Genomic DNA, 144,179 nt, shown 5'->3' on the forward strand with positions numbered 1-144,179 from the left:
CAACATAAGTGGAGTGATAGTATCATGGCCAATCAAGAACCTGCCCAAATACCAGTCTGTCGAATACCTTTTATGTTAAAATTTAAATTTTTGTCCTAATTGTTAAAAAGATGATCCTTCTCAATAAGAATCAATAAATGTCATGTGTTGAAATTAAGAGATTAAACCATATGCTCTAACTCAAGGATCTTGTCAGCAGAAGATTTGCAAGATAGTTTTTTGCAAGAAATACAAAGTTTTATAGATGTTGTAAACACATATGTCCAAAAGGCAACCTTGAGTAGTCCAATTAATTAATATTACACAAATAATCAAATGTACTCTGCAGTTTTCTTCAAACATGGCAACCAGAAAATGATCAAGCATCACATGTTGAAGAGCTACAAGGCCCGCTTTAAGTAGAATAAAAGTTCATCGGACAGAAAGATAAAAGAATAGAGTTCAATAATATTATAAAAACTGGCATCTTAATCATTAATTTAGTTACTCTTGAACTTGGATAATATTTGCTTTTTCATGTTCTTTGTGGTAATCGATGCGTTTCACTATCATCAGTGAAGAAAAATGTTCTTCTTGGGATATGAGATTTTAGAATCCGCTATTTTTAATGAATAAAAAAGTGATATGAATACGTATGCAGGAAATCTTAGCTTGAACAACTCCCATAACTACATCAAGAAAGCTGAATCATATGTCCAGACTAAATACATTTAAATTGTCCTTCTAAATGATTCTAATCTTTTTACCTTTGCTGATCTGATCTGCTTTAGAGATTTCTCTAGTTGATTCTCAAGTTGCTCAAGTTCATTTGTACTTAATGGGTCCAAGTCCTCACCAAGGAGATTTCTGGAGCATCAAGTTTAGGACTCTTACAAGTGAAAAAAAAATAAGGTATGAACTGGACAAAAAATGAATGATAAAGGTATGAATACTTCAGTTAGATAGACTACCTATGTGAACTTTGCAGAAAATCAACTCTTGCCTTCAGCTTCACATATTCCTGATAAGTGTTCTGCTTTAAAAAAACAACTAAAACCTTCTCAACAATCCTTTATCAGGCATAGTTCAAATTACTGAGGAGACATAACCAGCCAAACATATGGAATGTAGAACACGATAATCAAACAATAAGAAAAAATTTTATGGAATTGAACATACTATAATTTATCAATGTTTTTTTTAATATAAAGGAAATCCCTCTCTGCCATATAACTTATCTAGCAATTTACAAGCTGGAACCACAGAAACATGGGCAGGAAGCCACTGGTATCAGGTGAACATCTCATGGTAGATGACCAGATGAAAGGCACATTAAAAGAAAGGTTAAAATACCAAACCCAAAGCTGCTATCTTATTCAACACCCCCTAGTGACCAAGAAAACTAACAATAAGACCACAAGAATAGGAATTCTTGCCCCTTTATTTCATGAACCAGAATAATCCTTCTAAAATTGTAATCGAGGTCTACAAGATCTAGGGTCAATATTGAATGGACACGCAGATGGCAAATATACCACTGCAAAGCAAGAAGAGCAAATCTAAAGCCCTGCTGCACTTGTTAGTGACTTACAATTTGTCAACTCCATGCATATATGTTATGCAGAAATTGCATTGATGAATAAAAGTAAGAACCAGTAACAAAACTGGTTATGTTCGATGTTTTTATTCTGTATGAAGCATCAAGCAAAATAGAAAAATCTTAAATACTAATTAGATGCACAGTGCATTGCAACCTATTCTCTTGGACATGTTCTTCCATGCAAGCTTAAATATTTGAATAATCTTATGTCCAACAAGCTTGAAAGGAAACATCAAATGGCATTATAGAGATGTAGTTAAATTGGAGATAGTAATGGAACAGTCTCAAGAGGCGTACATGCATAAGGAAATTTACAAGTACAAACTTGTTATGCACAGAATCTCACATTCAGCTATCAAAATATACTCCAGTCAAAGCACTGAACATGTGGAATGGAGCTATATATATGTTGACCTACCTGTGTCTCACTTGGTGAGGCAACAGCTTCTGATGCAGCATAGTTGCATCTTTGGTACCTCTGGATTGTCTTAAGCATGCTTCAGTTGAAATAGGAAACAGGAAAAAGGAAAAGATATGAATCCACAACAAGAATAGGCTAAATATTGAATGGAAAGATGAGATGTAGCATAAAAGCAGGTAATTTTTTCTCTTAGAGCTTTCCTCAAGGGATGATAAACAAATATACATGAAGTTCTCCAGAGTCATATCCATATTCTCTGATACTTTCATATGATCATTTCTTCTGCAACTTTTCCCACTCCAACTTGACTATAGAGTTTCGAGGCTACAAGGATGCTGACTAGGCTGGTCATCTTACTAATCAGCTCTCCCCCACTTGCACCCATCTGTTGTTGGATGTTGTTCCATCTCTTGGACTGGCAAGAAACGTGAAGTTGCTGTATGAATTAGTTCTAAGGCTTAGTATGATGCTATCTATAGTTTTCTGTTGTTGATCTCCAGCCAAAAAGCATTCCTAACCTTAAGAGGGAGTAGACATTTCATTGGGGCTATGTAAGTGGAGAGATTGCAGAAGAATCAGAAAGTGAAAGCTTAGGAGTGGATTTCAGTCTCCACCTCCAAGGACCTGAAGCGCCATTTTGGAACACAAGCAGTCTTTCTAGTAGACAATTATGTTCTCTTGGTAGATGATCACCGAAGATATATCTTTTTGCAACGAGGATTGCTTCCCCACTCATTCCATTTAGAAATGACCTCTTCATCACTTGAGACTTCAAAACAGTATTTCCAAAAATGCAGTGCAGTGATAGAGACAAATTGAATAATAGAATTAAAGATGGACAAACCCTAGACTGAAATGTCAATCGCCTTGTCGATTTGGTTTCTGAATAAGTCAAAGACCTTTCATGGGGCAATTAACATGATGTTCGCCCCAGGACAAACAGCCGCTTTATGTTCAATCCTTAATGACCAAACGTTTTATTCCTGGTCCTTGAATTTGATGACCAATTTATGTTGAATCCCTGCTTGTTTGCAAGTGCATACCAAACAAAGTTAGACCTGGGTGCAAAGCACTGGCCTAACAGTATAATACAGGGGCTAAACATAAAATAATGTGTGAATCTAAACATAAATCAGCTGTCAATTAATGAAACTGGTGTTGGGTTTCCCAATGCCATACCCTTATCTAGTGTACAAGAATTTTTATATCAAAATCTCGAAAAAAAGGGTGTTCTCAACTCATTCCTTTCAGGAACTAGCCATCAAGGCTCCATTAAAGATAAATAATTGTCAGGTCATAAAATTAAACCTCCGACAGGCAAAGACTGCTGTAATAACAGTTGAGAGATAAATGGTCTACCTGGAACAAGCAAGCCAAGTTCTAAAATGGTTAATCCTAAGATATTCTAAATGGTTTCCATCTTCTATAATATCATTTATCTGCTTGTGTGATTCTAATTATTCAATACCCATCACACAAAAAATTTTAAAACAAGGATAAATAATGATTGGGCCACTGATATATCGTAATTTGGAGAAGAAGATCATAAAATGCTCAGAGTCAACAAAATTATAACCATCATCCCTTGTTCCAATTATTTGGTGGCATTAATGCTAACAACAAAAATAAAAATGTAATAGAAGAGTTTGAGATATAACTGCATTCATAATGTTGATGATGCTCAGAATCACAACATCAACCAGTTATTGAACTACTAGCTAAAAGTAAAGATTTTTACATTTGCTATGAGAATTTTATCACAGAAAATCACTAGATCACAATCAATTAACAACAAGAGAATTTGAATTAAGATACAATTTAATAATGTTGATATGAGAAAGACTCAAGATTTCAATTCTGTACCCTAATTAACATTAGATGTTTGAAAAGAGGCGGCATAATTAAAAGGGCAATTTTTTGGAGTAGAAAGATAACGAATAACTGGCTTAATTCTGCTCATTTGCAATTACCTTGTGCTATTCTGCTTCAGCTTGATTAGAATTATCCTGCGCATCTTATAATGGATTTCAGGATTCTAATAGAAATGGTAAACTAGCTAAACCCTAAACATAGTGAAGTACACGACATTAATGCTTCACAACATCTATCTAGATCCTTTCTATTTTTGTACGAAAAAGAACATGAGAAAAGAATTCAACAACTGTGTCATTAAGAATCATCCCACAAGAACAGACCTAATAATTACCGGAAGACCGATCCTGTGAGGACTGGATCCAAGACATCTTTTCACTATGAATATCGCAAAATTCCAAATAAAAGAAACATATGCAAATATGAAAGAATTAAGGTTTAGAGTAGTTCAGGAATCAAGATTTAACCTATCTCGATCCTTCAAACAACTCAATCGAGCATAAAAAAAAAACAAAAAACAAAAAAAATATATATATAAAAACAACACGATAGAATGATAAAATACTGGCTAAAGTTAGTGAAACAATATAAAAAATCTCTAGATCTGGATGGCTTAATTTTTCAACCAAAAATAACAGAAAAAACTAAACTAAGCTTATAGACAAGCTTGCAGAAATTTAAGGAAATAAAATACAAGAGAGAGGGAGAGAGAAGATGAAATGAAGACTAACCTATCAACTTTAAATAAAATAAAGTGGATCTAGACTTTAGAGTAATCAAAATTATCCAAAGCCATTGCACAACTCGAGAACCAAAAGCAAACAAGAGGAAAGACCACAAAACCGAAAGTCCCCATCATCAGCAATAGAATGAAAGATTGCTAAAGAGAAAAAAGAAGATGACTCCTGATGACCAGGTGTCCAAGACCTCGTCTCCTGTCTAAAAGAGTGAGGAAGTGACAGTGAGGTCATCTAACTCAAAGGATCGAGAAGATGAGGGAGATGGCTGCGATACCTGGAGCTGCTGCAGAACTCGAAGAGGCAGCCGCGGCTGGAGAAGATGATGAGGGCGAGCTCGGCGTCGCAGAGGACAGAGAGCTCGTAAGCCTTCTTCAGCAATCCGTTCCGCCGCTTTGCAAAGGTCACCTGCCTGTTTATCTTGTTCTCAATCCTCTTCAGCTCCACCCTCCCCCTCCCCATCTCTCCTCCACTCCCTCTTCTACTCTCAATTCTCACTCAAAAAGAAGGCAAGAATACCTATTCGTGAAGATGGATGGATGTGTAGGTACCATATAAATAAGACAGTTCTCCCAGAAGGTTTCTTGGAATGAAGGAACAATGATCTCATTCCTTTGGGAAGGCTAAAAACTGAGGAAAGATTTTGGCTTGGTGGTGGATTTTGAGGGTGGCGTTATGAGGATGCCATCTTTCTTGGAGAGCAATCGTATCCGAATAAAGGCGTCAACACCAGTCTGAAGTTATCGCAGCATGAGGTTTGCCACGTGTCGAGTCTCAGGGTTGAAGTTGTGCACCAATCTTTTTTTCTCGGCATATTTACCCTTGGAGTTCCGCAGAACCACAGTGCTGGACTGGCGAGGCCTGCAAACTACGTTGTCATCAACTTCCAGCTCTTTGTTGCCAAGAGACACCAGCACCATGACCAGTGTATAGCGTTTTGCATAGCTGTTTCTATATACCTCTAATGAGAGGTATCTATACCTAAGATCTACTATCCAACACGTAATTGATATAGGACTAAACACAATCCAGCATAGATCTTTACAAACTTCTCTTATGTTAGGTTAAAAGGTCTAAATCCACAAAAGCTATGGACCAATTTCACTCTAATATTATTTATAATAATCTATAACCTCACCTAAAAAGGCTAGAAGAATTACAGCATAATTTCATTTGGATTGACCGTAAAATGATCATGATGATTGTGATTACATTTGCAATATTTATGACTGGATTTGAATGAATTTAGATCCTTGGTTTGGCAAGAATGCGAAGATTTAATCAAACGTAAGGGTGGCAATCGAGTCGGTTGAGACCAAATATAGGTCAAGTCATATAAGATTGATAAAAAATTTATCAACCTGAATCCAACCTATTTAATAAACAAATCAAAAATCTAGACTCAAAGCTGATCATTTTAATAAACAGATAATCTAATCTGATCTACAATGGGCTGAATCAAGTTAAACTAGTCAAACGGTTAAGTATTGCTAACCCTAATCAAGGGAATATATAAGAACCGTGCGAGCATATATTTTGTCCTACATCGGCTATGTACTCGGTAGATGTTGGGTACTTATACAAGATTAAAAACTCAAAAAATACCTTCCGACTAGTTTTTTTGGATTAGGTCTTGAGTTATTGCAAATAGTATTATAGCGGATCCGATCCATAAACACTACGACATAGGCCTATTTAAACTAACCGCCAACTAATTATCGTGTTTGTAATTGAATTTCTAGTACTAGTGGATTTGAATAGATTTAGACCCTTATCCTAGCAACAATGTTAGAACTTAAACAGAAGAAACATGTAAGAATCGTGCAAGTATGCTTAGCCCCACATCAGCTATGTACTAGGTTGATTTTGAGTTCTTATATAAGACTATGAAATCCAAATAATATCTTCGGACTAGCCATTTTAGATGAAATTTTAGGTCATTATAAATAGTATCAAAATAGACTCTTTCAATGGCTCTTGTAGGCTAGAAGATATAGCACGTGCCTATTTAGACTAACAAGTTGGCGTTGCATTTGTGAAAAATATATGGTACTTATTATTGAATTTGAATAAATTTGGACTTTTAGACTCCTCTGAACACCAAAGCTTAGATGGGGAGAGCATGTGAGCACTCATGCAAGTGTGAATTTAGTCTCACATTAGTTATACACTAAATAGATCGTACAAAGAGCCAAAAAACCCTAACAACATCTTTCGACTAATTTTTTTAGGTGAGATCCTGAATTATTGCTGGACCTATCCAAATATCGGGCAGTCCACACAGCCTGCCCAAGCCTGGAGTATTTTGGACAAACCTGGATCTGATTTTTATGTCTGACAAGCCAAGCTGAGCTTGAAATTTGAGCCCACCTATTAAATGAACGAGGCTTGAATTTACTTCAAATCGGCCCAAGGCCGGTTATTTTATATATATATATATATATATATATATATATATATATATATATATATATATATATAGGCTCGAATATACTTCAAACCGGCCCAAGGCCGGTTATTTTATATATATATATATATATATATATATATATATATATATATATATATATATATATATATATATATATATATAATGTATTATATATGTATATATTATATATTATATTTCTATTTTTAGTGCTTAGCCCATGCCCCATGGCTTGAGCCCGAAATGGTTGATTAAGGAAAGGAAGAGGCAACAACTAGGTTATCACCTCCTCGCCTTAACTCCCCACCAAACCACCACCAGTTTGAGTGCAAGAATTGAGTCTTCCCACCGATCCACCCCCTCACCTCCTTTGGATCCAATCCATGATTGTAAGCTCCCTACAGCCCGATTTCTTCTTCCCTAATGCTGATGCCACTACTCTCGAGGCTCAATGACGGCCGACGAGAATCCAAGCTAGGCTTTAGGGTTTCGAGGTGGAAATCCCCCTCCGTGCTGACGATGGGGGAGAAGGGCCTCTTCATGGCATGGAACTCAGTCCTTCTCAGGACGGGGCCATTGGAGCCTCTAGCTTATTTTCCTTTAGAATTTTCCTCAGTCAATCTTTCCATCCTCTCCTTTAGAATTTTCCTCTTTGAAATCGTCCTTGCCTCCTTGCTCCCACTCCCAAGCATGCAACCCACTTAGTCCAAAAGGCCTGAGGTCTAGCTCGAAGAAGCCCAAAGCTATCAGGCTCAAGCTTGTGAAGTAGGCCCAAAGGCTTGATCAGGCTGAGCCGAGCTAATTCTGGTCATACCTGGGGCTAACTAAGCTTGGCCCAAGCCACCCGATGAGCAGATCTAATTGTTGCAAATGGTGTCAGAGCAAATCCAACTCATAAAACTCATGAGGATTAAAAGATGTTGTAGCATGAGCCTATTTGGATTAACCATTGGCTGATTATTGTGTTTATATTTGGATTTGTGGTACTTGCAATTTTATTTGAATAGATTTGGACACTTAGCATAGCAATGATGCTAAGGATTAAATGGAGAGATATATGAGAACCCGTGCGAATATGTATTTAGTACCTCATCGGATATATATTGGATTGATCTTGGATATTTATACAAAGCTAAGAAACTCTGACAATACCTTCTAATTGGCCTTTTTGGATAAGATACAAAAAAGATCCTACTCATCATCTATGTGGACTAGAGGATTTGGATTGACTACAGACTCATCGTAATGTTTTTAAATGGATTTATGGTATTTGTGATTGGACTTGAGCAGATTTAGACTCTTAACTTGGTAAGAAAGCCAGAGCTTAAATGTAGGGAGCATATAAAACTTGGGACCCAAATAATATCTTATGACTAATCTTATTTAGCGAGATTTGGATCGTTATAAGATAAACATTATGTTGATTGTAGTTGCCAAGAATTAACATGCGTATAATATTCTTTTCCAGATGGAACTAACTGTGCTGAGATTGATTGGTAACATGCTCGTATTGTTAACTTATACAGTGTTACGTTTTGCACCAAACATCTATCATAGTTAATCCAAAGAAAGCAAACAGCCTTGCACGCTCTTTCATGTGCTACCAGGTACGATATGAATTGAAGCATGGTGTGGGCTGCTTATCACGCGCGTTCTGACTTGCCTTTGCATGATAGCATGTGAATAAAAGTATCCATCGTGTTCTCATCTCCTCGGGCCCATCTCCCGATCGAGATTGATGCAACGCGGAGGGGCTGGGTGTCACGTGAGTTTCACGTGGGATTCAGCCATTCCCAAAGAAACATGCCTACTTATTTAGAAGTTGGAACTAGGAGGCTTTTTTTTTGTTATTTTATTTTTTTATTTTGCATGGATACCCTCCTAAAAATTTAAATTTGCATAAATATTTTATTAAAATTTATATTTATTTATGTACCTTCATAAAATACTATTTTTGCACAAATACCCCAATATAATGGTTCTAATAACACCATAAATAAATACCATATTAATTTTAATTAAAAATAAAATAGAATTTTGAAATTATTTTATTGTCCTCCATCTCGATCGCTTTATAAATGTTTTTTTTACATCTACCTATTAAAAGTATTTTAGTCATTTTAATTTGAAACTGTTAATTTTTAATGGCTTTATATAGCGTGGGTACATATGCAAAAATAAGAATTAAAAAAAAATAGAATAGCAAAACAATTGGTTTATAAAGGTATATATGCAAATATCAATTTTAGAAGGATATTCATGCAAAATTCGATATTTATGAGGATATTTATGTAAAGAAAAAAAAATTCTTATGCGAAAAGTTCAAGTTATTAGGAAAAAACGGACTCAAGCTAATAAATCTATATAACATCTAAAATGAAATACTCTCTTCTCACTGTATTATGATTGATATTTTTTTTTGATACACGTTCTTTCTTAGCCATATTGTTAGACTACGCATTGATGTACATATTAATGTACCAAAGTTATAGGATACAAAGATTAAATATATATATATTTCATATATTCTCTCTCTCTTGCATGGTACCAAAGCTACTGATCCCCCAATTCCCTGTTTTTCTTTGTCACCGCCTCCATCCAGGCCACCTGCAGCTCACCGGAGACTTCAGAGCCCTTTTACTCTCTCACGACCACGTCGGTCTCCAAAACTTCCGGCAACGGTCGCCGAAGCTCGAGTACACCTACGACAAGAAGGACATGCCCCATTCCATCCTCTACAGCGGGAGTGGCCAGCCCTTAGTGTCCTACCATTCGGTACTCGTCTTTGAGGCAGTCTCATCGATCACCGTCATCGCGGCTCATCCGGCCACCACCGCTCGGAGGCCCAGCCTGACCTGCTCTATGGCGCTCACAAGTGTGTGGCGAGCGTTGTCGTCGCTCTTGGATGCTTGGATCGTAGCCTGACCCGGAAACACGAACCGTTTTACCAATGGCAGATCCCAAAACAAATCTGAGCACGGTCTTGGCCGAGACAAGGCATCGATCCCTTGGGTCCCGAATAGTTGCAGGTGACGAATTCCGTATGATGCTTATCAGTGGACCGCCGTGTCTTCTTTAGCTCAGTTTCTCGCTCCGATTCTTATTTTGAATGGATAGTCTAGGTCTGGGATGGCTGAAAAAATCTCGCCCCCATTCTACTCTTACAACGTTCGGGATTGTACTTATCTCTTAGGTGTCCTCACTCTCTGGCCATCTCAAGATGAACTTTGATGGTAGCATTGGCGACAACGGGAGCTGTAGCGATATGAGCTTCGTCATCAGAGACCATAGGGCAGACTGGTGGCGGCTGAGGGTCGGCATATCTTTGACATATCTACCGTCTGTGCCAAGCTCCGAGCTGCTTAGGAGGGCATTATCTTCGCATGGCGTGTCTTTGGTGCAGATCGTCTTCTCCTAGAGGGCAACTCATGATTAAAAATATCACCTCAAAAGAATTCAAATAATCTACAAATAATTTAATTTTACTGAAATAACTAGTTCCGATACGTACCTCTTTGATATCGTTTTCTTTCGATCCAAAATAAAAATAAATAATACATGTAGATCAGTCCGAGAAGTATAATCACTATCTTTGAAAGAGATTTGCCTCCTTATGTGCACCAGATTCTGGCGATCCCTCCCCAAGATACAACAGACCATTGAATTTGTAGGCTTGCACAGTACTACAAATTTTCTTAAACTCGGTAGAAATTTTTCTGTATGCTCGTACTCATAGACTGAAGAAACAAAACTTTGAAATGAAAAATCAGAAAAATGAGAGAACTCTTCTTTTTCTTCTTTTTTTTTCCTTGGTGTAGCCTTCCATCTGCTTCACCCCTCCAATGTTTACATTTTAATTGAGTTGTTCGTTGAGTTCTCCAACAGGCAGCTCTACATTAATGAGTTTAAATGGAGGGACGGTTTCAAACCGTTTTGATGAGAGAGAGGCGTTTCAAATTTTAAAAAGAAACCTCTTACATTCCCCACCATTTTTGAAATTTCTTTTTTTTAAGATAATTTTGAAAATTTAAAGTACGAGCAATTAATATACTTAGCTTTCGATAGAAGGTGTCTTTCGGACTTGAACCTTCATCTAGTTAGTATTTCGCCATCCACACCGATCCAAAGTGAACAAAGTCTTGAACTTGGACTTTATGTATAGATTTTGAGAATACTGAACAACTAAGAGTTGACCCTACATGTGAGTTCCATCGGGGTAGCGCATTACGACCGTATGCAGGTATTTTATTTTGTAAGTGTCTCTTGGAGAACAAGCCTTAATTCTCTATTTGACTGCGGCCCCACAGTCACACTCACATCGGTGATATCTCCAAGGGTATACTGCATCTCTATACCCTGCTATAATCGCCTTGATATGATTAAGGCATTACACCATCCTCCTGTCTAGTGTAGTTGAGCACCTGCTCCATAGAGATGGATAGTGAACAAAGTTCACTTTAAATTTGGTGCTCCTACTAGCTACTCAATCAGCTTATTTATCCCATTAAACCTACATCTTGGAATCTCCGGTCAAATAGATTGGGTTGCCGCCGACAGTGATTCAAAAATAGGCCTTAAACCCATCCCCTCGAAGCATATTGAATTTGTCCTCTCGACAAACTCTTGGTTAGATGATCTGCCAAGTTATTCACTAATTTAATATAACTTAAAGTTATAATTCCAGTAGAGGTAAGCTTTCTTAAAATTTTATATCGAAGCTCAATGTGCCTAGATGACTTCGAGTTGTGATTTTTATTTTTCACTTTTGCTATAGTCGCCTGATTATCACAGTTAATTAGAATAGCAAGAATAGGCTTATCCATTATGGGAATATCTGATAACAGACCCCTAAGCCAATCTACTTCTCCACCAGCTAACTCTAAGGCTACCATCTCGGCCTCCATGGTAGATCTAGTAATCAAGGTCTGCTTGAAAGATTTTCAAGCGACTGCACCACCACCTAGTGTAAAAACAAATCCACTAGTGGCCTTAGTGTCTTCGGAATCAGAGATCCAGTCAGCATCACTATACCCTTCTAGTATAGTGAAAAAACTAGAATAATATATTCCATTGTTAATAGTACCCTTCAAACATTTAAAAAGTCTTTCTATTACATCCCAATGTTTCTTATCGAGGTTATTGGTGTATCTAGTTAGTCTTCCTACAGCATAGGAGATATCTGGTCTTGTACAGTTAGACAAATACATAAAACTTCCAATTAATTGAGAATACTTTAATTGGAAAATATTGTCCCCACCATTTTTCTTTAATTTTATGCTAGGATCATATGGGGTGCTAACTAGCTTGCAATTTTTGTACCCAAATTTCTTTAAAGTGAGATTGACTCAGAATAATCTCATTTTGTGTCCTTATAATTTTAATTCTTAAGATTACTTTAGCTAACCCTAGATCTTTCATCTCAAAATTGTCACTTAAGTATTTCTTCACTTTTAAAATTATGACATATTCATTACCAAAAATTAAAATATCATCTACATATAAACATAGGATAATAATAGACCTATCAAATATTTTCCAATATACACATTTATCGAAGTCATAAATGTTAAAGCCATATGATAAAATGACTTGGTCAAACTTTTCATGCCACTATCTAGGAGCCTGTTTTAATCCAAATAGGGCTCGTTTGGTTCGCGGGAAGCATTTTTCCCCCTAGAAATATGATTCCTCGGAAGAAGATTCCTAGGAAGATAATGCCTGAGAATGTACTTTTGGCATGTTTGGTTTAACATGGAAAAGTAACAGATTTTTAGAGTGCTTATATTTGGTTGACCATCCACTTTTCTGAAAAAGTTATGTGTAATTTTTATTATACCTTTAATAAAAGTTAGGTCTTTAATGCCTCTTTAATAATGAAGGGATTTTTTGGAAAAAAATAAAGATGGAATGATTCCTGCCTCATGGGAAAGTAACTTTTTCATGTTTCTCACGAGAAAGACTTTTCCATAAAATGTAGGAATCATATTTCCATGGGAATACAACTTTTTCATCTCTCTCCTTTGAAAACTCCAACCAAATAAAAGGCATCTTATTAGTTTCCTATTGACCACACTTTCCCCCCTTCTTTTTCCGCGAACCAAACGAGCCCATAAAGATTTGACTAGCTTACACACTTTATTCTCTTGACTAGGAACTACAAAACCTTCTGGCTGCTCTATATAAATTTCTTCATCTAACTCGCCATTAAGAAAAGCGGTTTTCACATCCATCTGATGGATTTCAAGTTTATATGATGCTGCTAGAGCTATAAGCACTCGAACTGTAGTTACCCTAGTGACTAGAGAATAAGTATCAAAATAGTCCATCCTTTCTTTTGACTAAAACTTTTAGCAACTAATCTAGCTTTGCATTTTTCAATGGATCCATCAGGATTTTATTTTCTTTTAAAGACCCATTTGCATTCTAGTGGTCTAGAACCTGGAGGTAAGTCGGTTAACACCCATGTATTGTGTGAAAGGATTGATTCCATCTCACTTTTAATGGCTTCCTCTCATAGAGATGCTTCACTAGATTTCATCACTTCAGCATATGTCAAAGGTTCATCTTTAACAAGGAATGTGTAAAAATCATCTCCTAGGTTTTTTTCTATCCTAGGTCTCTTGCTCCTTCTAAATTCGACTTGAGATTCTATTTCAGTGTTATTATTTTGTGATTTAGAGGATTCTCCTATTTCTAACTTTCTTTTTTCTTTCATAGGGAACACATTCTCAAAAAATACGGCATCATCCAATTCTTTAATAATGTTTAGTGTAATGTTAGGTACATCTGATCGTACTACTAAGAATCGGTATGTATTACTATTTTCCGCATACCCTATAAAAACTGCATCGAAAGTCTTAGGAGATAATTTAGTCATCTTGCTAGAGTTAATTTTAACTTTTGCAAGACAACTCCAAACTTTGAAATATTTTAGATTAGGTTTTCTACCCTACCATAACTCATATGGTATTTTTTGGTTATCTTTAAATGTTATACGGTTAAGTATTTTACATGCTGAAATTAGAGCTTCACCCCACAAATTATTGGAAAGACCAGAACTAGTAAGCATGGAATTAATCATGTCAATAAAAGTTCTATTTTTTCTTTCAGTAACTCAATTTGACTAAGGAGAATAAGAGGTAGTAATCTCATGTATAATCCCATGTTCCTCACAGAATTTTCCAAATTCTATTGAACTATATTCTCCTCCTCTATCTGACCTAAGTCTTTTTATTGTTTCTGGGTTTGATTTTCAACCTCTGATTTATAAATTTTAAATTTTTCTAGGGCTTCATCCTTAGTTTTTATTAAATATACATAACAGTATGTTGACATATCATCTATAAAGGTAATAAAGTATCTTTTTTCTCCTCTCGTCAAAATACTGCTCATCTCGCAAATATCACTATGTATTAAATCAAGTAGATTAGAACTTCTACTTGTTGGTTTAAATGATTTCCTAGGTTGTTTAGCTTGAACACAAATTTTGCATTTTTTGTTCTTCTCTAAATTATATTTAGGAATTAAATCTAAACTCATCATTTTTTTGAGAGTATTGTTATTCATGTGTCCAAATCTACTATGCCATATCTCTAAAGAGTCAATATGCATAATAAGTAGAGAAAAATTATTTTTATTTATACTGTGCATGGTAATACACTCAATTTAAATAATCCATTAGCAATATAACCCCTCCCTACAAATGTCCGACCTTTGGTAATTACAACCTTATTTGATTCAACTACTAATTTAAAGCCTAATTGACTCAAAAGGAAACCACTAACAAGATTCTTGCGAACATCTGGCACATGTTGCACGTTGTGGAGAGTAAGAATTTTTTCAGATGTGAACTTCAATTTTACTTCTTCTTCTCCAATCACTTGTGCAACACTGGAGTTGCCCATGGTCACAGTTCTCCCTTTAACATCCTGATAGAAAGAAAAAGAGAAAATATCAGAACAAATATGGACAGTAGCTCCTGTATCAATCCACCATTCGGTTGGATTGTAGGCCAGATTTAACTCAAATTTTGATATTACTAACCCATCCTCGATTCCAGTAGAGCTAGAATTGGTTATCATGTTTGCCTGAGGAGTCACTTTATCTCCTTGCCCCTTGATCTTGTCTTTTCTATGTCTACATTGTTTGACATAGTGTCCTAGTTTTCCACAGACATAACATATTCTCTTGCTCTGTTCCTTTTGAATCTTCGGTTTTGGCTTCTCAAAGTGTTTCTTGGGTTTATTCCTCGAGAAGTTAGTTTCTTCGTTTCTACTAAATTTGCTTTTGCACTAACTTCTGAGTCATTACCCAAGTCCTGTTTATGGTTATTTCTATGTTTTTCTTCTATTTGAAGGGACACTAGTACTTGATCCAAAGAAAGGGTGTGTCTCTTATGCTTCAAAGAAACTTTAAAATTCATCTAGGAAGATGGGAGCTTTTCTATAAGGGCTGCTGCCTGTATCTCTCATTAATAGGGATACCCATTGCGATGATCTTTGCCACTATACTATGGACTTCATGTGCTTGATCAATTACTGATCTGTGATCTACCATTTTGTAAGAAAAATATTCTCCTATGATGAACTTTTCTTCCGATTCGGTTTCTTTACTATATTTCGACTCAAGTCCATTCCACAATATCTTAGCTGTACCTTCAGCTCTAGAGTAGATGTCATATAAGTTAGCATTTAGTGCACTAAGTATCAAACTTCTGCACAAACGATCATCTCTATCAAATTTGTATTTAGCAGCTGATCTGTCGGGTTCATGATTCATTGGATCCTTAGTTGAAGGATTGTTTGAAACTACATAATATAAATCAAATATGTCTAACCAAGACTCTATCTTTGTTTGCCATTTAATAAAATTCTTTCCGTCGAATGACTCGAATTTTAGGATATCGTTTAATGAGTTCTTAAATTTGTCCATCTTTGTGTTTCGAAAACAAATCTCTTTCAAAGATGATGGAAAATATCACCTCAAAAGAACTCAAATAATCCACAAATAATTTAATTTTACTGAAACAACCGGTTTCGATGCGTACCTCTTTCATGTCATTTTCTTTCGATCCAAGATAAAATAAATAATACATGTAGATCGGTTTGAGGCATGTAGTCACTGTCTTTTAAAGAGATTGGCCTCCTTACGTGCACCGAATTCTGGCGATCCTTCCTCAAGATACAACAGACCATTGAATTTGTAGACGTGCATAGTACTACAATTTTATTTTGAACTCGACAGGGACTTTTCTGTATACCCGTACTCATAGACTAAAGAAACAAAACTTTGAAATTAAAAATCAAAAAAAATGAGAGAACTCTTCTTTTTCTTCTTTTCTTTTTCCTCGATGTAGCCTTCTGTCTGCTTCACCCCTCCAACGTTTACATTTTAATTGAGTTATCCGTTAAGTTCTCCAACGGGCAACTCTACGTTAATGAGTTTAAATGGAGGGATGGTTTCAAACCGTTTTGATGAGAGAGAGGCGTTTCAAATTTTAAAAAAAAACCTCTTACAACTCGACCATGATGATTGAGTGCATTCGAGGTTAGAGAGACATTGCGAGGGGATGGTCGTTGCTTCACAACATTTGGGAGGAGTGTAACTTCTACACGGCCATGCATGTCTATATAGCCAGAAAAAAGAAAATGATACAATGGAGTAGAATCTGAGCCGTGATTTACCTAAGTGAAGCCTCCAAAGTGATGGATCGTGAAGGAGGTCACCCAGTTAGCAATGCTATCCGTCTCTTTGTAAACATATGATGTTTTCATGAGAGCATTCTTATCTGAAAGTCTGTAAATATCATAGCGGCTAAATCCGACTGTCCATTTTCGACTTCAGATCCCATCGATGACCAAAGGAAGTTGTCGCGTCGACCTCCACTTCTTTTGCTGGATACCAGCTAAAAAAGACCCCGGGGGAGCGGTCGCGTCGACTTCCAGTACGGTCTTCTTAGGGAGCGTGGCGTGTGCGGACGTCCCCCTCGGTGGTGCCCCGGCTCCAGAACCGGTTCGGGACCGACGCGTGTCGGTCTCCAAGGTGGTCGTATCGCGGGGACCTCCACAGAGGCCGGGAATCCGTAGGAGAAAACTCGAAGGCTATTTTACCAAGATACCTTTGCTATGGCATGACAATGACTCTCTAACCTCCAAGTCTTTTTTAATAGTGGATGAAAAAAAAACAAAATAAAGAACAGTAAGAAGCAAGGACATATAAAGTAGCACAAACTTAAAAACCACGAACATAATTTTAGCTCATTGCTCCTATTTGCAACAGAAGATTAAGCTCTGAATAAAGCACAGGTTCCGCATAAAATTGACAACTAGCATTGCTATCGGCCATCGGCCAGCTAATCTGCTACAAAATTGGCCTCTCGTAACACATACTTAGCTCTAAAATAATTAGCCCGAAAGGAAATGCTTTATGTCCCTCAAAAGCCCCATACTGGCTGTACAATCTTAATTTTTTAAGAATCATTAAGGGTAAAGTAGTATTCAATTAACCATCGAATCCGATGTGTATTAGCACTCACTAAACTCTATTCAAAAAATAAAATTATAATTACAACCGCAAGCTATCTATGCTGTGAGATGAGCATTGCGAGCATGGCACACTAATTAAAATTGCAAAAAAAAAAAAAGCACGATTGATCTTGAAAGGAAATTGCAACGCAAACTCAGACTAATTATCAAATTGTTATTGGAGTTTTACACGGCTTGAGGAGTTGGTGAGAAGAAAGTAACTTAGAAACTAGTTTTGGATGTGTAATATGTTCAAATGTTTGCATCTTTCTCAGCTCACTTATCTTCCAATATGATAAGAGATGTCATATCAATGTAACTTTTTGCCATAACGTTCCCGTACTAGCATGGCTTTTTTTTAATAAAAGAAGCAGACATCTATAAAATGAAATTGAACATCAGACTCAATTAACACATGGGCGGCTTGATATGGTCCCTTTACCAAGTCAAAAGTTATTAAGTGCTAATTAATATGAAAAAACTAGATCACTTATGTACTAGGTATATCTCTTGAGTCGTCTATAACAAGTTGGGGTGTTCCCGTGAGGGAGGAAATCAAGTAGTCAATAGTCGAGATTAAAATAGAAGTGAATTGTGTATAGCATCACTCTTATAGTTCTAGAAGGAAAATATAATAAATTCTTCAATGAAAAGGATGATAATCTAATAATCCAGCATCCTCTTGACAATATCTTGGCCTCATTTGTACATATCTTCAGCTAATTAGTGCAAGTTAATTAGTGCATGGTAGTATCTATGAGAATGGGAGGCAGCAATTTATTTATAGATGTAAACAAACTTACATGATGACTATGCCTGAAAATTCTCAAAAATAAGAAAATTATTTTGCATTTTATGCTATCCTTGCAATAACAGATGCACATCATCACAACTACATATTGAGGCTGATCATCAAAATCTAGGAAAATAATAATAAAGATTGAAAAACTATTTGAGATGGCAAGTTAGTGCACATGAAAAATTCTCAAGTTCACGTAGCATTAATTTAGCAACTTAAACATTCTACCACCCTCATATATCGAAATAAGATCTGCAAATCACACAGATTCATTTGTGTCGCATGGACAGGATAGAAGAAATTTTCTTGTGCACAAACTGAGAAATGTCTTGCATTTAAATTTTATTTTATGATAATTAAATTATGAATGATTACGTTCATAAATTCAGGTTCATCAGCAAAATCAATGAAACAGCTTATAAAATTCAGGAAATACTTTAGCACGGCAAGTTTGCGCTTTCTTAATCTCACTTGATGCAAATTTGGCCACTCAATGTTCATATCAGATCACTTGCATTGCAATGATCATACATTACACCAATTCTTTTGGGGGGAAAAAATTCATACGTGCAAAACGCGAGTTAGTCATGTGATGTGGCATGAAGGGATTGGTGCAATCATTTAATATGTGGCTCCACATCATATTGTGTCTTTGCCTAGCTATGCAAGCCATAAAATTTGGTGTGACCCAGCTACAGGACCTTAATTTGTCATCAAGTCCATGGACAGTATTCGCATTGTTATGTGTCAGGTCAGTGGGTGCAGTGTGACCTGTAACCATACAAAATTATAACTCATACTGTGCATAATTCGGAAGCAGGAAAAAAAATTCAGGGATAACTTATTCTTATCTCTGATGAATACCATCGGTTCTGAAATAAAGTAGGATAAGTAAGGATATGAAAAAATTTGTGCTTGGAATAAATGATTTTATCCCATTTAACCATTATCTACTAGGTTAATATCATAGTATAGTTGGCATGTGTAAGCTATTATTTAGATAAAAAGATAAATAAATTTATATTTGGTTATTTTTTTGTTAATTAAAGCGACTTTGCTTCAATAGGATCTGTTTTAGACCTGTACAATTGCTGAGGTGGTCCTGACGTTGTCTGACATATGTATCCCCTTCCCCAATCTTTTGTCTCTTTGGAGACATTCGATAAAATTTGTTAGTTAAATACATTTTGGGTATTTTCACTAATTAAAGAGGATAAGAAGTGGGGATAAGAGCCATAAATCCTGGTTATCCCTGATTCTACCTTCCTAAATGTGTTATATACCAGCGTAAGATGGGGTGCCTCTATTATTCGACTCCTTTTCTACTACCTTGATATTAGAAGGGGTTGAACTTGGGCTAAAAATTTGAAGGAGGAAAGATATGTCGGTGCAGCAAATTGTGGCGAGGTAGAAATTCTACTATAGTATGTATAATACAAGAAAGATGGTAGTTAGCAGAGGAGCAAGGCCAGATTAGTTTCTTTCAAAGCCAAAAACATCATCTTAGCCGGCCTCTAATGATACAGCTCTCCCATGCTCATTTGCAAATCCTACTAATCTACCAAAATGAAAGAGACATAATAGAAAGAAGGCAAGAGAGGAATAGTTCCCACAATAAAATCTTCACTACTTAATAACTCAAGTATCTCAAGTATAATTACAAAAGGAACCCCAATGAGGCTATTTATAAGTAGTACAAAAAAACTTTTTCTTCAACTTGTCAATATGGGATTCTAAATTCTATTCTAACTCAAAGGACTCAGCTATTGGCTTTTCTAATAAGATTTTTTGCATTAATATCCCTCTAACAATTTAAATTTGCATGACTACCCTTTTAAAATTTATATCTATTTCTATACCCTCGTAAAACACTATTTTTGCACAAATGCCCCTAATATAACGTTTTTCTAACACCGTTAATAAAAACCATATTTATTTTAATTAAAAATAAAATAAAATTTTGAAATTATTTTTTTGTCCCCCATCACGATCACCTTATGAATATTTCTTTTTGCACATCTATCCATTAAAAATATTTTAGTCATTTTAATTTGAAACCGTTAATTTTTTAACGGCTTTAGATGGCATGGGTACATTTACAAAAACAAGGATAAAAAAAATAGTAGAATAGCAAAATAAATGTTTTACGAGGGTATACATACAAATATCAATTTTAGAAGGATATTCATGTAAAATTCGATATTTAGGAAGGGAATTCATGCAGAAAACCCTATCGAATAACATCAGAAGCTCTCAATAGAAAAGTCCACAAAAATCAAAACCCTCTAGAGTTAACTAACATCAAACTCTTCTAAAACAAAAAAATAACTAATCATTCAAAACTAGTCATGCTCCGAAAGTCGTGCATATGGGACCTGCGACCTGTGCCGCCAGAACCTGTAAGCCATGTGGACGAGACTCACGACCCATGCAGCACGGCATCACGTGCGTCCAATTCAACTATAGCTGATCATGGATCGGGCCTCAGACTGAGACTCTATTTATTTTTAATCAGGCTTCGGGCCGGACTTATTTAAAATTTGATCTTTTCTGTGCCCAAGCCCGGCCCATGATCAGCTCTAAATTCAACCTATGCCTAGTCAATCAATCATAGATGCTCCGGCATCATACTCCTCCGGTTGGAAAAGACTGGCCATCAAGTCTAGATCTTCTTGATCTTCATAATAAAGCGATTGAATAGCTACATTGAAAGTTGCAGTCACACCATCAGCAAAGAAGTTTAGGTAATCAAATAAAGTGCAAATACTCGGCTGTAGAATCAAAGTTATAGTTGTAGGCAGCATCCATGGTGACAATGGTGGAGTGCCCCGCTACCTTGAAGAAGAGCTGATTATTGATCTCAGCATTGATTATGCAGAGCAAATAGTCTTGCCATAACCTGTTTTCAGCTTGTAGGTGCAGCGATGGAGCCACCGAATGGCTTGACAATCTTTAATCCTGACTTAAACTAGACTGGCCTTCTCGTCGTAGAAGCGTAACAAGGTGTTTATCGAAGGAGTTCTTGTGCTTCCCACCAAACTTCAGGGTGTAAGCTTGGTCACACCATTTGCAGAGCCTCTCACCAAGTGTATCTATCAGATAATAGGCATCATGTTCAACTTTGAGAACAAAAACATAATTGTTCCAGGTCACTATGTAGAGACGAGAGCCACCATCAATAAATGATTACTATGTTATCCTAGGCTGTTTCCAGTTTGCCTTCTTCCAACACAAAGCTCACCCACTTTGGTTGTTCCAGTTCCACTCGAGGAGGAGGTTTGCCAACTGTGCCTCCCTTTCAAGTACCACGCAAGGGATTGGATAGTGCCATGATAAATTCGGTCATGCCAAAAGACAATGATCTGTTATTTTTTCCCACTGTTTCAGGAGTGGATATAGAAGTGCCGATGACCCACACATCATGAAAAGTAATTTACTTGCAGTAGAAGCTGAAGCTGCTTGTAGATCGGAGTCGATTGTTTCATAGCCTTGTAGCAGTTGATTATATATCCGTTGGAACTCCTGTAAACAAGGTAATAGCATCATCAGCTATACTTCCATCTTTTGGGTATGAATCACGCGCGCCATTTCTGCCATACACCACAAACGCTAAACCTTGACATGAACTCAACCATAGCTCCCGCATAAAGACGTGCAAATAAGGCATTAAAGAGATCATGCAAATGGTGTAACGAGTTGCACCACCCGTATAAGTAGAGTCATCTCCTTCAGGTATACATGAATCCTCGATTTCCCTATTCAACTTGGAAGCCATACTTGTTGCTACACTACCGGACTGCACCATGTTGGTGATTGTAGGAACAAGAGATAAAAGAGCAGAACATTTAGAAGCCACATTCTCCAAAAGTTATCCATTATAGCTCAAAATCATGCACAATCTCGCCTATTATAATATATACGATATTGAATATTACAGCTGCTACATATTGCATACACAATCTTTGTATACCAGCTTAAATATTCAATCTCCAAAAATCATAGAATTTGATTGTCGTATTCAAATTTAGTATTTATATCAAATCATAGGATTTTGCTATTCTATTATACTATATCTTGTCCCTAATATATTTTCCATAATCATAGAATTTTATGGTTGTATTCTACTATATCTGGGGGCTCAACTTTTATATAAAGCACATCAGGGCTATGAACAGCACGAGCAATTCAAATCATATTTCCAATCCAAATTTCTCATGGTACAGAGTGGATTTTTTTTGATTAGTCAATCCCCCTTTCTTGTTCTCCTATCATCCTCTCGGTGTTTGTTTTCATTGACCCTCTATTCTCCATTTGATAATCATGGCCAGTTCTACTGTTATTTTCAGTCCTAGTGCTGATATAATGTCACCGTTCTTTCTCCACCATTTAGATAACCCAAGCATGGTCCTAGTCTTTCAAATCCTTGTTGGTGACAATTATCCTCTATGGAGGCGTGCCATGAAGACTGCTCTCTTAGCCAAGAATAAAAATTTTCTTTATTGATGGCTTACTTAGGAAGCCTGACAAAAGTTCAGCAATATTTGATGCATGGCAACGTTGCAACACAATAGTGGTTTCCTAGATTTGAAATACAGTCCAAAAAGATCTTGTGAGCAGCACAGTCTATTTTGAAACTGTAAAAGTGACATGAAAAGATTTGAAAGAGCATTTTTCTTATAGTAAATTGCCCAATTTTATCATATCAAGTGAGATATCTCAATGCATATTCAAGATTGACCTTTTATTGCTTCTTATTTTACCACACTCAAAGCATATTGGGATGAAATTAATGATCTATATCCACTTCCTACTTGCACCTGCAGTGTAATAAAAGAGTTGAACCTGATCTCTCAAGATGAAAAGGTTTTTTAATTTCTTATGGGGCTCAATAACTCCTTTTCAACCGTTCAAAGCCAAATAGTCACCATGGAGCCACTACCTACAGTACGTAAAGTTTTTCCTCTGATTTTGCAAGTCAAACCGATGTAGTCTCTTAAAGGCACTGCCATGGCTACTTCAAGTTTTGACGAGCATGATTCTAGTCACTCCAGTAACCAATAAGGAGGTCGTGGCGGTTGTGGCAGTTGAGGACGACCGCACTATGATTACTACAATAATGTGACACTTGACACTTGTTATAAATTATATGGCTACTTGAATCACTGTGGAGGAACCAAAATTCGTACTCCTATTGCAAATCACATTGCCAATAGTAAAAATCCTCTTGGTCCATTTATTTTGCCCCATTTCATACTAGAGCAGTATGTCCAATTGCTATACATATTAAATATCAACAAAACTACCACTTTCATTAATATGACAAGTATTCCTTCTAACTCACAACATATGACATGGGTAATTGACACAGGTGTTTCTGACCACATGGTTTCCGACTCTAATCTTGTTTTATCACTTGAACTTTTACCAACTCGTCAATCCATTAAACTACCTACTGGAGATACCGTTCAAATATCCGAAAAAAGGACTACTAAAATGTCCTCTTCTCTTAAGTTAAAAAATATTCTTTGCATACCCACTTTCAAGTTAAATTTAATATTAATTAGTAAGTTTACTAAAACACATAATTGTGTTGCCATTTTTTTCTGACTTTTGTATTTTTCAGGACCTGTCAACGAGGAAACTAATTGGTATGGATTAAAAAAAAAGGTAGTCTTTACTATTACAAGGGTCTAGCTTCTCCTACTTCTATAGCTTATTGCACCCAGATGAGTCTTTGGCATAATTGTTTGGGTCATCCGTCGACTCCAAGATTAAAAATTTTAGCCCAAGATATTCCTATTCCTCTTTCTACTTTTCAAAGTAAAATAGATTCTTGTACCATTTGTCCTCTAGTCAAACAAAATAGAATTTCTTTTAAAAGTACTTCCATTGCTTCCTCCATTTTTGAACTTATTCATATTGATATTTGGGGAGGTTAATTGATTTCAACTCATAATGGGGCACATTATTTTTTAATAATTATGGATGACTTTTTATGTTGCACATAAATTTTTCTCGTGAGATTCAAACATGAAATATTTTATGTGCTTAAAAAATTTATTGCTCTTGTAGACAACCATTTTTCTTGTAAAATTAAAATGGTTAGAAGTAATAATGAGATAAAATTCATGGATCATTAATTACAAACTTATCTTAATTCTTTAGAAATTATTCATCAAACATCTTTTGTTGGCACGCCACAACAAAATGGTGTAGTTGAGTGAAAATATAGACACCTACTTTGATGCATGAGCATGAGCCCAAGCTTGGAATGAGCGTGGAGATTGAGTCCCTTTCTTGGATGAGCACCAAATTATATTAGGTCTAGAAAGTTTCAGCACCAAATTATAGTGGGTTCAAGAGTTCCAGTAATCACGATGCAGTGTGTACATGAGTCAAGTTACAATGAGTCTATGAGTCAAGTCATATTGAGTCCATGAGTCGTGTAAAAGAGTCCTAGCTAATTTGGACTCTTAGTCATGTGTCAATTAAAGAGTCCAAGTTAATTAAGAGTCTTGAATTAGAGAGTTGGGTCCAACATTGGGCGTGTCCAATGTTAGATTGAGTTCATTTGTTTGGGGCATGTCAAGTCCCCTTGAGTCCTAGTGTCCAATGCCTAAAATTAGATTGAGTCTATGGTGTTGGAAGAGTCCTTGTGTGTTTGGAGTTTGTCTATTTGTTTCATGTCGCATGTGGGAGGAATCCTAGCTGACTTGGACTCTAGTCCATGCTCCATGGAGAGTCCAAAGTTGAGTGGAAGTCCTTTCTTGCTATTTGATTTGGTCAATAGTTTGATTTAAGAGAGTCCATGTCAAGTAGGAGTCCTAGTTCAAATAGGAGTCCTAGTCCTAGTAGGAGTTCTTTTTTAAGAATGAGTCTACAAAAATTCAAACTGTCAAAATCCTACTTATCCCAACCTCTTACTCTATATAAAGGAGATGTTGAAGAATAAAATTCAGAGATAGATTGATTTGAGTTTTGAAACTTTTGAGAGGTTTTCTCGTAAGAGGCGAGACACTTCCCCCCTTAATGAGACGCCAAGAATCTTGGTTGAAGTCGGTGAAGGTGAGACTCCTTCTTCTTCTTCGTGCCAACCCTTAGATTAGAGTGAAGGTGAGACTTTTTCATCCTAATCCATAATTATCTTTCCCTTCTCTCATATTTCAACAAATTCCTTCTCCTACTCACACCAAAACCCCTTTCAATCTCATGTCATATCCTCCTACTTTTGAGAGTCCTAGTGATAGAAGGACTCTCCCTTTTCCCTCACGCCAAAGCCTTATCCCATGCCATCCTAGAATCCTTCCCCAAATTTTCAGTGTCATGGCCAATCGAAACTTGCATCCCAGCCAACCTGGACACGCGTCCCGAATATTCCATGCTATCCTTATCTTGCCACCTCACCTAGAATCCTTCTCCCATTAGGACTCCCAAATCCCCTTTCACACCAACAAGTTCCACACGCCCAAACTCAAACCACATTGGGTTCCAAGCCAATTCCATCCGCCCCTAACCCAATCAAACACAATCCCAATTTCAGCCATAAATCATTGAATCCAATTGAAACCATTAGCCATCTTCTTCCATCATTTCTTCCCTTCCATCCAGTAGAAACCCTAGCCACCATTGAAGAGAAGAAAGAGAGAGAAAAAAAACAAAGAGAGATCAGCCATCATCTCAAAACCCAGCAATCTTTCCGCCCTGTCTGCATCATACTTGCTGCATGTTTATCTTATAAACCAACTTTTTTTTCCTATTTTAGGTGGTAAATCTCTTCATAAAATACTTTTTAATAAAAAATCCTCTTACCATCATTATGTACCTTCGGATGTCTTTGTTTTTCTCATATACAAGCCAAAAATAAATTTGGATCTCATGCACGTAAGTGCAATTTGGTAGGATATCCCTATGGCCAAAAAGGCTACTCCATGTATGACCTACTTGAGAAAAAAATATTCACTAGTAGGAATGTTATTTTTCATGAATCAGTTTTTTCATTGGCCAACACATCTCATATTTCTTCTTCTTCCCAATCACCAATTCTTCCTCACAATATTGATAATGGTGATGAAACCCATCCTCTCTACTCCTTCAATTGATCTTCCATCTTCACCTACTCAGCCTTTTTCCACTTCTAATCAAGATTCCATCAAACCAGTTGATATTCCTGAAACATCCGTCAATCCACCTCCAAAACCCTCCACAAGGATCCGACATCCTCCCCGATGGCTTCAAGATTTTCAATGCTCTTAACTTCATCCTTTTCTTGCCCATACCAAAACAACCTCGTGACAAATACTAAGTATCCACTCCAAAATTATCTTTTCTATGTTAAATTTTCTAGCTCTCACCATGCTTTTCTAACTTCTATTTCCTTCTCAAGAACCCAAGTCCTTTTCCTCGGCAATGAAACATTCTCACTGGCGTGATGCTATGGCCGATGAAATTAAGGCCTTAGAGTTTAATCACACTTGAACCATGATGCCACTTCGACCAAACAAACATGCTATCGGATGCAAATAGGTATATAAGATCAAATACAAATCCGATGGTAGTATTGAACGATATATAGAAAGACTTATTGCTAAAGGCTACACTCAAGCTAAAGGCCTAGATTATCATAAAATATTTGCTCTTGTTGTTAAATTGGTCACGGTTCGTTATTTTATTGTCATGCAACCACCAAACAATGGCATTTGTACCAGCTTGATGTCAACAATGCCTTCCTCTATGGTGATTTACATAAACAAGTTTACATGCAACTGCCACCAGGCTTTTCTCAAAAGGGAGAGAAAGGAGAACAATTAGTTTGTCGCCACAACAAATTCTTATATGGTCTTAAACAAGCCTTTCATAACTAGTTTACTAAATTCTCCATTGTATTACTTCAAGTTAGTTTTACTCAATCAGTTGCCGATTATTCACTCTTTATCATCAAATCTAAGGGCAACATCCCTATTATGTTTGTTTATGTTGATGATATACTCATTACTACTAGTGATCCTTCTTCTATTGCTTCCACTAAATCTTTTCTCTAAGTTCAATTTTGAATTAAAGATCTTGGCACACTTAAATACTTTCTGGGCATTGAAGCTGTACACTCTAGTAAAGGTATTTTTCTCTCTTAACAAAAATATACTTTAGATATTCTTAAAGATGCAGCTATTTTAAGTACTAAACCAGCACACACCCTAATGGAGCAAAATTTAAAGCTATTATCTGATGTTGAAGAATCTTTGCATGATTCAGGACCATACAAATGCTTGATAGGTCGTTTGATCTATCTCACAATTACTCGTCTAGACGTTGCTTTTGCTGTCAATCTTCTTAGCTAGTTTATGCAGGCAGCACACCAACCCCATATAGATGCTGTGCTTCGAGTCTTAAGATACCTCAAATCACGCCCTGCCATTGGTATCCTCATGTCTGATTCAAACAACTTTCATCTCAGTGCTTATTGTGATGCTGATTGGGCAACTTATTCCACTACTCGTCGTTCTGTTACATATTATTGTAACTTTTTTGGTGATAGTCCTATCAATGGTGCACAAAAAAAGTAAAGTACTGTCTCTTGCTCCACCATTGAAGTTGAGTATCGATCGGCCTCTACCACTTGTGAATTAGTTTGGCTCAAAACTCTTTTCTCTGACTTGGCTATTCACCATCCTCAATTTATGTCTCTCTATTGTCATAACAAATAGTACTTCATATGTTGCCAACCCTATATTTCATTAGCAGACAAAATACATCGAAATAGATTATCATGTTGTTCGAGAAAAACTACAAGCAGGCACAATCTAGACCAAATTTCTTCAAAGTGACAAACAACATGCTGATATTTTTACCAATGCTTTGGGCCGTGATTAGTTTTTTTTAATCTGCTACACAACTTGGGTACAATGAATCTACACACACCAACTTGAAGAGGAGTATTATAGCTCAGAATCATGCACAATCTTGCTTGTTATAGTGTATATAATATTGGATATCACAGATGTCACATATTGCATGCATAATCTTTGTATATCAGCTCAGATCAATCTTCAAAAATTATGAAATCTGATTGTCATATTCAAATTTAGTATTTGTATCAAATTATAAGATTTTGCTATTGTATTATACTATATCTCCTCCCCGGTATCTTTTTCATAATCATGAAATTTTATTATTATATTCTACTATATCTGGGGCTCAACTTGTAAATAAGCACATTAGTGCTATGAATAAAACAAGCAATTCAAATCATATTTTCAATACAAATTTCCCATTGTCGATGCACTGAACTGTTCAAGATAATGGAAATGTCTGAATCATTCATCACGAATGAGGTGTAGAGACTCTCTTAGTGCCCTAGTCATACCTCCAATTCTAAAAAATAGTCTTTGTGCAAGTGCTCCCATGGCTTTGACTTCATATGGAGCTAGCCTCGCAGTGAATCCATTGATGACATCACAATATGAGTAGATGAACTATGGCTTGCCAGAATCTAGAGTGGTGTTTGGCAAAAAGGATTAGTGCCAGCTCTCTAGATCTTCTCCATCAGCTATCTCAATCGTATTAAGATTGCAGTGGGCCACCAAGGTTTCATCTTGATTGACATGTACTAACTCTTCTTCACTTGAACCTTCCTCATCCCACTTGATTGGCTAATCCTTTTTCTCCTCTTCCACATGCTATAACTCTTCTACCAAAGAGATGAGCTTTCTATTTGGGCAATCATCTACAAAGTATACCTAAATCCTTAGCACTTGAACCACTTGCAAAGATTGGAAGCGATAGTGTTGGAATGGTTGAGGTTGCTGAGAATGCCCATGTCATTCTTTTGAAATGGTTGGGAGGTGTTGGTTTTGGAGGGTGCCGATGTTTTCAACACAGAACTCCTCTAGTTGGATGCTCCATCTTTGTACCTTAAAAGGCACAAATTACTTTTTCTTAGTTGCTACTTCTTGACCTTTGTTGCCAATCGTATCATATTGTTCAGCATCCAATAAGGCTGAAGTTGCAGGGCATACTCAATTTTAGGCTTCAATTCTCTAAGATATCATATTATAGATTGCTCTTCAGGTTTTTTGATGTCACACATCATGAGGAGTTGCTCGAATTCTATTATGTACTCTTCTACAGTCATGTCATCTTGCTGAACATTGTGGAGCTAAAGAAATTTAATTTGGCGATAATTTTCAAGAAGGAACTTACGTTTGAGTTCGCGACGCATCTTATCCCACATTCGGATCTTGCCACATCCTTCATGCTCACATCATCGCTTCAAAATTTTTCACCAAATTGATGTGTACTTCTTAAGCTTGATTGCATCGATTGTCGAAAACTTCATTAAGCTCGAGATTGGAATACTAGCAATGTCGGCATCCATGTTACTCTTGCCGTTGATGAAGCCGCTGATTTTCTTATTGAAATTGTTCGAGATGGCGGTGTATTTCATATAATTTAATGTCTCACAAATCTTTCTCATGTTCAATATGCTCTTCGATGTTGTAGCAGTGGAGTGGCAACTTGCAACCATGTTGCAATAACAACTGATGCTGGGAAAGAGTTGAGCTTAGGCTAAAAACTTAAAGAAAAAATGGTATGTTAGCGCAACCAACTATGGTGAGGTAGAAATCCCACTACGGCATATATGACATAAGGAAGGCAGTAGTTGGAAAAGGAGCAAGGGTGAATCACTCTCTTCTAAGGCTGAAAATACCATCTTGGTCGGCCACTCTAAGGATACAACTCTCACATGCTTACTCGAAAATTTTAAAAATCCACCAAAATGGAGGAGAGAGGGTGAGAGAATAAAGAGAAGGCAAGGAAAGAATAATTCTCACAATAGAATTTTTACTAATCAATAATTTAAGTATCTCAAAAATGATTACAAGAGGAGCTCCAATGAGGATATTTATAAATAGTATAAGGGGACTCTTGTCCTCAACTTTTCAATGCATGATTCAAATCCTATGCTACCTTGAAGAACCCTAATTACTAATTTTTCTAATAATATCAAAAGTTCACAAAAATTAAAACTTCTTAAAATTAACTAACATCAAACTTTTCCAACTAAAATAAATAAATATCCAATCATCAAAAATTAATTGTTCCCCAAGACTCATATGTATGGGACCCACAACTTATGTAGCCTGAACTAGTGACCTATGTGGCCGGGACTCGTGACCTGTGCAACGTTGCGTCACATGCATCCAATTCATCCAATGCCCACTCGGGGCAATCATAGACTCTCCGATGTCAAACCTAGTTTGGAAATAAGATAGGCAATTATGGGATAAATTGTAGTTATTCTTAATCATTATGATAAATTTTAGGATAGGATGGGATAAGTCTTTCTTTTTTTTTCCATGTGTGTCATGACTGCATGCATTAAACCATAGTAGACTTGACAAAAGATAAAAATCCTTTCTTTATGGTTACTTTTGCTAATTAAGGATCATTTTGGTCATTTCGAAAAAGGTAGGATAAATATAGGGATAAACTTGTTTTGTTGGTAATTAAGGTAATGTCAATCCTAGTTTATCCCATATTTGACTGGAAATGTGGAGTAGCAATTCCAAAAACCATTAAGGGCTTGTTTAGATGCTGGACTATGTTATTAGGCAATAATGTCTTAATATATTCAAGATGCCAACGCAAAGAGAGTATTTAGGTAGAAGAAATTAGAATGTACATAGCAAAAAAATTAACAGTTGATATTGCCAGATCTGGCAGGATTTCTTCCAAATAAACCCTAAATAGGAAAAACTATTCCTCTATGCCATGTTATCTTTCTTGCTAACTTCTTTTCAGCCCCCACCATAGAGGTTTTTGGGTTGTATCTTTCATGTGAAAGAATGATTGATCTTTTTTTTCATGATGACATCAACTGGATCACACCCTACATAAATCTCAAAGCAATCTAAACTCTCTCATTCATCAGTCTGCATAGCTCTCAAAGTGACCATTGCCGCACAATCCAATGGTAGATTCAGGCAGAGAAAAGTAAATCCTTCTTTTGCACGGAAGATGCCACTCCTAACCCACCATAGAAGGTCTCATCTATGGATAGCTTGTTGTGGCATCTGAACAAGCCCTAAATGAGCTTTTTGGCATTTATCACTAAGGTAAAGGCAACATAAGTGCGCCATCCAAAGTTCCCAACCCTTGTCCTATTTCTAAACAAGGCTTGGGTCATGGTTAGGGTGAGAGTGGTACCAATCTCCTTCGTCATTTTTTATCCGTCCGTTCCAAAATCAATTAGCATTTAGACTCTTTCTTTCAATTTAATCCGCACGGCATATCTTGAAGCATCTACTGAAAGACTCAACTACCATTTGTGGCCAGAGAATTTAAACTGAATAACTGGCTATTCGACATAGATAAAACCTACTTATCCACTTATGATATCAGTTGGAGGTTACTTTACTGAAGAAAGCTACCCTAGTGTTGTCCATGGCTTTGAGATGACTCGGATGAGGCAATGAAAGGAACCAAATGGCTAAACCCTATGCCTACTGATAGCTTGATGAGGTGTCAAAACTCAGTAGGACATATAGGCCATGGTGCGCCCTCATAGAATTTCTTAAATTCTTGGTTGGCCATATGTAATTATTCTCCAACATGATCTAAACTCAGCATTGTTGTGGCCTAAATTTGATCATGCCATCACGAGCTGACACATGGCCAGGTAGAAGGCAATTCCAATGGGACTTGGGGGTGTGAATGAGTCAAGCAACTTGTGAGTTGCTCGAGCTTGACTCAACTCGACTATTACTGTCAGTTTTTCAAGTCGTGCTCAAGTAGCAAAATACTCAGTTCGAAAGCTTGTGAACTTAGTCAAGTATACATATATTTTAATAATATTATATTTTATATATAATATATATTGTTAAGTTAATATTTTAAAGTACAATAATATGCTATATTTTACTTTTAGCCATAGTGCTTAATTATGATCAAGGCTCGACTCGAGCTCCAGTATGGCTCGGTCGTGTTCAAGTCAAGTCGAGTTGATCTCGAATATTGCTTTTTTAATTTTTTTTATCGAGTCGAGTTCAAGCTTGGGTATTGAGGCTCAATGATCTCGAGTTGAGTTTCAAGTCCGAGTATTTTAAATTAAGTAGAGCTTTAGCCTCTAGCTACTTGACTCGGCTCAGCTCGATTGCACCTCTAGTGAGACTCTTATTCCTAGGCTGATCCAAATAAGAAAAACTAAGAGGTGGTCTTCTACTCAGACTCGGACTCGGAAGAGTCCAATTTTAATGGGATAGAAACTTTTTATCTATAAAAAGGGCTCAAGACCCAAAGAAGATAGGTTATCCTAGATCATATGCTTTTGCTTCTTTTTGTTGCTCTCAATACGCTGCCTGACTTAAGCATTGAAAGTTCTCTAGCCGGGTCAGTTCTAGCTTCCTTCTTTGCTCTACTTTTTTCTTGTGTGCTGGTTGATTAGTGCTTTCTAGGCCTCCTCCAACATTGGACAGGATTTGGGCATCGACAAGCATAGTTGTTGCAATTAATTACTATTCCAAATTCTTTGAACCATCTTTACATGAAATTAAAATATCACATAATACAACCTGGCAAATCCCTGTAACGAACTGAGAATTTCTCATTGTATATGTTATTATAGCATATAGCTTGTCAAGTGCGGAGAGAATACATTTATTTTATTTTTTTTTTACTTAAAATGGGTATTTCATATATTATGTGAATGAATACACCCAGTAGAATCTGCAAAAACTAAGTTAGACAATGCCCTAGGCAATCCCTCCTTTCCTACCCATAGAGTGTCTCCTAAGTGGCATGCAACATACGCTGCCACCTAGTCCGCAGCCCCGTTGGCCTCTCGATACACATGTTTAGCCTAAAAGGCAACTACATCATTCACTATATTACAATATCTCGAAGTAAGGGGTGTACCCTTCCCCATCCGCTCGGACCCTTTTGGATCCAACTGATCACAGTAGCTAAGTCACCCTCCAATATAATCGAGGTAGCCTGAAACGCTCGCCTAGCATGGCATAATTCGATCCAAGCCGCCCGCAGCTATACCCCTGGCAGACCTCACCAATTCATAACCCTTATTTTTGAGATTCCTAGGCTGTCAGTGTTAGGTCTTCTAAATCCGTAGCTCAGATTGGCCCGAGCCCTAGGCCCAAAACAGCAGCTCTCTAAAAATCTTATCACAAAGACCCCATAGTACCATATTAATGAATCAGGAAGCAAGTCTCAGAATGGTAGAGCAGCGTAATGGAATAACCATCAGAGTTGCAACAGTGTAACACAAATATATAGACTTACGGGGCCTAAGACCTTGCATAGGGAGGTCAATGGGCTGACAGAAAAGTAGGATTTTCTGGACCTAGCCCAAGCCCATTGCTAATTACTGCTCTTGCGCTACTCACCACCTTCACAACCATTGAAAAGCCATGCCTCTCCTTTTTGTAAGCCCAACTTGCCCGGCACATCAGGAGAAATTGCTAAGAAGAAACTGATTTTTTGAGATTCATTTTTCATGTTTGCTCACTTTTAAACTTGAAATTTTTCTTTCCAATTTACAATCATTTTAATTAGCTCTGGCTAGGCATGTCGGTAGGTCATGTTTGGGTGGGTTTGCCGATATCCACACCCAAATTCAACATATATTAGTTACATCCGGATCCAAACCTAAACTCAATTCGAACTTTATATACATTACCCAATATTGGACCAAGAATGTTGGGTATCCGGCTAGGTTTTTGGGTAGAAATTGAATATCTAAGAAGTTATCTCGATAGATTCGTGGTCTTCTTTAAATTATTTATGCATCTAAAATGCTATCTCATAAATTATGAAATATGAAAAAATAGTGATGTAAAACGCTATAAAAAATTGAATCTAAAAAGTTCATCAATGTGGTTGTTATTTTTATTACCTTAACATCTATGCTATCAAAAGATGATATTGTATTAAACAAAATATGAAAAAATAATGGTACAAATTTTGTGGATCTGAATTTCATGGAATAAAATGGTTAAAAATTCACTACTCTCTACTTGATTTATTTTTTTTTAGTGATTACATGTGTTTATATGCATATAAATAATAGGTTCAGTTTTTTGGTTTCTAGGTATGGATCTATCTATAAACCCAAATCGAATCCAATAAAACTTCGGGTCTAATCTCATAACACAGATCCAACCTAATAGCTTTTGGGGTTTATTTTATAAACCCAATCATTATGTTTCAGGTTAGTTTTGGATCAAGTTAGCAGGCCTCCATTGTCACGCATAGCTCTAGCACTCTCACTAAATGAGTAAACCTTCCCTTTTTGAAAACAAATATTATTGGAAGAGACCAATATAAATGGTAAAGAAATAATTATCTACGACTTTTCAAGAATCACCCTCCAAGAAGAAAGCTTTACTAAATAAAAGCATATACTGGAGCAAAATAATGACGACGACGACGACAACAACAACAATAATAATAATAATAAGAGTAACAATAGAGAGAATAATAGCTATAATAATGGTAATAGTAATTGTAATGATAGTAATCCTGATAGCAATATTGTTATTAATACTGCTGCTGCTGCAAATATTGTTGTTGATGCTGCTGCTAATAATGATGTTGATGATGATGATGATAATGATGATAAAAATAAAAATAAAATTAATAAAAAAAATAATAACAACAACAATAATAATAAAGATACCTTGAGGGACGACTTTGCAAGTCTCATTCAAAGCAAACCAAATAAAGTAAAAAAATTAATAACAAAAATAAAATTTACTTAAGCAATCTATATATGTTAGTGTAAAAAGTATAACAAGAAATAGGTTTCAAATTGCCGATAACAGTAAACATATTTTCATGAAAAAAATTAACTTCAGATAAGTAAAGATCAATAAGATCATAGTGCCTAGATAAAACCATAGTTGCAACCCCGGGGACATTACAAAGTTGTAGACTATACGTGCCAATAACATCAAGTATGGTGTAAATTAAATTTTTATGTTTTGAGCCTTATGCCTCTTGACATTGACTGGGCCTCCTGTGATTTTAATCCAGTCCTTTATCTATATCTGGTCCAGCCCATCAAATAAAACGTGTCCCGGCGCACATTTGTTCATGGGCGAGGTTGAAGAGTTAGGGTTTAAGCGAGAGAAACGGCCGCCTCCCGCTGCATGAGAGCGAGACAGCGAGACAGCGTTTTTACTTTTGAGGTTTTGCTATTTATAGACGCGAAAGATTCGATAGTTTTGGGATTTTGGAATCCCTCGCGTGCGCAATTTTGTAATCAGGGCTGCCTTCAGCCTGCAGCAGAGTCCGTAAAAGCCGAATCTTTCCTCTGTTCTCCTCCCCGATTCTTCTTTTTATCTCTAGTTTCGAAATTTGAATCCAATAAGTCGAGAGGAAACCCCAGAGCTAGCCGTCATGGGCGACGTGGGAGACGAGATCAATGGCTACAAAATCATCAAGGAAGGGGAGGCGGAGATCCTCTTCCCTTCCAGCAACAGCGTCTTCTACAATAAGACACAGGTGCCGGTCTACGATTCTCGTTGGTTTTTCTGCTTGTTTTTGTTGATTTATTCAGTTATTTTTACGATTTTGTGTTTTTTTTTTTTGAGGAGAGAGCATATATTTTTTAGTGTTTTCTGTTGCGGTTATTGTTAAAGATCACGCCTTTTTGCTCGTATTGTTGGTTTTGTCGGCTTTGTGTTGATCTTTGAGCAGTTGGGAGGAAGTTTTTCTCTTTCTTTGCTCGAGAAATCGTCAAAAATTGGATTTTGCTTCCACATCCTGTTACCGATTGATGGGATTTTCGCGACATAGGTGGTTTTGTTGTGGAAAAACCTTTTTTCTAAATGTAGATATGTCAGGTAAGTAGGATGCTTCTTGTTTAGTTGACTAAGAAAAGCCGAGGACTAGTGTTCTTTCTAGTTAAGGAGGCAGTTGAAAAGCTTAAACCTTATTGTGAATTCCTTGTGTTGCTTTTTATATGACAATGAAGTATATATGCCTTCTGAGTAGATTTGGCTGGGAAATTTAGAAAAACTAGTTTGTTCAATAGGCATTTTTTTGAATTAAATGTTAAACGCAAATAACTGCAAAAAAAGTTACAGGTAACTTCACTTTGACTGGATTGTCATGGCTAACATGATCGAGATCGGTGGTACCATTCTGAACCATCCGGTTTGGGGTGTACCAAGCCATTCCGAAGGTCGACTGAAAAGGTTAGCCTTCAAATTGAGAAACCGGCGAGGGAGGGGGAGAGGGAGAAGGAAAAAGAGGAAGAGGGAGGGAGGGAGGGAGGGAGGAAGGGAGAGGGTTGCAGAGAGCGAGGGAGGTAGAGGGAGGGGGGAGAGAAGGCTTTTACAAAGCTCCTGTTCCTCCCCTCTCTCCACCCTCCCTCTCCCTTCCTCTCTCCCTCCCCCTCCCTTCGTCTCTCCCTCTCTTTCCTTCTTGCACTCCCCCTCCCTCCGCCTCTTCTCTCTCTCTCCGCCACCCTCTCCCTCTCCCTCCCTCCCTTCCTCTCTCTCTCTTTTTCTTTCTCTCTCTCCTTCTCCCTCCCCCTCCCTTGTCTGTTATGTCGGCCTACCGGCATAGGTGCTGGTTCTAGTACGGCGGACTTTGAATATGATGATTAGCATCATCAATTGATATGGAGGACATGGACAACAATATGACATGCATCAAAATAATATACATTCTCTTTTTTGTTAGCTCATAAAACTTTCATGATACTGATATGTATGTAAATAACGTCAAGTATACCTCTTTTTATGTGTCAAACTATGTACTTCAATTATTAAGTAGATACTTGAAAACTTAAGCAGTGAATATAGCTTACAGAATTTTGGCATACAATGTTCCCATACCGAGAATTGACCCCACTAGGCTCGACAAAATGAGGTGTCAAGGAATAAGGAGTCCACATGTTATGGCATGTGATTGTTCTAGAAACCTTTGAAGTGTTAAGATGAGATTATTAGAGTCATCTCTAGCCAATATGGTCCTTATCCATACTTCTGACCGTCTTAAAATTATTCCCTCTTTTTTTAAAAAAAAAAATTATCGCTGTTGTACTTAACAATTATTTTGTTATGCTCATTTTGAAGTAACTTGCACCCTTCCTAGGCTACCAAACATTCACCTCCAAATACTTATATTTGCTATGTTCATATAATGTCGATGGGTCTATTTTGGCATGCAATATCCTGATTCATGCCATAAAATTGGTCTTAAATATTTTTAAATTTTTTCTTTGAACTCTGATGGTATCTGACTCTGACATCACAGTCCACAGGCTCGTCACTTATCTTTATATTTTTCATCAATATTTTCATACTTTTGCAAAATAAAATTATGGTATTGGAAACTTTTTCTTTGGGAATATCTTGCCCCTTAATTCTCTAGGACCCTCAACTTTTCCCATTCCAAGCCTTATAGGTACTATTATGAACATAAATGGCATCCTTTAAATAGATTTTAGGAGGAACCATCTATCATGCACAATGTATTTTGTTTGGAATTTTTTGTTAAATAAATGTTAGTGTTGTAAAAAGCAAGAATCTGGTATCTACAGATTAAATGTAATCCTAAAAGAACAGTCTAATCTTGTTAATTAGAGCCCTTTTTATTAATCACTTACAGAATTTTGGCATACAATGTTCCCATACCGAGAATTGACCCCACTAGGCTCGACAAAATGAGGTGTCAAGGAATAAGGAGTCCACATGTTATGGCATGTGATTGTTCTAGAAACCTTTGAAGTGTTAAGATGAGATTATTGGAGTCATCTCTAGCCAATATGGTCCTTATCCATACTTCTGACCGTCTTAAAATTATTCCCTCTTTTTTTTAAAAAAAAATTATCGCTGTTGTACTTAACAGTTATTTTGTTATGCTCATTTTGAAGTAACTTGCACCCTTCCTAGGCTACCAACATTCACCTCCAAATACTTATATTTGCTATGTTCATATAATGTCGATGGGTCTATTTTGGCATGCAATATCCTGATTCATGCCATAAAATTGGTCTTAAATATTTTTAAATTTTTTCTTTGAACTCTGATGGTATCTGACTCTGACATCACAGTCCACAGGCTCGTTACTTATCTTTATATTTTTCATCAATATTTTCATACTTTTGCAAAATAAAATTATGGTATTGGAAACTTTTTCTTTGGGAATATCTTGCCCCTTAATTCTCTAGGACCCTCAACTTTTCCCATTCCAAGCCTTATAGGTACTATTATGAACATAAATGGCATCCTTTAAATAGATTTTAGGAGGAACCATCTATCATGCACAATGTATTTTGTTTGGAATTTTTTGTTAAATAAATGTTAGTGTTGTAAAAAGCAAGAATCTGGTATCTACAGATTAAATGTAATCCTAAAAGAACAGTCTAATCTTGTTAATTAGAGCCCTTTTTATTAATCACTTACAGAATTTTGGCATACAATGTTCCCATACCGAGAATTGACCCCACTAGGCTCGACAAAATGAGGTGTCAAGGAATAAGGAGTCCACATGTTATGGCATGTGATTGTTCTAGAAACCTTTGAAGTGTTAAGATGAGATTATTGGAGTCATCTCTAGCCAATATGGTCCTTATCCATACTTCTGACCGTCTTAAAATTATTCCCTCTTTTTTTAAAAAAAAAAATTATCGCTGCTGTACTTAACAGTTATTTTGTTATGCTCATTTTGAAGTAACTTGCACCCTTCCTAGGCTACCAAACATTCACCTCCAAATACTTATATTTGCTATGTTCATATAATGTCGATGGGTCTATTTTGGCATGCAATATCCTGATTCATGCCATAAAATTGGTCTTAAATATTTTTAAATTTTTTCGTTGAACTCTGATGGTATCTGACTCTGACATCACAGTCCACAGGCTCGTCACTTATCTTTATATTTTTCATCAATATTTTCATACTTTTGCAAAATAAAATTATGGTATTGGAAACTTTTTCTTTGGGAATATCTTGCCCCTTAATTCTCTAGGACCCTCAACTTTTCCCATTCCAAGCCTTATAGGTACTATTATGAACATAAATGGCATCCTTTAAATAGATTTTAGGAGGAACCATCTATCATGCACAATGTATTTTGTTTGGAATTTTTTGTTAAATAAATGTTAGTGTTGTAAAAAGCAAGAATCTGGTATCTACAGATTAAATGTAATCCTAAAAGAACAGTCTAATCTTGTTAATTAGAGCCCTTTTTATTAATCACTTACAGAATTTTGGCATACAATGTTCCCATACCGAGAATTGACCCCACTAGGCTCGACAAAATGAGGTGTCAAGGAATAAGGAGTCCACATGTTATGGCATGTGATTGTTCTAGAAACCTTTGAAGTGTTAAGATGAGATTATTGGAGTCATCTCTAGCCAATATGGTCCTTATCCATACTTCTGACCGTCTTAAAATTATTCCCTCTTTTTTTAAAAAAAAAAATTATCGCTGTTGTACTTAACAGTTATTTTGTTATGCTCATTTTGAAGTAACTTGCACCCTTCCTAGGCTACCAACATTCACCTCCAAATACTTATATTTGCTATGTTCATATAATGTCGATGGGTCTATTTTGGCATGCAATATCCTGATTCATGCCATAAAATTGGTCTTAAATATTTTTAAATTTTTTTCTTTGAACTCTGATGGTATCTGACTCTGACATCACAGTCCACAGGCTCGTTACTTATCTTTATATTTTTCATCAATATTTTCATACTTTTGCAAAATAAAATTATGGTATTGGAAACTTTTTCTTTGGGAATATCTTGCCCCTTAATTCTCTAGGACCCTCAACTTTTCCCATTCCAAGCCTTATAGGTACTATTATGAACATAAATGGCATCCTTTAAATAGATTTTAGGAGGAACCATCTATCATGCACAATGTATTTTGTTTGGAATTTTTTGTTAAATAAATGTTAGTGTTGTAAAAAGCAAGAATCTGGTATCTACAGATTAAATGTAATCCTAAAAGAACAGTCTAATCTTGTTAATTAGAGCCCTTTTTATTAATCGCTTACAGAATTTTGGCATACAATGTTCCCATACCGAGAATTGACCCCACTAGGCTCGACAAAATGAGGTGTCAAGGAATAAGGAGTCCACATGTTATGGCATGTGATTGTTCTAGAAAACTTTGAAGTGTTAAGATGAGATTATTGGAGTCATCTCTAGCCAATATGGTCCTTATCCATACTTCTGACCATCTTAAAATTATTCCCTCTTTTTTTAAAAAAAAAAAATTATCGCTGTTGTACTTAACAGTTATTTTGTTATGCTCATTTTGAAGTAACTTGCACCCTTCCTAGGCTACCAAACATTCACCTCCAAATACTTATATTTGCTATGTTCATATAATGTCGATGGGTCTATTTTGGCATGCAATATCCTGATTCATGCCATAAAATTGGTCTTAAATATTTTTAAATTTTTTCTTTGAACTCTGATGGTATCTGACTCTGACATCACAGTCCACAGGCTCGTTACTTATCTTTATATTTTTCATCAATATTTTCATACTTTTGCAAAATAAAATTATGGTATTGGAAACTTTTTCTTTGGGAATATCTTGCCCCTTAATTCTCTAGGACCCTCAACTTTTCCCATTCCAAGCCTTATAGGTACTATTATGAACATAAATGGCATCCTTTAAATAGATTTTCGGAGGAACCATCTATCATGCACAATGTATTTTGTTTGGAATTTTTTGTTAAATAAATGTTAGTGTTGTAAAAAGCAAGAATCTGGTATCTACAGATTAAATGTAATCCTAAAAGAACAGTCTAATCTTGTTAATTAGAGCCCTTTTTATTAATCACTTTCTTGTTGGTACAGTCCAAGATCACCCCCGCCCCCCCCCCCCCCCCCCAAAAAAAAAAACAAAAACCTAAAATTGAAAGTTTCGGATATATTCCTCACTTTTTTTCACTTGAATCGTCTTTATTCTTTCCTTTCATTAAGTTGTTACTTCTTTCTTGATATGCACATGGCTTGATTCTTAGGTGATTTGTGGATGCAGTTTTCATCGGTTTGTAAAAGGTATTTTTTGAGAACATTACATCTTAATTCAACTGCAGCACTGTGTTGTGAAGTTTAAAGTTCTAGAGGTTTGGCACAAATTGGAAATTATTTTCAATCATATATAATTACTGGCCTAGGCATGTGAGCTTTTCATCAACATGTTGACGGTTGCAATTTAGCTACTCCTCTTTATTGACAACAGATCAAGGTACAAGAGTTGGTGGCTTCATCTGATATGGGTTGAAATGAACAAAGCATTATCATTAGATGGTATGAGAACAGATTTAAGAGGTGATATTAAAACATAGGGTTATTAAAAACTAATGAAATAGTTCAAGTTCATAAATAGATTTTTGGGGGTGGGGGGTTGAGAGGAACTTGTCAGCATAAAATGCATTAATATTCAGCAAAAGAAGAAAACAATTGAAAACAAGAGAAAATTTTATTAATGTCTGAAACAGACTACAGAATTAATTTCAGATGTCTTCTCTTTCTTTTCCCGCTTCTTTGCATGGAATTGGGTGCTATTCATCCTATGCAGAAGTCCTGTACCTCCTAGTTTGCACTTAAATATAATTGCAACATGTCTAGTGATGTGAATCTCATCATCAAAGCAAATAAAGACAAAACTGTTAAACTTTTCCTAGTCCCCAATATTGAGCCTATTCGAAGATGGTTGTAATGGAAAAATCAGGTATAATATATAAAATGAACAACATAGGGCTTGGAGCTGACTTCAAAATAAGTACTCACACCTCTACTGTAGATATGTTTTCATGAACATGCATCAGGAAGGACAGCTGGCACATTTTACCTAGCAATTGAGTCCTTGTTCTATTACTAGAATATCACTTTTGTCTTCATTTATGCTTAATGTTAGCAGCTGGTTAAGCCAATATCTATTTAGTTATTTTAAGTGAAATTAGACTTTTCTTTTAATCCTGCACAGTATTTCAAATTTAGTGGGTAAAGTTGTTGGCGGTTCACTTCATTATTTGCAATGCCTGCAGTTTTTCTTCCTCATTCTTTCCCATAATCTTTCATACCGGAAATGATCATTTTGAACTTTTTATCTTTCTTCCATATTTGTATCATCTTGCTCCCGCTGGTTATGCTAGCAATTGTTTATATCTTGTCTGCGTACAAGCAGCATACTCATTGGGCATGGGATTGACCAACAGCATCTCTTTTGACTGTGATCAGGTTAACAATAGAGATATGTCTATTGCCGTTTTAAGGACTTTTATTGCGAAGCGCAAGGAAGAGCATGCTGCAATGTCGAATAGAAAGGGAAAATCAGAACGAAAGGTGCCCGAGGGAATTCCTTCTAGACCCGCATCGAAGGAGGCAAGCACCACTCAAGATGTAAGGGCAAGTGGATATTGTGAAATGCAGCTAAATCAGTCTCTTGATGAAAAAGAAGAACCAAAGAAGATCGCTTCTTGGAAAGGGCCTGGAGAACTCAAGGAACCAAGAGTACTAGAGGTGAACTAGAAAATTTTATATGCCACTTTTTAAAAATATATGTTCATCTCTTGGATTTTTGTATTGTCATATTCATCACATCTGGAGTTCCTTAATGAGATTCATCCCATGGAAAAACTGTGACCTGTCTTGGATATGAATGAGGTTTTCTTATTCAGCTCGTATACTTATGACTTTGCAGGCTTTAGCTGCTTCTGGATTAAGATCTCTGCGCTATGCCCGTGAAGTAGATGGGATTGGCCAAGTGGTTGCTTTAGATAATGATAAAGGTATCTCCATAATTTTTTCAAAACCTTTTGCTATATTTACTAATGACAAGTATATAGGCTGGGTATTGAACCACAGTATTTGTCTTTTTGCAGCATCTGTGGAAACTTGCAAAAAAAATATAAAATTTAATGGCTCTGTGGCATGTTCAAAAGTGGAAGCTCATCTTGCTGATGCTCGAGTTTACATGCTTATACATCAGAAAGAATTTGATGTGGTAATTACGTGTTCATAATGCAACGGTGATTTATTGCTGCTCATACTTTGCCTTTAAGTTCACTTTCTAGATAGAGCTGTGAACCTATTTTATGGGCTAATATGCAGAGTAATAGAGTTTTACATTAGCTAGTTGGCTTTCTTTTCGAAAAAAATAATTGGATAGGTGCGAAGGACCATAGATCAGATAGTTCTTAGAATAAATGCAATGTTGAGTTTAATGAATAAGAAATTTAAGTTAGAAAATGAGCTTGAATTACAAGATGAGATCATATGTTATTGGCATTAAATGGGCATGATCATTTAATTTTCATTCTTTATTTCTTGAATGGCTACCTTTCGTTTGTCAGCTTCAGCTCCTCACCTTTCCATTGAATTAAATGTGTAAAATAGGCTATATGGTTATTTGTTTTCACTAATTTGATGATTTTAATTGGAAATCTCACATCTTTTTTACATCAAAAGCACACACATAGATCAACACATGCATGATTATAATATATACAACAAAAAGGAATCGAGACACTAGAATGATAAGGCTTGCTTGTGATGTGACACAGTTAAAGCAGGGCTCTTCTTATCAGTTGCATGAGTTCTTGGTTCAAGCTGGCATGGACTCTTAACAGGTCAAGCATAAGATAATTGCTTTTGCAAATGCCACCTCCAGACATATCATCATGTTTTGAGCTTCAAAATGTTATAAACTTATAATCATAAAAAATGTCAATTTTTTTGATATTTGAATTGATATAAGCTGCAAAAACACATGAGCAACCTATGAGTGTCAGATCAGCTTTGAAATATGTATTTGCATGAATAGAATGGATTAATGGGTGTCAAAGCATGCCTTTAAGTTGGGTTACCTTTTAAATTCAAAAAAGCTTTTTCCCTCTTGTAACCCCTAGCAAATGAGGATTTGGATCTTGACTTGGAAGTGGACTAGAGCTTTAAATCAAATTGATTGCTTCCACTACATGGAATGTGCCATTTAGTTCACCAGAAGTTATCACATCTCCAAACCAAGAGTTAGTTACAAAGAAGGTATCTATGTGTTATATTTACAGATTTATTTCATAAGTCATGCGCTTCTGTAAAGATAATGATTTCATGCCGTAATTCATTAGATGTTGTAATGAATATGAACTTGCTAGCATGATTGCAGGCCATGCATGATGCCCTCATGGTTGGGACTTCCTGAGTAATCTCTATATTTATCAGGAAATAAAATGAGGTCATGGGACTGTTACTTTCATGAACTTTCATTGTTGCAATATTATTATCTGGCCCCTGTATTGTGAAGAACCTCATGATCCTCATATATTCATTGAGTGGTTCTGAAGAAAAACATGCATGCAGTAGTTGGCCTTGGGTGCGGGAATTTTCTGCAGATCCTGCGGGTATATTTGGCTGTAGTTGGTAGATCTCGTCTTGGGTTAGTGGATTTCATGCTTGGACCCATGTAATCGTGATGGCTATTGGAAACATGAAGGAAGAAAGGATTATTATTTTGATTTTAAGGTTAGAGCAAAGTTTGCCTTGCAAAAGGGTGACCATGTTTGTCATGCATTGACAGCCTATCCGAAATTTGAAAGTACAAAGAAGGATCCTCGTTGTAATAAGGCATAATGCAAAGCCTAAGGCTTCGGCAATGGGATACAATAAATGAAAGAAAAGAGGAAGTTTGAGAATGACAGATATGTGATGAACTCATGAACATGTCATGGAATGCTCAAGGTTGGCTAAGATTACCTAGATTAATCAACAAATTAGTTGAAACTAATCACTCTTGGTTACATGCACATCTAAATCCCACTAAAAGAATGTGGGATACCGTAAGAAGATCACCTTCTAGGTGCTCTTGTTGCCAGTGATATTCACTTAATTTCATAGACCATTCTGGGAGCTTGTGTTTTCCTCGTGACACAAGGTTTATCTAATTCTCTTTAATCAAGAGCTAACTCACTGTGTTAATGCTTTAAATTGTTTTTCTAGTTGCTTGATTTTTTTAACTTTGTTGGAAGTGAATGAATGGTTAAGCTGTTCAAGGAGTGTAGGCAAGTAACAATACTCGAATATATTTGTGAGAATGTAGGATTTCATGAAAGTGGGATGGATGTGAAGGTCCCTTAGCTGGAACTATCAACTTGAGACGTGCATTGTGGCAAACATCTCATGGTCAATCATTGTTGATCAGTTATAAATATCTGTAGTTTTTTATCTATTGTTCTTGTTATGGGGGAATTGAGCCGCCATGCCCCACGTGATCGGCACGCGTATCCAGGAAAGCTACTGTCACTCCGACCCCGAGTCGGACCTCCTCGGCTCCGCAGCCCGACCCCGGGTCGGCTGCCCTATGATCCAGCACTCCGACCCCGAGTCGGACCTCCTCGGCTCCGCAGCCCGACCCCGGGTCGGCTGCCCTATGATCCAGCACTCCGACCCCGAGTCGGACCTCCCCGGCTTCGCAGCCCGACCCCGGGTCGGCTGCCCTATGATCCAGCATTCCGACCCCGAGTCGGAGATCTTTTGATAACGACAGGCTATTCTCCAGAGGCACGCCGCGGCCTCCTGCTCCACTACTCCCTGCAACGGCTGTACCCGATGCTGCCCACGATCTCCTGTATCGACCGTACAAAGCGGAGCTCCACTACGCCCTGCCATGACCGTACCCGGCGCTGCTCCACGACGCCCCGTAACGGCCATGTCAGTGGCCATTCTATCGTGCCCCACGACGACAAACCCCCCTGAGAGACCTCCCAGCCAGGCATATATGCGGCTGGGGGGAGAAGGGGGGGGTAAGCAATACCTCCCAGAGCACTCTCTCCCACTTGTGATTATCATCTCTCCTCCTCCAATCTCCTCTGACTTGACCGTCGGAGGGCCATCACCACCCTGGTGGTGGTGCAAGGCTTGTTTGCAGGTTCCTTGGCGGAAGGTGGAGCGCAACCAGCACCAACCAAGACAACTCAGGCGGAACCCCGTTCACACCGTCGTGTCAATCGTTCTCGGTTTGGACCACCAGCAACAGTTGGCGCTAGAAGGAGGGCACGAATCTCAGAACGATCGTAATGGCACGGCGAGGTGGTCGCGGAGCTTCCAATGCTTCCGGTCGCGGAGCCTCTCGCGCCTCTGGCCGGGAGGCTGCTGCGTCCCCAACACACTCTCAGCAGCATTCCACCGCTTCTCCTCCCATTCAGACGGTCGAACCTGCTCAGTTCGACCAGCTAGCCCAGCAGGTTCGCACCCTCGCGGAGGCAGTGCAGAATCTGCAGGGTGTGATCTCTCGGGTGCCGCAGCGAGCTCAGGAGCCGCTGCTCCCCGAGCACTCGCCTCTTCCTCACAACCCGCGCTCCTTCCTCTCCCATGGAGAGGAGCGCCGGCGCGGGGAGGATTCTCGAGTGCGGTCCATTCTGCCAGGACCTTCTCATCGGAGCTGCGCGGGGTACGAGAGGCGGACCCGGGCGCGTTCTCAGACACCCCAGTCCTCGAGGGGCCCGCACTCCAGTCGGTCCCCCTCGCGCCGCTCCTTGTCTCCCACCCACCGGTCGCGCTCCCTGGACCGGCGGGTGGACGATCTCCACAGACAGCTCCAGGTCCTGAAGGGCCACTCCAAAGATCCCTTCGCCGACTTGGAAATCTCCTCCCAGCCGGCGCTTGCCTCAAGGATCCTGCGAACCCTAAACCCGCCGGGGTTCAAAATGCCGGCGATCGAACCCTACGACGGGGCGGCGGACCCACGGGACCACGTGGAGAGTTTCAGGACTCTTATGCTCCTCCATGGAGCATCGGATCCTCTCCTCTGCAAGGCCTTCCCGGCGACCCTCCGCGGCCCGGCAAGGGCGTGGTTCGCCGGCCTGGAGGCTAATTCCATCCAGTCCTTCCACCAGTTCACCCGTCTCTTCATCAGCCATTTCGCCGTCAGTAGCCGGCGAAGACTGGTCTCCGACTCCCTCTTCGATGTCCGGCAGAACGAGGGAGAGAGCCTGCGGGATTATCTCACCCGCTTCAACAAGGCAACACTGGAGGTCCGGAATTTGAGCCAGGAGGTGGCTCTCTCAGCCCTGAAGCGAGGCTTCCGGAAGGGCAGACTCACCTTCTCCCTGGACAAACGTCTGCCGCGGAGCTTCCCGGAGCTGTTGTCTCGGGCAAACCAGTATGCAGACGCCGAGGAGGCAGCCTCCCACCGGAACAAGGAGGCCGCCGAAGCCCCTCTAAAGCCCGGGAAGAAAAGGCGAAAAGAGGCACCCCAGAGGAGGAGCCCGACGCCTCAACGCCGGCGCAGAAGCCCGTCACCAGCAAGGAACCACGGCGCCACACGCCCTCGTTCTCCGCACCGACGCTTCAACCGGTACACCCCACTCCTGGCCCCCCGGGCCCAGATCCTCATGGAGGTCAAGGGGCGGGAGGACCTCCCGGTTCCGAGGCAGATGAAGAAGATCCCTGGGAGGAAGCCTTCTCGGGCGTACTGTGAGTACCACCGAGACCACGGCCACGATACCGAAGACTGCTTCCAGCTTCGGGACGAGATCGAGGCTCTCATTCGCCGAGGACGTCTCGGTCGATATGTAAATGACCGACGTCCCCCCGCAGACCCGCGTCCAGCCGACCCGGCCCCTCAGGAGCCTCGGGAGCAGAATCGACCCGTTGCGGGAGTGATCCACACCATCACTGGGGGCTGCTCTCGGCCCGTGAGGAACGCAGGGGGCTCGGCGGAAGTATCAGGAGTGGCCGTCGCGAAGAGGCAGCGGGTCGGAAATGTAATCACTTTTTGTGATGAAGATGTAAAGGGGGTTCAGACTCCCCACGATGACGCCATGGTGATCTCTCTCACTATGGCGGACTATGATGTAAGGCGTGTTCTTGTGGATAGTGGAAGCTCAGCTGATATTTTGTATTACGAGGCCTTCCAAAAGATGGGCTTTTCCCGACAATTGTTGCACAAAACATCCACCCCCCTCATAGGATTCACTGGAGACGCTATCTCGGCCGAAGGTGTCATCGAGCTGCCTGTGACTGCGGGCATTGCACCCGCAGAAGCCACGGTGCGGCTCGGGTTCTTGGTCGTCCGTGTCCCCTCGGCCTACAACGCTATCCTCGGACGACCCGGACTGAACGCCCTTCGCGCGGTGGTTTCTACCTACCATTTGCTCATGCGGTTCCCCACAGCGGCCGGGATTGGAGAGGTCCGAGGTGACCAGCCGACCGCACGGCAGTGTTTCCTAGCAACTCTCAAAGGGAAGAAGCCCATGGAGGCCCTAAGCGTCGAGTCACTTGACGCCAGAGACGAAGTGGCCTTGCGGCACGGGGAGCCGGCCGAGGGCGTAATCGAAGTTCCCCTCGAAGAAGGCCGCCCGGACCGCACGGTCCGGGTCGGTGCCAATCTCGACTTGGAAGCTCGGCTCCGGTTAGTGGAATTCCTCCGAGCCAATGCAGATGTGTTTGCCTGGTCGGCGGCCGATGTACCTGGGATCGACCCGGAGGTCGTTTCTCACGCCCTCAACGTCGACCCGACCCACCGACCGGTAGAGCAAAAGAAGAGACACTGTGCCCCGGATCGGATCCGGGTGGTCGACCAGGAGGTAGACAAACTCTTGGAGGCAGGTTTCATAAGAGAGGTGAGCTACCCCGAGTGGCTGGCAAACGTCGTACTTGTCCGGAAGGCGAGCGGGAAGTGGAGGATGTGCGTCGACTACACCGACCTGAACAAGGCGTGCCCCAAGGATAGCTTTCCGCTTCCACGGATAGACCAACTGGTCGACGCGACTTCCGGATATCAGCTACTGTCTTTTATGGACGCCTTCTCCGGCTACAACCAAATAATGATGGCTCCACAGGACGAGGAGAAAACTGCCTTCATAACAGACCGGGGGCTGTACTGTTACAAGGTAATGCCCTTCGGTCTGAAGAACGCTGGCGCCACTTACCAGCGCCTCGTCAATAAAATCTTCAAGGAGCAGATCGGCCGGAATATGGAGGTGTACGTGGACGATATGCTGGTAAAAAGCCGCCATGCAGACCAGCACATTGCAGATCTGGAGGAGACTTTCACCACCTTGCGAAAGTTTCGCATGAAGCTAAACCCAGCGAAGTGCGCTTTTGGTGCTTCGGCCGGGAGGTTCCTCGGTTTCATTGTCAACCAGCGCGGGATCGAGGCCAACCCGGACAAGATCAAAGCCATCCAAGATATGTCCCCTCCGACCAAAGTGAAGGAGGTTCAGGAGCTCGCTGGAAGGGTCGCCGCGCTCGGACGATTTGTGGCAAAGTCGGCCGAACGCTGCCAACCATTCTTCAAGGTGTTGAAGCGCCCAAAAGACTTCCTCTGGACGGCCGAATGCCATGCGGCGTTCGACCAGCTCAAGGAGTACATGGCGTCTCCTCCCCTGCTGTCCAAGCCGCAAGAGGGGGAGATGCTCTACCTTTACCTGGCGGTCTCCCCAACCGCAGTCAGCGCAGTACTGGTTCGGGAAGAGGCAAGACTTCAGAAGCCTGTATACTACATCAGCCGAGTCCTCCGGGATGCCGAGACGCGGTACACGAAGGCTGAGAAAATCGCCTTCGCGCTGCTGACTGCGACCAGGAGGCTTCGCCCCTATTTCCAGGCTCATTCTGTCACCCTTTTGACCGATCAACCACTGCGGCAGATTCTCAGCAATCCAGAGAATGCAGGACGGCTGGTGAAGTGGGCAGTAGAACTTGGTGAGTTCGACATCCGCTACCAGCCCCGACCAGCCATCAAGGCCCAGGTACTCGCGGACTTTCTCGCTGAGTGCACTGTGCAGGAGGCGGAACCTAAGCCGCCGGAGACACCCAGCCTCGATCTCCCGATCTGGACGCTCCACATTGACGGGTCGTCGAACCCTGAAGGTGGAGGGGCTGGGCTGGTCCTCACCAATCCCGATGGAGTGATAGCCGAGTATGCCTTGAGGTTCGGATTTCCAGTGACCAACAATGAGGCGGAGTACGAGGCCCTAGTCGCGGGACTCAAACTCGCCAAGGAGCTCGGCATCCGGCGTCTGAAAGTCTTCACCGACTCCCAGCTGGTGGTCGGGCAGGTTCGAGGGGAGTTCGAGGCGCGGAGCCCGACCATGCAGAGCTACGTCCGGAAGGTGCAAACACTCATTCCCGACCTCGGCAGTGTTGACATTCAGCAGGTCCCGAGGAGCGAAAATGCCAGGGCCGACAGGTTGTCCCGCCTAGTGGACGCAGACGCGCACAACTTGTCGAGGGCAATCTACCTGGAGACCCTGGATGCCCCGAGCATTGACGGGGCTGGAGCGGTGATGGCAATTGATCCGGAGCCGTCTTGGATGGACCCGCTCGTCGCCTACCTCGCCGAAGGAATCCTCCCTGAAGACGAAGATCAGGCCCGGCGGCTTGTAAAGAAGTCCGCCCACTACGTACTTTATGAAGGGAGGCTGTATCGGACCTCGTTTACCGCCCCCCTCTTAAGGTGCCTCCGCCCCGCGGAAGCGGCCTACGCCCTCGGCGAAGTCCACGAAGGCATCTGCGGATCGCACTTGGGGGCTAGGTCCTTGGCGCATAAGATCATGAGGCAAGGCTACTATTGGCCGACCTTGATGGAGGACTCGAAGGACCACGTGCGGAAATGCGACGCCTGCCAGCGCCACGCCAACGTCCAGAGAGTCCCCTCTGTCCCCTTGGCGCCAATCACCGCGCCCTGGCCCTTCGCACAATGGGGAATGGATATCCTCGGACCATTCCCCGTCGCTTCGGCCCAGCGGAAATTTTTGATTGTCGCCATCGACTACTTCACCAAGTGGGTGGAGGCAGAGCCACTGGCCACCATCACGGAGGCACAAGTCCGGAAGTTCGTGAAGAAGAACATCATTGTCCGATTTGGAGTACCTCGGGTCCTCATCTCGGATAACGGTCGACAGTTTGATAACAAGCACTTCCGGGACTTCTGCGAGGAATTTGGGATCGAGCATCGGTTCACATCCGTGTCGCATCCCCAAACCAACGGCGAGGCCGAGGTCACAAATCGGACAATCCTCCAAGGTATCAAAGCGCGGATCGGCCGGACGGGGCAAGCTTGGGTCGAGGAACTCGAGAATGTCCTTTGGGCGTATCGGACCACACAACGGACTCCTACTGGAGAGACGCCTTTCAGCCTAACCTATGGCACGGAAGCCGTTGCCCCCGTGGAGCTCGGACTCCCCTCGCCTCGGGTGGCCGCGCACCGACCCGAGGCCAATTCAGAGCAACTCCGAGGGAACTTGGATCTCTTGGAAGAGGCAAGGGAAATGGCTCAGGTACGGATGGCAATGTATCAGCAGAGGGTGGCCCGATATTACAACTCCAAAGTCCGACCGAAGCTTTTCAGAATTGGAGATCTGGTGCTGAGGCGAGCTAAGGCATCTCAACCTACGGAAGGTGGGAAGCTAGCGCCAAATTGGGAAGGCCCGTATAAAGTTCGTTGGGTAAACCGACCTGGCTCCTACCAGTTGGAAGCCCTAGATGGCCGAGAAATTCCAAGGGGCTGGAATTCCGCTAACCTGCGGATGTATTACCAGTAGAACAACAAGGCCAGAAAGACAATTTAAAAAGGTGCAATACTTTTCATTTCAATAATTTCTGGTTACAGTGGCGTGCTCGTGTGATTACAAGGAATTCCCAGAGGGGAATTAGGGAGTAAAGAAAGTAAAGAAGAGGTGGGGACCCAAACCCTCAACCCAGGGCGGCTGCAGTCCCACCAGAAGTGGGTGCTTCTAACCGGAGGCGCCATCCAGCACCTCACCAAAAAGAGGAGGAGCCGCCGCAGAAGAAGCTCCCGCTGCCCCCAGGGGAACGCCGCCTCCAAAGGATATTCCCATCTTCCCCAGTGGTAGGAAAGAGAAGGGATTCGAGGGGGAAGAGTATATGGAGGCGCGGTCCCGGATTGAGCGTCCGGCGCAGAGCTCAACCGGGAGGCTGAACTTCAAGGAGGGGAGATGTGATCCCGGATGAAACGCCTAGAGCGGAGTTCCGCCGGGGAGACCCTCCTTGTTGATCCCAGATGAAACGGCTAGTTGGCTGAAGTTGTAAGGGGAGCGCCTCCCCTTTCCTTCGACAGGAGTCTCTCAGTCATATGCCAAGGAGGAGGTCCGCGATCCATGGCAACCTGCAGCTCCGGCTTAGCAAATTCCATCGTACCTGCACCTGTATTTATAGCCAAGCTGCGGCCCCCTGGTAGTTCCGATACGGGTGGCTCCAATAAATGCAGGCGCACTGAATCCGGAGCCGTTCCGGCTCCCGAGGCGTATCTCCCCGCGATTTCCTAAGCGTCATTCTCCTTAAATCGCATTCTTTGTGCAGGACGATCCGGGTGACGTATACCCCTAGGTCCACGTGTCTCCGCTCGCGCCCAGGCCGCATCCTCCTCGAAGAACCCGCGTATCGCGGCCGCTCAACTAACACTCCTCACCAGCAGCAACTGGCGATCCGATTTCCCAGGTAACGCATTAATTAGCGTTTAATACCCTTCTCGTGTTCCCCCCAGGCAACGCTTGGAGGAGAGGAGAAACACGGTCGCGGCTGGGCACAGAGAAACCCCGATGGGCGGCGAGCGACAAGTGGCCGACCAACGAGTGGAATGTCCCGAGGCTCGGCCCTCGGATGCCTGGCTAACCCGATGATCATCCCGGGAGCAGACTAGCCGGAAGCCCCGACCGGTCGCCTCGACTTGCGCCAGCCTAGGCCGACCAACGAGTGGAATCTCCCGAGGCTCGGCCCTCGGATGCCTGGCTAACCCGATGATCATCCCGGGAGCAGACTAGCCGGAAGCCCCGACCGGTCGCCTCGGCTTGCGCCAGCCTTGGCCGACCAACGAGCGGAATTTCCCTGAGGCTTGACAACCCTCAGATGCCTGGCTAACCCGATGATCATCCCGGGAGCAGACTAGCCGGAAGCCCCGACCGGTCGCTTCGGCTTGCGCCAGCCTTGGCCGACCAACGAGCGGAATTTTCCTGAGGCTTGACAACCCTCAGATGCCTGGCTAACCCGATGATCATCCCGGGAGCAGACTAGCCGGAAGCCCCGACCGGTCGCCTCGGCTTGCGCCAGCCTAGGCCGACCAACGAGTGGAATCTCCCGAGGCTCGGCCCTCGGATGCCTGGCTAACCCGATGATCATCCCGGGAGCAGACTAGCCGGAAGCCCCGACCGGTCGCTTCGGCTTGCGCCAGCCTTGGCCGACCAACGAGCGGAATTTTCCTGAGGCTTGACAACCCTCAGATGCCTGGCTAACCCGATGATCATCCCGGGAGCAGACTAGCCGGAAGCCCCGACCGGTCGCCTCGGCTTGCGCCAGCCTAGGCCGACCAACGAGTGGAATCTCCCGAGGCTCGGCCCTCGGATGCCTGGCTAACCCGATGATCATCCCGGGAGCAGACTAGCCGGAAGCCCCGACCGGTCGCCTCGGCTTGCGCCAGCCTAGGCCGACCAACGAGTGGAATCTTCCGAGGCTCGGCCCTCGGATGCCTGGCTAACCCGATGATCATCCCGGGAGCAGACTAGCCGGAAGCCCCGACCGGTCGCCTCGGCTTGCGCCAGCCTTGGCCGACCAACGAGCGGAATTTCCCTGAGGCTTGACAACCCTCAGATGCCTGGCTAACCCGATGATCATCCCGGGAGCAGACTAGCCGGAAGCCCCGACCGGTCGCCTCGGCTTGCGCCAGCCTTGGCCGACCAACGAGCGGAATTTCCCTGAGGCTTGACAACCCTCAGATGCCTGGCTAACCCGATGATCATCCCGGGAGCAGACTAGCCGGAAGCCCCGACCGGTCGCCTCGGCTTGCGCCAGCCTTGGCCGACCAACGAGTGGAATCTCCCGAGGCTCGGGCCTCGGATGCCTGGCTAACCCGATGATCATCCCGGGAGCAGACTAGCCGGAAGCCCCGACCGGTCGCCTCGGCTTGCGCCAGCCTTGGCCGACCAACGAGTGGAATCTCCCGAGGCTCGGGCCTCGGATGCCTGGCTAACCCGATGATCATCCCGGGAGCAGACTAGCCGGAAGCCCCGACCGGTCGCTTCGGCTTGCGCCAGCCTTGGTCGACCAGCGAGCGGAAGAATTTCCTGAGGCCTAACCCTCGGATGCCTGGCTTAGCGCCGGAAGAATTCCCTGAGGACTAACCCTCGGATGCCTGGCCTAGCGCCGGAAGAATTCCCTGAGGACTAACCCTCGGATGCCTGGCCTAGCGCCGGAAGAGTTGCCTGAGGCCTAACCCTCGGATGCCTGGCTTAGCGCCGGAAGAATTTCCTGAGGCCTAACCCTCGGATGCCTGGCTCAGCGCCGGAAGAGTTTCCTGAGGCCTAACCCTCGGATGCCTGGCTTAGCGCCGGAAGAGTTTCCTGAGGCCTAACCCTCGGATGCCTGGCCTAGCGCCGGAAGAGTTTCCTGAGGCCTAACCCTCGGATGCCTGGCTCAGCGCCGGAAGAGTTTCCTGAGGCCTAACCCTCGGATGCCTGGCTCAGCGCCGGAAGAGTTTCCTGAGGCCTAACCCTCGGATGCCTGGCTCAGCGCCGGAAGAGTTTCCTGAGGCCTAACCCTCGGATGCCTGGCTCAGCGCCGGAAGAGTTTCCTGAGGCCTAACCCTCGGATGCCTGGCTTAGCGCCGGAAGAATTTCCTGAGGCCTAACCCTCGGATGCCTGGCTTAGCGCCGGAAGAATTTCCTGAGGCCTAACCCTCGGATGCCTGGCTTAGCGCCGGAAGAATTTCCTGAGGCCTAACCCTCGGATGCCTGGCTTAGCGCCGGAAGAGTTTCCTGAGGTTTAACCCTCGGATGCCTGGCCTAGTGCCGGAAGAACTTCGGGAATCAAAAGTCAGCAAGAAGCAACCAAGAGCTAAAAAAAAAAAAGAAGACGAGGGCGAGATGAAGAAATATTCAACGTGCATTAATTTTCAGGGCCGAGGCCCATACAATTGGGCAAAACGCCGACATACAAAAATAAAAAAGACAATGGAAGGTACAAGAGGTCAGCTTGGAGGAACTCCCGAGTCGGGAACGCCGGGCTCGTCCGCGGGAGGTAGGGAAGCAGCAGGAGAACCAGCAGGCGATGGCGCCGGAGAGGAGTCCAGGAGGGAGATCTCGCTCAGGTCAACTTCGGGATACTTAGCCGACACCCTTGCCAGGCCCTCCTCGAAGCCCAAGGTGAAGGCTTCGGCCCCCGCGTCCGACGCGTCATGGACAAACTCGTCAGACTGGCGATAGGTCCGCACTGCCTCCGACATATCATGGGCGAACTCGGCGGACTGGCGATAAGCCTCTACCGCCTGACGCCCGATTTCCGCCCTCTTCTCGGCCAGCTCCGCCTCAGCTCGCTCCATAATCTGAGCCTTGGCCTCCAAGACCTTCGCCACAATCCGGCCTTCGGCCTCAGAGGAGACCCTCAGCAGATCAGCCTGAGCCTCTTTATGCTTCGCCTCGGTAGCAACCCGAGCGGCCTCGGCTTCCTTCAGGCGCGAACGGAGCTCTTGGACGTCCGTGCATGACTTCTCCAGGGCTGACTCCAGTTCGCCTAGTTTGGCTTCAAAAGAGCGGATTCGGTCGCAGGCGTTGTCGGCAGACCGCTGGGCCTTCTCGATAGTCCGCGATCTTCCGGGACTGCTTTTCAGCCCGTTCCTCCGCCTTCTTGACCCTGCTTTCGAGGCCCGAGGCAGCTTTGAGTTGCTCCCGAGCCTCTGACAGTTGCTCCTCCAGGGCGGCGAAGCCGAGTGCCCGCTCTTCGGCCTCCCGGAGCCTCGCCTCGAGGTCCCCGGTCGTCCTGCCTGCCGCAGCCCGGCCTCCCTCTTCCATTGCTTTCAGCCGGTCCTCGGCCTTCGCCAAAAGCCCCGCCTGTTCCTTGTAGCACTCCTCCAGACGGATCATGTACTGGGCGAGCTAAGAAATAGGAAAAATAAGGGAGTCAGGCGGAGAACAACAGAGCCAATAAATGGTGAAAGACGGCCAGAAGAACACTCACCGACATGAGACAGACGCAGCTGGCGGCCCCAACGTCAGAGACATCCAACTCCCGGACCCGCCGACGGTCCTTCTCCAGCAACACTGTTTCGATGAGATTTCGGGCGCCATCGGTAGTGAAGGCAGACCTCGATTTCTCCCCGGAGCCGGATGGTGGTTCTGCAGCCTTACCCTTATCCATCGCCTGGGGAAGAGTCCGACTGATCGCGCTCGGGGCGGGGGTCGCCCCAGGAATTGATAGGGTCCCGCTCGGCCGGGGCCTCGGCGCGTCCCTCCTCGAGTCATCAGGAGCCGACCGAGTCGAAGGCCGGGTCGGGGACCGATCACGTCCGACCCGTCCGTCTTGAGCAGGCTCAGGTGGCACCTCCGGAGTAGCGGCAACCTTACCACCGGAGGGCTGGTACAGCGTCAGCTGCCGGTCGGTGCCCACGACATCTCCCTGACCGGTGGGCCCGGACTCGTCGGTCGGCATCGGAGGTATCTCCTTACGGGACTTCTTCGCCGGTGGGGCCCCGCTCGGAAGAGCTCGTTTCCTCCTCCGGACTGCTTCCAGCAGGGACGCCCTACCAACAGCCTTCGACTTCACCGACCGCATGACGTCGTCGACCTCTGCAAGAAGGACGGGATGGTCAGGGACTGAGAAACCGAAAGGAAAAAGGAACGAAAGAGAAGAAAAGAGCTAAAGAAACGATGGCGGACTCACGGTCGGTGGGGACTGAGCTCAAACCGACGTTCACCAAGGTATCCTCAGAAATGAGGCGGCCCACCGGGGGAAGCTGGCCCTCGGCGACCAACCCCTTCAAGGCGGCGACGCCCTCGGATTCCTCCCTCGACAACTTCGACAGGCCAATTGGGGACTTCACCGGCGTCCCCCAGATTGCCCTGATTTCCCAGGAGGGGTCTGCATCAACGAAAAAGAAGCGCTCCTTCCAGTGGTGAATGGAGGTAGGACCCTCCTTGACAAGGCTGCACCCTCGCCGCGCTGCGAAGCACCACCACCCTTTGTCCTGGGGGTGGCCGCTCAGGCCGTAGAGCTCCCAGAAAACGTTCAAGGTGGCGGGAATCGCATGCAAGCGACAGAGAACCTGGAAGACCGTCAGAGCACGCCACGAGTTCGGCACCAGTTGCGTCGGTGCCATTCCTAAACCCCGGAGCACCTGTAAGACTAGGTCTGAAGGGGGAAAGCGGAACCCGGCTTGGAGGATGCCCTCATTGATGGCGATCTTCCCTCGGGGAGGATGAGACATCCTCTCCTCAGGCCCTGGGAGCGTGACATTGCAGGCCTCGGGAAGGTGGTACCGAGCCACAAATCCGTCTAAGTCCTCGGCGACCAGTTTTGACTTGATGCTATCTGCTCCCACTTCGCCCATCCCTAATGGCCAATCTACGGTCAGGACGGGGTCAAGAAGGAGGGAAAGGCCGGAACGACTGGGGTGCACTAGTACAAAAAGAAAAAGTATGAAGAGCTCAAAGTAGAAGAGTGGGAAACTCACTTGAAGAGGAGGAAGAACGGCTCCGAGAGCGTCAAAGGAAAAGCAAGCGAACGTTTCGGCGGCAACAATGGTAGCGCAAAGGAGAAACTCGAAAATGTCCGTAAAGAAGAAGACGGACGGGGGAGGGCCCCCGATTAAATAGGCGAAAGGGCAAGTGACACCTCGATGACGCCAGAAGACGCCTGGCCGCCGAAGGGTCGCTCGCACCCCAAAGGCGAATCGACACCATTAAGGAAGGATGTCCGCCGAAATCCTCAGGTTGCCAGGTCAGCAGCAACCGCCATACGCCATAAAGAAGGCGGGAAGCTTGAAGCGCGCGCGCCTCTCCGAAGGATGGCGGCAATCTCGAAACATCACTCCCTTCACCTGTTCCCCTTCTGGTTCCAGGCTCGGAAGTGGGGGGCTACTGTTATGGGGGAATTGAGCCGCCATGCCCCACGTGATCGGCACGCGTATCCAGGAAAGCTACTGTCACTCCGACCCCGAGTCGGACCTCCTCGGCTCCGCAGCCCGACCCCGGGTCGGCTGCCCTATGATCCAGCACTCCGACCCCGAGTCGGACCTCCTCGGCTCCGCAGCCCGACCCCGGGTCGGCTGCCCTATGATCCAGCACTCCGACCCCGAGTCGGACCTCCCCGGCTTCGCAGCCCGACCCCGGGTCGGCTGCCCTATGATCCAGCATTCCGACCCCGAGTCGGAGATCTTTTGATAACGACAGGCTATTCTCCAGAGGCACGCCGCGGCCTCCTGCTCCACTACTCCCTGCAACGGCTGTACCCGATGCTGCCCACGATCTCCTGTATCGACCGTACAAAGCGGAGCTCCACTACGCCCTGCCATGACCGTACCCGGCGCTGCTCCACGACGCCCCGTAACGGCCATGTCAGTGGCCATTCTATCGTGCCCCACGACGACAAACCCCCCTGAGAGACCTCCCAGCCAGGCATATATGCGGCTGGGGGGAGAAGGGGGGGGTAAGCAATACCTCCCAGAGCACTCTCTCCCACTTGTGATTATCATCTCTCCTCCTCCAATCTCCTCTGACTTGACCGTCGGAGGGCCATCACCACCCTGGTGGTGGTGCAAGGCTTGTTTGCAGGTTCCTTGGCGGAAGGTGGAGCGCAACCAGCACCAACCAAGACAACTCAGGCGGAACCCCGTTCACACCGTCGTGTCAATCGTTCTCGGTTTGGACCACCAGCAACAGTTCTTATTTGGTTAAGATATGCTTACCATGTGCTGTTCTAATTGCATAATCAAATAGGTAGATTTCTCTACGATCAATTAGTCTTCCCAGCGTAATGGCAGTGTCTGTATTACATGTAACTTAGCATGCCCAGGAAGATGGTGCTAGCATGCCCAGGAATCTGGCACCATCTTCCAGAGGATTCAGATTTGGAGCTAATCATAAATGCTTTGTTCTATGTAGCCAGCCATAGACAAGGGATTAGGCTTGCTTGCAAAAGCCAGTATTGCTTAGGCTTCTCTCAGCATTTTTTTAACAAACACAACTGATGCAGTGTTACACTACAGTAGTCCTTCCTCTTATAAATGATTTACCAATATGACCAAAAAATAAAAAAAACAAAAGAATGCACAAACATGAAGGATTTCTTCAGATAAATTGAATAAAATCTTGTCCAACAGGTTCATTTTTAAAAAAAAATCTGAAGTCAACACTCTTTTGGGTTCAAAGATTTTGATAGAAGAGAAAGTGAGGAAAGAATCAGAAAATCCCTCATTGGGGTTGGAGAGAAGCGAAGAGAAAATCCCTATTCTGCTTTTTATTTCTTCCCGGAATTGGGGAGATTTGGAGAGAAGAGAAAAAAACTCTCTTTCTCTTCTTTTCTCTTGTGTCCAAAGTTCTTTCTTTCTCCTCCTCTTGTCCCTTTCGTTCTCTCCCCCCTAGGTATCCTAACAAGGTGGAAATATGACTTATATATGACATTACAATTCCAGATTTTAGATGTTTTGGATGTTGATAGTGTAGCTTTTTTTCCCTCCAATCTATCTCTTCACAAGAGATCAGTATTGTCTGCGTACTAAATACTAGAGTGTTTTTTGGCATGCCTTAATTTGAAAGTTTTCTTCTGGCTGTTCTTTCAGGTTGATCTTGATCCTTATGGATCACCTTCTGTGTTCTTGGATTCTGCAGTACAAGCAGTTGCTGATGGAGGCATCTTAATGTGCACAGCTACTGATATGGCAGTGCTCTGTGGGGGCAATGGGGAGGTCTGCTATTCCAAGTGAGGTTTTTAACACGTACAAACAAAAGTTCTCCATTGTTTAGTGTGCATACTAATTGTTATATATGAACATCAGATATGGTTGCTACCCTGTGAAAGCAAAATATTGCCATGAAATGGCATTGAGGATCCTCCTTGCCTGCATTGAGGTACTTCAGTATCCATCTTCAGATTTCCTTTGGTCAATTCGATTGGTACTTAATTAAGATTTGCTTACTTTCTCGTGTTCCCTTCTGATGCAGAGCCATGCAAATCGCTACAAGCGCTACATTGTTCCCATCCTCTCTGTGTCGATGGATTTCTATATTCGGGTTTTTGTTCGGATATTCACGTGTGTTACTTTTTCCCTTAATTGTGCATTGAGTCTCATTTTCTAGTAAAGAATTTGATTTAAACTTTTTAAGCAGTTTATCATGGTCACTTGCTTAGGATACCATGTATTTAATGTATTCTATAAAATCAGGTAACGTAATATGCTTGTGAACTAATATGCAGATCTGCAAGTGCAATAAAGGACACTCCTCTTAAACTCTCCTATGTATATCAGTGTGTTGGTTGTGATTCTTTTCATCTCCAAAGTCTTGGAAGGACCACCACTAAGGTATGCTTGTGGTTTATAACATCTCAGCTTCTCTTGAGATGACATTTTAACCATAAGAATTGGATGTCAAATTTTTATCTACTGAGAGCTTTTGTTTCCTTTTCCTTTTTGTGGTTTTCCAAGAATAACAGTGTGAAATCTGCACCGGGTTTCGGTCCCGTGGTTCCCCAAGCGTGCAGTGACTGCGGGAAGAAATTTAACATGGGTGGACCAATATGGTCTGCTCCTATGCATGATCAGGAATGGGTACTTTCTATCTTGGCAAATGTGAAAGCAATGAAGGACAGATATCCTGCGTATCATAAGATTTCTTCAGTGCTAACAACAATATCAGAGGTATGAACTTCACAATTCTTATTGGTGATGAATTCCATGCCTTTAAACTATGTTGATGACTAGGATTGAGGTGCTGGTGCCTCATTGGCTGGCACAATATTTGCAATGGCATGTGCATGCGCCAACACGTAGCATGTGGCAGCACTCCCTTGGCATGGCATGGCAGGAACCTGCTCAGCATGGCACAGCCTGCAATCCATGAATGCTAAAACGTTGCTATGCATTGTTTGTAAAACTCTTATAGCATTGGGTGTACTTCGTAGAATTCTTATAGCACTTATGGTGGTACATCAATCAAATCCTTTTGAACTTTGCCAGGAGAACTTTAGTTGGATGGAAATTGAAAACTCAACTCAGCTATGCCTTAATATGGTTTTAGCTCTTTTAGACCAGTACTTTTTTTCCATCCAGAGCAAATATTTCATTGTCATCTCCTTGCAGTTAACTTGATCTTAAGGGTGCACTTTCATGATTTCATCTTATGATTAGCTTACCACTACCAAAGATTAAAAGCAGGTTGCTAGCTTCTGTTTAGAAATGCTGGACAGATCTTTATTATTGGTTCTGTTAAGAAATCTCACGCTGATACTACTATAACTTGCTGTCATTGCTCTCTCTCTCTCTCTCTTCAAGTGAGTGCCCATTTAATATCAATGTGTATATTATGCAGGAATTGCATGACGTTCCTCTCTTTCTCAGTCTCCACAACTTGTGCGCCACTCTTAAATGTACTTCCCCATCTGCAGTCATGTTCCGGTCTGCAGTGATCAATGCTGGGTATCGCATCTCAGGCAGTCACGTGAATCCACTGGGCCTCAAAACTGATGCCCCAGTGGAGGTTATATGGGACATCATGCGCTGCTGGGTAGGCCTTGGGACTCTTTTTCCCTTGCATATCCAAAGTGTTCTCCGTGCTGTAATTTCTTCGTTGTTTAGTGTTTCCAACATCATATGCTAGCTCATATTGTTCATTTTTTATGTATCTGTGGGGATGGCATATACATTTGGATGTGTTTAGTGTTTTTTTTTTTTGTACTTAATTGTGGTCTGGGTGTATTGTTTGTAGGTCAAGAATCATCCGGTGAAAGCACAGCCACCAGATCAATCATGTTCAGTGATCCTCTCCAAAGAACCAAAACTGCAAGTATGCTCTGATCCATAAACTCATTGCAGTTCTTGACTTCTTTCACTTTTCTTCTTCCTGTCTGCTGTTCTATCTCGCATTGAATTTCGAGAAAACTTGATGTTAACCAGAAGCCTAAAATGCCCAGAATGGTAATCATTGGAAGGTTATGGATCTACATGTAAGTTAAATGAAGATTTTGTGTCAAAACTAGAAACTGACTGCCACTTTTGACGCAACAAATTGCTGCCCGATACCATTATGGAGAGATCGGAAGTTCGACATAGACACAGTATATGAAAAGCTGCATTGACATGGGATAGTGAACGTATGCCATGATTTGCTTCGGCTGAACTACTTCAGAGTAGCCTCACCAAGTTTAGGCTTTGTCAGAAACTCATGGCTATGTCTGCCTTTTTTGTTGTTGGACAGGCAAATTTTGCCCGAGCGGTTGCTTCACTCAGCAAAGCACAAGCCAAGAAGGTGGCGCGGTTCCTTCCAAATCCCGAGAGCCACTGGGGCCCTAAGGTCAGGGCTGGCAGGAAGATCACAAGCAAGCATGCTTCTCTGTTGGGTCCACAGGTTGTTGATGGATCTGTTGGTCATGAAGAAGAAGATGGACCATCTCACCTGATAGCACAGGAAGATCCTCAGATCAGACCTGAGAGTGATGACCCTGCTACGAAGCGTATTAAGACTGATGATTGTGCTGCAAACCAATCATGACGCCGGCCTTCATGATCAATTGTGTTATTAAAGAGACCGAAGATCATTTCGCTAAGTTATTTTTGAAATGTGTATTTGGCTGTGTGATGGCTAATTATATCTCTTGTGAGCAGTAACCATGACTAAAGCTTGCTTGATATTGTTGTTATATTTGTGTTTTTGTTTCTTTATAAGTTAGTGAAATCTCACATATAGGTTGATGCTGAAGATAGCATTTGCAATATGTCTAATCTTTGCTTTCATTTTCGTTTTTTTTTTATTGGAAAGTAACTAATCTTTGCAACTAAAAGCTTTATAGTTTTTTATTTTTCTTTTTGACTGGTAGGGGTTAATTTTTATCTTTTACCATATACCCATCCTATCTCTCAAGAATCAACACCAACTGAAACCTGAGTCTTTACCCAAGTGGCAAGAAGTGATATCACCAAGTAAAAATTTTAAATAATTTTTGCAAAAATAAGGTACTAGAAGATTGATTTTGCAATGTTGTTTCTTTGCAGAGTGACAAAAATCAAGGTCACCTAGACAAGGTGGGAGGCTTTGGGGAAAAGTGTGGCCGTGGCAGTGACGTAGTGGAGGTGGGGTTTATGAAGAAGGATCCCAACTAGAAGTGGGGTCGAAGATCAAGCAGTGGAAGTGGGAGCAAGCAGGGGACACAAGTGGCATTCTCGCAGCTTGGGAAAGGCCGAACTAGGCAGAGGGAATAGAGAAGAGGAAGTGGACAGGGTAGCCAGGACATGGAAGAGGGGTGTGGATGGAGATGGTGAAAAACATGGAGCAGATGTCTGGGCTAATGAAGAGGTCAATAATGTTAACAAAAGAGCATATGTTGGAGAAAAAAAAGGCAATTAGCTTAGCAGTTGTTTAAGTGGTTATGCCCCTCTACCTTGCAATTAGAGGCCAAGGGTTCAAGTCTTAAATAATGCAACTACCTAGTTTTTTTGTACCTAGGTAGTTAGTAAGGCTGCAAATAGATCGGATTGGCCCATGACTCAACCCGATTAGACCTGATCCAAGCTATTTTAAAGGACCCATGGGCCGAGTTGGATTTTAAAATTGAACCCGTTTTATTTTCAGGGTCAGGTTTGGATTTTCTGAATTCGGACCCGACCTGATCCATTTGAAATTTGGGCAATTTTAGATTTCCAACTCTACGACCCGAACACGCTAGACCATTTGGGCCCGCGGGCCATAGGGGTGCGAGCTCAGTCACCCAGCTGGTTACCTGCAACATAGAATGCATTGATGCATGCTACTACGCTCTTAAAATCATTATCAATCAAGCATGTGTTGATTTCTATTGCTATGAGCTAAAATTTAGGCGAAAAAAATGGTGACAAACTGTAGCTGAGAATACATTTTATCAATAAGAGCCTATTTTTCCTAAAAGGAGTGCAACTTTAGGAGGTACCAGCGTCACGATGCTACCCTGCTTATTTAAATTGAACCAGGTTGGAATTTGCTTACTCTGATCAGAAAATCTACACAAATTGACAATTAGATTTGTTAGAATCGTAAACCCAGTTAGTTGACATCTCCACACCACCTCTGAATGGCATAGATCATAGCATTTTCTCTCTATTCCATTATTTTAAAAAAAATGTTCTTAAAATTACAGTAAACTCTCTAGTTTTTTGTAGCCTGTCCATGAGGTTTTTCCATCTCATATTGTTGAAGCAATTTTTCCTTTTAATACAACTAATAACCCTATGACATCATCGATGCCTCCATGTTCTTATGTCGGCAACTAATAATTCTGAGCACTAACCAGATTAGATTCTTTTCATGTAATTTTTTACAATGCCTATGAAGGAGAAACTATAGTCTCCTAGTCATAGGTTTGGAAACCATCCAAGACACCACAAAAATGGAAATACTAAACATATAAGGTCGTATCACAAAAGAATGATAACTCACTCGTAGAAGGGATGGAGGGACCTGGCCGTGGATGATCATCGCATCTTATGCTGAAATAATAGAGAAGAGAAAGGGTGCTAAAGCATTGAGAAGAGTTAAGATTGAGCAATGACTGTGATTCAATCTCAGAAGAGAAAAGAGGTGCCTAAAGCTAGGAACAACCTATGAAGGAAATATAAGGACTAAGCTACTGATTTCAGTAAAACAAATATTTGTGGTGTAAGTAAAGTCATTAGAGTATTGACTTATATTCTTATCCATACCTGAACCAAATCCGACCTAGATCCGACTTGGACCTGAATTTTTTAGGTTGGGATCGGGCTATATATGGATTTAACTTAACCCGAATGACCCATTGGGTCAAAACTTGCATCCGTGAACTTGACCCAATCTTCTATTGAATTGGGTTTGGGTCCAAGATTAGGACCCGAACAATAAATCATGTTGGGTCAGGGTCACTCATGACCCAATTTGACCCAACCCATTTGCACCCATAGTAGTTATTAATGCTGGGGGCTTGATCAAAATTAAACTATTTATAAGTATGAAGTTTTATATGAAGCTTGATTTGTTTATTAATTAATTAAAGTTAATTTAGTCTCAATTTGGAAAAGAGCTAGAAAATAAATCTAATTGAATAGTTTGATAACCTTTAATTGAGTTGAAATTAACTCCAAATTGTATCAAGCTTGGTTTTAGCTTGAACCAACATTTAGTTGTTTCAAATAATCAAATTTAAAGAAATAATTAATGATTAATAATTAAAAAAATAGAAACAAATGAGTCATATTTGATAAAATATAATTAATTTACTAAGCCATTAATATATATTTTTATGTTGTAATGTATTTCCTACATATGTATTGTTGTATATAAAATACATGTCATACGTGCAATAGGTTCAAGCTTTATTATGATGAGCCCGATCAGGTTGGGTCATTTTGTAGCTTGTCTCGATATTAGTTCTAAACGATGCACCAGGTTGAAATCTGATTCAATTGATTTAATCTAAAGATAGATATTCAGAGGCAGGCTATGCAACGATCCGGTCGTTGTAGTATGGTGGTGAGTATTCCCGCCTGTCACGCGGGTGACCCGGGTTCGATCCCCGGCAACGGCGTAATTATTTTTGGCTGGCGGGCAATTGAAAAAAAAAATATAAAAAGAATCTCGTTCTGGAAAAGGCTCTTCCTCATCCTTCCCTCCAAACAATCCATACATGGTAGCGACCATTTTTCGTGTTTCCCTCCCTTGTTGATCTTTTATTGGCCTTTTTTCCTCGTTTTGTTCTTCTTCGATGGAGAATCCTTGCGGCGATAGGCCGGACGACCTCGAGATCACCTCCATTGGATCCCTATATCGCGGCCCCTGGGACAAGAAATACTGGAGCTGCTCTAGGGTTTGAACGCTCTCCCCCTCCCTCTCTCTCTCTCTGTCTCTTCGTTTGTTATCGTTCTTACGTGACTGCTGGGATTACTTGCGTACTCGACTTGTCATGGTCTGTCATTTCGATTCATAAACCCTAGGCATTGTCAAGATGTCGAGGTTTTGGTTTGTGATTGCTTTTGAAGGTCTTGCGACTAAGTATGAGAAGTTTCGGATGATTGATTGGGGGGAAATTCTTGGTTTTTAATATGGGAAAGGTTTGATGCCGAAATGGCGGCGCGTAGCACTGATTTTAGTAGGAGATTGAGGGAAAATAGTTTCATTGATTTTGAATTGCTTGAAGGTGAGAGGATCTTTAGATTCACGTCAGAGGATCGGTAAAATATGAGGAACTCGATCCTATCCGTGTAAACGTTAAGGCTTGTTGTTTGTTGGCGCTATCTTGGAAATTCTTTTTTCGTTTCGTTTTTTAACCATTTGAGAAGCTGCTTGCTGCTAATCTGCACATATCTGGGTGTTTCCCCCCTTCTTCTTTTTAAGACGAATGGTATTAAGTAGTAGGTGCAGGTTCTTCTTCAAATCGTGTTCCTGTTTTCGTCATTATTTATTTATTTATATAGATGCTTGAGTATTGATCGCTGTGGTCTTCTGATTATACTTATTTGTGTCTGCATATTATGGTGTTTAACAAAATATTGGTATCAGATCACTAAGGCCACTGTCTTTGTTCAGGTAACAATGTTAAGCAATTTTGAGGATGCTATTCACAGTATTAAGGAGTACGAATATGATATTTATTTGGTGATACAGGATTGATTGCTGTAGTATGGTCATTATGGGTGAGTTACCCATAAGGTTTGGGGCTTGAAATGTCTTGAAGTCAAAGCATAAAGTGATGTTAGTACATGTGCATTGACAGAGAGCATGGATGGTTGCTGGTCATAGATTTAGCTGGACTGGATTGTATCTGACCGGTCCTGAGTCCAACTGTATCAACGATCCTTGTGCAGAATTATATGTGCATTCTTTTTGGAAGATCAATGATGTACTCATCCTATCCTCTGTGAGTCATGCAATGGTTGTTAGTTAGACCTGACTCACTTATTTAGTGGGTTGAACTGCACTGCTTTTCTTTTGAGTTGTTTAACCAATTATTTAATCAACTGAATCAGACTTCCTAATTGATTGCTGGCTGCTTTTAGTTGTTTATATAGTTTGGCATTGTGGTACTTATGCTAGTTGTGATTATCTTTTCTTTTGGTAGGGCAAAGACCGCTACCCTTATCCAGTTGGCTATCATGCTGTTCGAACTCATGGCGGGAACATATGCAGGATGGAAATTCATGAAGGTCCCAAAGGGCCTCTTTTTGTGGTGTGTTTTCTACAGTTTTCATTAGTTTTCAAACAATATAGATACCCTCTATGTCTTTCGAATATCTGACAGTTGTCAGGCATGGATGTACATTCAATTGACATAATTACAAATCACTTATAAGTTTGGTATATTCTGCAATCTGCAGGTCACTTCCACTGATGGAGATTGTTCTACTGGGCAGACTCCTGATATTGCATGGGAGCAGTTTCAGAAAAAATGTAGTCCTAGAGTCAAAAATTGGCACGGGAAGAGGTTTTCTTCGAAGATAGATGGGGTTGAGGCAAGTATCTATACAATTATATTTTTTAAGATGAGTCTCATGGCCTTAGAAACACAAGCCATCATGCATGACTTGCCCATTCATAAATTATTTAATTCTACCCAACCAAACCATGGACTACCATGGATTGTGGCGTATGACTATCTGTATGATGTCTTTATAGTGTAGTAGTTGTTTGGCTTTCTGAGAATGAGGTCATTCATGCTGAATTATTCATTTCCCTCTTCAGGAATTTCTCTTTGGTGGCTTGTGTTTGTTTCTTATCAGCCAGCCAAGCAGTTTCTGAAAATCCGATACATAAAGAACCAGTGAATTTTAACATGACCACTTGAGTCCTATCCCATGTTAGTGTTCTTAATAATTGTTGATAATCCAGGAGAATGTCTACCATTATATGGACTGTTTTGCCCAGGTTCAGAAAGTATTGAGGGAATTGGGCAACTGTTTATGACGCCTTTACAAGTGAAGGAAATTCTTGTGTTATGATTCTCTCCTTATCCAAAAAATGTAAAATAATGGTAATTTGTACTTACTGTGGCTCTAAGTTATGAAGTTTAAGGCTTATTTCATTCTTGACCAGTGGACATAATCACATGTCATGAAAGAACTCATACTATTTTATGCGCACACTCCTTGAAGGCTTGAACTACACATAACTGAGTTTGCTTGAATAGTTAGGTAGTCTGAAAGAGAGAAGGCCTGCACAATGCTGATCATGCTTTATATTTTTGATACAAATATCTCAGTTAGTCATATGTGCTTTATTAGCAAAAAAAGCTTTTACGATGCTTCTGCAAAATTTATAGCTTGTTATGTAGATTCATGAGGAGTTTGATGTTAACTTTATGGGTTTCTTTTATTGCTTAATGTACTTCGTCTTCCAATAGAGTTATCCTTATGTTAATATATTTGTCAATAAACTTATGTTGTCTTTTAGCTTTTCATATTTACATTGCTTCACATGCACTTTATGCTGCAACCAAATAGGTGAATTAGAGTATAACAGTTACTTTAGTCAGTTTACCAATGATTATGTCTAGTTGCCATATGCCATGCAGCAGTGATGTAGGAAACCCGATTCATATTGTGGATCAAGGTACGCTGTACCGGCCTAAACCGGGCAGTATGAGATGTACCGTACTATATCTATTCGGTACCAGTATTCAGTACTGGTGGCTTACCGATACTCGGTATGGATGGCGTACCTTCGTACCATACCGTACCGACCCTGTGCTAGTGTGGCACCAGTACGGGGTCCGATATCGAGACGGCGAATCTTACTGTGGATATTAGCTTACTTATTGTAGCTTTTTTGCCTTTATGATGATATGCAGCTTTTTGGGTTCAGAAATCCATTTGTACAGCGACTTCTTCGTGAGCTTGTTGCAAATGTCAGTGGAGCGGCAGAACACAACTTCTTGTCCCCATATTCTAACAACAGAGCTTCAAAGTTAGACCATGAAATTCAAATTCAAGATGCTCATACATATCCAGATTTACTTTTATACTTGGAAAAGCAGCAGAGCACAAGAAAAAGAAGTACAAAGAGCAAAAATTCTACTAAAAGCCTTCAAAAGGAAGCAAGAGCTAAAAGAATCTGTTGTGATACAGGAGGTGGTACTTCTAAACAACTACGTGGTTTTTGTTCTCGTGCTACAATTAACGGCACAAAACATTGTCAGGAAGAACATTTCTCCTTGTCTAAGTCTAAATGTCCCACAATTCATGATACTCCAAATCATTTTACTTACACACCAAAAGGTAGTACTGGTGCTCTGAATGATGTAACGCTTGAGCCAGATGATACTGAGGGTGAAGGTAATGGTAGAAATACTGGATTTGCTACTTCAGTGAATAACTGTTCAGAACATGAGGATCTAGGAAATTCATTACTACAAGAGACTCCTGTAGTTGAGGGAGACTGTAGTCCCTTTCTGGGTGAAGGTGAGCAACCGGCAGAAGTGGGGAACTCTGATTGCGTTGTTGAGAAGCATGTTATTTCCTGCGAGGAAAGCAAGCTAGAAGATTGTGTAGATTCCAGATTCACATGTCCAGACAGTCCGCCTTCTAATGCAGAAAATACGCTGGTATTCACTACCAAATTGTATTATTATTGCTTTCAATATAATGTTTATCCATCATCTGAAATTCTGAACAATGATTCTTTTCATTTTCTTTCTCAAATCTTACTACCATGATTATTATTATTATTTGTGCATGCATCTCTTAGTTGTCGCTCTTATACCAGTTAGTTTTAAGTTGCCAAGAAAGTATCATTATCTTTTTATGGAGTTTACGGAATTAAAATGAGCTTTTTTGAGAAAATGTTAAACAAACTGAGATGTAAAGAATAATAAATTGACATGTATATAGTGATTGATATTGCTGATCAGGATATGGTTCGCTGGCCCTCCTCTTATCCCTCCCAACCACCCTGACTGTTGGAAGTGAACTCTAATGGATCTGCTGATTTTAGTTACAACTACTTAAATGTAACATGAATAATCGATTTATGGTACCAGGATTTTCCAATCTACAGTGGCTTTTATCTCTATTTTTTATAGATTTATATAAATTGGGGTAATTCATCACTATTGAATGAGCTTTTTTGAGAAAACGTTAAACAAACTGAGATGTAAAGAATAATAAATTGACATGTATATAGTGATTGATATTGCTGATCAGGATATGGTTCGCTGGCCCTCCTCTTATCCCTCCCAACCACCCTGACTGTTGGAAGTGAACTCTAATGGATCTGCTGATTTTAGTTACAACTACTTACATGTAACATGAATAATCGATTTATGGTACCAGGATTTTCCAATCTACAGTGGCTTTTATCTCTATTTTTTATAGATTTATATAAATTGGGGTAATTCATCACTATTGATATTTTTATCCTGTGATTCAGGACTTTACATCACTTGTTTTCTGCTCATAAGACAACTGCATAAACTTGGATCTCCTTTCATCTTCTAGCATGCATTTTCATTATTAGGAGGATCCTGAAGCTTGTCTAATTGATTATTTGCTAGCGCCTCATACTGATCACCAATCAATAGAGTTAGGTGGATACAATGTGGATCCCCGACATGCAGTGTCATACCCTATAAGCAGGCCTATTTTCTAAACATGCATGCAATATTCATATATAACATGTGGAAAAAATGCACATATGCATGCAGATTAATACACTTCGACATGCTGAAAATTTAAGGCTAACTAAAACATTAGCCAGGTTATTATTTGATTCGTGAATGTAAACATGAAATAGTAACAAGCCCCCCCTCTTTTTTTGAATTGGTGGATCAAAGTGCTGTTGTACTTGTAATTATCAATTAAAGCTTCATCAATTTCATGTAGCTGAATTGCTGTAGAATATATCAACCTTTTAACTTCTATACCCAGTCTTTCCTTCCTACATTAGAATAAATTGGTTATGGTTTGTTTATGCTCGCTTTATCATTTCTTTTTTGTTTCTAACATCTTTTGCTTTGAGACAGCACATACAAGTTTCTGTTAAAAGCTGAAAGATGATAATTATAACTTATGTCTACATTAGAATACACATTGAGACAGCACATACATGTTTTCTACTAGGAGACAAGATGATTCAATTAGCTTATATCACCGGTATTTATATTTGCATATATTTTCTGTGTTGTCTTAGTTGTCCTTCACTTAGCTATGATCTTTTCATTTTTTAATTATACCCATTAATGCCACTTTGATCTGGCCTTGTAATTTAGAGCGCCGGTTACTTGTGGAGGCTGAAGCATCATCATCTGGTGTATGCACAACAATGTACCTTATAATTCTTTAAACTTGATAATGGAAAATTCTTTCAGCTTGATAGGTCAGGGGATGCCCAATTGGAACAAGGGGACTCAAAAGATAGGTCAGTAGACATCCACTTGGAACAAGGGTATTCAAAAGATAATGATGGAGAAATTCCAGTTCTGAAAATGTCTGCAAGTATCTGTGTTCCTGATACATGTGATGCTGCAAAAGGTAAGATTTAAATTTTCTTCATATGTTACTGGACGTTGTCCATTCTCTGATGCATCATTTTTTATATTCCAGCATTAGTTATTCATATATTATGGTGGGGTTCCTTCATTGTGACTAGAAGGTCACGAGTTTGAAACATGGAAACAGTTTCTCCAGGTGTGGGGTAAGGTTGTGTACATCTTTCCCTCCCTAGCCCCAGCAATGGCAGGAGCCTCGTGCACTAGGCTACACTGGCATTAGTTATTTGCAATTTCTTCCCTTTATAAAGTGCTGAAAAGGAAGTATTTTTGTAGGCGATATTGCTGGTTTTACTTCAGCGTGTTGCAAGGGAAGTCCCTGCAGCATGAAGAGTGAGCCTGCTGCAACCAAGCTAATGTTGAGAACCTCCACATCTTATGACTTGGAGGTAATATCTAGAACTATGCCACACATAAGTAAGCACAGCTCTTCAAAATGTGTGCATCCCATGCAAGAAGAGGTATGGCACTATGTGAAAAGCTCGCCAGATGATGCTCTTTCAAAAGGAATGATAAAGGATTCACTTCCAGAGGTTGGCTCATCTTCTGGATCTTCAGGTCCAGGTTCAGAAAAAAATGATTTAGATTTATCCAGGCAAGAATTGGCAAGATCCATGATGGTGTTTTTGCTTCCACAAGCTGTTCCCCTACTTAAGAAGACTTATGTGAAACGGAGGTCAAGACATCAGAATCAGGAAGCCAAGATTGATCCTTCTTCCATTTTGTCCAGGGCAAATTCTGCAGAACAAAAGATTGGTGATTGCCTGACTGCTAATGTATTTCAAGGTAATCATCTGTCCTGGTAAAGCTAAATGTCATTACACACGTATATGCAAGGTCTGCTGAACTGGTACCGGAGCCCGTACCGGTCGGCGCCAAGTACGGGTAGGGCGTATAAACCGGCACGCCCATATTTTTTTAGAGTTTTTTTAAAAAATTAATTGGTTATCATTCTTTTCGAACTTTTTCTATAAATGTAAATCTAATGTATTTTTATGTTTTTTGATGTTTCTATGATCCCAGTTTAACCTAGGTGATGCATCTCATTGCTTTAAAATGATTCAAATCATAAAATGAACAGTATAAAATATTTTCAAATCAAGTAGTGACGTAAAAATTAAAAAATAATACAATCAGTTACATACATTTAAAGTCCAACATACATACCAATATCTAAAATCAGGTCAAGTGATGATGCCTCACTTAGATATCCGGATCATCAATATAATTAGGAGACACATCAGTCCACCTCTTTAACCAAGCGGTATTGTAGTCTTGTACGTTCATCCCATAAGGAACGCACGCCGGTTCACAACAAGTTTGCACCGAACCAACCGAATCCAACTGGTTCGGCCATTTATCGGCCGGTTCCGGCCGGTTCTATATGGGTTTTAGCTGGTAAGGGGCCAGAACCAAAAGTAATAGGCGAACCGACCCGGTTTCGCACCGAGTCGGTTCGATATTGCCCGAATCGACCCAGTCCTTGCGTATATGGTTTACTTTGTTCAGTATATGTAGACAATTATCTTGTTGGTTGTGTGCTTTTGATCTTGATATAAATCCTATGTTACTTTGTAAATATTTGGTCCACATATATGCAGACAATCTAGGAGCTGGAATGCTTCTCCAGGAATCAGAGAACATTCATGAAAGAAAGAATGACCTTTACACATTACTAAATGTCAATTTCCAAGAGAAAATGACCAAAACGGAGCACCTTGTTACTGGTTGCACGACCAATGAACTATTAACTAACAGTGGAAGATCGAAAGATATCAAATCCATTATTCCAGATAGCTTTGAGGATGATCAATATGGGCATGATACTACTATTAAGAGACCTTCACCTACTGGGTTTGATGACGCAGATGATGCACCTGCTGTTGAAATTAAACAAAATATTGATGCTTCTGAGTCACTTTTAAATGATGCAGGAGGGGTTAGAGAGCCTTCTGATTGTCTTATTAGAACTAATGAATGTGATGGAGGAGCTATGCTGATAAATGAACTTGAGAAGGGTGAGAATCTATTATCTGATTCTCTTGTGGCCTTTTTGGAAGAAGAATTTAATGATGAATGCATGAATGGGGGAGAAAAAAAATCTAGTCCTGGCCCTTGCTTAAATGTGAACTGTACTGATGACATGATGTCCTTGGATCCTGCTTTTGTTAAGCATGATAATTCTCAGCACTTTATTAGTGAATCTATGGTTAAAGCTGAAAAAGAAATTTTGATTTCTGAATGTATGCCACAACATATTTCTTTAGGAAATGGTGAAGCTAACCATTTTGAGCAAGATCCTCCTGCTTCAACTCCTGATTTTAACAATTTTGGAGAAAAGGGAATTCATGAGATTGTAGAGCCCTTAGAGAAAGGCCTCAAAAATTCAAGTCAGCATGACCTGGTCATCTTTGGAGTATGTTCTACTGTAGAGTCCAGAGATGTTAATATTAGAAAACAAGTAGGCTGGCTGCATGGACAGACAGTAATTTCTGGCAAGGGTGATTCTTCAATTTGTATACCAGATGCAGTACTTCCAACTAACGGACTCCCACATGACTGTGGCAAGGCAGGAAAGCTTTTACACTCACCTCATTCGACTAGAAAATACGATATTCCTCTTTCAGAAAGTATAATTTGCAGAAATTGTGATAGCAATGCCCTTGAGGCATGTTTTGCTCCTAAGACATTTGGGACAGTAGAAGACGGTCATTCCAGGCCTACAAAAAATATTCCAAATACAGATATATTATTTGCTAATGAGATTGACATCGATGAACATGTACATATTACAAACAAAATGGAGAATACCAGCACATCTGCTGCCACCTTATCTACTGCTTGTCCTGTTTTTTCTCAAATTCAAGATGGGGTGAGGAATGTCACTGGATATAAAAAATTCTCCAACTTCAGTGATCCTTCCCTTTCATGTTCTACCAAGAATCATGCAGATTCTATCAGTAAGCTTCATTCATCCAAGGAGTTCTGCATACCACAGGTCCAGAATGTGCTTGAACAGAGCAGAAATGATGTGCTGGGAGCTCTTTCTTCTTCGAATAAGAGCCCACCTACAGAATTAACCGTTAGTGCTGATTGTCAAGTTCTTTTACATGACCATCTGTACCAGAGAAATAAGTTTGATGCAAAGTCAAAAAAGGAGTTCAGAGACTCAATGGAGCTTGTAGGCTGCTATTTACATCCAAACCCTGTCTTGTCTATATTCTTAATATCAAAGGAGGATTTTTTACAGATTTGTGTGTTGTGTGGCCTTTTGGAGGGCAATGATAGATATCTTTTCATATATACTGTTCCTCGTCAGGAGCAAAGTGAAAGTTGCCCTTCTTTTATTGGTTACACATCACTTGTGTTTCCTCTCTTTAAAGGACCCTCTAATGGAAAAGTAAGTTGTTCCAGTAGCATAATTTGTCTGTTGACGAATTAATTTGGCCATTTAGTTATTGTATGGAACTTTAATTTGTGTTACCTTCTTGTAGATACCATATGAAAGATCAGGGTTGCAGTTCACTCCTGATGGGCAATCCCTTGTTTTTCTTAACAGTATCAGAGCACCTCATTGCAGGTTGAATAGAATCTTCCTGATACTTTGTATATTTATATCTTTTGGCTTCAAAATCATGATAGATATTGTGGACACTAATTAATGAACAATGACAGGGAACAAAACGTCAGTTGTTTGTGCTCGATGTGCAGATTGGGTTGTTCTGAGGAAAATGCTGTGAAAGTTGTACAAGTAAAATTTGGTTATGTTTCTCCAGTGATTAAATTAACAACAGTTGAGAGACTTTCCTGCTTATTAGTATGTGAGCCAAATTACCTTATAGCTGTTGAGGAGAGCGGGAGACTGCATGTTTGGATAATGAACTCCACATGGAGGTAAGTTTGATTAATAGTGAATGGTTCTGGTTTTGCATTCTCTTGATGCCTGTTTGTTTGTTAGCGATGGTTTCTCGAAATTGATAGCTAGGAGAGCTTCTGAACTTTCAGAAATTTACTAGCTACTATGGAATTTATTTGTACCATGATTGCATTGTCAGACTTAGTGTCCTAACCATTCAGTTAGGATCAAATCGATAAGCTTGGATAATTAATTTAATGTATCTGATCATTATGTTGGTAATGGAAAGTTCTGCCATTCTAGTCAAATGGAATATCATCATCAAACAGTATAGCTTGATATAATTTACATCTTAATTTCCTTACCACTTGGCGTGGACTGTTGTTGTCTCTAGGTGTTTTATTCCTTCCTGCTTGAGCTATTTACACCTTCTGATTCATTTTTTCTTGGGTTGGGTTTGGCAGGGGATGGCATTTATGAAAAGCCAACAAGATACTCAAGCTAATTACATGTTCTGATTTTTCTTTGTTCTTTCTTCTGGGGTTGGGGGGATGTTTTCTTTTCATTTGGGAGTGTTTGGTTCATTGTTTGTGGTTGAAAGCGAAGGCCGTAAGTTGTTCAAAGTGTGTTTGACTGCCCCCAGCTGAAGTCGCTTTTGAAACTTTTCCCCTGGAAAGTTGGGGCATAAATTGGACACTTCATTGACCCCTTTCATCAAATTAAACAAGCGGACGCCACTTTTGTGATTTGACTTCCTTTCACATTTGGCTATCTGTGACAAACCAATGTTGCCCTAAATGATCCTTTCACTAACAACAAGAGCGTTTCACAATCATCATTAAACATATATTATGTGCGTTATTGCTTATAGGTTTTCTGCAAAATGCACCCTCTCATAAAATTAAAGTTTACAAATCAATTAAGTAGGATGGTTACAACCAAGGTAAGCTGAACTGGTATTGTGCCCCATAACAACGACTGGTTCGGCATGGTACCTGTTTGGTACTGTACTAATACACGATACGGTGTGGCATGTTGGGTCCTAATTGGCACATCCTTTTTTTTTAATTTTTTTTAAAGATTTAATGAAAAGTAATTAATTATTTTTGTTTTTTGAATGATCTTAAGCCTAATTTAATGTTTCTTGATCTTTTTTGATGTTTTTATTAACCAATACACCTTAAATGATGCTTTTTGACATTTTGGAGTGATTTTTCTGCGTTAACGTGGCATTGCTCCGAAATAATGATGCCTTGGGGTGGGGGTGGGGGGGGGGGGGGGGGTAAAAGTCTGGCAAATCTGTGTCATTGGATTTGCTACATCCAGTTATACCTTTTGCATAAGTGGAGTCTAGATTTCAATCCAAAGGTGACTATAGATCTTCAAGTAGGTAGTTAACTGGTGAGAAAAAGTTCACAGTAGTATAAAACCAAAACAATGACGATCTTTAGAAATTAGAGCATCATGCCGAAACCAAAATATAAAGAAAAAAGCCAGCGATTCTGGCTTTGCACGCTAGGAGAAGCAACATGAAATATTTAAAAATCAATTAGCGAAATACAAATATACAATGATACAATCAATTAGATGTATTTAAAGTACAACTTACTTACAGATATCTAAAATCTCACTAGTGCGAATGTCTATGTTGGGGTCGTCTTCCTATGCAGGGGGCTCAACCCAATGCTCCAACCACATGGACCTCCGCTCCTGTAAGCTCTTGGGGCTGCCAAAAAGTATGTAATTTAGATAGTCTCTGTACCGCTCTAGGAGTCATGTGTTTGATATTGCGATTATTGAGTGACCCATTTGAATATGTCGACAGCAAATTCTGATCCATAAGGTGCTTTAGGCTGTGTATGATAGTAGCCGCTGGAGGATGATGTGTCTGAAGCACCATATCCATAAGAAAAGTAGCTGGTACTATATCTATAGGATCCCGTATAGGATTCCGAGCTTGATATGTCAAGGGATCTTATCCTACATGCTATATCATCTGCAGTAGCCTCGTATGCACCACGACCTCGAGGACTTCATCGTCTATATGCAATCATATCCTCGCGATCTCTCAATCGTGCACCAAGGTCCTTATCTTGTATGGCACGAGTGAACTAGGACTCTCCGGTGAACTGAATCCTACCCTAGGGTTGTGAGCCATGCGCATTGGTCTGGCCTCCTCCTGTCGCCACTGATCATCCAAGCTTGCTGAGATGGTAGCCTCGATCTGTGCATCATCATCTGGAACAGAGCCCTCTGACATCTTAGAATGGCAAGAAGGTAGCTTTGCTGCTCGATGATCCACCTTTGCCAACTTTTGGATAGCCCTCTCCTTCGTTATTTTGAAATCAGCGAAGTGCTTCATCAGTTGTCGAACCTCCTCGGAGCATTTCCGACATGTTGACATATTGGAGAAACTGCCAGCAAGATGCTGCTTCAGTTTGATTATCCCGTCCCCTATGATCTCGATGTTGCACCATTTACACGTCCAATGGTGCCGACCTGAGAGCATAACATCGTGATTCCAGCTGATGTCACGCTTCAATTCTTTCCTTCTGAATGCATTCATTTTTGCAAGTGAACCGAACACATGTCAAACATTTTTAACTTTAATTCAGAAAAATGTAAAACCACAATAGGGATGTTGCATCTTTATTTTCTCACATTATCGTTATTTTATTACGTTTTGGAAAATAGTGAAATTTCAATGTGCTGCAAAAAAATATATTTTCTAATTCAAAAAACACATTTGATTTACCTATACATAATACTAATTTTCATTTTTTGTATTATTTTTATTTTTTTATTTAAAAAATAATTATTAAATATAAATAATTCAAAAAATTATTTTGAGCTTACATCCGTGTAGCATCCCACTCCAGATGCTACACATATTTTCTTGGCCCATTGGTATGCATAAAAAACTACTTATTTTTCAATTTTATTTAAATGTGGGCCTATATAACTATTCGCATGTTCATGCCCAAACATGAATAAAACGTTACAAAATTTTCATGAAGAGTGGCACTCATGTCCCTAAATATAGTTTTGATTTTATAGTGAACTTTTGAATTTTATTTTTTAATTTTTTTCTCCAAAAATATATTTTTAATTTTAAAACTTATAGATTGAATGAAAATTGGATCTTGGTGTCATTGTGTAGATCTTTTCTAGACTTACAATATATGATGAAATGACACCAAAATATGAAAATTTGATATGGTTTTCCTCTATTATTTCCAATTACGACCAATTTTCAGTGTCAAAATAAAATAAGATAATAGAAATGAAGAGAGGAGAGTGGCATTGCCTGATTTTAGCGAAAATTCGGGCTGAAATTGATGAAAATGGTGAGATCTGGCTAGATTTTCATTTTTTAAAAAAAATGGCGCTACTTGAAATTTTTGAGATGCTTGGCCTTCCCATAGGTCACATGAGGCTCCATATTGAGCCTCGTGAAAAAACCCCCGAAGCACCATGCGGCAGACGCGAAAGCACGCCTCAAGTGCGGATGCGCACGTGATGCGCACGACATGTGCGCATCCCACAAGTCACACTCAACATGGCTGTGGGCGTGAGTGTGGTCATGGACATGAGCTCGGGCACGAGCGAAAGTGCTCGATCCAAACCTAAACTGGTTCGCGGTTTGCCCGATTTACCATTTTAGAAGGCTGAACCATTCCGATTTGGAGACAGTTCAGTACGGTACATCCTGTACCATCTGATTTGGGATGGTACGACGTACCTTGGTTACAACCATTACCATGCATGTTCTTCAACATTCTTTGTCCCATCTAAATGTTGTGTTAGCTTCATGGATCAGGATGTAGGTTGCAAGAGTTTGATAATGTTTCATGGCCAGCTCTATTGGACATAAACACTCCATAACTATGTGCCAAAATCCTAGCTAAGGAATGGCGGGCAAGAGAAGGTCGTGCCATGAAACTTACAAAGCTAGGTCTCGATGTTTGAGACCTACCACCTTTAGTGTCATGTTGGATAGATTATCTAAATAGTTATATATGTAAGACAGTACATTAGGTGATTTATATTCATCAATTACTAGACTAAACTTTCCATTTCTTATTTTTATATGTATATATGCATAATATTTTTTTTATTTAAAGTTTTATCATAGAAGCCCATGAATGGTTAACTTGAATTGTCTACATGACATCATTTTTAAGTTTTATATTTCCTTGGATTTTAAGTTTCCTAATGGTGTCTATCCAAAGTTGGAAGAAGCACTGTGCTGTAGTATTAGATATGTTTAACTTCTTGTGGTCTTTCACTTTCTATAAATGTGCATATGCCGAGACAAATGTTTAACTTCTTGGAGGTCTTAGTTGTTCGCCATCAATCAAAGATTTTTTCCCCTAAATCATAATTATATTAAACTTATATTTTTCTTTTTTGAGGAAACTTACTAATGTTTTTCATTTTTGATTCGACATTAACTTTTTAATGAGTGCTCCGTATCCAATTTTTGGCTTGGAAAATCTTGACCCTGTCATGCATCAATATCTTGTACATGCATTTGGGCATATGCACTATCAATTCCCTTGTACAGTGCGGTAACTTTTGTCATGACGGTATAGGCAGTTGACTGTTGATAAAATGACATCTTACTTTGCCTAGTTATACACTATTTGTATCTTATGTTGCTCTGTGATATATGGCCACAACACTGTATAGTGATTAACTAAGGCTTGCAGTGGAAAATTGGAGGAGTTCATGCTACCGAGTTTTGATCACATAGCGCCTAAGGTATTGGAGCTCAAAAGAATACCAAAGCACGACTTCCTTATTGTTGGTCATAATGGTATAGGTGGCTTTGGCTTGTGGTAAGTTACATTCCTTTCCACTACACATTCAATCTTTAGATCCTTCTCTATTTCAACAGCTGTCACCTTCTTTTATGTTCTATTAAGTATTTAGTTTGTGATGGTTGAAACTTTGATATATTGCTGTACAAATTTTGTTCTTGAAATCTTATATAGTTCATGTTTTGCAACAAAGAACTATGACTAAAAAACAGATACTCTGCTCTCCTATTAAGTAACACGACCAAAGAAATCCTTTGTTTTGTGTGAATGACAATGTATAGTTCAGATCTTTCTGATGGTGTAACTGCTTTTTCTTTCTGTTTCAACTGTTTTGCCTTTCCTTTTCATCAAATCAGTCAATTCATTTGTACTGCACAACTGGCTAGGATGCCTCTAAAGCAAACATGTGCCATTTTATGTGACAACTATATTTTAAAACAGGCCTTAATTTCTGCTCCCCCTAGTACTACTAGTGCCTAACGACTCTTTTGGGAGTAATGCAATGTATTTTAATAGTTTTTATATGCGATCGAGCCTTTTGATCTTAATCCTTTAATTTTATTTACAGGCATGGGTTTCTTTACCTCTGAACAACTAGCTAAAGCCTCTCTTGATTCATGTAACAAAAAGATTTGGAAGGGTGGAAGACATGGTCTGACGAACCGGCCCGTACCGGCCGGTTTGGGCCGTATCAGACCGGTCGGACGTGTAACCAGTACTCTAGAGCCGTGGAAACTGGTACAGCCCGAACCTAGCCGGAGCCGAGGAAGATGAAGATTAGAGAGAGAGTGGAGAAGAGAGAGAGAGAGAGAGGAAGGAGAGGCCTCCACCGCCCGCGGAGGGCCGCGAGGGGCCGGTGGAGGCCGGGGGGGCAGGGGAGCCCGCGGGGGCCCGGCGGAGGCCGAGGCCACGGTCACGTCCCCTGTATCTTTTAAAACAGGGGACGCGGCCGTGGAAAAAAATTTAGAAATTTTTAAATGAAGTCAGCAAATCGGTTGTCTACTTCACTTAAAAAATTAGTTGCCGACTTAACTTAAAAATCCTATATTTTTCCGTGGCCGCGTCTTCGGCCTCCACCTCACCCCTGTGGGCTTCCCCACGCCCCTACGGGCTCCGCCGCCCCTCCCGGGCTCCGCCAACCCCTTGCGGCTCTCCGCGGGCGACCTCTCCTCTCCTCCCTCCCTCCCTCCCCCGCTCGCTCTCTCGTTCTTTTCTTCTTCCCCGGCTCCAGCGGGAAAGAGTGTTCCGGTTCGCTACTGGTACGAACCAGAATCGTACCGGTCCGGTAGGCGACCGGTACGCCTACCAGTACCGGTACGGTTAAAGAGTTGACCATATTCCTCATTATGTATGCATATCTTGCTGGTGGATTATTGAAATTGATAATGTTTTCTTCTTATGGTTCCTGAATCTTAATTTTATCATTTTCTTTTTTATATTTAAAAAATTTCGGCTATATTTTGTGAGAACTCTGTTGTGGCAATTCTGCCACCTCTCCCTATATGGTTGAATTTGTGACATGTAAGAGTGATGGGTAAGTGAATATGGCTTTGTATATAAAAATGTTGTCTTAGAGAGCTGTATCCAATGACTGTGACGTAGAACAGAAGAAGTAAGAGATAGAGAGAGAAGAAGAGGAAGAGGGGAGAGAAGAGAAGGATAGAGAGAGAGAGAAGAGCAACTTGATAATCTGTATTCTCAATAATGCAAACTGTCCTCTCAATACTATAGCAATAGGTCTATATTAGGCATAAACCATAGAGTCCACATAAAATAAAATTCTAGAGTCCAAATACAATTCTAGAATCCATATAAAAATAAATTTTTCTAGTTTCCATATTTGCGCCTAACATAAGTGCACCTAAATTCCTTATTAATGGACGGTCCTCCATCAATACGAGACCATTACTGAGAGATGGTCCATCCATATGACGAAAACTAGTAGGTACGAATCTGCCTGTATGTGTGAGTGTAAAAGGGGTCCAAATCACAAAATATGTAGGACTAAGGTAATATTTTAGAAGATTTTTTTTTTTTGTTGAAATCCCTAAGATTCCAGCTAGGACCAGGTACTTGGTCTATTTTCAATTTCCCATCATTAAATTCAGTATTATTAGGAAATTGAAGGTATTTGGTCTACTGTTAAGATTTGTTAAATTTGCTTAAGTAGTTCTAATAGGACTGATAACGAGTTCATTGTCGATGTATATTACCAGATCTAATCCAGGAGCGTTTACTAGTGGCGAGATGACCAATGCCCCTTACTCCTCTATTCGCATAGAGTCCAAAGATCCAAAAGCTAATCAACCAGTCTATTAAAGCCTAGGGATGACTTACACTTCAGCAGATTGCAAGGGGTTGAGTATCTGGCATGGTATGTTCCAATCTGTGCCGGCACATGTACCACACAGAGAAAAAAGATTTAACCGTTCTTTAAATTATGAAACAAAAAAAGAGACCTAGTAGATTCTCCACTGACCTGTGTCAGGTGCCAATACTGGGCCAGCATATGGTACATGCTGGGTGGCACCACCAGCACTTGAAACCATAGCAGATTGTTACTCCACTTGTATATAATTGCATGCTGATCTTTTTGAGTGGCATTCAAGAAGGTTGTAAGAATTTCTGTATAATGATTACTTAAGTCTTGCCAGACTAAGTTGCAATATTTTGTTTAGCTGAGTGGAATGAAGGCATTACTAATAGAATTATGCACGGTGAACTAGGTGCAAATGTTATGAGTGTTGTGTGATTGGTACACAAGAGATATTGTCAATGTGGTGCTGTGGTGAATCATGGTGGAATATTCATGAAGAGTTTAATAGAGATCTGGTACTTGAATCATTGTAGAATTAAGTGATGGACAATTAAGTGAAACTATATAATCACTAATGGAGGAAAGCAATCATGTGAAGTGATCCAAATGGAGGAGAAATTCTTGTAGAGGTTTGAAACAGAAAATTGATTTGACTTGATATGGAACCCTTGACCTAAGCAAAAGGTGAATAACAACTCATAAAGCTAACCCGTACTAGATTATAGAATGATTCTAACTATATTTGCTTCTGCATTCTTCTGATTTTATTTTGGATTACCCTATATGTTTAGCTTCTCTACTTTTGAATTCATATTTGCCTGAGGTAAGGGTTATGTATAAATACTTGAATCCTTGTATGCACATGCTTGGAAAATAGTCACCTTATTTTTATGTCGATCTGCTCTCTTTCCAATTTTATTATCATTTTTACCTATTTCTTCTAAAAATTCTTCTTTTTGGGTCTACTTTCTAGACATGTTCCCGACTTGCTTAGTACATGCGCTACTGAGTATCCGGTTTTGTTCAGGGATATCTCGAGGCAGGTTCTGCTAGCTAAGTTTTCAGCTCCAGGCCATATGATCTTCCAGATTCTTCCAGTTGGCGTATTCAGTTTACAGAATAAGGGCATTCTTGCAACCAGTTTGGAGATAAAGGAGCACATGAAAGAGACAGCAAATAACTGGGCCACTGAAGCTGTTGAAGACTCTTTTCTCTTGACATCAGGGGAAAATGTAGCTGTTTGGGTTCTAATTTCCGCTGTTTCGGACTTGGAGGCTCAACATCACCGTTTGGTGAAGGAACCATGCGCTAGTTCGGTTGGATGTTGGAGGCTAGCTCTTCTGGCAAACAATATGGTAGTTGTGGGAAGTGTGTTGGATCCCAGGTACTACCAACGTACGCATATGAATTTAATATTGGTAGCACACTGGATGCAGTTATGAAATGAAAAAAACATGATTGCGTTGCCTCCCAGCTGTCAATTTCTTTTTAATCCTTCTGGTTTCATGGAACTGTGAGATGCCTTTTTGATAATTTCTTTTTCTTAGAACTAAGACAGGTGGAAGCTCTGTTGAATATCAGAGCAAGTCGAACCCAGGTCTCTTATTTTAAGATGAGAGACTTCACCAACTCAGCCAGTTGGAACCCTCATATTATGCTGGTTATTATTGTCAAGAGTTTGCATGCTCATTTGCAGAGCTGTAGCTGATAGAAATTACTTCAGATGATATAGATTAGAGGATTACATAGAAAGCTGTACGCTAAGCACCTGCATTGCTAAGACATGAGCGAATATAAGGAAAAAAAAAACATTTAATCAAGAGTTGAGATTTTCCCAAGTTCTTAGGATATACTTGCAAATCTCAACTGGATTTGAACAAGATTCTCATGCTGGAATTTTTTGATCTTCTATTTGTAGGTTGCTTTCCAGATTTTGGAAATTGCCAGAGTTTGAGTTGAACTTATTTCTATTGGATCATACTGATTACTTGCACATTCATTAGAATATTCTTATTAGGAGATTCTTAAATAGTCATATAGCACTCAGCATATCAGTATTGTCTCTTGTATTGTTTGCAGGGCTTCTGCACTAGATGCCTCAGCTGATCATGGGATTATTGGGACATTTGAAGGTCTATTGTACAAGTGGGAACTGTCTACTGGGAAAAAAGTGGCCACCATGCACTCTTTCAAATGTAAGTTGGTTTATACCAAGTGCAGTTAACTAGTCCTTAAAAACATGCACTTGATAACCCAATCAGAATGGATTTATTGTGTTTCCTAATGAGCTAGCCTAGCATGAACTAGACATCTCGAGAACTTTTGTAATAGAAGATTTTCTATTTGTTGACTGTGGAACAAACAATTGATTTGGTAGTTGAGACCCCAAGTTTCTATGCATATACAATTGCAAATTTGAGTATCAAAGGTTTCCCTTACAGCCATTTCTGCTAGAAATTCTCTATAACTATCATGTTTCTCAAATTTTTCGAATGTTATGTATGGTTGATAAAAGATTTGTCTACAGAAATGGAAGATGATGCCAAACTTCTTTTTTTTTTTGTGATGTTCGTTTTCTTGCTGTTCTTATGATTCAAATGCTTGAAGACAAGGAATTCAATTTTTTTCCAAATGATACTCAGTTGTAGAAATTGTATATCCTATCTGAATATTATTATTGCTTATCAATTTGTTATTTTGCTATTATTGATATATCTTCATTTTTTATTAGTAATGTTGCTGATTGCTAAATCAAGGAAAAGTCACAGTTTGACACTATATTGCAATGCTTTAATGGTGAATTCGTTACTTGGACACTACTAAAAATGTTGTCAGCAGTTAGCCACCACCTGCACAATAGCATAAAATCTTGGATGGAGGAATCATTAAGGTTCACCTTTGCATGTAAATCTTATCTAATGATTCTCTCCTATATCAGGTGGAAGTGTGTCCTGTATCGCAGTTGATGCACAATCAGGTGTGGTGGCAGTGGCTGGTGATAAATGCCAGTTGCTGCTTTATACCCAACAGCGAGGGGAACTGCAAAGCTGATATGCGGCTTGGTATATTTAAGTGATCGAACGAGTCATGTCAAGGGGTTGCCACCAAATTCCTTTATACGCTCCAATTTAGAGAAAATACAACTTACAACAAGAAAAAGGGGAAGATAAAATCTTGGTCTGTCAAACTTGTCAACCAGCAACCATCGGTTGCTCATGTGATTTTGCATGGAAGCAGCTGTGCCAAAGTCTTGTTTCTTTGGGGATAGGGACTCTCCCAACTAGCAAGAGGTCCTAGAGGAAGAATTATCATTCATCTGCCGGTAAATGCGTTCATACTATCTCATTGCAGATCCACTCCGGTGCCAGAGAGGGGGGACAACGTTGGGTGACCTTGCAAAGCAGAGTATACAGTCGGATGCCATAGGCTTGCTGGTCTTTTATGGCTGTTCCTCAGGAGCAGAGTTACCTTTGCCTATGTCTTTGCTTGCAGTTGTATACAACTCAGGTTTATACATTTTTGTTGTGCAGCTCCACTCTCACAAATTCTGTGTATGAAAAATGTAAACTAGATTTACCAAGTTCTCTACACAACACCAATAATCATTTGTCAAATATTTTATAATTTTGCTGATGGCTATGGCTTTGTTTGGGGGAGCTGTTGGCAGTAAAGTTGTTGAAAGTAAAGCTGTTGGAAGTAGAGCTGTCTGAAGCAGAGCTTTTATAAAAAGTTCTTTACTGTTTGGTAACTACGTTTCTAAAGTGCCATAGCATTTTAACATTTGTTTGGTAAACAAACTGAAAAAGTACTTTTATATGACAAAATTATCATAAAGGATATTGCATAGTGCTTACAACAGAGCATAATAAAATATAACATATATTAATACATAATATACGATATAGTATAATATTACTGTAATGTAAAATAATATTATTATAATATAGTAATATGACATTGTATAGCATAGCATAATAGTAATATAATTATTAGAATAAATTAATTTTCATAATATAACATAATATTAAATTATTTAACATAATATATTAATGTATTATTATATAATATAATATATATTATATTTATAGTATAATACAATAATAAAGATATAAAATATTATAATTATTAGTATAAATTAATTTTTTATCCTTCTAATGATCATTTATCTCTCTAACAAATTTTCTAGCTAGGTGATAAAATTGGTTAAATCATTACTAATATTTTTATTTATTTATTATTTTATTTCATTAAAATATATTTATTTATTTATTTATTTGTTTATTTATATACATATTTATTCATTTATCTTTTTTTTTCTTTTTTTCCTTTTCTTTTTTTTCCTTTCCCTTTCTTCTTTTTCTTTTCTTTTCTTCTTTTTTTTCTTTTCTTTTTCCTTCTCTTCTTCTCCTTCCTTCCTTTCTTCCTTTCTTCTCCTCATGCGAGGACGGCGGCGCCGGAAAGGAACCAGGCCGTGGCGACCGCGGGAGGGGGCAGGGATGGCAGGCCGCGGGGGGCCGGGATAGGGAGGCGGCGACCATGGCTGCCCCTTCCTCCCTCTTTTTTTTTTTTGTTTGTTTTACCTCCCACCGCCCAGCGGCTGTGGTGGATTGCAGCAGCGAGCCAGACGTCAGTGCCGGCTCGCCGGAGCAACAGGCCACAGCGGCGGCCGGGAAGGCGGCCACGGGTGGTGGCTGCCACCGTGGGCAGCCACGGGCTGCCTTCCAAAACAGAAAAAAAAAAAGCAAGGGCGGCGACGTTGAGAAGGAGATAGAGAGGGAGAGAGAGAGGGAACGGTGAGGGAGTGGAAGAGGCGTGGGATGGAAGATTTTGGAAAGAAAAATAGACTTTTAAATAAGGATATTTTGGTCAAAAAATAGTTTTCCGATAAAGCTGAAAACAACGTTTTCGGAAAGCTGCAAAATGGAGCTTCTTCCAGAAAGCTGTTTTCGGCTTTGTCGGAAAGTTGTAACAGCTTTGCAAAATTTTTACCAAACACTCTTTTTCATCCAAAAGTACTTTTGGAGGGCTAGAAAGTACTTTTTGGCCCTCCAAAAGCTCCCCCAAACATGGCCTATATCAATGAGATATTCCTTTTTGGACATTGACAGAGATAATAGGTGCATCAAGGATGCTTGTAGCTCTTACTAGCCTACTTTGATTCCATTGGTCCTCCTGTGCTGAGGGCTTCATTTAGCTTGAAACAAAGGCTTATGAGTGTATGATAATTGCTTAGTAACTCAAAGCTGTGACAATTAATTTAGTCATAGTTTTGGATGTACTTGATGTAAACTCACCGGTGTGCTACTTTGGTAGTGCTGAAAATGGCTCCGAATTGTCTCGAGACTTGTCGAGTCAAGCCGGCTTCATGGTAGGCTGAGAGTAGGGGCGGCCCAATACATTTGGGGGCCTAAGGCGAACTTATTAGAAGGGGCCTTTTTTTATTATTATTTAAATAATAAAAAAATTTAATAAGTATAAAAATATTTTAAAATTTTTATTTAAAAATAATTCGTCTAGCTTTTTGAGAAAAAAAATTACTAATTAAACTTCTATACTCAAGATCCATTAAAATACTATTTTCAATCGATAATATAGCTAATCCATTTAATCCATATAACAACAAATCTATCTAGAGCTCCTTTTGAGATTGAATGAGTTTATCGATTTTTTTTTTTGAGTTTTTCATACTCACAGTCATATTTTCTATTAGACATTTTAATCTATAAATAATATTATCAAACTAAGCAATTAAAAAACACAACAAATAAATCAAAATATAAAAAAATTAAAAATAATAAAACTTGATTGTGTCAAGAAAAACAAACTCGGGTCCCGACAAGTAGTGCCGAACTTAATTGTGTCGAGAAGATGCCGAATAGTGCCGAACTCGACGGCGAGAAGAGGCCGAACCTCCGAAGTCACAACCAACCTACATTTGGACCCAAAAAAAATCAATTCTAGTGTCTCTAATTAACTAAATAAAAATTAAATGGATGGTGGACCCAAAAAAAATTTAATTCTAGTGTCTCACCGGTCACCACTGCCTGGGATCAGTGATTCAGTGGGAATTGAGGGATGCTCACGATCCAACGGAGGACGGTGGACTTTGGAGTGAGCCGAGCTGCCGAGTGCCGAGGAGGCCGGGCGGAGCCCGGAGGCCGGAGGAGCCAAGGACCGTGAGGACGGCGAGGAGAGCTGGAGAGGACTCCTCTCAGAGGAGATCCGGTCGGCGGCTCGCCACTCGCCGGGTCTTCCGTCGGTCGGAGCCCGGAGGTTGGAGGACGGGAGGAGCTGAGGACGGCGACATCGGCCAAGAGAGGAGATCCGGCCGGCGGTCCAAGAGCTGGAGAGGAGATCCAGCCGGTGGCTCGCCACTCGCCGGGTTCTGCCTTCTTGGAGCCAGAGGAGGAGGCCAGAGCCCGGAGGTCGGAGGCTCGGAGCCTCGGAGGAACCGAGGACGACGAGGAGAGATGGAGCGGTGCTGCGGTGGAGCCTGGAGAGGACTTCGGGGCACTGAGAATCGAGCTGCCGAGTCTGTCGAGAACCCGAGAACGGGAGATTAGGAGAAAGGGATGCCGGATGCACTGTAGCGGCGTAGCAGCCCGGTACTGGTAGCCGTCGCCCACTGCCCAGTGCCCAGCTACGAGCCTACGACTCCAGCTATCGGATGGGAAAAGGCCTTTCCGAAAGGCTGAAGGCTATGGATTAAAAAAAAAAAAAACTGTGCTGTGGGGACTGTGGGTCGGGGGCCATCTATGGGTTGGGGATCTTAGGCGACCGCCTCAGTCGTTTAAGGCCCGAGCCGACCCTGACTGAGAGAGTTGAGATTGGGTTTGAGTCAAAGCTTGGCCTGGTCCAAGCTTGACTAAGCCCGAGATTGGACCATGGCCAAACCTGGTTTTAGGCCCAACTCAACTCAAGCCTATATCCATCATAGAGGAGGAGGGTTTGGATGAAGTCCTCGGCTTTGTTGGAGCAAGGGTTGGCGGTGGGGGAAAAGATGGGGCTGGAGGTTATGGCATCGTAGATGGGAGAGCTGAAGGAGGCGCTTGATGTCATACTCAAACTCGAATTCGAGCCTTGATCATACTTAAAAAAATATAATTAAAATAAAAAACAAAATATTAAATTTAAAAATATTAAATTATTAATATATTTTATAAGTAAAAATATAATATTATTAAAAATATATACTTGACTAGGATCATGAGCTTTCGAGTTGACTATTTTGCCACTTGAGCTTAACTTGAAAAATTATTCGATCTACTTGAGCCCGATACTTAAGTTCAATAATAGTTCAGTCGAGTTGAGCTTGATCATCTGCACCCCTACTAGTTGGCCTCACGGTCTCCAAGAGGATAACCTCCAGGTCTACTATTTAAAGAAGGGTATCACCCTCCTTTTCTGCCTCGAGCACCTCATCGAGCTAGCTGGCCAGCAGAGCAGCCATGCCTCCCCACTCAGTGCCAAGATCAGGTCAATTTAGTTTGCTACCTCACAAACCTTTTTTTTTTGGCTAAAATGGATGATTCATACAGTTTTAGTATAGATACATCCAAGAACGTCAGAAAACAACAAGCCTCGGAGTGTTTTAGGCAACTCCCTCTCTCCAACTCACATGGCACCCTTAGAGTGACTAGCCACATACGAGGCGACCCAGTCCGTGATCCTGTTAGTCTTTTTGAACACGTGCTTGGCCTGGAAGGCCACACTACCATTGATCATAGCCCAAATGTCCCGAGCAAGGGGTGGCACCCTCCCACACCGTCGGTGCTACTCTGGATTCAGCCAATCACCGTAGCTGAATCGCCCTCAAGTATAATTGCACTAGCTTGCAACATGCACCGAGCATAGCCCAGGATGGCCCATGCCGCCCTTAGCTCGGCTCCTAGAATGGAGGTGTCGAAGATCTAGCAACTTCAGTAACCACCACCCTAGAACCCGGCCTTCTGATGACGAAGCCAGCATCTCCCCTCCTACCAGGCTACCATCATCTAGCACACATCCATCGAAGTTGATTTTGAGAAAACTCGGGGGTGGAGGCTCCTAGGTGAAAAACATCGTCCGAGGTGCTATATGAGCAAAGAAAGAGCCTCAGATGCCCCGAGCTATCAAAGATCCATACGATGGGTCTGTATGAGTAATCTCTGCTGCCTGTGCTCGGGCACGCTCCGCAACGAACTTTGGTGAAGGGCTGCTATCACCAAAGGTCTAGGCATTTTTGGCCAGCCAGATCTGATAAGCAATATAGGTAGCCCCAATGGCCAATTGCAGCATCTGGGGGGTGCTGGCCCATCGGTAAATCGCCTGCAAAAAGGAACCCAAGTGGTTCCATGTATCCGGTGGGATCTCGACAAGCCTCCAGACCCTCCTAGCTCACTCACACCGGAGTAAGACATGGTCCACGATCTCATCCACCTGGCAGTCAGGGCACTAGGGTTGGATGCCCAGTCCCCTTCGACTCAGCACCAATCTCATCAGTAATCAACCCCAAGCCACCTTCCACAGAAATAATCCACCTCAGTTGAAGACCAAACCTCCAGATCCATGCACAGTCCAACCTCGGGCGGTGCTCACTCTGGAGGACGCGATGGATATCTCCCACTCTAAACTGGGTCTGCAAGATATACTCCAAATCCTCACGTCCGGGCTGGCACACCTCAGAATCGAAAGAAACCAGACTCTCTCTACGAGATGCTCTCCAAACAATTGACTGATCCTGCCGGTATCCTACTCTGCCAACTCCGATCGAAGCAGATCACAAACCTAAAGTCCGTCCACAGCCTCAACGTTGACTATGGTCGACCAGAGTCTCATCGGAAGAGAGTCCACCCAGGGGTCCTCCACCACATCCACACTCTATCCATCATCGATTAGCCACCTGGAGTTTGCCAAGGCAGTGGGCACATCCATGCAAATCTCTCGCCACAAATAGGAGCACCTCTGGTTGCTCAGAGCTGTTCCACTAGTCCGCACCCGGTCGTACCAGACCATCATTACCTGACTCCAGAAACACTGCAGCTCAAGAAGAAGCCTCATTGCATGCCAAGCAATCAATGCCTCTCTTTTCTCTAGAAGGGACTGCACACCCTGTCCTCCCTCACAGATTGACTTGTAGATCGTCTCCCAGGCCAACAGATGCATCCATGGCCACCACCATGCGAGCCCCATAGGAAGTTCCAAAGGAGCCGCTCGATCCTTGTCAGCATAGTTTTCGGAACAATGATATTTAATATGAGGTAAACTAGCATGGAGCTCCAGACCGACCTGACCAGCGTCAGCTTGCCCATCATGGACAACGAGGACGCCCTCCAGCCCTCCAACCGGTCCTGGACATGCTGCACCAAACTGAAGCACTCCGACATCCGCAACCTCCTCTCTGTGATGGGAACGCCTAGGTAGCTCCTCGGCCCATCCTGCTCCCTCTTTCCAAGGAGCCCCCTGATGTCCTGCCTCACCCACAGCTCCATCTTCGGACTAAAGCAAATGGTGGACTTGTGGAGATCCACCCTCTGCCCTTTGACCCTTTTGAAAGCCAGCGCATCCCTCGCCCTAACCAGAAGAAGGCAATCATCTGCAAAAAGTAGGTGAGAAATTGATTGGGCATCGGGGGTTGGTGCATAAGCCTCCAGTTCTCGATTTCGACAAGCCGACCACAGGGCTTGAGAAAATACGTCAGCACAAATGATGAATAGGTATGGAGATAAGGGACAATCTTGGTGAAGCCTATTGGTGGACTAGAAGAAGGGCGATGGCATTCTGTTAACCAAGATGGAGAAGAGCACAGCCTAGAACCTAGGCAATCCAAGTCTCGTAGAACCCAAAACTCTCCATTGCATGCCTGAAAAGCCCAATCGTACCCTATTATAGGCTCTCTCTATATCCAACTTCACTGCCATCAAGCTCTGCCACCTCGGGGCCTGCTGCAGGTCCCATATCATCTTCTGGATAATTAGGACATTGTCAGTTATGCTCCAACCCCCCACGAAGGCCTCCTGTTCTTGACAAATGAGGTCAGGCAGCAAGAGCTTCATCTTGCCCACTATGATCTTCGCTACAACCTTGTAGAGCATAGTGCAAAGGTTGATAGGCCTGAAATGGCTGGGCTCTGCCGGATCCTACGCTTCAGGATGAGAGTGACGTAGGTAGCCAGGGCTCTAATACTTCTAAAGAAGAAAGGGGGAACTTGTCCACTACCGCCCTCCGGATGATGCACTAATACTCCTAAAGAAGAAAGGGGGAACCTATCCGGCTCGAGGGCTTTGTCCTCCGCCAGGGCCTAAATAGCCTCTCGCACCTCCATTTTCGACATTGCCCGGATCAAGGTTGCATTCTCCGTCGCCCCAACTCCGACTTCCAACCGCGGAATATAGCCAGACGCCTCAGAGTTGCTGTCCTCTGTCCACCTAGACCTAAAGAAATTGACCAAAACCTATTTGACTGTGCTCTCCTCTTCCATCCGCTGCCCTACCCCATCTCTTAGGGATCGGATCATGTTCCTTTGTCTCCTGATGATGGTCGTCCGGTGGAAGAAACGGATGTTCCTGTCACCCTCCTTTATTCACTGAATTATAGATTTCTATCTAAAAAACCTCCTATTGCCGCAAGAGGGAGTGGTGCGTAGCCAGTTGCTGCTGCAGGACGACCATATCAGCCTCCAAAAGCTTGCCCCTACTATCCTCCCTCCCTTGAAGGTCAATAATGGATGCTTCCACCTCCTCTAGCCTTCTGAAGATATTGCCCACCATCTCACGGTTTCACCAGCAAAGCCTTTGCTTGGTGAGCCTCACCAACCTCTTCAAAGGCATTGTCCTCGCTATTCAGGAGAATCCCTACCCTAAGGATGAGGTCGTGTATGCCATCTTAGGCTCTAGGAAGATCCTGAAGAACTACATGGATTATAGGATGCTCGCCCGCCGAGGTCAACTCCTATTACAAGAACCAAGGGAGGATGGTGACATTTTGGCAGCCCCACGGCATCCTTGAGGGTCTAAGAGGAGGGGGGCCTTCTTCCCGAGTTGGGTGAGCTCAACGTAGTTGGACTCGAGAAGGGCAATGAGGTTGGATTAGGTCGGCTTTGGCAACGACGAGCTAGCACAGGTCCCCAATTAGATTTCCGGCCGAACTAAGCCCCAGAAAGGATTTTAATTGACACATTCGAAGGAATTAATGTTGGACTTTTCTGATCCTTAGCTATATGTAAAAATTAGTCGTGGGAGATCGATAGAGAGTCCGTTTTATAAAATATCTTAGAGATCCTAAGAAGCATACATGGTTTATTTATCACCAAATGGAGATGAATATTATACACTAATCGGGTATTATTGAGGAAGATCAGGTTGTTCCAGCCCCACCAATTTGGGCTCCACACTACCATAAAACTAAGTTTATTTATATTTCTTTTTTATAAAAAAATATGTCCCGTCCCATCAGCATCAAAACTGGCGTGTTAAATCTTGATTGCAGCAATAAAAAGCATGGGCCACATTATTTACACAAATAAAAAGGTTGGCGGCAACCATGTTGATCACAACCATTCAAGACACACAGGCCTGTGAGTTACTGTCATAAAACATGCTACCAAATCAAAAACACAAAGTTTGTTCATCAGAACCTAAAACGAAGGCAACCGACAGGAGGCTAGCAGCTGTATACAAGGCACATTCGACCGCCAGCGAAACGACAGCAGAGACGGGAACTCATTTCCCACAACCCTCAAACAAAGAGCGAAGGACTGCCGCAATGGCAGACCCAGATGCAGTCCCATTCCTACCTCAACAGAAGGCAATGCTAAGATTAAGACAAGTAAAACAAAATGACCTTTCACGTACCAATAGCATGAAATCATTTCAGAAACCACCCTACCATGTCCATGAAAAACCCAGACCGACTTTAAAAGCACAGCATAAAATACTTTATTGTCTCCAAGTATGAAAAAGATTACAATATCCAACTGCAAAAACAACCCAAGCCTCACAAGGAAGCTTAGAGTATTAAGTAATCTGTAAAAAACAATAAGAATAACATCTAAGGTTTTTCTCCATAAATACTAATAGGATAAGGGAATGGTAGAGATGTCCATATTGCCGCCTACTTCGTTTCACTTGGCTGTGCCATTGGGTTTTTCAGCAGCAGCTCCAGATGGGTTGAGCTCGTCCCAAGCCTCAATCCATGTAACCATGGCGTCTGCAAGCTTGTTGAAGTAAGGATCAATCTTCCCGAGCTTTTCTCTTACCTGCTTGGACAATTCAATGTAGCATTTCTGAACGGTGGTGCAGTCCTTTGAAAGGACAGCAGACTGGAAGAATGGAATCAGCTCTTCTTGCCAGAAGATACCATTGTATTCCTTTTTCAAGTTCACAAAAGGATTGCTGGCCTTGCTGTGCCAGATGTAGGGTAATCCAGTCTTCACACCCAAGCCCAAGTGGTCACAGATCACCTGCAATATCACCAATTATAGGTTACAGGCACAAACACTTGCATTGTTTTTTTTCCCCCCTTTAAGCAGGACGAAGAAATGCCAATGTTTCTAACACCTTCAGGGAGCTGTTTGGATAAAAGACATAACTCATAAAACATGATTCCCTGTAACGCTTGTTTGATGAAAAATGGAGGGAGTTGTTTTTTCATACAACTCATTTTTCAGGTTTTATAACATCAATTTTGGCAAAACAGGTTTTAAGGATAACAACCAAACAGCTATTTTTGAAAAATGCATTCATTTTTTTTTATTGCAAACCTGTTTTACTAAACTTGTTAACCAAACAGGGCCTTGATGAGCAAGCTTCTACAAAACTGGCAAAGGAAAACAGGAGTCATGCATTATACATAGAGCTACTGACCTTGGTACACCAACCAGCCCACATATCATCGTAACGCCCAATAGGCTGCCCATCACCCATAAGTCCAAAGTACATTGCAGGGCCGATCAGCTCACGGTCGAAAGCCAGATTCATCCCACACATTGGAAACAAAGTCCCCTTGGGGATTGTAAGAACTGCATCCACGTACCTGATAAACAAAAGAGAGCCACTTAACAATTAAGTTTGGATTGAACAACCAATCATAAACCAATGGGTCCTCCAGCATTATATGCTTTGCTACCTGGTGTTCCTCTCACGAGGCTTGACAAGCTGAGTGGGAGCATCATAGTCAGGAATGTTGAGCCAAAGTCCATGAGAAACAGCAGTTGCAACACCTTCTCGAAGGCTGAAAGGGTATCCACGAACGAAGTCTACACCCTCCCTGAAGGGATCATAAAGGGTGTTAAAGAAGAAGGGAGTTGAAGGGGCGAGGAGATTCTTTATGTGCTGCTCAAGTGCATTGATCTCTTTGCCGGATGGATCCTTAGCAACCTGCAGAAATATAATACAGTTGTTTATATCTAGTGTGCTAGGCCAACAAATTATTGTAAGCAGATGCATAACTTAATCATGTTGCTATTTTAAAAATATAGACAGGATAGCCAGGCAACATAGGTATATGAAGGTCGCATGGGTCACACATGCAACCATCATTCTTCCAAAAGTAATTCAATCTTTTCAGTCTATATACAGTTATTAATAATATTCGTGCCAATGAATTGCAATTATATCAAAATCAGCAATCCTGAAAATGCAAACCAAGGAGATGCAGTTAAACTGGCTTGTCATTTCAGATCCAAAAATCAAATACCATAATTTATAAAGTTTTCATGTTCATGCAGCAAACTGCAATATGATCAGTCAATTACCAATCAAAAACATTTCAACTAACAACATCACAACTGGATCCTATAGATCATGATGGTATTATTTGACTTGTAGGTTTCATGAAAGATAAATGCTGGCAAGAGTCTAAAATCTAATTGGACCAAAAGTTGCCAGACATATCAATCAAGATGCAGCCATAAGGTCAAGAGTCAATTAACTGCCCATGCCATCAAGTGACACCGCTGGTCCACACTGAATTAGGTTTTTCATGACACAGTTTTGGCCTATTCACTGACAGGCCATTTCAAGGGGATGTAACATCGGTTTGATAAGAACTTTAGTGTGCATATATGAACGAAGATGAAGCTTTTATGGGTAAAAAAAGCATAAACTATGATTATTTATAAGAAAAAACAAACACAGTGAGAGAACCAAAACAAAACACAATGAAAACATACTAATAAAGATATGACAAAAAATGAGAGAACAGACATCAAACAAAAAATTCGCAATAAAAAAAGCACACACTATGATCAACCAGCCTAATGTTGCGCAGTAAATCTCAACGTACAAAGAGAAAAAACACAATGAGAGAACAAATGAAATACTATGATTATTTATAAGAAAGATATACGACAGTTTGAAGGCACATACTTAACCATGGATTATGAACATAAAAATTCTTATAAAAAAAGAAATAATATCAATGTTTATCAGTAACAAACGCTCCAATTCTTAGACAATTCAGAGAACCAAAACAACCAACAAACTCATGCTGGCCAAAATTCCTAATGAAAACATATAACTATCTAGTTGCAAAAAAGACCTTAACAGCGGTTTAAGCTAGGGAAAAGACACTTGATCCGAAGAAGCCACCCATAAAGCCAGCAAGAGCTTGGAAGGTTATTAAGACTGCAGGGTAAATTTAATTCAGCTATATCTCATAGAGATCACAATGCAGAACAGAAAAGAATGATGTAAAACCAGTAAAAAGCAGTGTCAACAAATCCCGTTCAAAGAGGTCCATCATACTATTCTGGATCGCATTTTTCATTCAAGGGGAAAACAGCAGCAGCCTCAGATTTCAACCTAACAGGAGGAGATCATTTTTACTTAAAAATCCAATCTAAGAAACAAACTTTTGTAAGGATTAAATAGAAAAATCAGGCAAATTTAAAACAAAGATCATTGAGCAAAAGATGCTAAAGATCTTTACTTTATATTAGAAATAAGAAAAGGAAAAACAGCTAAAGATCTGTGACAGCAATACCCATTTGCAAAGGTTTCGATGTAAATAAGGCATGCAATAAAATATATATTCTTTAATTTCGTCAGAAAAGCATTTCTCTCCCCATCCTGAGTCCTAACATCACGATCATAATCAATATCATAAAAAACAGTAAGCAAAAAAATTCTTAAGGACGAGCAGAATTAAAAAAAGGGAGGGGAGGAGGGGGGACGAGAAATCCTCTGCAAAACGCGATCTTTTTTACGCTAAATTAACACAACCGGGCCCACAATATAGATCCGCCAAATCCAACAAAAGATCCGTAACTGCCGAGCCCAAGTTTCCCCCAAATCCCCACCCCAAATGTAAACCCCAGACCCAAAACCCCACGAGAAAAAGGAAATCAACAACCCTCCACCCCCAAGGAAGGAGAAACGAGATCACTCACGAAGCAGTCATCGTCGATGGTGAAGATGTACTTCTTCTTGGAGACCATGTAGCCGAAGCAGCGGCAAGCCGAGTCCTTGAAGGAGATGCAGGAAGCCTTGGGACCCAAGATCCGGTTGATATCGTTCCGGTTGTACAGTTCGTAGTCGAACCCCTCGGGGACTTTAATCGTTTTCGAGGGATCCCCATCCTGAACGATGATCAAGTGGTACGGCTGGAAGTAGGGCCTCCACATCTCCAAGAAATCCAGGTTCCGGATCGTCGGGATCACGATATCGAGCTCGTCCTTCAGAAATGGCGTGCTTGGGATCGAAGCGGAACCCGCCATTGTTGTCTTTCTCTCCTAGATCGAGAGATGAGAAGACGAGGACGAGAGGAGAGAGAGAGGGACCAAAAAAAAAAAAACAGCCTCTTTTCTTCGCTCCAAGAACAAGAAGGCAGTGGTGGAGGAAGAGAGCATCGGGTTGCATATAAAAAGAAGCACGGCACGTGTCAGCACGTGCGGGGGCGGCGGGCGCGGCACGGAAGAATTTCCAATCCGCATACAGTATCTCATGGAGACGCGTCATCATCCAACCATGTAAAAAGGCGCGGGCTTTGACGAGATGGGTGGAGGATTATGCGGACGTCCGCACCTGAGATTTGTCCGGGACGAGCGACTCGGTCGCGGTCGCTGGTATTTGCACGCGTGTTGAGTTCTGTTAGTGTTTCAGACGCGTCGTCAACGCGTTCTGAAATTACCTCCCGGTGAGCGGATCCAGAGTCTGAGGGGCCTTGCGCACTAAAACTTCATGTCTGGTCGAAAAATGCTATGAAACGACAATAACTGTTAGAATTCTTTTTTTTGGTTTACTTTTTTAAATACTATTCTAAAAATTTAAATTTACATGAACATCACCTAAAATTTATATTTATTTCTATACTATAAAACACTATTTTTTTACAAATATCTTTAATATGATGATTCTTCTAATACTATGAATAAAAACTATATCTATTTTAATTAAAAATAAAATAAAATTTTGAAATTATTTTTTTGTCTACCATCACGATCGTTGTATAAATATTTTTTTACATATCTACTAATTAAGAATATTTTATTTATTTTAATTTAAAATTGTTAATTTTTTAATATCGTTAGATGGCGTAGGTAATATATAAAAATAAATAAAAAAAAAGATAGAGCAACAAAATAAGCAAATATAAATTTTTAAAAATTATTTAGATAAAATTTAATATTTAAAAGAGTATTTATGTATTTTTTACATCACACCTGCATGGTGGAATGGACCCCGTTAATGCCGCTTCATTTGTCGGCAAAAGAGCCGCGTGGAAATCCAATTTCTCCGGGAGCACCGCTATTTGCTACCAATTGGAGACCTTTAGGTAATTGAAAGTGGGTATCGTAGGACCTGTTCATTTAGTTGTTATGAAGAGTTCCATTGACGTTTTCCCTTGTACTTGTTTACATCTAATGATAAGTAAAAGTGCATTAAGTTAATTATTTGGTGAAATGATATTTTTATTATGCAACAATGAGTTGATCCTAAAAATTATATAAATACGGGAATAATTATATTGAAACATTCATTGTTTTTAGGATGACCAAGTTCCATAAAAAGAGATCCTATTTACGTGAGATTGTAGTTTACCACTAAGGGATTATACATCCATCCGCCAAATATTGTATTTTCTCAGTTGGTTTTTATCTCTTGGGAGCTACTATTTTTTTGTTTCTTTAAGACCAATTTTGATGAAAATGTACATAATAAAGAAGAGTTTTGAGGGGCCAATTTTGTTATTAAAATTTCAAATAACACATTGGTGGCAGCAAGTGGAGTTAAACTTTACGAGGCAATAGTTTCTATAGTCAAATTGCGTGTTGCAGGAGAACAAGAGCGGCTCAATGCATTTGAAAGCTTAAGGCGAACTCACTAAAAAGAGTCTTTTTTCTTTTCATTGTATTTTTGAGGTTTTTCTCGCAGTGGGTCGGCCTAAAGCAAACTCACTACGAGAGGCATTTTTTCTTTCTATTTTATCTTTGAGATTTTTTCTGTGGTGGATAATTTTTGGGCCGAAGCCTTAGGTGACCATCTCAGTTGCTTAAAAATTAGACCAGCCCTACGTGGGAAGACTTGATATATATAAAAAAATTACCTAAATGCTTCCATATTAGATAGTTATCAAGTCCACGAGGTGCGGAGATGTTCTGATTTATTAATACATGATTGTTGGTGATGGCTTCCGCTCTATTTTTTTACGAGGTGACGTATGTTTTTAAGAAAGCTAACAGTAATGCTGGTTGGTCGGCGATTTAACCTTATACCGAAATTGGTATTAATCTCCACAAACCCGCAAGGCGTTGTCTCGTAGTTCCAGCTACAGTCAACTTGCCACCGGCATTTATAAAGAACTAGCATCGTCACCGACGGCCACATGGTCCCATGTCCACCGGCGTATGCGGTCAATTTGGTACTTGGCTAGCTGTTGGAATCCGTATCATTATTGCCATAAAGGTTCTTCACCGAAATATTTTAAGCTGATGGACAACGGTATTTGAAATCATACATTAAATAATTTATTCCATTTACACTGTGTGGTATCAATATATTAAGTGGTCCATCAACTATAAATGGGCTGGAAAGTAGGGACAGCAGTTTACTGCCAAACGGAGTGGGCAATTGGAGAGACAACTCATACGCGCTTAATTAGCACCGCCCAATTTTAAGCATTATAAGCATAATATATTATATCAGTCCAAACTAAATGATACAAAAATACACAGTTCGATACTGATACTTAATATGAATGGCATACCGATATTCTGTATGCCAAAAAAATTCTATATTATATCGTACTGATATTGTGCTAGTGCAGTACCGATACGGAATCCGACTTATAGAATTCTGTACTTATTTATAAATGTCTCTACCATTTTTTTCTTTTGATAATTAATGTATTTATCTTTTAAGAGCAGTAATATATTGATTACTAGGCCAAAGCCCAATTAATCTGCATTCAAGAATCGAGTGTTGTAGCTATTAGACAAAATTTAGGCCAAGTTTGGTAGGCATTAGGTCGAGATATATATATATATATATTTCCCTTTTTAACACTCAAGGCAATGGTTTGGAATTTTAGAAAAGAACATGCGTCTAACCGAGCATTTTACATCAAGTTTGGTAGATATTAACAATTAAAACATATTTTCCTTCAGCGTTGAAGGAAATGGTTTGATTTTAGCAAAAAAAGGAAATGGTTTGCTGTAGCAAGTAAAAAAGAAAATGATTTGAAGTTTAGAAAAAGAACAAGCCTCTAATGAAGCAATATTGTAAATAGCTACTTTTGGTTATCTTTTTTCTAGTTCTTTCTTGAAAAAAAAAGGTCTTATTTTCTTATATAAATATTTGTACATATGCATGTGTACTATAACTAATTTGTTTTTAAAAAATTACTTTCTTAGGGTTTAGAGTAAAGGGTTCACCCATGGTTTGTATGGAGGTACAAAATTTATTTCCAATTTTTCCATATAACATAGAGCCCACATTTTTTTTTTAAGTAAATGATAGAAACTTTTTCGAGTTTAGGAATAAATTATACTTACAACTAATAATTTAAAAAACCTGCGTTTACCCTCCTCAAATTTTTTTTATTCAACACTTTAACTTATAACTCAATGTTACATTAGATAAACCATTAATCTTAAATGAAACCCAAATATCACATCAGAAAAAAATTTAAAAATAATTAAAATAATCTTAAGTGACATAACATGTAAGGGCACAAGAAAATATGTATATTCTTCTCTCAATCTAAGAAAAATTTCAACTTTTCATATGATGTAAATATTTTCACTGATACCGTTTATTTAATTGAATAAAAATATAAATTTTGCAAATTATTGAATAAAATTGTAATAAATATAAACATTAGAGAGATTTTTCATGCCTTAGCTGGCCATTGATGTGATTGGCATGGTCAACTTTCTATGGCTGAATTATTCATGCTTGCTTTTTTGCTAATAGATCTAGAGGGGGGCGTCGAGGAACGTGGTGTTATGCGTCGAAGAAATTGAGTCCACATGCGAACTTTTCTATATAGATGTGGTGGTAGATTTCCACTGGTTGAAGACTTTGAACGTTACGTGTGGAGGCAAACAACCATGCAGAATATTAGTCTTAGATGCGTGGTCACCCAACTAGCATTAGCTAGTATGCCAAAGACTCACATTCACGAATTCCACAACGCAATTATAGGGACAACTAAAAAGAATACGTGGATGATTATAATAGATTTTAATCTAACTAGTATCATTTATGTTGAAATTAGCCTCACAAAGTCCAACCCTTGAATCTATTATTGAACTTTAACTTAGATTGTAGAATTCATTGCCGCTTGAGGCAAGGGGGCATGGGTTTGGGTTTGATTTCGAAAGATACCGAACCTCCTTTTGGATCCCTCTGCTCTATGAGCATTAGTCTTGATTTATTTGGGGACCTTTCTGACCAAGGTGGAGAGAGGTGCGAGTATCAGGTAGAGGGCAGGGCTACAAGAGAGTCGGATTGGATTGGGGATGATGAACAAAACCAAAACCCAATCCATATTTGAATCGACTCAAAAAACTAAACCCAAATCTAATCCAATTTCCTTCAGATTGGATTGAAATGGATATAACATTAATTTTATCAATCCATTAAATTTCTCATATCAAATTGGATAATAAATAATCCGAACATGAATTATAACAAACATATATATATATATATATATATATATATATATATATATATATATATATATATATATATATTACTTGATTACATCTTAAACATATTATACAATAAAATAATAGTAAGCAATATATAGACATCAATGAAAATATATTCTACATAGAGATTGGTAATCACGCATAATTATAATCACCAACAAAAATCACTAAAAAATTATATCACGGGAAGAAGACCAATTTTTATATTCGAGGAGCGTTTTGAAATATACAGTATACTAGTTTCGAGTTGGTTCATTTCGGGCTCAAAATCAAAATCTAACAATCTAGCTCCAATCCATACCCAAAATGGGTATCTTTCCAATTCCAAGCGTAATCCGAACAATTTTGGTTGTGGTTGGACTAGATGAATTTTCGGGGTAGTCTCAAATTGGAAGCGGCCGATTTAATTCACTTGCAACTCTAATAGGCGGTGGGGTTGGAATCTTTGCCAATCTAAGACATACACACACAAATAAATGGGTACATTTTCACTAGGCCCATAATCAAGGGTTGTTGAAGCATGGTTTTCAAGAATTAACAATCCAGTATCATTATATTATACATTTACTACTGGACTTCTTTTTTTCAAGAAGGAAGAGATTCTTAATTTGGGGGATCTAATGGCACCCTCACTCTACACATGAGCCATCCATTTCTAAATTCTGGTCCAGGTTTGTTATCCGACACTAATTTCATATGCTGCCGTGTTCCAACTGGCACGTAAAGTGGGGACTTTACCTTTCGTTAGTGGGTCAAAACTGGGACTACCAATGTGACAGTTGGTAGCATATCATGGCAATCAAAGTTTTAGGAAAGAAAAAACAAAGAAAAATTCAAACAATGCCACCGTAAGTTTGAAACCTATCATTTGGTAGTCATTTTCCGGCTCACACCACAGCTACCGCTGATGAAGGCATAGCACAAATATGAATCCAGAAGTGCACCAATGACATAAATGGTTACTACTCATTGCTTCAAAATATTTGGGCTATACTAGATGAAAACATTATCTAGCCAAATATATTTATAAAGAGACTAATGAAACTATAGTTTGGATAGTCTCGTATGTGACAAATAATTCGAAATATGTTATATTTTAATTTTTTATTAAAAAACAGACCATAAACATAATATTTAGATCTTCGTAGTCAGCCGGGATTGCCCTGTTAAATGGTACCCTTTTTTTTTTTTTTCCTTCTTGTACTTTTTTTTTCTTTTACATTGAGATATACTTACACAAACTCTGAAATATCTGATCACTGGCGAAGTCACAAAAGTTGAATTGAACTCTCTCATCACTCCCAAAAATTTCTTTTGAAATGACTTGACGCGGCCAAAGGATCCCACTTGGCGCACGCATTAGCTCGTTGAATTGTTACTTTCAATAAGACAACAGAGGCGGTCCCCGTCTACATCAACTTCAACCTCAAAACATCTGGTTGGTCCGTTCTTCTTTTTTTGTCATCAGAAGGTGTTTGCAGCATTTGCAGAACTCTTGAACAACTTAAAGAGGAATTTTAAAGTTGTCAAGACTTTTTCCAATTAATTGGAAGTTCATTTCTTCCCTTACCTGCACTCTGTTTCGAAGCTCTTCTTTCTGCAGCCAGGAGACTCAAAAGGAGTGGTGCTATGGGTCCTTCAGCTTTGTTTCTCGCTCAACCTCATAGTCAAAAAGGGGTTGTCTTTGGGGAAATTGAAATCTTCTACATGGCTGTTTTTATTTTCAACATACTTCACATTCTTTTCTTTTCTTTCCCTTGTAAATTTTCTTTCATTCTGCAATAAAATTTATGTGACCAAGTGATAATTCCTTAGCCTCCTTTTTCTTTGTGCTCCCATAATTTGAACAGGAAAAGTCACACTAATTCTTAATAAACTTAGGCTGGCGGCAAACGTGATACACATGTCAAGTAAAATTTCCCATGCTTGCTACATAAAGCCAATAATCTCGGCCAAACTTTTAATTCTTTTTTGAAACAACATTTTGAAGGCTGTATGCCACTTGGTTAGAGACATGCATACAAAGGAGTGGTCGTGTGGGCCATGGAGTTGTTAAGATGTCAAAGGTAGGTGGAATGCATCCATTTGTGACACACTGTCGTCTGTACAATGCCTTCTATTTTATTTGTCATCTTTTTTTCATTAATGTGCATTGCTTAGTAATAGCCAACCACAATTTTTTCTTCTTTTGATAAATTGGATGATTTAAATTTATCGAGAATAAATATACCGGTAGAATCAAAAAATAAAAATCACTAAATGGAAAGAACTACTGAAGAAATTTTTAACATAAATCTTGTATGATTTACCACATAAGATATCTTCCAATAAACTATACTATTAGCTTCTCTGTAAATATATAAAATCTCAATTGATAGATCTTGTATGATTTTCCACATAAGATGTCTTCCAATCAATTATACTATTAGCTTTTATGTAAACACATAAAATTTCATTTGATAGTGTAAGAAAATATAAAATATATGAATAAATCTATCTCATCCTATAAACTTAAGCTTTTGGGACAAGTAGTAATTTTAACATAGTATCATAGCAGAAGTCCTGAGTTTAAATTCTGTCTCCGCACTCGTGGAAACTGGAAGGGGGCTAGAACTGCTCCCAGGGTCAACCCATAGCAAGAAGGAAACTACGCACTTAGAGCCTAAGCCAAAGACAAAAAGTGAGGTATCCACAGCTAGACAATGACCCGAGTATTAGCTTTTGCCACTCAAAAACTTTAGGGTGAGGAGTTGCATTTGGTTCTCCTTTCGAGTGCTTCAGTTTTGACGCATGTTCTTAAAATTTTAAGAAAGAATTAGCTGTTAGCTTCCTGGAAATCTTGTTTGATGCCGGACTTTGACATGAATAAACAAAGTTTCAATCAGTTGCTAGTTGTTCAGTTTGTTTTAATCAAAGTGTAGTTTATTGATAAATCTAATGCTACACCCAAACTTCGACCGTAGAAATTAATACATTAAACGACTAAATCAATTGCCATATATTGCACTAGCTCTTACCATGAGTGGCGAGCAAAGAAGGCTAGACTTGGTCTTACAAAAGGTTTTGGCTTGATCAACGCTTAAGCTTGTCATGATGTAAGTTTAAATATAGCACTTATGGAGCAATTCTAATCATCTTGTGGAGACCAGGGTCTAGCTGACATACAGATGCAGGATGGGTCAATCCTCTACAGCCTAACATGGCTTTGATCGAGTCTACTTTGATATGTTTTCTTACGAAGGAACACTCTGATGTGCTTAATGCTTGTATTGTCTAGTATAACCTTACATGGAGTCCAAATTTCTAACATTTTCGCTCCACGATCAATTCTAAGTCGATGCATCATAACCTCATCCGTCGCGTGCCATCCAGAACTAAATTTAATTTTGGGCTCAAGCTTGGAGTGTAAAAATCAGGCCAAGAAAACATTACATTAGTTGAGCATTCCACTTCAAACATCCTAACTAAAAACTCATGCCAAGGCTCAATATTGGCAAGACTTATTAAGAACTACTAAACCTTTTCTTTAGTCTAGCCATGGAGTCTTTAGTTCTAGTTTTTGCCAGTATCTGCTGACTGATTGACCTGGATATATTTCCGTCATCATTTCATTTGAAATGTTGGCGGCGATTCTATTGTTATTTTTAAAAAATAAAAAATAAAAAAAATACTAAACTTTTTTCGATACTTTTTAGAGCATATATCGACGCTTATAAGCATTAGTAATTTTATTGCCGATGCTTTAGAAAGCGTCACAAAAGCATCGATAATACGAAAGTAGAAAAGAAATCTGCCAGACGCTCGTAAAAAGCGTCGCTAAAAGAGCTTCCATCTTAGAAAGAAAATGTGGCATATCACTTGCATATAATATGTCTAACCTACCACTGAAACAACAAGAGCCTAGTAGATGATGAGACTGAAAGCCTACCAAAACCAAGCAAGGATTGCATGGATCAATAATGGAGTTCTTAATTAGAACTTCCCTGAAGGCCATATGGTGAAGCCCCGGCTCGGTTGCCATCATCAACTCCAGTGTTTCTGTTGCAAGGTTCTCCTTCCAAGTTGATCTTCTTCGATTTAAATCCTCATTGTCATCATTAACTAGCTCTCATTTGCATGTCCTTCCAATAAAAAAGTTGCCCATAAGGACAGCGTTTTATCTTATGGGTGCTGCCAAAAATGCCATATTGAGCATGGGATAGAACTCGTTTTGTCTTTACAAACTATGCGACTAGCTACCTCTCGGTGTAAATGAGCTAAACGCTGTTGAAATCACCACTTATCCTACAAGCTTAAGCTAATAGGATAAGGTAGATTTATTTATATATTTTATATTTTCTTACACTCTCCCTCACATGTGGGCCGGACCTTCCTTTAATGGGTGGGCCCGGGGTTCGAACTCAGGACCTCTGCTCTAATACCATGTTAAAATCACCACTTATTCTACAAGCTTAAGCTAATAGGATAAGGTAGATTTATTTATATATTTTATATTTTCTTACAAATGCGACTAAGCTAGGCCTCAAGCTTGCCTTATTCTATGGTAGAGCCAAAATTGAACATGTTCATTTAATTTTGAGCTAGCTTTTGTATGGTGGAGTTGGTGGCGGTAGCAGTAGCAGGAAGTTATGGTTATAGTAGATGCAATTAACATAAATTTTTTATTTTTGAAAATATTGAAAGCATGCTTTCTTTTATCTTTTTTAAGAAATAGTAGAAATAACATTAAAAATGAAAAATAAAAAATAAAAAATAATAATGACAACATATTTTTTTCTCAATTTCTATAATTTTATTCTTAAATAAAAAAAATAAAAGTGACAATGAAATATGTGATTTTTTATTTACAAATATTTCTTCTTCATCTGATTTTATTTTCTAAATCATAAGAGTGCCAGCCATCTACTCTATAATTTATGACGTTTCATCGAGATCAAATTCTATTAAAACTCAATACGTTCGTCATGTCTAAATTCTGATAAATATGAACCCATATATATATATATATATATATATATATATATATATATATATATATATATATATATTAAATAAAAATGGATATCGAGAGAAGTTAACGGAAGTGATGGAGAGAGAAGTTACGGCATCGCGGAGCATCCTTCGCACGTTACGGTGTTCTGTGATACCGAGATCACATAAAGAAACCACATCGACTTACCACACGAAAACTAGCGAGAAATATAGAAAGTTAACGGTGCAACAAATTACAAGGATCAGAGATCGAGGGAGAGATTATGGTACTACTGAGGTAGTAGCACGGTTGGAACGGAGCTAAGATTCCACCGGAGTGGCCTAGGTTCGAAACGTACGGGCATCGATTAAATATGGGGATCGTATGCTCCCTGTCTGGTTTGCTCGGTAGAGTCGCCATCTGGTCTGCCAGTACTTAGGTTGTGCTGGTGTGACGTACTCATATGTGAAGGGGCTGCCATGCTGCTGGGGCTCCCCCGCGGATGGAGAAGGTACGAGTAAAACTTGTCTGCTCGTATCGAACATGTTCCAGTGGAAAAAGAGCCTAGTGGAGGTTGCTACGCGCGTGAAGTTCTCCTCACCACAAACTTTGATTGCAGAAATTAATAGATTAAATGACTAAATCAATTGCCTTATATTGCGCTAGCTCTTACCATGAGTGGCGAGCAAAGAAGGGTAGGCTTGGTCTTACAAAAAGGTTTGGCTTGATCAACGGTTAAGCTTGTCATGACGTAAGTTTAAATATAGCACTTATGGAGCAATTCTAATCATCCTGTGGAGACCAAGACCTAGCTGACGTATAGATGCAGGATGGGTCAATCCTCTACATCCTAACATAGCTTTGATCGAGTCTCCTATGATATGTTTTCTTACAAAGGAACACTCTGATGTGCTTAACCGCTTGTATTGTGACATTGTCTAGTACAAATCTTACATGGAGTCCAAATTTCCAACATTTTGACTCCAAAGTCAATTATAAGGTCATGGCATCGTAATCTCGGCCATCATTTGGGCACAATTCAAGAACTAAAATTGATGTCGGGCTCAAGCTTGGAGTGTCAAACATTAAATTAGTTGAGAACTCCACTTCAAAGAGCCCTACTTAAAGTGGTGCTAAGGTCCAATATAGGCAAGACTTATTAAGGATTGATAAACCTAAGACTGCAAATGGGTCGGATTGACCTGTGACCCAACCTGCTTAGACCCGACTTGACCCATTTTGGAGGATCCGTGATATTCTAAAATTGGACCAGTTCTATTTTTCGACCCATTACTGAATTCAGACCCGACCTGACTCGACTCGACCTATTTGAAATTTGGATAATTTTGAGTTTTCAATCCTACGACCCAACTCGATCTGAATCTATAAAATTATTTGGACATGCGAGAGTGCAAACAAGTTCTGAAGCCATGGATAGATTGACCTGAATCGGACCTGACCTGGACCCGAACCAATCCGAATGACCTATTAGGTTAAAAATTGTAGCGGTGGACTAGATCCGACTAGCTCGACCTGGTCTTCTAATAGATTGAGTATGGATCTAAAATTAGGACCCGAATAAGAAACCAGATTGGTTGGAGTTACTTATGACCTGATCCGATCCGACCCATTTGCGCCCCTAACTAAATCCTTCCTTTACTCTAGCCAAGGAGTATGTAGTTCTAATTTTTGTCAGTATTTCCTAACTGATTCGCCTGAATATCTTTTTGTTATTATTTCATTTCAATTGTAAACCAATTGTTATTGTTTTAAATAAAATAAAATAATAAAATAAAAGAGAGGCTATGCCTGAAAAGCTTCCAGCTTAGAAGGGAATGATGGCGCAAAGCGCTTGCATGTGATATGTTTGACCCAACACTTCATGAAACAACAAGAGCCTAGTAATTAGGAGTTTTTCTTTTTCTCTCTCATTTGTTTGAGTTCTGCATGCAACGTAGACGTATAACTTTACTAATCCTGACACTACATAATTAGGTGGTCATGTTTTTCTAACTTTTTAAATATAATAACCCTTATTATATTTCTCCATTAAAAATTAAATCATGATAAATTTCAAAAAAGATTCTAATGTACTCTAAGAAGGAGTTGAAGGGGGAAACTTTCCTCAATTTAGGATAACTTAGGTTATATGCATAGTAAAGTCCCATATCCACCAAGTCCAAATTCATAGTAATCTATTGGCCCTAGGCTCATAATAAATGTTAAAAGCTTATTTAAATGAAGCATATAATAGCAGATTAATTTTCAATAATTCATAAAGAAGAAATATTAGTATCTTATAGATGCTTAAATCTTCTTAAAACTTATTATATATCTATAGTTTTTGATGACCATATGCACGTGCAAATTGCATATACATTATTTTTAGTGCTACATAAAACGGCAACATTTTCCAACTTTTAATTTTCCAAATAGTCATCATTAGTGCCTCTTAAAAGGATCCTAATGTCTCTGGACTTCGAGAATGAGTCGATGGTATAGAAATCCCCCTCAACTTACGAACTTCCATAATTTTGTGCATAATAAAAATCCCACATTCTCCAAAACTTAAACTCATAATGATTTATCTCCACAGCAAACTATAAGATGAAGAATCTAATGCAGATGCATCATAACTGTTATGTCTATATCTATCCACTTTATCTATCTATCTACTTCTAACTTCTTATACCTACTGATATAATGAAAAGCCCATCGGACAGGATGTTTGTTAATCAGAAGCCTTACCCTTGAGAGAAAATTTTCCTGCATGAGAAGGTGCATTAGAATTTTCAGGGATCTTGTAGTCATATGGTAATAGAGACCGAAATCTACTTCCATGTCAAAATAGATCACGATCTCTTCAATGTGCATAAGGGATGTAAACGGGCCAATTTGGACGGAGAGGGCTTTTGGGAGATCCTGTCTAACCTGGGCCAGTAAGTATGGGTTTCGAACTGGACTCGGCCATGTTGAAGGCTGTAGGCCTGAGACGGACTCTGATCTGATTAGGCTTGCTCTTAGCCTGACCTGGAACATGGTCTAGATACCATCTTGTTGGCATCAATCTTGAATTCTTGATACACATAAATGATCACAACTCCAGTAGCATAGAGTCAATGAACAATTAAACACATATATACATACATACATATGCTGTAGTGTATAATGTGTATAGCCCTGACTTGCTCTTGGTTCCTCATCCTCTGGTGCTGCTGGATGAGCCAACCACTCTCATTTTTTATGCTCAAACCTGTAACCCAGGGCCTCACCCAAAAAGGCTAATGAGAAAATATATTTAAATTTCTTGTTTATGTATAAATACCTAAGATCTATCCGGTGCATAATTGATGTGAGACTAAAAATATGTCCGTACAGGTCCTCCTTTACTCTCTTAGTTGCACCAGCAGAGCATCGAACGTGAGTCTATACCATGGCAGGGTATTATTCTACCGGTAGACCTCTGGTGCTGAGCTTGGATACTTATACAAGACTAAGGAATACATTCCGGCTAGCTTTTTTTGGTGAGGTTCTAGGTTGTTGCATCTGGTCTTCTTCTTGCTTAGGACCCAATGTAATCAGAGATGTTGATTAGCTCAAATATAAGCTCATATTATATAGTTCTCAAAACAAGCTCATAATTCGTAAATCGGGTCACTCTCATCTAACCAATAGAAGGTTCTGAGTTCAATTCCTCGGCGGTGCATCCCTAAGTACTTGAATACGAGTAATTTATACTGTGTGAGCCTCTAATGATTTTGTTTTGCAAGGCTAAAGCCATGCCAAGAAAGCGTTGGCTGGTTTGTGCTGATGCAGTAAAGAATATTTTCTAATGGACCCGACCTGGTGCTTCAAAGCCCCATTCAAATCCATAAGGCCAGAACTCTTGTGTCGGTCTGTGCACTCTGCTACATAAGATAATAGTGGGCTCAGATCAGCGATGGGATGGTTTGTTCTCTTCTCGACTTTCCTGTCTTGCTTCTGTAATCTTTCAACTGATCTTATATCCAGTTGAAAACCATCGAGTACATAGAAAGACATGCCGATGCCACCTTATTTGCAAGAATTTTGAAGATGTTGGCTGAGATCAATGAAAATTACGCTTGGATGGTGTTTGTCTAAATGCCTCTGAAAGTTCATGCAGCTCTCCTGATTCCTTGCCTTCTCTTCTGCACCTCTAGTGCTGCAATTCTATGACACTCGTAGTGGATTGTGTTTATCTTCAAACCTTGGATGCAATGCAGTCGAGGGAATCATATTAAGCAGCGTCTTAGTGTTCTAGTCGTTAATTCTCTTATGCACACTTTTGTGGGTATTCTTTCGAATAGATCATGCAGTTCACATGGTATGATTTCTTCCAAACCGTGCTTCTCTCAGCTTGCAACATTTTTTGACGGTGAACTTCTTTTTGTGAGTCATAAACATACACAAGCAGTTTAAGTAACCCTAGTCTGTAGGAGTTGGATTGAAAATTACTTGTTTTGAACGTGATCCAACAGTTCAGAGTCTGTTGTTCATTGTAATGTTTAGTCTAAAATTTAATGGATTTTTTGTTGTTCGTGCTCTTGCTTTTGTTGAGTGAGGTTTACTGTTATATTACATGGAACGTAGAAGGGGCCAAAGTTGCCACCACTGCATATAAGTGATAGCTAGTGAATCATTTAAGAGTTAATATCCTCGCTTCATAAACATAGGATTACAAAAAAAATTCAAAATTAGACCAAAGCTAGAAACTTTTGCAATGAAAGGATACAACTTTCCAGTTGAAACACCAACTGAAGACAAGCACTTCCTTTGATCAGTTGTTAGTATGCCTACATATCATCCCTAAGTACTTATCAGACCTCTTTACAGAATGTTTTGCTAGATGTGATGCATACTCTTTGTGATGACTAACGATATTTCTAATATCTCACTGATTAACAATAGAAAACAAACACTTTTCTTTGAACATTTTTTAGTAAACCTATCTACATATGTATACGATATGAGTTTCAGTGGTCCCAAACTCGGATATGTAGCCCATTGGGAGCTTCAACCCTTGGAAATTTCAGTATTTTATCTCCTCCAACTTCTTCCCATCTGCAACAGAAATATGAGAACAATTAGAATTATTCTTGAGAGGATTTAGAGTGCAATCTATGCCCAAGATAGAAGGTGCCCTGTTCCTCTAGTCATTTAACTCAAGCTATGAGACAAACGACAGAGATGTGTGAGCTGATGCTTCATTACAAAATTTCAGGAATATTTTTTGATGATCTTTTCCCAAAGAAAGGGGAAAAAAAAAAACCTATTTGAAGATCAAAGGGCAGAGACAGAGACAGACCTGTATCTGGTCACAAAGTGGTGAAGAAATGCTGCAATTTCTACTATCCCCAGTTCTTTCCCTGGGCATAGCCTACCTCCTCCACCAAACATCATGAAATGCTGGTGTGATTCCAGGTTCTTTTCCTGTAGTTAGTGAATGACAATGTGGATTAGAGATCAAAGTTTGCATTCAATTAGAAAGAAGCATGCTAGATTTGAATTATTTAAGCATGTTTTAGCCTCATGCTCGCTCACCAGCCATCTCCATGGATTGAAGGTTAGAGGTTCAGGATACAAAAATGGGTCATAATTGATCTCCCTAGTGTAAACATAGATTCTCCACCCTTTTGGAATGACAAATCCTGAAGAAAAACACAGTAGATATCAAGCATTAAGGACCCAAATTTTGTTAAATTCCCGAGGTAACAAGAGGATAACTTAGCATAGGATTGATAAGAACCAAAAAAATATATTCCCATTTTTCTCCGAACCCACCTTTCATTTCCACATCTTGGGTTGTCTTCCTGAGCACCCCATTAACAACTGTGGCTATTCTTAGAGTTTCAAAAATTACCTATAACAAGAACAACATTTTTTTATCAGGCTACTCCACTGGAAATGTTTCAGATTAATAGGAAAGAGCCACTGAAACTCGCTGCTGGAGTCATCGACTTACCGCTCGGGTGAAACTCATGGACTTGTAATCATTCCAATCAACTGCATCTTTTGCCGACTTCCCTCTTCGGATTTTCAGATGTTCATTCTACAAGCAAAAATCAAGTGATAAGGACAACAAATACGAGATATCAAAAGTTATGCAAAATTGGTTACAAGCTTAATTCAATCAGTATAAGAGAACTTTTTGCACCTTTAGTTCCTCAAGAGCTCTTGGGTGATCATGGAGATATTTTACAGCCATCATTGAAGTTGTCGAAACAGTTTCATAGCCTGAATAGACGAGAGCGATGATCAGATCAATGATCTGCTCATCAGTTAATTTTACTTTTGTGGTATCATCATTCTTTAGGAGGGAATCGAGCATGTCATTATAAGAGCACTGAGAAGCTCTTCTCTCCTCAATGATCTCTCTCAACATGCCTACTAGTTTCTTCCTTGCCTGCACAAGAAATCTATTAGCAATGAACCAAAATCTTATAAATAATAAGAGATGGTAAATAATTTGTAGTACCTGGAATGCACGCCGGTAATTTGTGCCTGGAAGGTTGATGGGCAAGGAAAGGGTACCAAGAACAAGTTGGAAGATCTCAGTTTTGAGAGCTTCAGAAAGTGGACCATTTTCGATGCTAGCTATCTGCTTCAGGGCCGACAGCAGCGCCATCTGAACAAGAACTAAATTGTTATAATTTTTTTTTTTAAAAAAAATATGTAGCTTTAAAACAATTTTAACTAGTTATAAGTTCTGCATCTTTTAGATTGGAGTCTTTGCTTTCATGGGATTCGTAGATGATATGAACAAGAAGACAGGATTTCTCTCATAGCTTACATGGTTATGATCTTTTAAAGTTTCAACTCTGTGCCAGTTATGGCAGATTCTGTTATTTTTTGCTACTTAGGTAAACATAAGTATAAAAAAATTGATCCTCTCACTTCAGGTTTGGTTAAGGCAGGGAACTGTAAATTGTAACTAGAAAAGAAGGAGAAATCCTACTGATGGATTGTAATTACTACATATATGCATATTTTGTTGTAGAAGCTTCTGCAATCAGGATTTTGTTGTAATTACCTCACTTCATTGTGCATTGGAGAGAACAACTGACTATTGGAGAAGAGAGTTGCTCAATTAAAAAAGAAAGAAAGAAAGAAAAAAAATAGTGGAGAAGAGAAAAAAATAAAAGATGAAGGTTCTTCTCAAAAGAAAATTAAAGATGAAGCAGGTCTGAGTTTAAATAACCCATAGAACTGTTGGAAATTCTACAAACCTCCTTGGTTTTCTCTTGGATATCTATGACTTCCCCATTCCAACTGCTGAGGTGAGATCTCATGAACTCATCGATCTTGGGCAAGAGTTGGTCTCTGATCACTGGGGGATTGATGAGACCAAGCATAACACTTCTCATAGCCTTATGGAGGGAACCATGGATGGCTGCAATGTTGCATCTTCCCAATATATCCAGCATGGACTGTGGATAGCCAGGAACAAAGCCCTTCCCTTCATTCATGAGAATGAATCTATTAAGTTCTGGATCCATGCATACCACCGTAGGACATCCCAATATATGTGACTTAAACAAGCTCCCATACCTATAAATTTCCCCCAAAAAAATGTATAAGTGAATATCATGCTTGAATAAAGTGCAAAGAAGAAAAAAAATCATGTTTAACAGCAACCGACCAAGAATTTCCCCTCTAGACTTTGTAAAACTTGAGCATGCTTTACTTATATGTAAACCAGAAATTAAATACTCTACTGACATGCAGTATGCAAAGCTTCCACCTTCTAAAAAATGAAAATATATAATTTCTTAGAAGAAAAATGTAAATATATGAGAATTGTCATGCCGACAATTTATCACTGGAATCATCTCAAAGTAACTGAAAACAGGAGCTTTTATGAATTTATAAAAAGCAGGGATGATTCCCAAGCTTGGAGAAGTAGAACCAAGCAAAGTATTTCTGTGGCTTAAAAAAAAGGACCAAAATAGCTAAAGGAAAGGAAATGCATAAAGGACAGTGATGTAATATCAAATATCAAATAACAAGTACTTACAGAACCAGTTAAAACAGTGCAGAAAATTCCCTTTAGCAGACATGAATCTTGGATATGGAGTTCAAGAAAAGCTTAAATAACACAGACCACTTTCCAGAAAAAGCCACTGAACTCAGAATATCTACCTTTTTACTTGTGCAAATGCTTCATATCACATAAAACTCATCTTTCTTTTTGGCGGGTCACATAAATCATTTTTGATGACAAGGAACACCAACCAAAAAAGCCATCAATTCCCAAAAATCAGACTTTCTGAAGAACAAGGGAAGGGAAAAAAAAAAAATCTGTTGCATCTTAGTAACAACTATTTATTATGGAACATAAGAGAAAGAAAGGGTATCGAAGGGATTTATAGTTCACCACCCCCAGAAAGTAAAGAGAATCCAGGAAAAGAACTACCATCAAGCCATCAGTTATTGCTAGAAAAAGAAAAATATATTTCCTATCATTGAGGTCCTTCTTGTTTTAGCAAAGGAAAAGAAGCTCCAAAGTCCAGAGAACCCATCTATCTCCAAGCTCACCTAAGTCTCTGGTTTTTCATGAAGCCAGGCCCTTGCTTCAGAAACTCTGTTGTCTCCCCAAAGAGTGGCCATCCCATTGTCCCTGGAGGGAGGCCCTTCTTCCTATACCTCACCTCATTCCATCTCAACAAACCACTGCAGGCAACCAAGAAGCCCAGTGCCAACCCCAGAACCCAACCCAAGAGCACCATTTCTGCACTCAAGCAGGTGCTCCCCAACCCACCTCCAGAGTCCTAGAAATGAGATGGGTGCTCCTGCTCCAAGGCGAGCATGCCTATATATAGGCCCCCAGACACCACACAAGATAAAATGACCTCCTGTGAAAACCCAGCACCACAACCACAAGTTAGAACAGTAAAAAAAGACAAGAACCCCTTGAGTCCACAGTGCAAAGGGGATGCACAGCATCATCCACCCCCTAATTGCAAGGCTAAATCCTCTGCATGGATGGTCAAAAGAGTTAGTTAGGGAGAGCATCACATGACAGTTTATAACATAAGAACTTCATGTATGGTCGGAGGATTGGATGTTTATACCTACAGGCTTTCAATAATGAGTTGGGGCGTGAAGATGGGAGGAGAATAAAGAATAGACACCAATTTGAAGGCAGTTGAGGTGGCACATGGTGACCACCCCATTGGAGCACAGGGGAAAAGGTTGTGTATGGTACTGTCAACAGCAGCAACGAAAAAAAAGAGAGGTCTTCACATGCCTATCGAGTAGATCTGCTTATCCCATTAAAAATAATCTAGCAACCCATCTCTTGGATGCATCTGAATTACAACTACAACAAATAAGACTGGATTCTAGATAATTAGATAATTTCTACTGTTCTTTCCGTTAAAAAAAAAAAAAAAAGGTTCTTCTAAGTTGTGCTTGATAAAAATCTGATTGCAAATTTACATTAGTTTGATATGAGTGTTTCTTCGTTATAATGTCTCGTTGTTGCATAAGTAAATGGTCCATGAGCTAGAGAGAGGGCAACACTTTTATTAGAAGCCCCTTTAAATATAGGGATATATTGAAAAGAGCTTTTTGAAGAAATTAATGTGTTTTGTACGGAGGAACAAAGATAAGTAGATGAGAAGCAAAAAAAAAAAAAAAAAAAGGGTAAGAGATGTAAATTGTCATAATTTTTTTTTTTTGAGAGAAGAATGCAAGGGAGAGAGTTTTTGAGAAAAGAATGTATAACGACCATTTCACTGACAATATTCTATCTCTTAAGCGTATGCTTGTAGGATTGCCTCTTGATTAATGAATAGCATGTCTTCCTTAACCTCAAGGGATCAACCTAATCTTTGTGAACCTGAATCACCAAACATCTTTTACTTTTAGGACATATTTGGTTGGATGAGAGTTAGGTTCTAAAATGAGAATGAAAATGAACAACTTCCACTTTAGCTATTTAATTGAAAGAAGTACCACTCTTATTTTCACTCTAGGAGGAGTAAAAATGTTCCAATTCTTCAAACCCCAATCTCATATCTCCTCCTTCATTCAGCTTGATTTATTTATAAAATTAATTTTTCATTTTGTTTTGTTTTTATTAGTAACTATTGCTGCTATGAATCAGCACGGCCAAAGAGACAAGTAGGCCGAGCTACTAAAGGGCTCGGAAGATTGGCTATTTAAACCGTTGAGGTTGGCCAAAGATTGTAATATGCCTTCGAGGCGGTGAAGTGGTGGTTGTTATACTCGGGTGATGATAGCTCAAATGCCGGTCGCTCTTGATATAGTGTTTGAAAGGGAGACCATGCTCGAACTTTCACTTGGATGCGGGATCCGGCTCGAAATAGCAAAGACAAAGAAGTCCTCTTACTGAAAAATCTTCGATAGAAGTTCCTCCGATACTTAAATTAGACGGACTCTCAGAGAACAACGGAGGTGTTGTGAGAGTGGCAAAGTAGCAGCATAAGAATGTAGAAGCCTTGAGGGCACTTACCTAGAGGGTCTTCTGGGCATGGTTTATATAGGCGAGGGTCAACATTCGCCGCTGAAGAATTTGAGCTTAAGGATCTGCCATTTTTGATAGCTCATCACATGTCCCAAAGTTCCCATGCGGGTGTTTCGTTCGAGCATCTAGCCCATGCAGTTTTAGAAACCACTTGCGATTGCGGTCGAGGTGTTGCCAGCTGGAGAGAAAATTTGAAATCCAAAGGACTCTCTATACGTATCTAGGTCGGTCACGTGTCGGGCTTTAACTTCGAGGGCTGCATGGCGAGCTCTGATTGACCGGTCCGCCATATCGGCTGACGGTCGGTTTCGATGCGTATTGCTCATCAATATAGCCTTTTTTAATTTTTAATTATAATCTATCTAATTTTAATTTTGATTCTGATTTTGGTCGTGAATCAAACCTAAATTTAGTTTTAATATCTAGATTTTAATACCAAATGCGGAGTAAATTAAATAAAAATTGTTATTTACTATGCTTCAACTTTCTTTTCCTTTTCAATTGCATGTTACTCATCTTGCCTTTTCGGTTTTAAGAAAAACAGAGGTTGATGACCACGGAAAAGACTGCAAGCAGCCTTCATTCAAAATAAAAAGAACGAAGGCAAAAGAACCCAGGTGCAGACAGGAGCGGCTCTTGAAACCATTATAGGTCCGAAATTTCATTTTAAAAGCCACTTAATTTATGTCTTCATTGATCCATCTTGTGGCACATTGTCCAATGCTAATTCAGAAGGAGCCGTGGCAAAATAAGAAACGGAACCGAGTAGTTTTTGGATCCAGATACCCGAGTTACTAAAGCATTAAGGTGAACTTTTTAACTTGGGTTAGCAGGGTCTCTTATACTCTGGTCTGGCCATCTTTTGACTTTGCTTGAGGGAGCCGCTTGCCTTGAAGTGTGGAGAAAAGAAGTAGTTGGGATTGGTCCCAAGGAGATCCTTGGATTGTGATTTGACAACCAAGGCGCAGTTGCCCCTTGCTCTGCTTTTTCTCTGTATACCTTATGATATTTTATTGCCTAAGAGAATTAATAGCCTATTGGCTCCTAGGCACGGACTGTGGAGCTAGCTCTCTTTCCTCGGTCCTCGAGGAATTCCGTTGTGTGCGAGTGAGGGAGTCCTATCCGAGGGGCATGAAGCATGGGCGTGTGGAATAAGAAAGAGGATAAACTTGTAACCCTGACATGGGCATGGAGTCCGAAGACGTAACACGGGTCAATAAATGCATCAAATTTTTGGATGGCGGAATGTTTTTTTTTTTTTTTTTTTTCAACCACAATGGTTTATGCTGGAGACAAAGACACCCAATTAAAGAGCCGTGGTCCATCCAAACAAAACCATAAAAATAATGAGCAATAAAAAAAATAACCCAATCAACAGTATCATTTACCTTACTATAAACATGCATAATCTGATGGAAGCTACACTCCTCTAGTAATCTTTAAATATCGTGGAGCACGGCCGATCCTCATCTGCATGTCTCCGACCCCAAATTTACTCGATCACTATGGCCGAATCCTCCTCGATGAGGAAGCAATCTACACCTAGTATCCGCCTGGTGTAGAAAATATCCTTCTATACAGCTCTGAGCTCGGCACACACCATACACGAGTCGAAGATCCGCTGACTCCCCCGCCGCCCTTAGTTTGACGTTGTAATCCCTAATTGCGAAGCTTATACTTACACATTTTCCATTCTTAGCCACACTGTCATCAAAGTTCACCTTAAGAAAGCTAGGGGTGAGGGCACCCAGGATACGAGCACAATTTTGGATGCTGCAAGAGTAAAATGAGGGCCCCAGATGTCTCTAGCCAACCTAGTAGGTAATGCCTCAGTGGTGCCGATGATCGCCGCCGCGTGCAGTAGAGCTCTGGCCGCCACCACCTTCGAGTGAGGGTTGCCACCCTCAAAAACTCGGGCATTCCTATTTAGCCAGTAATGGTAGGCCAGGTAGGCAACACAATTCCCCCTCTTCTCAAACCTAGACACCAATACCGAGGTCTCCAGGAAGCGCAGAAAAGTCCTCAATGGACGCCCACCTATGCCACTGACCAGGATGGGCCAAAGCACATCTCCACACAAGCTGTAAGAATTCTCACTCCCCGCCGCACCAACACGTCTCTGATAGGTAAGCATCCCCAAGCTATCTTTCATAGGAACAGAGCAACACGGGAATGTTTGTCGGTTTTATTCATGTTCGATTTCTTGACACTTTGGACCGGCGCAATTAGGATCTCATGTATACAGGGAATATGGAAGAGAAATTGTAGGAAAGAGTAGGCTCGAGGTGGGAAATTTTAACCAATGTCAATATTACTGCTATAGGTTTAATCTCTTCCAAGTTATGTTTCGTGGTTGTCGGTCGACTGACTTTTAGATAAATGAGATAGAGATAAGGGACCCTAGGTTGGGCTACATTTGAACGTGATCTATAGGATGACAAGTTCACTATCTTTTCGCGTTTAGCATATCTTAGCATATCAGCTGAACAAGAGCAAGATTGTGACCCATGCACGAATAATGTTAATGGAGTTGATCGAAGTTTAGTCGCAAATAGACATAACACTCGACTTGTCAATCTATGGATGTCTGTTATTGCATGAGCCGGACTACAATTTTTTGGCTACTTGTTGCTTCTCTTCTGTGATTATCCAACGCAATCATGATCTCGTACCAATCAAGTCTTAATTATGGGCACAATATCATGACCCATGAGAGAAATGTGGGATGGTCGCGATCGAGAGTTTGTACGAAGGGGTTGATTTATACATGCAGTGTACACATCAAGGGGAGAAAAGAGGAGGCAATTCAGTCCCACCACTTTTTAGATAAACCTTTGATAGCTCGAAATACCTGGAGTTTCTTCTCTGCTCAGATAGTCTCCCAGATGGTATTCTTCACCTCGGAGCTCCTATCCTCAAGTTTCCTCAAGATCAATTTTGACGGGTCGGTCATGGATAGAGGTATGCGGGGATATGCGGGCTTTGTTATACGAGACCCAAACTCCAGGATGCTAGCAGCAGGCGACTGCCAGTTATTTGACACGTTGGTCCCTGAGACAGAGTTGCGGCCTGTCTGGGCGGATCTTCGACATGCAAGACGGATGCTACAGGCCAGTTCGGTTATCTTGGAGGGCGATTCAGCCATGGTGATCAGGTGGATTTAAAGAGGTTTGAGGGGTGTGAGCACAGACCACTTCTATCTTGATTCAGGATATTGGGATGATGGTGAGGGATGTGATGGCTTTTTAGACCAATCATGTATTTAAAGAAGCCAATGGGGTGGCTAACTGGGTGACTACCTATGTGGCTCATTACTTTGGGTATATCTTGTGGTCAGAAGAGAGGGAGCTGCTACGGATATTCTGTGAGCTTGTAATTTTTGATTTTATTAGATGTAATCATACATGGTATGAAGAATCTGATGAAAAAAAAAAAAAAAAGGCAATTAGAAATAGGGTTTTGATACGTGCGCTCCATATTTTACGAAAATGGGGGAGTGTAGATATCAGATACCCTGTCAGGGAGAAAGGATAAAAGTACATGTACACGAGGGAGGAATGTCCAAGAGGCTGCCCCACATGCCTGCGTCCGTAAAATTATGAGGGGAAAAAGTTGGGTAACGCATGGAGGTACATGGGCTTATCGATCAACTCCCTTTTGGTCACCTCTCGTCGTCACCTTGTGCCTTCTGTCCCATAACGCCATTAGGGTAGCTCTCCTTTTTCTAATTTAACCATATATGCTTATGAAAGAGAGGGAGAAAGATGGACAAGAGAAAAAAATCAAGCTCACTAGTCACTAGTGTGTAGTCCAACAAAAATAAAAAAATAATAATATAATAAAATTTAGGACTTGTTTGGTTTATTTTTGTCGGAATTTTCCAAGCTCTTTTGAGAGTTCGCTGCCACGTGTGGCTCAGAGGGGGCCACATGGTGGCATCGGTGCTTGACAGCCCATCCTGCTGATACGTTTATGGAAGCGCATTGCAAAACCCCTCCTGCCCACCGTCGCTTAGTGTGAGACTCTGCTCTGCTGTTGATAGCCGTGGGAGGTGCCTTGCAGTGGTCAACCTCGGCTTAAGAAAATAAAGTTGCGCCTCTACTAACAACAATTACTTTTGGTATGGTGGTAAGTGCTTATTCCAACAATTTTTTTATTAAAATATTTTTTAAACAAAAATTAATATCTAAATATGTGAAGTCTTAAAAAATAATTTTGTATACTTGATTGGCTATGAAAAATGGTACATTCTAAAATCATATATATTTAGTTAAGTATTTATTTTTTTAAAAAAATTATGTAAATTAAATATCGGTTATGTTCTTGTTAAAAAAAACTTATTTCATTCCATCTACAAGCTTATAGATATGTTGTTTTAAAAAAATACATCAATTTTTAATTTATAAAAAATTAATTTTTCTTATCTTACATAAGTTTTTTTTCATAAAATGCGGAAATCTTATTTCCATCATAAAACTATCTTTCTATTTTTTTTTTTTAAAGTCCAATCAAACATGAAATATTTCTTTATTTTTTTTTGACTATATTTTTCATGCTATTCTCACGGATCGGACGAGTCATTAAAAGCAGGAGCTTGTCTATTTTTTGAATGGTCCAGTGCTTATAGTGTGTCCTGCATGGATGAAGTACAGTCATCTATAGTAATACATCAAATATTCTTTCACAAGTTGAAGATGTATGTAATCTTCGGAGAATTAACCATTCTCCAATTGATGGCTTTACGGATTTAGTTTGCAGAAATGCTTCCAAACACAGAGGTCTTACACAAAAAAGTAATGGAAACAAAAATGAAAACTTTGTATTCTTTTTTCGATCTGGTACGGTGCCTATTAAAAGAGAGCAATGCATATTATTAGAAAATTAAGAGCACTATAATGTTATGCATCAGCAATATAACATTTTCATATGAGATTTTTATCTTACACTAGCATTGTTCCTAAATAAAAATGTATGCTATCTAACAAATGGGATGCAAAAAAAAAAAGGAAAATAAAACTATTTTTCTCATGCCATCGAAGAAATTCCTATCTTTAAACAAAATTTTAATAGACCGATAAACCTTTATTTTTGTAAATGATCTTTTGAAATTAAATTTGAAATGCTTAATTTGAAAGAATTTTACATGAACTAAAGAGTATAAATGGACATTGCAAATGCTCTAGCTCCATCTCCCCTTATATACATAAGTTATTAAAATTTACCATCAATTGGTGCTTGTGAGTTGTCCCACTCCTTTGGTTAACAATTAGAAGTTTTTGGTACAAACTTTGGATGATGCATTTTGAAATATTTGAACATAAATAATTATAAAATAGCTATGACTCATAAAATTTCATATTTGAAACTTAAAAAATTTTAGTAAAATTTTTTTATCGATAGCAGGTTTACATATTGGCCTCTCAATAAAATTTCATAAATACTGATAAATAATGAACGGCTAGGATGTTTTCTATTATTCTAATAAAAAATATTTAAAAAGTATCATAAATTTGTTTTTTTGGTTCAACAACGGCTCACACCCGGCGGGTGTGAATGCAGCCAACAGAATCAGAAAGGAGAAGATTATATAGTAAAGTAGGGACCTACACGTGGTCCACCCAAAAGAAGTCCCCAGAGTGATGGGCCGCATAGGAGGCTACCCAATCAGCAGCGTTGTTTGCCTTCCTGTAGACATGTGATGTCCTCAAGAGAACACCTTCGTCTAAAAGCCTGCGAATATCGTGGAGAAGCGAACTAGAACCGGCTCTCCGTCCCCGACTTTAGATCCAATCGATGACTGTGGCCGAGTCGCCCTCAAGGAGAATGCAATCCGCTCCCACCATGTGCCCACACATATGACCCCCTCTCATGCAGCTCAAAGCTCAGCACATACTACGAATGTGTCAAAGATCCGCCGACCCCCAGCAGCTACTAGTCTGGCAACGTGGTCTCAGATGACAAATCTGACGCCTCCAGTACTCCCTCCCTCGCTAACGCTCCCATCAAAGTTCACTGTCAGGAAACCAGGGGGTGGGGGCTTCCATGAGACCAGCACGATCCTGGGCACTGCACGAGCAAAAGGGGGCTCCAAATTTCTCCGACCATCCCAAGGGACGATGATGTGGTAGAGCGAATGACCTCTGCCGCATGAAGAAGAGCTCTCTTCGCCACCTAACTCAGGAATGCTCTACTGTCCTTGAAGATCCAAGCATTTCTATCTAACCAACAAGGATAGGCTAGATAGGCAGTCTTGATGCCTTGTACTCCCTAGTCAGGGCTCCACAAGGAGGTGTCCAAGAAATACAGAAAATCCTCGGTCGACGCCCATCCCTGCTGAGGACCATAGGGGCTCGAGGAGTACCCCCAGATCCGTGTGGGCATGAAAAATAGATTCCTCTACCCTCGGGCAATCCACATAGTCTGGAGAGATGCTCATCTCACGCCGAGCTAGCACACCTTTGGTAGGCAAGCAGACCTATGCCAGCTTCTAGATAAATAGGGCAACACATGGGTGGATTCGGAGCCGCCAGATCCAGCCTCCAACAATCTGCTGAGCCGCAGGCCTGCTGACCACCCGGAGTAAATCCCAGGCCTTCAATTCTAACCTTCCTATTGCGCTCCATACCCTCCTATCCGCCGCCTCCTCAGCTGGGATCGGCAGAGACAGAACATGCTCAGCCAATCCATCTTCAAAACACTATCGTACGAGGTCCTCATCTTAAGCCGCCCGCCTAGAGCAAACAGATCATAGACTCTGCCTCCCTCCAACTGTCCCATGTCAATCATGGACGGCCAGCTGCTCAATGGAACCCTCGATAGCTATTTGTCCTCCAAGACTCGGATGGTGTGCTCGTCCCCAATCTCCCATTTGATCTTCGGTAGAACTACCAGGGCACGATCCCAAATCTCTCTCCAGATGAAGGAACTGCGACGGCCTGTATAAAATACTGTCAGATCGGCCGAATTCCTGTACTTGGCCCTCATCAGAGCGCCCCGGAGGCTCTTTGGCTCCAAAATAAACCTAACTGCCAGCCTCATCGTAAGGATCTCCCGTCGCTTAATCAATAAATGAACCCTCAACCCCCCACTACTGGTCGGCTGACAGATGGAGTCCCATGCCAGAAGATGCATACTATCTCTGCCCCCATACCACCTCCAGAGGAAGCTTCTAAACTTTCGCTCCATACACCGTAATGTGGTAATGGGTACTAAGGGGTGGGATAGCAGATAAACAAGAATTGAACTCATGACTGACCTCACCAGATGACTCTGCCCATCATCAACAAGGTACCCACTTGCTAGCTCTCCAGCTTGCTCCTAATATCCTGCTCCATAGGAATGCGGTCTACCCTGCATAGCTGCCTGCATGAGATTGGGACACCCAAGTATCTTAAGGTCCACTCCTGCTCTCTGACCCCTAGGATGCTGGTAATAGCTGTCCTCACATCTGGATGGATTTTTGGACTAAAGCAAATGGCTGACTTTGCCAGGTTGACCTATTGTTCGGATATCGCACAGTACTCCCAAAATCCTCTGGAATGCCAGCACCGATCGTCTTGTCGCCCGGGCCAGCAACAAGCAGTCATCTGCAAAATGAGTCCGAAGCCGGCCTGTAGGCCTTCACCTCCTGCCTCGTTGAGGCATGCCGTAGTGCTCTAGATAAGTAGTCGGTGCAAATAATGAACAAAAGCAATGATAAGGGGCATCCCTACCTCAGCCCAATCGAAGACTTAAAGAACGGTGACTATGAGCGATGCACCAGAATGGAAAAATACGGTGACTAAACACAGCCCTGAATCCACCTGATCCATAGCGGGTGAAAACCAAAGCACTCCAAGGAGTGAGTCATGAAGCCCCACCTCATCCTATCGTAGGCTCTCTCCATATCGAGCTTGACAGCCATCAAACTTCTGCCCCTTGGTGTTCTTTGTAGATCACACATTAACTCCTAAGCAGCCAGCACATTGTCGGAGATAAACCGACCACCCACAAAGGCCCTTTGCTCGGGGCATATCAATCTAGGAAGGATCCCCCTCACTCGCTAGATTAGGATCTTTGCCACGACTTTTGTACAAGGTGGTACACAAGCTAATCGGTCGAATGTGGCTTAGCTCCGTCGGATCCTGTCTCTTTGAAATCAAGGTGATAAAAGTCCTCTTCCACTCATCCGGTATTGTAAAAGACTGAAAGAATTTTTGGACAGTTGCCGTCACCTCCTGTCTGAGGATCTGCCAATACTACCTGAAGAAGACTAGGAGAAAACCATTCGGACCCAGGGCCCTATCCTCACCCAAGGACCATAGGGAAACCCTAACCTTAGACTCTGACACTGGCTCAACCAACACCTCATTATTGGCCCTCGAGACTCGTGCCACAGGGGGGCATCGCTGCCGCTATCCAGATCGATCCACCTCGACCTAAAGAACTGCTCCAAGGTCCGTGAAATGGCATCAAGGTCCTCAGTCATCTACCCACTGCTATTTCTGATCCTGCCAACTCTATTCCTCTGTCTTCGAATGATGGTAGACTGGTGGAAGAACCTCGTGTTCCATCTCCCTCTGCGATCCACTGAACCTGCGAGTTCTGTCTCTAGAATATCTCCTGCTGCCTGAGAAGTGAGTGGTGCTTAGATAGTTGACCCCTAAGCTTTTCGTACACAGTGTTAGATAAACTGGGCCCACGCACCTCCTGGTCTTAGAGGCCAGCTATGGCTGCTTTGATTTTCTTCACCTTTCTGAAGATATTGCCTACCTCTTCCCTATTCCATTTAAGTAGTCGATGCTTGGTCAACTTCAACTTTTGGGTCATCTTGTACATCATATCACCCCGCACTGGTGTCTACCACGCCTCACGCACCCCCCTGATTGGGGAAAGGAAAGCCAAACCTTCTTGAAGCGAAAGGACTATGAACTGAAAAAAGATGTGAGGTACTCACTAGAACCGAGCAGTAATCTGAAGCAATCCGGGATAGATGGCATACCCAAAAGTTCAAAAACCTCTGGATCTAGCTGGCAGTGGCAAAACCTCTATTTATCCTCTCCCAAACGCATGCATGTTCCAACCTGTTGTTGCACCAAGTGAACCTCGATCCAGTGAAACCAAGGTCAGCCAGTCCATTGCCCTAGATAAAATTCTGGAACACCCAGATTTCAATCTTGTTAGTGAAGGGCTCCCCCCCTCGGCTTTTCTTCCGGGACATCAATATAATTGAAGCCACCCACCCATCATCGGATACCCCAGCTTGAGGAGACTAATGGCCTCTTCCCACAGGACTCTTCTCTCTCTGTAGTCCGTGCTTGCATAAGCTGCCAGGAGGACCCATGGGGGCTTGTTCCCCTCTGATACCACCATGATCACCTGTTGCTTGCACATGTGGAATATGTCTACGTTACATCCGTGTAGCTGCCAGAGCACTAGGATTCCTCCTGACAATCCCTGTGGCTCCACTGCATAGCCCAAGAAATTGGGGATAGCATGCCTTGCTTGCTACAAGCTAGCTCCTGACAGACGAGTCTCAACCAGGACATACATATCTAGGTTGTGCATATAAACTAGTCTCCAAAAAGCTGGCTTGAAAGTGGGCTTACCGGCTCTTTGACAATTCCACAATAGCACCTTCATCATGCAAGGTGGGTAGCAATCGGCCGGTCCACACCCTCCGGCCCGGTTCCCCCACTGGGTCTTGCTCGTGCAACTGCAGTCTCCGACCTAGCCCTCTGCAGCAACTCCTTTAGTTGCTGAGCCATCTGCCGGTGAGAAGAACCACTACGGCCCATGCTGTCAGGACCTCGCTCTCTGCTGTCTCCGAGCCTATCTCCCCACCTGCGAGTGAGTTGGGGGCCTTCCCTTTGTTGGCAATGGGCATCTCTCATTCCTCCAACACCCAGCTCCACCCTAGGAACTTTATGGCTACTGCATTCCCCCGCCGCCACTTTGGCAAAGGTAGTCTCCAGCGCCAGCTCCACGGAAGAGGTTGCCCGCGCAAGCCGTGTGGGGGGGGGGGGGGGGGGCACCGAGGCCACGCTGCCGGTAGGTTGTGCCTCCTATTGCTCCGACCCGGACAGCCCTCGACTGACCCGCGTGTATCGCCGGCAAGAGTCTTTGGCTCTGAAACCTGTGCTGGTCCTTGGTCTAGCACACAGTGCCCTAGCCCAACACGGGGTGGGCAAGCTTGAGTCCTCTCGAGCTGGGGCCCGCAGGCCCAGCAGGGATGGGCTTCTTCTTAGATGGGATCCTGGTCCGCTTCAATAAGCCAAGCCCATCTGATCCTTGTGCCGCGCTCGGGCCTTCCCCGTACACCTGGGCTCGGCTCGGGCCCTGGGACTCTGTAGGCTGGCCCACTACATGCCCAACACCTGGCGAGGCCCACTCGCTTTCGCCCCAGCCCGAACCGAGTTAGCAGGGAGCGTACCTGAGTTTCCATCATCGGTGCCGAGTTCCCATCCATGGCCTTCTTCTTTGGTGAGATGTTTCTTGCCACCTTCTTGGGCTTCTGCAAGCCCTCAGTATCCGGTAACAACTCGGCCACAATCGACCCGTTTCGCGGCAAACTCGGCTTTGGTTCTGGTGTGGCCACTCACCGAGTCGACTCAAGTGGCGACTCGGTCTTCTTCTTCCTCGTGTCTCCCTTGCCATCGACCGCCCTCGGCTGGCGGATGCGCCTCGCAGCCATCCACAAACCAAAGACCAGCCGACTGGCCCTCGCCGTGCCTCCTATTGTGGGCGTCCCTGTAGGGGCCTCCGGAGCCTCCGCCGTCGCGGGGTGGGGGGGGGGGGGCTCCATCCCGCCAACGCCGGACTCCACCCCGGTCTCGCATGCTGGCACTTAGCCTCCTCGTGCCTGATCCTGGTACACGAGGAATAGAGGGCTGCCAGCAGGTCTTCGTAGATGAAGCCTTGCCATATTCTCCTAGTTGCCCCCTGGATGAAAGTGCCCGACCGAAGGGACTTGGAGGTATCAAGCTCCACCTTCACCCGTGTAGCCTACTCGCTGGAGCTGGTCTAAGATGCCGTCCAACTCCAGCGGCCGTCTCGCCTCCGCCGCGATATCAAGAAGGAAGTCTTTCTCCTAGGACTCGAGCGGCAGGCCCGACATCCTCATCCACAGGACTGTCTGGTTCACCAAGCTTAGGCTCGGAACAAAGTCCGGCCTCCAATCCTTTATGGCCAGCAATTGTCCGGCCACCATACATGGCCCCTCGGCCAGCGCCACCATCCGGTCATCCCCACTCTTGAACCAAAGTGTTGTGAGATCCTCGGCCATTGAGAAAAACTCGACGTCATAATCAAGTTTCCCCCATGCCCAGAAGTCCCGAGCCACCCATTTCGCCGGAATGCTTCACCCCAGGCTTCGGACAATCATTGCAGACGATGCCCTGGTGTTCCGGGCCTTCTCCACCCTCTTGACCGGCAGTTGGAGAACTTGAGGGAAGTGGCTTTGCAACGCACCAACTCCTCCACCGAGATTTAGTGGGTTGTCCATCTCAACCACTTCAGGGCTCCTTGCACCACCGTCGACCCGACTGCACCATCCCTGTCGTCCCCGAAGAGGGCCCCGTCCTGCCCCTGGTTGCCACCCCTAGGCGTCGCACCACATTGGCCTCCGATCCCAACTTCCCACACTACAGCAAAATTCATCTTTTCCGACGCTTTTTGGTACCTTTACCGACGCTTATTAGCGTCGGCTAAAGTTCCGGCGACGCAAATCGAAGCGTCGCAAAAGCGTCGGCGATACTTGAGTGGGAAAAGTTTTTTCCGATGCTTTCGGAAAGCGTCGTAATAGGTTAGTTTTTAGCGACACATTTTAGCGACGCTTAAAAGCGTCGTTAAAAGCATCAAAGCCGGCGCTTATAAGCGTTGGCATTAGCCAACATTTTTTAAAAAAAAAATATTTTCCTCACTGGGTGGACTTGGGGAATGGTGGGGAGACGAGCGAACTCCAGAAGGGGAGTACTGGATTCTCTCATCATGGCCTATGATCGATCGAAACCAAGAAATCACCCAAAAATAAGACGAAAATGAGGACTCCTCCTCCTCTTCTTCATCTTCGCCTCCCCTGGCCTACGCACGGAGGGGCGAGAGACCCAAACACCCGAAAGAGGGCTTCGGGTTTTCTTTCCTCCAGTACGCCCCAGATCTCCTCCTTTTCCTCCTTTACCTGGAGTCAAGTTTCTCAAAATAGACAGAAAAATAAATAAACAAGGAGAGGGGAGGGGATCTGAACACCTGGAGCCATGGCCCGCCCCTTTTCGGCCACCGCCTGTCCCCGGTGGCGTGACGCCGGCACTCCAGTCTCCCTGCATATCCGCTTGCTCCTGTCACCCCTGTAACAAAAACAAAGAAGGGGGAGGCGGCGGATCTACTCTTCGGAAATATAACTAGATAAACAAAGTAGAAAACTGAACAGAAACAGATACAAAATCTCTCGAGCATGGTTGTGTTTCCTTCAAGGGAGAACGAACTCACCTTCACCATCTTGGCAGACCAATTAGTTGTGTTTCCTTTGGAAACAGAGGAGGACGCTTGGGCTACATGTGGGTGTACTGAAAGGACCTGAAAACAAATATGCTCACCTGGGCTTCGGAGGAGGGGGGGATTGGATATGTCGGCGCCGAAGGGAAGAGAAGGGGAAGGAGGTGGATCTACTCTTCTTCTTCTTCTTCGGAAGCGAGGTTGGTGGCGATGTTGGCACCGGAGGGAGGAGGAGAGGAGAGTGGCTCAGATCCAAGAGAAGGGGGAGGGATGTCGGCGCCAAAGGGAAGAGAAGAGGAGATGATATAAGAGCTAGGGCATCGAGAGGGGTTTTGAGATATAGAGATGGTTTTGGCCTCCGACGACGCTTATAAGCGTCGTCGTAGATCCCAATTTTCCACAACGCTTAAAAAGCGTCGTCGATTGCAAAGCTATACCGACGCTTTTTAGAAGCGTCGGCACAATTTTGCGCGGAATCAACATTTTGAAAAAAGAGTCCGAAAATCTTACTTTTCCTGTAGTGCCACTATCATTGCGTTCCTCCATCCCAGCTGTCTGCCAGGTGTTCGATCAAAAGCCTTCGATCAAAAGCCACTCTATTACACGAGATCCAAAGCACCAGCTTGGCTCTATCTCCTTTCGCCGTGAGGGATCGCCTCCGCCGGTTCTCATCGTGCCAATGCTCTACCACCGCACTCAAACTTGAGTGTTTGGGTGCCAACCCTTGGCGTTGCCGCCACGGACGCCCCGCTCACCACTCGCTCCTCTCCTCCTTCGGATCTTGTCGGGCCGACGCTCTACCACCACCCGCCAGACAGAGTGCTTGGGAGCCGAGTCTCGGCGTCGCCGCCACGGACGCCCCACTCACCTCCCACTCCGCAAAAAAATCTCCTTAACTTACCGATTTGCATCAATTGAAATTTTGAATTGAACTACCGCAGAACTATCAACTTCTCCCTTGATATTTGTCTCAAAAAGATTTTTTTCATTTGATAGGAGGCTTGCACAAGAGAAGATGATTAATTTCCACAGACATGATTGTACATATATAACCAACAGCAAATAAAGATCTACAATGCATCACTTGTCCTACTTCCAATCATGACAAGTGGCACAGCACCTGAGCTTTCGATCCCATTTGCGTTCCAATCACATAGATTAAGGAGGATCGAGGGTCTATCTGACTTTGGATCCATGCCGATGGCATGGGATGGGCATGGCAGGATAGGAATTGTCAGGTCCTAGAGGCACACGGGTGCGAGAAGGGGGCACAAGAGAAAGGCTGATCCATACACTGTACCGCGGTGGTACGGGGGAGAAAAGGACTGTTTATAAAGAGACAAAGGGTGGTAGGATGTCCATGTACACGAGGGAGGAATGTCCACCCGCATCACATGCTTGCCCTTTGCTTCAATAAAGGAAGGTGGGCCGATCAATCAGTCACAGCTCATTTGCACGAGGGCCTCCCTCTCGTCGTCTTCTTCGTCCTTCCCTTGGCCATGTGGGTTCCTCTCCTTTTCCATATCTAATGCATTTTAATAAGCTGCAGAAGAGAGAGAATGCGTGTCTGTTTCCGAGTAGGCAGTGGATGAATCAAAAGAAAAACAGAAGGAGCTTTCTTTTCCTTGCACTGAAACAAAAGGACGAGAACTTGGAGAAAAAAAAAGAGGAAAAGTTTTGATGGTTTGGTATCTCTGAAACATGCTATGGCCGAGCACATCATGCATGCATCTTTTCACAGCCGAGTTGGTAAAACATTTGACGCGCTGCTAAAAAGTGCGAGTTTTTTTATTTTTTCCTACGTAGGTAGAAAAATAAAGCAACCTTCATCTCGATCCTCGAAACTGATGAGTTTTTTCTTATTTTTTCTCTTTAAGAGAAACAATAGGAAATGCACCATCAAAAACTACCAAGCCATCATCCATGCTTCCCCTTGTTTGATGAACCAGGTGTTAGATGTATGTAGATATTTTTTTTAACGTATTTGAGTTGAAACAAACGCATCCTGAGAGTAACCGGAAAGCTAGCTGACAAGTCCGGCTCCCTTTCCCTGCTACCTCACGGAGCCAATCGATGGGGGTCGGCCGAGGCAAATGGACAAATGATGGGCTCGCTCTCACCTTCCATTGGCCGGCACTAAGCCAGCATCCAAAGAATCCTTCATCTCATCTCATCTAGTTTTGTGGTGTTGTGAATGCCGACGGGATATCTCACCATCATTCCGCGGGTGGGGCCGGGCATCCGCATGCCATCCATGGAAGAAACAGTGGCTTCGGCGAGCTCTTCTCGCCATACTTTGATGCAGCATTGACCGGTGAAATCTTATGGCACGCAGGCCAAGGAAAAAAAAAAAAAAGAAAAAAGGAGGGGGACGGAGCTAGGTGACGGGTACACGTGAGGCTCCCACGGTCACACGTGCGGGTGTTCAGCCTCGGGTTCCCAACCCCATAAAGGAGCGAAGGGTAGGCCGGCTGGGGCCAGCGTAGGGAACCAAAAGGGGAGGGGTTTCCCAGAAGCCCAAATTCCAATAGTTTGTCCCTTGTTGGTTTGAAACCTCATCAATTCATCCACCGTACACTGATCACATGGGTGGGGCCAACTTGGTTTTGACTCGCAGGCAGATGAATTTTTTGAGAAGATAAATTAATATTTCGAGTCCCCAAAAGGCCCCTTTAGGTCCCGAAAAAATCTTTTCCCTCACGCCGACCGAGTTTTTTTTTTTTTTTTTTTTTCTCACCATCGGCTTTTCACACTAGCTCCGCATTAACACTGCTGTTAGAGTCGAGGAAAAGAATGCAATTCAGAGATGGCGGAATAGATAAAAAGTGGATTTAAAAAAAATCTCCAAAATAGTAGATGATAAACGAGACAACCCAATATATAATTTTGATCGTCTTTTTACAGATATGTGCAGCCTAAAAGACGTCACACTCTCTCATTAGCCTTCTGATATTCTTTAGAAGCGAGAGATCTATCTTTTTCGATATCTTCTATGAAATCTGCTCAATCACTTCAGATCTAATTAATGTGTATATATATAATACATAAAAAATATTTTTTATATTTAGTAGATCATATATATATATATTAAAATAATTTATATTTGATTGAGTATTTATTTTTTAAAAAAATTATTTAAAATATTTATTATATTTTTAGTAAAAATATTTTATTTTTATTCTATTTAAAAGCATAAAATTTTTTTTGAAAAAATTTCAATTTTTAGCGAGTAAAATATAATTTTTCATAAAATATAATTTGAAAGCTACTTTTTTATTTTTTTAAAAAATTTACATTTTATTGTTCTATATATATTTTTTATAAAATATGAAAGTTTTATTTTTATGAAAAAACTTGCTTTTTATTTTTTTAAAATATTAGCTAAATATCATATATTTTTTATTTTTTTATTGTCCATGTTTTTTTTCTCTCTTTGACAAGCCAAACGAGTTTGTGTTCTCCTTTTTTTTTTTTTTTTTACTCTTCTGAAAAAAAAAAAAACTATTCTTTGAAATGGGCACTTAGGATGAGATTTTAATTTATAGGAGATGGATTTAGGGCAACCGACCAGTGGCATATACTGTAGCCTGTAAGTTGATTTTGTCGTGTTCATGCACACCGAGGTCTCATTGCGCACCGTTCGTCCTTACTCGCCGGCACGCTTCTGCCACTAGCGCAGTGCTCGGTCGTCGCCTCTGGCCGGCCCTTGCAGCAGCCGTGCGTGGCGCTTCGGTGCAATCAGCCCGCCCTTCAGGGATGCATGATCCGGACGTACGAGATGCGCATTCCGTGCAGACTCGTCTTGTATGGTATCCCTCCCACATTGAGGATGGACTTTGACGATTGGAGACTGGTTCTAAGATGTGTGATGTTTATTTGTTCTACCATAATTAGATCCTTTGCAAAAAAAAAAACTAGGGATATGTTTTCTTTAGAAGGGATTGATAAATTCTACTTCTCCAGCTATAAAGAATAATGATCTACCAATAGTCGGAGCTCGACACACTATACGCAATTTAAAAGGTGCAAAATTATAGATGATCAAAATTGTTGAATTTAGAATATGTTAAAGGAAAAATTCATCAATAGCAGCGGTGAAGCTTGATGTTTAATCTTAACCAACAAGAGTTGTTTCATTAGCAATATGGATCAAGGATCAAAGATCGAGAACATCTTTTAATCATATCTAAATAATAATAGCTTTCTGCATTGAAGGGAGTAATAGAGGTAATCTTTTCTTCAATGCGAAAAAAAGAGAGGAGATGTAACGAGATCCTAGTTCTAGTAACATGCAAAACTACCTTATTAGCATTGTCATCTAAGCTATGGTCTTTAAACAAGAAAAAAGTTTGAAGGAAAAGAAAAAACAATATTTTTTTGATATAAAGGGAGGCAAAAGAAGCCACCCAGTTTTTATTGAAGATTAATCGTATTTACAAAAGAGATGAGGAAAAGAGATGAGTTACATTGTTAAGGAAGGAGAGAAACAAATATGAAAAAAAGAAGCTAAATAGCTCCAAACCAAGTGTCTGATAATCAAGACAGGGAATGTTGATACTCGTAAGAAAAAACAGTGGAGAAAAGAACCTCATCTGGACCAACAAATAGGAAAATTTATTGCCTGTAAGTTTTAAGTAATTTCACAAAGATTTTCAGACCAACATTTTCCTGCTATACCAATCTCTTTTGAACATGAAGAGCTCTGGTTTGTTGATCTCAGAAGACCAAGCTGTTGTACCCCTTATCATAAGAAAAAACATTGAAAACCCAAAAACTTCACGTACACAAAACCAAGCATCTTTGAGATACAAAAGTCAAAGAGCCACATTGAAGTCCAGGTGCAACATTTGCAACGGCCATGAGCATAAAAAAACTCGACTGACATGAGCTTATGGTTGGCTGGGTTTAGTAATACTTGTAAAGATAGAAACTTGATGCACAAATAAAGAAAAAATATGTCATTGAGAGCATAAGCAAACTAATGGAGCTCTGTTTTTTTTTCTTAATGGGTGTGTATGTGTGAAATGGAGCTCAGTCATTTAGTTACACAAAAAATGAAAACGGGAGCCCCACAAGAGTTGAGACCATTAAGACAAGAAAGCTAGAACTATCCAAATCCATGATAAACGAGTGTAACCTTCTTCAAAACCGTTCTTCTCAAGAACAGACAACTAATCCTTTGCATAGTTGTGAACAGAGCCACTGTAAAAAGTATATATGGAGCTCATAAAAGTTGGAACAAGGTTTGCAATGCTTCCGGCCAGCATGTTCCCAGAAGATCCTGTACCCTTCTGGCTCCACTCGCACAAACACTAGAGCACGTCCATGTGTTTAGGTCCCAACGGCATTTGAGTGATGCCAGAGCCTGTCCTTGCCCGTATTGTTATCCCTGCTCTACCTTCTCTTCTTACTCCATTTTGTTCCCCTTCACCACTGTGCCACTGTGGGCTCTCTTATTGCGCCAATAATTAGCTCGCCCCAGTGAGGACCTTAAAAGGAAAGAGTACCAAGTTGAAAGAGGAGAATAAGAGAAAAAAATTGTATTTTAGTCTGTATGTTACAATGTACAGAAGCAGTCTTTATATAGTACTAGGAGGCTGAAGTTTGGTAAGGCCGACTAAGTTTGGCACAATTAATCACAAATCAATCAAGGTAAAATTTGATAAGACCGACTAAGTTTGGCACAACGTCCTACAATGATTCTAATAGAAAGGATGCAATCAGGCATAAAATTAAACCCTTGGAGATCAACTCGCAGGCTCGCTCAAGTTTCCACGCGATATCTGACTCCTAAATTCATGGATGATTTTTATTTATATTTTTTAAAAAAATTACACACTTGTTACTGTTCTCAACTCAAATATCTAAAGAATTATTATGACGAATCATTCACTTTCTTAGCAGCGCTCTGGATGAAAGTTTGTGAAATGAGCCTATTTGACTGTATCTATTTATTTTAGTTTCACGAAACCTCTCCTTCAGTGTAACCCGAGTATTATTTAACTTGATGTGATTCTGATTTCAAGATAAACGAAAACAAGGAGGGTTGGTCTCACTAACTAAACTTCATTGATCTGAGACTGCAGTTCAAGACTAGTTTGCACCGAAACAAGCCTCAGATTACTATATCTTCCTCAACTCCAAGTTCAGTTGTCACGTATAGCTCTTAATCCAAGCACTGCTAAGGGTATCTTTCTTCTAAAAAGTTTGTGCCTCGCTGCTCCAACAATGGCCTACAAATAAACCATGGTAGTAGCCCAAGCATCGCAATCGTGATTGAGATAAGAAATCACTTCCTCTCATGCCTCTAAATTAACAATAACAAGGTAGCTGATCACATGCCCTATAATTAGGGCAAGTATGATAAACAATTTCTCTCCTTTCATATATTCACACAGAAATCCTTGATATGTGCATGTTAGTAAGTACTAAAGAATCAAAATTTAGTAGAAAGCTAATTTAAGACTGATTCATCCTAGATCACATGAGACATCCTTGAAACAGCCTAGCTCTTTGCATGTGAAATAGAATAATAAAGCACCAAGCTCTATGAAGCACTACTGAATTCAAACTTTGACCTTGGTCCCAGTGCAGTTCTTTCAAGATCTCTCTCTTCTTTTCATCAGCAAATGTTCTTTTCTTTGGTAACTACAGGCTGAAAGTTTTCAGTCATTTAGTCTGACTTCTTTTATGTTTGCTGAATCATGCAATTAGTTCTGTAGCTTAATCCTTGGAAGCATGTTACTGGATTATATATTTCATTACAGCTAACAATGCCTATATGGTATTACTCATTGAAAAAAAAGAAAAATACGCTATTTCATTACAGCTCAATCTGCGCTAGCCAAACACTACTACTGATATGATATAGAAAACTAAGTCTCATAGAAATAATTATTATTTTGATCTGTTGGACCACAGATAAATGCCAAATGAGAAATAAAACATAGATATAAAGAACATATGGTATTCCATCCTCATAGGATTAACTGCATGAATTGGAAAACTTCCTTGAATCACTTTTTGAAGCTTCCATGCAAGCCTCCATAGTCTTTCACTCCTATTTCTTTTGGACTTTCCAGCACATATTCTTGACTTATTGGCACCAATACCATCCTCGTCCTATATTGACAAACTTAAAAGTTTGGAACATTGTTAAACGTTTTCAATTAAATTATCCTCTCTACCTAACTTTTCCCATGAGATGGACACAAATTTTAATATTCGTACAATGTGCTCGATACCAAACAAAATACAGGTCAAGACTCCCATTGGCTACGCTGAGGCAGCGAACAGATTTTCTAGTTGATCCCCGAGCTGAGCAACAGATTGAGATATAATTGCGCGGATGGTTCAATTTGATAAACGGATGAATCTTCTCTCTCTAGTGAGGCCTTCACGAGTTCAGTGTGGAAGCTTACACAGAATGGGTCCTTCAAGTTTTATAAATTCATTGACAGAGGCAGCCCTGTGTGCCCTTTTTATAAAACTATTTGGCAAGCAGCTGTGCCTGCAAAAGTTTGAAGTATTCCTTTAAAGAATAGGCTGCCTGATCCGCATTCTGAATTTGAGGATAACCTCGCAACATTAGCGCCGCACATTGAGAGATGTTAATCTATCTTTTTGAAAAAAATAATGCCGACTTATATTAGGATACAGAGCTTATATAGTTGTACATTGAAGATACAGAGATTCTTCAAATCACTTATGAAATTGTTCAGCTTGTTGAATAGTTTAACAGATCTACTTACAGGCCACTAGTTTTTGTAAAAAAAATTTATTGCTCTTTTGTATTTTTTTTCTTATAAATTATTTATAAATAGTTTATATAAACTTCTCTTTTCTACCCGTCTTCATAAAAAAATAATAATGAAGAAGTATAGGCTGCAGACAGGAGAAGTATTAGCCGAGAAAGGAGAACGCAAGCTGCTCTCTTTGTGGAGGAAAATTGGAGACTATTTTGCATCTCTTCTTCAAGTGTTCGTTTTTGTGAGAAGTATTTGGACCACTTTGAAGACTTGTCTCAAATTAAAAGGAGGGCCTACTAATCTTCAGAATTTGTGGACCTCATGGAGGAGAAAAAAAATCACAAAACACTTCATCGAGCTTGGAATCAGCGGATGACAGCGTTGTGCTGGAACGTGTGGAAAGAAAGAAATAGAAGAACTTTCTCAACAAAGAGAGCTCTGTTTTTTCTGTCTTACGAACTGTGAGAATCCGTGCGGGCATGTATTTAGTTCCACATCGGTTATTCACTGGGTAGATCTTAGGCACTTATACATGATCAAGGAACCCAAACAATAGCTTCCGGCTAGTCATTTAGGATGAGGTCCTGGGTTGTTACATATAGTATTAGAGCGGATCCGGCCCATAACTTATGTGGACTAGGGGACACTGCAGCACGGATCCATTGGGGTTGACCACGGACTAATCGTGGTGTTTATGATTAGATTTGAATAGATTTGAACCCTTAGCCTGACGAGGATGTCAGGGCTTGAACGGGGGGAGTATGTGAGGATCCGTACGGGCGTGTGTTTAGTCCCACATCGGTTATGTGTTGGGTAGATCTTGGGTACTTATACAGGATCAAGGAACCCAAACAATACCTTTCGGCTAGCCATTTTGGATGAGGTCCTGGGTTGTTACACGAACAAACCTACATTCATTCTGGTTTTGGGATCAAATCTGGAATGACCTGAAATCTTTGGTCCATGCAATTAGGCCTTGGGAATCTCTAAGGGGTATGCTGAAAAGAGAGGACTTGGAGCCTAGCACTTGTTCGTTGAGCTGTTGCTGACAAACTGAGAAATATCAAGATGCTGATCATACTCTGCCATAGCCAGGGAACCATTGGTTGGAATGTAAGCTGACCTTTGACAGTAGAGGAAGAGTGGTTCAAGTGATCAATCTCTGTGCATGCAATTTTGGGCCTGCCTCTGCACTGCTGTTGTTGTATTGCCGAACTATTGCTTGTAATCTCATACATGGCTAATCATTCAGGAGACACCCTTTAGGTTGGAGAGATTGAGCTGCCTAGTTCCCTTCGGGATATGCTGTATTTTGATTCTTTTAGATACATCCATATTAGAATTGTATGAATTATCCGATTCAACAATATATATATATATATATATATATATATATATATATATATATATATATATATATATATATATATATATTATATTGCTTGAAATAGCTTGAAATTGCAATCTGATATCATGTAAATAGTTTGTCTCCTCCTCTTAATAAATTTAGGTGGCATCTCCTGCCTCCTTTTCATTCAAAAAAAAAAAAAAAACAAAAAAAGACCGAGCCAATGTACACTCCCTTTTCACCTATGCTAAGGTTGCAAAAATTCCACCCACAAGTCCATTACCTAATTGGACACGTCTCTAATAGATAAAGCCTGCCTCACAAAGCACAAGGACCACATAAGATCAAGAAATGGATCAAGAAAAGAGTATTTGTCGAGGAAAAGAAGAAGATCATGCCTCTATTCCAAACGTTACCGTCACATTATCTTGTATTCCAAAGCTAATATTGCATTTGAGTCCACAAAAATTGGGATCATTTGCTCAATTTTCAAACCATGCTGCAGTAAGTGCTCCACAAATAGGAAGCATCCTAGAACAAAAGGAGAAATCTAGAAGAGATATAATTGATTGCATTGATGTCAGTAGCTATGCCCCCCATTGAATTTAAAGAAGCATGATTCATATATTTTTCCGAACATTGTTCTTGCCAAGGTTGTACACCATTTTCCCACCTAATCAAGTCCAAACCATGGGAACCCCTTAGGGGTTCCAACTAGGGAGCACTAAGATCCCAAAATCTAAGTGGAGGGTAATACCAGACTCCAAAATGCAACTATCCAAGCTTAGGATTGTAAACGGGTTGGGTTGGTTCAGTTTAGGAGTAGAATTGAAACCAAATTGACTTAAATTAGTTTCTTAACACTGAAATCATAACCAAACTAACTATTTACAAAAATTGAATGAAATCAAAGTAAGAAATTAGGTTTGGCTTTGGTTCAGTTTATCAAATTTAGAAGATGCCATTTTTGGTTTAGGTTAGATTGACTCCAACCATATACTGTCAATTTTCATAATACTATTGTAATTTTGTGTGGGCTTATACATGCATGAGCCCTATATATATGTGTGTACATATATATGTTGGTTTTTTGGTTTGGATTGATATTTTAAAAGTCCAATCTAAAACCAAATTGAGTTTTTTAGTTTTTGAATTGAGACCAAACCGAATATAGAAAAACTGATTCAGACCGAACCAAAATGGTCGATTTAGTTCAAATTTGCTGTTTGGTCAGTTTATTGCACACCCTACCCAAGCTAGCCACCAAGATGTTGGCCACAATGGAACAAGTATCACCCCAAATCCATACAAGTTCTTGAGGGAACATCTAGCATGCTACCAAGAATGAGGGTCAATATGAGGAGGATCTTAAATACTTAAAAAATATCAAGGAATCCAATAACAAAAAGAAAACTCTGGGCTAATCTTTTTTGATGAAGTCTTAAATTGTTATAGATGGCTAACAACATGAGATACATAACGAATTTTGAATTTCTTTATGAATTGCATTCTCAAGCCAAATGGTTATATAGAATTAAAACATTCAATATTTACTTATGATACAAAGCTTTTTTTGTTAGTAATGGATAATTAGTAGTTAAAAGCTGCACTTTATCAAACTCAACAACGTTGTTTCAAGCTAAACTTTTGATGGATCAGCATTGATTCTGGTCAAGCATTTTGAATTTGAGTCTAGCCCTACTGATACTACATAATACAACAAATTGATTATATAAGGCTAGCCAAGGATTAGATGTAAGGAAACAAGAACTGTATCATTGTGTATCACACCTTTCATCAATCATGTGGCTTTGTTGTTTCACAAATACCAAGACTAGCACATTATATATCTACTAGCATTTTTATTTTAACTAGTGGTAGAGGCAAGGCTTCTTCTAAGTTTGCTTATTATTCTAATGCTCAAATTCACATTTTTATTCCATTAATTTATTTTCAGTAGAATTCTCATTTGAATTACTGTTAGTCATTAATCTTTATGGCCTTTGTGTAGTCTGTTCTTGTTCTTCTTCTTTATTATGTGCAGCTATAACTTGTATAGTTCTAATTAAAGTAGTCAAAAACTATAATTGGAGTTAGGATGGAAAGAACTGAAGAAAAAAGTCCATTAATTAGAATAAAAAAGGCCTTTTATGACAACAAAATCAGGGAAAAAAAAAGATGAAAATCAGGCTTCAATCAAAATATATCGCAAAGTTTTATCAAGGAAAATGAAGAAAACAAGCAAGTGACAACTCAAGTCCAGCTATCGCAATAAACACTGCCAGATTTTTTGTGCCTCCCATGATTCTAAGATCGGTCAAGCAAGTGACAACTCAAGTCCAGCTACCGCAATAAACACTGCCAGATTTTTGTGCCTCCCATGATTTTAGGATCTGTTGCCCAAGGTGACAAGCCAAGAGGGGAGGGTGAATTGATTTTTCTAACTTTTCGATTCCTTAATCGAGTTAATTGATGAGTAAGTAATTGTAGTAAAGTAAGACAATACACAATACAAACACACAAGAAATATAGTGATTCGGTGCTCTCCTAAGCACCTACGTCCACTCCCCAAGCGACTCCTTGGGAATTCACTATAATCCCGCGGATTACAGTTGGATTGTTTTTCGGGCTCACAATCCAAAAACCTTTACACTTTGGTTTTCCGGGATCACCAAAAACCTATGTTGGTTTTACGGGCTCACCAACGAACCTTCACAATTGGTTTTACGGGTTCACCAACAACCTACGTTGGTTTTACGGGCTTACCAACAACCTACGTTGGTTTTACGGGCTTACCAACAACCTAACAATGTTGGTTTTACGGGCTTACCAACAAACCTTACAACAAGAATAAAGAACAAGGAACTAAAGCTCCTAAATGAGCAAATAAAACAATTATGAGCTACAAAGAAGAGTTTAGAATATAGTTATCCCTTTAATAAGGCTCTTCTCTTCTTTGTCACGATTGTTTCACTCTTCAAGAGTTGGTGGAGCTCTTAATGTCTCTTGGAATATGCTCAACCACTTCCTTTTGGCTCTTTGAATGAAGCAATTGAATGAAGCTTGCCTTGCTAGGGTTCTCTCTTGAATGCACTTGATGTGTTTTCCAAAGCTTGCTTCCTCTGATGAATACTCCCTCTTAAATACTTCTCCAACCTCCAAATAGTCCTTCCTAACCGTTGGATTGAAGAAACTAGTCGTTTATAGCCGTTGGGAGTCCAAAAAGCACTTCTGCACAACTAGCCGTTATGCTTCTGCCCGTGCTTGGGTCGGCTCAACCTGTCCTTGGGTCGACCCAACTTTCACTTGGGTCGACCCTCTCAAATCCACAGAAACTTGCAATTCAGCCTTCCTTCACTTGGGTCGACTCAACATTTCTTTGGGTCGACTCAATGTTCAGTTGGGTCGACTCAACTTTCACTTGGGTCGACCCTCTCAGGGTTTCCAGAGAACCTTTTCTGCCATGTATTCTGTCATTGCCTTTGGGTCGACCCTCTCAGTGTTTGGGTCGACTCAAGCTTGGGTCGACTCAACTTCCTCTTGGGTCGACCCTCTCAGTGTTTTCAAAGAACTGTTTTCTTGAGGCTTGAGAGGCTTGAGGTTTGGGTCGACTCATGCTTTCCTTGGGTCGACCCAACAACTGTTCATCCGTGCCATTTTTGCAGAAGTGTGCCAGATGCTTTCTTGATGTGCCGAGGTCGACCCAATCATCCTTGGGGTCGACTCAATTCACACTTTGCTGCAACTCAAGGTTAGATTCATCCAAATAAATAATGAAATGCATCTTTATCTTATTATACAAATATACTGAGAGTAACAGACTTATAAATGAAGTATCAAATTAACTTGTAACATACTCTTGATTATTGCTTGTTAATCATCAAAATAACACTATCATCCTCAATCTCCCCCTTTTTGATGATTACAAAATATGGAGTATTAGCCTATTGATACTTATCTTAAATTCAGTTTTAAAAGGACTCAAGTTGCTGAATTTCAGCTTTTCAAATATGAGAGTGAAGTCTTCCCCTATTTCATCCAAATGTTTTCAATTTGACTTTTTGAATTGCTCCCTCTTTCATTTATATTTTATTAAAGATGAAACTTCAAAAATTTGAGATAAAGCATGAGTTTCAGATTATGTATCGAGGTGTGAAAGGTATGTGCCAAATTCT

General features: G+C 40.8%; 5 protein-coding genes and 1 non-coding gene across 9 annotated transcripts in view; 3 read left to right on the forward strand and 3 right to left on the reverse strand.

Annotated features, from left to right (window-relative positions):
- LOC103722880 (agamous-like MADS-box protein MADS2) overlaps positions 1-5,302 on the reverse strand; it is an 11,034-nt gene extending 5,732 nt beyond the window's left edge. The window contains exons 1-4 of one of the 2 annotated variants that reach the window (XM_039126116.1): positions 4,887-5,302; positions 1,998-2,076; positions 951-1,012; positions 747-846 (exon numbers count right to left, since the gene is read on the reverse strand). In XM_039126116.1, the coding sequence (XP_038982044.1) occupies positions 747-846; positions 951-1,012; positions 1,998-2,076; positions 4,887-5,071 (426 nt within the window). In that variant the 5' untranslated portion in view covers positions 5,072-5,302. Of the gene's footprint in view, positions 1-746; positions 847-950; positions 1,016-1,997; positions 2,077-4,886 lie in introns of both variants that reach the window. The other variant, XM_039126115.1, reaches the window with a different exon arrangement.
- A 30,143-nt stretch (positions 5,303-35,445) lies between these two features.
- LOC103722879 (probable tRNA (guanine(26)-N(2))-dimethyltransferase 2) lies at positions 35,446-63,062 on the forward strand. The gene is made up of 12 exons (XM_008813585.4): positions 35,446-35,873; positions 42,591-42,872; positions 43,054-43,141; positions 43,235-43,356; positions 59,914-60,053; positions 60,130-60,202; positions 60,296-60,384; positions 60,549-60,654; positions 60,778-60,990; positions 61,661-61,855; positions 62,057-62,134; positions 62,546-63,062. Exons 1-12 carry the CDS (start codon positions 35,769-35,771, stop codon positions 62,837-62,839), a joined length of 1,785 nt encoding a protein of 594 aa, XP_008811807.1. The 5' UTR covers positions 35,446-35,768; the 3' UTR covers positions 62,840-63,062.
- A 2,742-nt stretch (positions 63,063-65,804) lies between these two features.
- Positions 65,805-65,876, forward strand: TRNAD-GUC. The gene has a single exon. It is a non-coding gene; the product is annotated as a tRNA-Asp (tRNA).
- Positions 65,877-65,892: 16 nt separating this feature from the next.
- LOC103722881 lies at positions 65,893-86,456 on the forward strand. Of its 3 annotated transcripts, none has more exons than XM_017846613.3 (13): positions 65,908-66,155; positions 67,407-67,514; positions 67,663-67,797; positions 69,132-69,884; positions 71,646-71,808; positions 72,102-72,611; positions 73,427-75,225; positions 75,320-75,405; positions 75,501-75,719; positions 80,394-80,522; positions 83,849-84,205; positions 84,901-85,016; positions 85,760-86,456. In XM_017846613.3, the coding sequence occupies exons 1-13, from the start codon at positions 66,054-66,056 to the stop codon at positions 85,870-85,872; spliced, it is 4,590 nt and encodes a 1,529-aa protein (XP_017702102.2). In that variant the 5' UTR covers positions 65,908-66,053; the 3' UTR covers positions 85,873-86,456. The 3 variants fall into 3 exon arrangements, with proteins under 3 accessions (XP_026655686.2, XP_017702102.2, XP_038982046.1); XM_039126118.1 differs by having other exon boundaries at positions 66,056-66,155; positions 69,146-69,884; XM_026799885.2 differs by lacking the exons at positions 84,901-85,016; positions 85,760-86,456 and having other exon boundaries at positions 65,893-66,155; positions 83,795-84,098.
- Positions 86,457-94,711: 8,255 nt separating this feature from the next.
- LOC103722878 (UDP-arabinopyranose mutase 1) lies at positions 94,712-98,642 on the reverse strand. The gene is made up of 4 exons (XM_008813584.4): positions 98,189-98,642; positions 95,926-96,176; positions 95,664-95,832; positions 94,712-95,260 (listed from the first exon to the last, which is right to left on the reverse strand). Exons 1-4 carry the CDS (start codon positions 98,513-98,515, stop codon positions 94,922-94,924), a joined length of 1,086 nt encoding a protein of 361 aa, XP_008811806.2. The 5' UTR covers positions 98,516-98,642; the 3' UTR covers positions 94,712-94,921.
- A 14,000-nt stretch (positions 98,643-112,642) lies between these two features.
- Positions 112,643-116,826, reverse strand: LOC103722877 (cytochrome P450 85A1-like). Its single transcript, XM_008813583.4, has 9 exons — positions 116,484-116,826; positions 115,175-115,496; positions 114,424-114,573; positions 114,103-114,351; positions 113,911-113,997; positions 113,730-113,808; positions 113,490-113,596; positions 113,254-113,378; positions 112,643-113,009 (listed from the first exon to the last, which is right to left on the reverse strand). The coding sequence occupies exons 1-9, from the start codon at positions 116,672-116,674 to the stop codon at positions 112,922-112,924; spliced, it is 1,398 nt and encodes a 465-aa protein (XP_008811805.1). The 5' UTR covers positions 116,675-116,826; the 3' UTR covers positions 112,643-112,921.
- Positions 116,827-144,179: the final 27,353 nt, after the last annotated feature.

The sequence above is a fragment of the Phoenix dactylifera genome, chromosome 4 (genome assembly GCF_009389715.1).
Source record: "Phoenix dactylifera cultivar Barhee BC4 chromosome 4, palm_55x_up_171113_PBpolish2nd_filt_p, whole genome shotgun sequence".
NCBI classification, from domain to species: domain Eukaryota; kingdom Viridiplantae; phylum Streptophyta; class Magnoliopsida; order Arecales; family Arecaceae; genus Phoenix; species Phoenix dactylifera.

Bases quoted from the DNA above. Each gene is read 5' to 3' on its own strand.
- LOC103722879 (XM_008813585.4), top strand. From the start codon at position 35,769: ATGGGCGACGTGGGAGACGAGATCAATGGCTACAAAATCATCAAGGAA. The intron at 60,655-60,777 runs GTATGCTTGTGG...TGGTTTTCCAAG, and splicing joins TTGGAAGGACCACCACTAAG to AATAACAGTGTGAAATCTGC. The intron at 61,856-62,056 runs GTAGGCCTTGGG...TATTGTTTGTAG, and splicing joins GGGACATCATGCGCTGCTGG to GTCAAGAATCATCCGGTGAA.
- LOC103722881 (XM_017846613.3), top strand. From the start codon at position 66,054: ATGGAGAATCCTTGCGGCGATAGGCCGGACGACCTCGAGATCACCTCC. The intron at 71,809-72,101 runs GTAAGATTTAAA...GTATTTTTGTAG, and splicing joins TACATGTGATGCTGCAAAAG to GCGATATTGCTGGTTTTACT. The intron at 75,226-75,319 runs GTAAGTTGTTCC...ACCTTCTTGTAG, and splicing joins AAGGACCCTCTAATGGAAAA to ATACCATATGAAAGATCAGG.
- LOC103722878 (XM_008813584.4), bottom strand. From the start codon at position 98,515: ATGGCGGGTTCCGCTTCGATCCCAAGCACGCCATTTCTGAAGGACGAG. The intron at 96,177-98,188 runs GTGAGTGATCTC...ATATTTCTGCAG, and splicing joins CCATCGACGATGACTGCTTC to GTTGCTAAGGATCCATCCGG. The intron at 95,261-95,663 runs GTCAGTAGCTCT...GTGATATTGCAG, and splicing joins GGGCTGGTTGGTGTACCAAG to GTGATCTGTGACCACTTGGG.
- LOC103722877 (XM_008813583.4), bottom strand. From the start codon at position 116,674: ATGGTGCTCTTGGGTTGGGTTCTGGGGTTGGCACTGGGCTTCTTGGTT. The intron at 114,352-114,423 runs GTACTACAAATT...TTTCTTGTGCAG, and splicing joins ATTACCGGCGTGCATTCCAG to GCAAGGAAGAAACTAGTAGG. The intron at 113,010-113,253 runs GTCTGTCTCTGT...TTTCTGTTGCAG, and splicing joins CACTTTGTGACCAGATACAG to ATGGGAAGAAGTTGGAGGAG.